This window comes from Rutilus rutilus (assembly GCF_951802725.1).
Source record: "Rutilus rutilus genome assembly, chromosome: 2".
Lineage (NCBI taxonomy): Eukaryota > Metazoa > Chordata > Actinopteri > Cypriniformes > Leuciscidae > Rutilus > Rutilus rutilus.
Genome location: NC_140210.1, coordinates 61,834,531 through 61,956,426, shown reverse-complemented (window position 1 = coordinate 61,956,426; position 121,896 = coordinate 61,834,531). Strand labels below are relative to the sequence as shown.

Sequence of the window (121,896 nt, the reverse complement as noted above, 5' to 3'; positions counted from 1 at the left end):
AGAATGCTGCTCCTCGTTCCAGAGGCTCTCCGAAGAAATGAGACAGGTGTTCGACCGTTCCGTGTCCGGACGTGAGGCTGCCAGAGTATTAGTCGACCTTCAACAAGGAGAAAGATCCGTATCTGACTTTTCGATCGAGTTTCGCACTCTGGCAGCCGAGAGCCAATGGAACGAGGAGGCGCAGTGGGACATGTTCCTGCATGGGCTGGCTGACCGCGTCCAACGAGAAATCTATGCCATGGACCTTCCGGCCAGATTGAGTGATCTCATTGCCCTGGCGATAAGAGTGGATGGTCGTCTTTCTCGAGCTGATCGACGTCTGCAGTCCCAGCGGGTCCCGGGAGGGATCGAGGGACAACGATCCAGAGAGAGGGACGCGGTCAGCCCCGTCGAAGATCACGAGCCCATGCAGGTGGGTCGAGCCCGGCTTTCCCGGGAGGAGAAGGAAAGGCGGAGATCCCTGGGCCTTTGCATGTACTGTGGAAGAGCGGGACACTTTGCTTACAGCTGTCCGTTAAAAGGCCCAGCCCGGCAGTAAATATGAGGCTACTGTCGGGTGGGATCTCTGCCGAGAAGACCTCATCCACATCTACTCTCCTTCCGGTAAGGCTCCGATGGTCCTCTCACCTTCACGACTGTCGAGCACTTCTGGACTCTGGGGCTGAGGGTAATTTCATGGACTACACTTTTGCACTCAAGTTTCAAGTTCCCCTCAGATCCCTCACACATCAGATTGCAGTACACGCACTCAACGGTCAAGAACTCCCCACCATTTCACTTGCCACCGAAGACATAACCCTCATCACATCAGGCAACCACACCGAAACCATCTCTTTCTACATCATGGACACTCCTCTTGCACCCATCGTCCTTGGTCATCCCTGGCTCACCCGTCATAACCCCAGAGTGGACTGGTCATCACAATCTGTGTCTTCGTGGAGTAGCTTTTGTCATAAGTCTTGTCTAGTGTCTGCCTGTCCGTCTGTTTCTGTCCCTGTGTTTCAGGAGGAGACAGTGGAGTTATCTAACGTGCCCGCGGAGTACCTGGACCTGAAGGAGGTGTTCAGTAAGTCTCGAGCTGCTTCGCTTCCTCCGCATCGTCCCTATGACTGTGCTATAGAGTTATTACCAGGTACGTCTCCGCCTAAGGGCAAGTTATATTCACTCTCTGTTCCGGAGAGAGAGGCCATGGAGAAATACATTTCTGATTCTCTAGCAACGGGGTTCATCCGTCCTTCCTCTTCTCCAGCGGGGGCGGGATTCTTTTTTGTGGGGAAGAAGGATGGGTCGCTGCGACCTTGTATTGACTACCGGGGGTTGAACAACATCACGGTAAAGAATACTTATCCTTTACCGTTGATGTCTTCAGCTTTCGAGAGGTTGCAGGGAGCATCTATCTTTACGAAATTGGATTTACGAAACGCTTATCATTTGGTCCGCATCAGGGAGGGGGATGAGTGGAAGACCGCTTTTAACACCCCCAGGGGGCACTTTGAATACTTGGTTATGCCTTTCGGCCTTTCCAACTCCCCAGCGGTCTTCCAGGCACTTGTCAATGACGTGTTGCGAGACATGGTCGATCAGTTCATTTATGTCTACCTGGATGACATATTGATTTTTTCTTCGTCTCTCCAGGAACATGTGCAACACGTCCGACAAGTGCTTCAGAGGTTGCTAGAGAATGGGCTTTTTGTCAAGGCGGAGAAATGCGTTTTTCATGCACAGTCTGTTCCTTTCTTAGGTTACATCATCTCGGTTGAGGGAATGCGCATGGATCCTGAGAAGGTTAAGGCTGTGGTGGATTGGCCAAACCCAGATTCCCGTAAGGCCCTACTGAGGTTTCTGGGGTTCGCCAATTTTTACCGGCGTTTCATTCGCAACTTCAGCCAACTAGCCGCACCTCTGACCGCCTTGACCTCCCCCAGTACTACGTTCAGGTGGTCAGACGCAGCCTCGGCTGCGTTTGCCAAACTGAAGGGTTGCTTTGTTTCAGCCCCTATTCTGATAACCCCTGATCCATCACATCAGTTCGTGGTGGAGGTCGATGCGTCAGAGGTGGGGGTAGGTGCAGTGCTATCCCAGCGTTCTCCTTCAGACGACAAGATGCATCCTTGCGCGTTTTTGTCACATCGTTTATCCCCTGCCGAACGTAATTATGACATTGGCAACAGGGAGTTGTTGGCAGTCAAGTTAGCATTGGAGGAGTGGCGCCACTGGTTAGAAGGGTCGGGGGTACCTTTTATCGTCTGGACCGATCACAAGAATTTGGAATACATTCGGACTGCTAAAAGATTGAACTCCAGGCAGGCTCGGTGGGCTCTTTTTTTCGGTCGTTTTGATTTTACTCTCTCGTACCGCCCGGGTTCTAAGAACATCAAACCCGATTCTTTATCGCGCATTTTTGACCGTTCCGAACGCCCGTCTACTCCCGAGTGCATTTTACCAGAGAATCTATTCATCTCTTCACTCACATGGGAGGTCGAATCGAAGGTCAAGAGGGCCTTAGAAGGGGTAACGCCTCCGACTCGTTGTCCACCGAACCGTTTATTTGTGCCTGAGGGTCTACGGTCCAGCGTTATTCAGTGGGGTCATTGCTCCAATGTGGCTTGCCATCCAGGAGTTAATCGTACTCAATTTTTAGTCAAGCAACGATTCTGGTGGCCTGGTATGGCTCGTGACGTTCACAGTTTTGTTTTGGCTTGTTCAGTCTGCGCCATGGGTAAGACTTCCAATCGGCCCCCGGATGGGTTACTTCAACCGCTGCCGGTGCCTTCGAGACCCTGGTCCCATATCGCTCTAGATTTTATCACCGCCCTCCCACCCTCCCAGGGTCACACGGTAGTTTTAACCGTGGTGGACCGGTTCTCGAAGGCGGCCCATTTCATTCCCTTGCCCAAATTACCCTCAGCCAAGGAGACAGCGTTGATTGTCGTTAACCACGTCTTTCGGCTTCATGGCCTGCCGACAGACGTGGTTTCTGACAGAGGACCCCAATTTGTGTCCAAATTTTGGAGAGAGTTTTGTAGACTTCTGGGGGCGACTGTCAGCCTGTCCTCCGGGTTCCATCCCCAGAGCAATGGTCAGACCGAACGAGCCAACCAAGATTTGGAAAGAACGTTGCGATGTTTAGTGTCCAAGAATCCTTCCTCTTGGAGTCAGCAACTGTCTATGGTGGAGTACGCCCACAACACGTTGCCAGTGTCATCCACGGGCCTATCACCGTTTGAGTGTAGTGTAGGGTACCAGCCACCTATTTTTCCTAGTCTGGAATCCGAAGTCGCGGTCCCCTCCGCCCACGCCTTTGTCCAGAGGTGTCACCACACTTGGACTAGAGCCCGTGAGACTCTACTCCAAGTGGGGGCACGCACCAAGGCCAAAGCCGATCGCCACCGGCGTAGGCCTCCCGTATATGTCGTCGGTTCCAAAGTGTGGCTTTCTACTAAGGACATTCCGCTCCGCTCCGTTTCCAATAAACTTGCACCCAAATTCATTGGCCCGTTCTCTGTCACTAAGATCATTAGTCCGGTGACAGTCCGCCTCAATCTTCCTCCAGTGTACAGGAGGATTCATCCCGTCTTTCATGTGTCTAAAATTAAGCCCGTTTTTTTTGCACGCATTAATCCGCCAGCCCCGGTTCCCCCCCCGCCGCGACTCGTAGATGGGGAAACTACTTATTCGGTTAATCGTGTTCTGGACTCGAGGCGAAGGGGACGCGGATTTCAGTACTTGGTGGACTGGGAAGGTTACGGTCCGGAGGAGAGAAGTTGGGTACCTGCTAGAGACATTCTGGATCACTCCCTTATCGATGATTACAATCGACAGGTAAGGGAGCCTGGGAACGCCAGGAGGCGTTCCTAGGGAGGGGGGTACTGTCACGGTTCATAAATCCATTGTCTTCTTCTTGTCTCGTGTTCTGTTGTCATGTGTGTGTTGTGCATTGATTGTGTGGGCGGGTCGTCTGATCAGCGATCATCAACAATTAAGCTCATCACTCCCGTCACCAGCTGCAGCTCATCTCATCACCCCATAAATACTCACCGCTTTCTCATTTCCCCTGTCAGATCGTTGTATGTGGTTTCCCGGTTGTGTTCCCAGTCTTCGTGTCGAGTTTGTGCCTGCCCTGTTCCTGTTCCTGTTCGTGTTCCCTTGGATTTGGATTACTCGTCACCTGGGATTCTCACCGCACCACTTCACCGTCTGCACTGGAACATCTGACCATCGGGGTCCCTGCGTTACCATCCTGTGTCACAGCTGTTATTTGTTCCTTGTTCTGTCTCTTCAATAAATGAGTATACTTGCAATTGCTTCCTCATCTTTTACCGTTACACATACGTCACTTACTCCGTTGCTCTGATTGGTTGTAGGTCTATCCAATTGAGTGCAGAGGCATTTTCTTTCCTGGTTTGGTTGAAACACCCCATAATCACAGCCCAATGGAGCAGATCAGACTCACATTTGAGAATCTGAGTATGACGACGTCAGGCTAGACATTTGTTGTAACAACTGAATAAAAGAGCACAGTCTGCTACAATCCAAAAATCTGTGATAAACTGTTTCCCTCTGCAAACAAAAAGGACAATCTTCCCTTACATTGGGATTAAAAACAGAAATAAAAGCATTGCCAGCCACAATACCATGTAGGATTCTCCACTGTAAGTCTCCTACCCTTTTGGTCAACGGTGGTTTGTATATCGCTCTCCATACCGTTCTGACCTTATTGTCAAGCCCTAGATGAGCTCAGGAATCTGGAAAAAGAGACAATGCAGGAAAAGACATCAACTGGTTGACAGTGTCTTTACAATACTCATTTAACAAGGATAATTTATTCTTTGTAAGTTTGCACTTCCAAGTGTTGAGCAATTGATTTATGAACCTGATCGATCTAACACAGATCAACCACATGTCTCAGTGTAACAATCCCAGCCGCACAGAACCACTGCACCACGAAGGGTTCTGTTAGGTGTTCTACGTTGAAGTGAGTGCCATGCACCACTGGCTCTTTCAACAGCCATGACAGGGACTCACAGCTTGCCACTCTCTTGAACAGTGAACAGTCCATGGTAAAACTTTGGGAGTTTTTTTAGCACTCAGGTCCATTAAAAACAAAGGCTCAGCAAGACCCAAATTCCCGCTTCGGATCACTATGGTTCTAGCTAAGGGTCTCCAGACAAGGTCTGCGGGCCCAACAAGGAGCCTCAGGAAAAACTGGAGTCGGAAAGCAGTGCCCCTACTGGCAAGATGAATGAGGGTCTACACGTGATATACGGTGCCACAGCATAGACACTAGGTTGTTGATCATCTAAAAGACATGTGTGGCAAGATCCATTTCCATTTTTTGAGACGTCCTTCAACTTTTTCTAAAACATTGTCCTAATTTTTACACACAAAAGTATAATCTCCAGGATAAACACCAAGATATTTAAAACCACCCTTGTTCCAGTTTTCTGCTTAACTCATCAATGATTGTTACAGCTTCATCTTAGCAGAGGACAATACACCAAGCACATTAATATCTCTACAAGGGTGTCGATATCTTCTTGTTTTTTGACAATAACAACAACATCATCGGCGTAAGCAGATCATTTAAAAACTGTTTCACATCCAGGAAGGTTTACGCCCAAAAGAGATTGTCTTAATTTGTGCAGAAGAGGCTCTATGGCCAAGGAGTACAGCATGCCAGATAATGAACATCCTTGTCTGACCCCCCTCTGAACTTTAAAAGGAGCACTTAAACTACCGTTGATCTTTAAAATACTCTCAATGTCACTATGCAAGACTCCAATCATGTTTATAAGGCCAGAGCTGAACCCAAACACATCTAGCGTTTGCCACAAATACTGATGTTCAGCTCGATCAATTGAAATCAGACAAATTTCACAATCCAATGAATAGGAGAGGTCCAACACGAATTAGAAAACTCACAACTCACATGCTTTTTTTCACACACATGACAAATGACATTACATATCGTGTTTAAAACTAGGCTCAAAATGAGTAAACACCCTCTAAAACAGCTAACTGGATTGAAACATTTGCAAAAAGGCCTAAAACTATTGAGTAGGGCTATTGAAAGGCTCAAGAGTGTAGAAAACAGCGCCATCATGTGGCAGGTTACATTTACAGCAGCCATAACCCGTGTGCGCAGCTCAGCTGTTTATACATCAACCACAACAGCCTGACAGCGCTCATGTGTTCAGTCGTCTGATAATATAATTCACATAATAAAGTGTGGCAATAAATTATATGTAAATGATATGATGTCCTGTACCTGAGCCCAATCTGGGTGTTTGGGATGTGCACACCAGTTTTGTATTTTTGATTCTTCAATAAATTATATGTAACAACAACAACAATTATAATAATGCCAACAAAGTTGTTTAAGGCAAGTAAATTGTGCTCAAATTTTTTTGTGGTTTTTATACTGTTTATGTGGCAAAGTATATGATAATTTAAGTGCTGTGGGTTCTCCCTCGGACATCTGAAGGGGGGTATTTGGTGTAGTGTTATACACACACGAGTGTGGGTTTGTTTCATTGCCTTTGTAGTGTGGGACACTAGCGTGGGTGTAGTGAGTAATTACTTACGAGGTGGGTCAGGGATTCTTTCTCCTGTTAGTGTCTTCGATTAACCCCCAGTCTTTATTTATTTCCTCTTTGTTTGTCTTTCTTTATTTTTTTATCTATTTAAAATACCTTCTTTTTTTGTATTAACTTCTGTAGGTAATTAAGAGGTAAAAGGTATTTATTAGTGAATGTGGTGTTTCTCAATGTGAAAAGATTTTATGTAATAAATTGTTTTTTAATTGTCAGAACTGTCTCAGTCCTCTTTGTGAAGACCGAACCCGTGTTGTCTGAGTATATCCGTGTCGGGTTGGCCTGGTGTATAGAGATGAGGAGGACTCAAATGCAGTTAATGTGAACTTCCTTGCTGCTGTGGTAGATTTTTCCCTAAACCTAACTATCTGGGGCGTCTCCAAATCGACACCCAACTGATCTTAATATCTGTGGCGTCTCCAAATCGACACCCAATACCTTTATACTCTAGCTCTTCAAGAAGTCTTCAGTCGACAACTGGCCGAGTTTCTAACTAACTTGTTCCCCTAAACTAGCTTCCTTCCTAAACTAGCTTCCTGCGCAGGAATAAATCGACAAACAGACTTCTGCAAATGTCCTTTAAATGCTTTAATCACGGCCAGGAGATCTTCCCGAGCAGTTCTCAGGGAATCTCTCCCAAGAAGCAAGGCTGGAGGATCTCAGACAAATTCCATTGAGAATCCCACCAGAAAACACGGATACAACAGTTTTTACAGAATCGAGAAAACAAATAAGACTAACATGTCACCTTCAATATGATTGGTTCAATTGGTTCAAAAGCCCCAACCTTTTCCCTCTGTCACTGGCACAAGCAAACTCTGATTTTGTAATTACTTATCACAAGGTTTAGAGAATTAGTCATCATCTAGTTTCACTTCCCCTTTCTGTTATTAATACACACATACTCAGTAACAAGTTTTTCCCCAAAGAGTTTGGACACATTAAAAGCATATGAATGTCGTTCCTGCAAGAAAAACAAATGTTAGTTGATTAATTTAAGTTGATTAATTAAAATCCATCACACTGCTTAGCTTGGCTCTTATCCCCACTCTGCCACATTAATTTAAATATAATATTCGCTATATATATATATACAGTCGTGCCCAGAATTAATCATACCCCTTTTATTCAAAAAATTGGCAAAAATCTAACCTTTCATTGAAGTAAAAGAATTTAAAATGGTGGGGGATCACATTATAAAATAAATGTTTTTCTCCAAAACATGTTGGCCACAATTATTCATACACCTAGAATTTTTTATGAATAAAATATCTCTGAAGTATATTCCCATTAATATTTACCTTTATTTAGCACACCAGGGGGACTAGGAACATGAAACTGTCCAGCTATGACTTCGTGTTTCACAGGAGTTTAAATATGAGGAAACACAAAGGCCAAATCCCCTTAATCATCCATCACAATGAGTAAAACCAAAGAAAATAATTCTGAAGTGCATCAAAAGATTGTTGAGCATCACAAAATAGAAAGTGGATGTAAGAAAATAGCTAAAGAATTGAAAATCCCCATTTTGACCATCAGGGCAATAATTAAGAAGTTATAATCAACTAAAGATGTTACGAATCTGCCAGGAAGAGGACGTGTCTATATTGTCTTAATGGATGGTGAGGAGGAAAGTTTGAGTGGCCAAAGACTCTTCAAGGATCACAGATGGAGAATTGCAGAGATTAGTTGAGTCTTGGGGTCAGAAAGATCCCAAAAAAATCAAACAACCCCTACATCTCCACATGTTGTTTGGGAGGGTTTCAAGAAAAATGCTCCTCGCTCATCCAAGAACAAACTCCAGCATATTCAGTTGTCAGACACGACTGGATCTTCAAACGGCACAGGGTTCTGTGGTCAGATGAGACTAAAAAAAAGAGCTTTTTGGCAGCAAACACACTAGATGGGTTTGGTACACACTAGATGGGTTTGGTACACATTAGATGGGTTTGGTACACACTAGATGGGTTTGGTGCACACAAGGATACAAAGTACCCCATGTGTACAATTTAAAATACCATTGGATCTGATGTGTTGTGGGCCTGTTTTTCTGCTGGAGGTCCTGGACTTCTTGTTCAGATACATGGCATTATGGATTCTATCAAATATCAACAGATAAAAAATCAAAACCTGACGCCTTCTGCTAGAAATCTTATAATGGGCCGTGGTTGGATCTTCCATCAGGACAACGGTCCAAAACAAACATCAAAATCAACACAAAAATGTGTTAGGGAGCACAAAATGAAGCTTCTGCCATGACCGTCCCAGTTCCCTGACCTGAACCATATAGAAAATGAGTGGGCTGAACTGAAGAGAAGAAGCACAAACATGGATCTGGGAATCTGAAGGATCTGGAGAGATTCTGTATGGAGGAATGATCTCTGATCTCTGGTCAGGTGTTCTCCAAACTCATCAGGCATTATAGGAGAAGACTCAGAGCTGGTATCTTGGCAAAAGGAGATTGCAAAAAGGTATTTAATAAAAGGGTATGAATAATTGTGGCCAACGTGTTTTGGAGAAAAACATTTATTTTATAATGTGATTTCAATTCTTTTACTTCAATGAAAGGTTAGGATTTAGCAAAAAATTTTAATTAAAGATCAAAAGGATAAACAATGCAGATTTATTTTTTACAGCCATTTTTGATCAAATTTACCAGGGGTATGATTAATTCTGGGCTCGACTGTATATATATTTATTACATGGCTTGGTTGAATTCTAATGTAGAGTGCGGTGTGTTATTTCTTGATATCAGACGCTACTCAGTATAACACACCATTGCCATGATAAACAGAGCGTTGCTATGGATGCAGGATTCTAACCGTAGAGACGGAACGGACTATTTTCTTTAGCGGAAGCAACACAATCGTTTTTAAATCAATAAACTCCTTTTTAAATCAATATTTTGTGTCAAATTATTGATTTATTTGGTGGGTAGCCAAGTATTAAGCGGGATAATGTAGAGCGAGGCGGTTGTTATAGCGAACACAACCCCTTCAGGATTCAGGCTGTGCTTCACCTCGGGGGTGTATTCGCTATAACAACCGCCTCGCTCTACAAAATATATTAGTAAATGGACGTGAACGCAGCTGTCACCACATCTCTAGGACCATCAAAAGCTTTACATAACTCTAATCAAAGGCTTACAACTGGTTTGCTTCTTGTAGTTCAACACTAGTGCTAGCACAATATTTACTGCTGGTGATTTGTAAATGCAAGTCTGCAGTTCACTATTTGATGCAAGATTAAAAGCCACCATCAAAATGTCCTTAAGGCAATCCTTTACAGTCTCAATGTATTTTTATATTTAAAATTAATGACAGATTAAAAAAAAAAGAAAGAAAAACTAAAAAAACTAAATATATATTAACTTTTTACTAAAAATAAATTAACATCATCTCAAAACAATGAAAACAGCAGATTTTTTAACATAACTGCACATATATGCCAACAACAAAATAAAGTTGATGTGTAAAAGGGAATTTCATAACCAGGGTTATTATAGTGCTACAAAACAGATCCAGTGATCACTAAATCAATAGGTTTTGAGGTTTGGAATGATGGGAATAATAAAGTCCGTATCTATAGATGTCATTTAATGGCCAAAATTCAGTCTAAATGAACACATCAAACTGGATTATTTTATGTTTTTTGATCAAAGTCTTTTTATTGTATTTTTACATACAACAAACAACAGACACATAACAACCCAGAACCCACCCACCCACATCGCACCACTAGTGTAAAGGCAAAAAAAAAAAAAAAAAAACACACAAGGGGATGCATCAAAATCACAGCATACAGAAGAAGATGCATCAAGTCACAGCATACATATTGGCATATTATGTAGATAACCATGTAGTTATGTAGATAACCAAAAAAAAAAAAAAAAAAGGGGGGAGGAAAACAACAATCACATCATACAATGTCATTAGAGTCCATATTACTGAATTTAATGTTATTACCCTGCAAATTATAACGAATTTGCTCAAGTGTTAAATAGTGCATAACATCGTTAATCCAGTGTTTAAATACAGGTGGAGACTTATCCTTCCATTTCAATAAAATAATGCGTCTGGCCAAGAGAGTTACAAATGCTATCACTGTTTTATCCCATTTGCCTATGCCAAGTTCTTGTGGTACTACTCCAAAAATGGCAATGATTGGTGATGGGTCAATATGAGTATGCAATACTCTAGAAAGAAAAGCAAAAATCAACTCCCAAAACTCAGACAGTTTAGGACAGCTCCAGAACATATGTGCCAGAGTGCCTGGCTCTATATTACACCGATCACACACTGGGTCAATATCTGGTGCAATTCTAGCCAACTTTGCTTTTGACCAGTGTAAACGATGAGTAACTTTAAACTGGATAATGGTATGTCGTAGGCAGATAGAAGATGAGTGTATGTTATTGAGAATAGCTCATCTGATATCTCTGTATCCAGTTCTTCCTCCCACTGATGTTTTAATGTTGTTAATGGTTTCATATTGTCCATGCTGAGTATAGAGTATAACCTACCAACAACCTCCCCAGGCCAAAGGGGCATCTTGGGGTATTTTGTCTAAAAGGGAATCTGGTGATATCAAAGGAAAAGATGGAACATTTGCGGAAACAAAACTGCACAGTTGTAAATATCTAAAAAAATGTGAGTTAGGAATGTCAAAATGTGTTCTCAAATGTTCAAAACTTGCAAAGGTGCCACCTATATATACGTCTATGACTGTTTTCAGTCCCTTTTCAGTCCATATTTTAAAAGCATCATCAGTTATGGAGGGAGCAAACATGTTATTTCCCACCAAAGGGGTATCTATGGACATCTCAGTTAAAGAAAAAGCCCGTCTGAACTGTATCCATATCTTGAGGGAGTGCCTCACCACTGGATTTATGCAGTATGTTGATATGGATTCTGGAAAGGGTATTTTGGAGCAGGCTAGTGCATGTAAAGATGTTTGTGTGCAGGATGCACGCTCAAGCTCTAGCCACTTGGGACCTGGGTCTTCAGCTCTAGAAAAATGAATCCAGTGCATTATGTTTTTAATGTTGGCAGACCAATAGTAGTATTGAAAATTGGGTAGGGAAAGCCCACCATGTAATCGGCGACGTTGCAGAATTTCCCTACGTATACGCGGGTTTTTACCATTCCAAATAATACCGGACAAAAGTTTATCTATATTTATGAAAAAAGATTTTGTTAAGAAGATGGGGATACACTGGAAAAGAAACAAAAATCGGGGCATAATATTCATTTTGATAACATTTATTCTCCCCCCTAGCGACAAGGGAAGGAGATTCCAGTGATCTAAATCTTTTTTTAAACAATTTAAAAGTGGAGGGAAATTGGCTTCATAAAGATCTTTAAACTTACGGGTTATCCAAATGCCTAAATATTTAAATTTGTTAGTGCATATTTTAACTTGCAGGGACTGGATTGTAGTGGGCTGGTAATTAGGGTCAATACACATAAGCTCACTTTTCTGCACATTGATTTTATATCCTGATATCTTGCCAAAGGAATTTAACAAATCAAACATCTTTGGCAAACAGGTCACGGGGTCAGTCATATATACTAACATGTCATCAGCATATAACGACACTTTATGCTCAGCCCCTCCTCTCATTATGCCCTTAATATCAGCACTGTTACGCAGTGCTATAGCTAGTGGTTCTATTGTTAGGGCGAATTGAAGGGGTGACAAGGGACAGCCCTGTCTAGTGCCACGCTGTAGATAAAAAAAAAAACAGACAAGTTGTTATTAGTCCAAACAGCTGCCATAGGTAGAGAATAAAGTGTCTCAATCCAATGTATAAATTTTGGTCCAAAACCAAAGCATTTCAATGTATAAAATAGATAATCCCACTCCACCCTATCAAAGGCTTTTTCTGCATCTAGGGATATTAATACCTCTTTGCCTTTGGGTGGAGTGGGATCATAAAGAACATTAAGTAATCTACGTGTATTAGAAGATATTTGTCTATGTTTAATAAATCCTGTCTGATCATCTGAGATCAATGAAGGAAGTACTTTTTCCAGTCGTAGGACTAGCATTTGTTCTGCACTTATGGAACCACTGTATATCCTGCACTTGCTGCTATTGCACTTCTGGTTAGACCTAAACTGCATTTCGTTGCCTTGTACCTGTACTTGTGTAATGACAATAAAGTTGAATCTAATCTAATCTAATCTAATTTTAGCAAGTATTTTACTGTCAACATTTAACAGAGAAATGGGACGATATGAGCCGCATTCTACTGGGTTTTTCTCTTTTTTAAGAATAAGGGATATAACAGCCTGACGCATAGTAGGAGGGAGTGAGCCAGATGTAGATGATTCTTTATATGTAGAGAGCAACAGAGGGGCTAATTCTCTAGCGAATTTTTTAAAGAATTCACTAGGAAATCCATCTGGCCCTGGACATTTACCGCTTTGCATAGATTTAACAGCAGAATGAAATTCTTCCTCTGTGAATGCTTTTTCCAGTTCAGAAGCCATTCGGTCACCTACTAAGGGGATTTCTAAATTATCAAAAAAAGACTTGAACAGGTATTCATCTTTATGTGACTCTGAAGTGTATAGTTTTGAATAATACCTGGTTAATTTTAGAGTGATTTATATGTTTGGTGCCAAACTCATCTGTTATTTCAGATATAGACTGAGCTGCAGCTTTTTGGCGCAGTTGATGTGCAAGGATTCTGCCTATCTTCTCTCCATGTTCATAGGTTCTGTGTTGTGTCCTATTGAGGAGGTTCGATATATGTTTGGTTGAAAGGAGATTGAATTCTGTCTGAAGTATCAATCTTTGCTTATATAAATCTGATGATGGGGCTTGCGCAAGTGTTGTGTCTATATGTAAATATATCATCAGTTAGTGTCTTGAGCCGTGTCATTTCACTCTTTTTCTTTTGGGCGCAATATGAGATCATTTGTCCCCTTAAATACGCTTTCATGGATTCCCATATTGTTGAGAACGACATGCCTGGTGTTTGATTGTGTTCCAGAAATGTAACTATTTCAGATGAGATAAATTGAACAAAACATTCATCAGCAAGCCATAAACTATTTAGGCGCCATGGGCGGTATGTGACTTGTGAGACAGGTATCTGTAGTGTCATCAACATTGGAGCGTGGTCAGAGATAACTATAGCATTATATTCACATTTACTGACAATAGGAAGGAAACGATTATCGCTGAAAAAATAGTCTATTCGTGAATATGTCTTGTGAACGTGTGAAAAGCAAGAATAACACCTAGAGGTGGGATTGTTGAAACGCCAAACATCTGAAACTCCGTATGAGTGGAGAAATAGTTCAATAGTCTGGGCAGATTTAGTTGGAGATATGACTCTAAGAGAGCTGCGATCCAAACTGGAAAGAGCACAATTCATATCTCCTGCCAAGATAAGGTAATGTGTGTCCATATCTGGTAGACGGGAAAACATTTTTGAGAAAAAAGCATGGTCATCCCAAGTGGGTGCATATACATTAGCTAGAATAACTGGAGTTTCATATAATCTACCTGTGACTATAACATATCTGCCAGATCTATCTGCCTCTACTTTCGACATTGTAAATGGAATGTTCTTATGGATTAAGATGGCTGTACCCCTAGATTTACTATGAAAATCAGAGTGATATAGTTGGCCTATCCACCCTCCCCTTAATCTAGAATGATCAGATGTTCGCAAATGCGTTTCCTGGAGAAATGCTATTCCCACATTAAATTGGTTGAGATGTGATAATACTTTTTTACCTTTCACAGGATGATTTAAAGATTTAACATTCCAGCTCACAAAATTTACAGGGCATCCTATATCTCCTGTCAACATCTGTGCATTAACCATTTTCTATTTTGTGCAAAATTATTAATGGACTCTAACTTTAATAAACACAGCAAGGATATATATCGTCCAAAAAACAAAACAAAACCCTTAAAGAAAACCCTAGTGCGATTACCTCCCACCCCAAATCACCTATTATCAGAACAAGGTGAACCCTAAACCCCTTACAGTGGTATCCACACATTAGTGCTTGTATTGGGGAACTCCAGTTCCAACAGGTTGCTCTGCTAACAGTTTAAACAAAATTAAGATAGCGCTTCTTTATAACATTATAGGTAACACAGTATTGTCCATTCAGAAGCTGATAGCCTGCATTCTTGAAAAAAATAAAATAAGATCAAATAGAAATAAAAGTTAGAAGCTGCTTGTAATTGTTATTCAATGGCTACTTTCAACTCACCAGAACATCGATATACAGGTATACAATGAAGTGTGCCACGCTAGGCCATTATTCTCTAAATTCTCAGTCATCATTAGAGGTGGGTCTCCCTCCATCGACGATGTTCGACTGGACGTATAACAGTGCTTGTTTCGGATCAAGAAAGTCCTTCCTAATCCCGTTGTAAGTGATACGAAACTTCGCCGGGTGAATGACTCCATAGCGAACATCTGACTGGTCTTTCAGTAATTGTTTAACTTCGTTGAATGCAGATCTTGCGCGTGCCACGATTGGGGGGATAATCTGGAAATATTGAGATGGACAGTTCTCCGTATTTCAAAGCACCACCCGCTTGCCTCGCCCGGCGTAGTACCTCCACGCAGTCCTGGTGATAGTGTAGCTTCGCGATAATGGCTCGAGGCTTCCCCTTAGCTTTCTCCAGTTGAGGAGTTCGGTGCGATCTGTCTACCATCACATCTTTATCCATGGCAAACACTTCACTAAGCAGCTTAGTGACAAAAGATGGCGAACCTGACCCAGCATCCTCCGGCACATTCAATATTCGGATATTCGACCTCCTCATTCTCCCTTCCATATCGAGACACTTCTTCTGTAGATCTGAGACTTCTGCTTGAAGTTTGCTAACTGTAGTCTGAAGACACGCTACTGTACATCATCCGAACATGTGGTCAGACTGTGTTCCATGTCAGCGACTGTAGTTTTCACCGAGTCCAGGTCGGAGCGAAGCAGTGAGATACTGTTGACGACTTCAGTTTTGACAGACTGTATTTCACTTTTAACGGCCTCAAATTCACTTGCAAGGACGTCTTTCAGTTCTGACCTGAGTAATGCAGATATGTCTTCCTTCATCGCGGTAAGAAGTTCAGTCTTAGCATCAGTCATGCTGGCTTGTTTGCTGTTAGCCATGTTTCTTCCCGTGTAGGTAAATTGTCGAAGATTTTTCGCCATTGACAGAGTTTGCTCAAAATAAAATCAGACTATATAATGTTTAACTTTGGATATCTATTTTAGACCTTTTTGGAGAATATAATGCGCTAGAAATAGCTTTCCTGTAGCTCAAACAGTAGAGCATTGGTGCTTGCAACACCAATGTCATGGGTTCGATTCCCAGGGAAAGCAAGAACTGATAAGAATTTACCTTGAAATGCAATGTAAGTCACTTTGGATAAAAGTGTCTGATAAATGTAAATGTAAATAAAGTTTTTAAATAAAATTCAGCAGAGCTTCACAAAGCGTGGCTTACTCCATGGCCTGCTCTCTAGCGCCCCAAAACTGGATTATTTTAATATTGTCTGTAACTTACATGCAGGTTGAGGTAAGCGACTCATTGTGCATCCAGTACAGACAGGAGGTTGTTGTTGTTGTTGTCATAATGGTCATTATATGAGAAAATAATTTGTGTTTGATTTCTGTCATTAATAAATATTCATTTTCTTTTTTGTTATGGTAAAAAGAGCAAGAGAGACAGAGAACCCCACTCAGACTCCCTGGAATGATGCTAGGTCATTACCACAGTGTTGCTCCCCTTCTTCACTGGGACAGGGAGGGGTAGTTATGGGGAGACTGGGGTGCTGCTACTCATCTGTTGTTAAGTCTGCTAAAAGGTGCATGGACAATGATTTAATATGAATATCTTGCTAAATGTTTCGCTGCACTGATTAAAGGTAGGGTAGGTAGGAATTGTCTAAAAAACTTCTTTTCCAAATTTGTTTAAACTTTATTTATATATCAATACATAATTAAAATGTAAGTACTCTGAAAAAGAAAGTATAAAAATCGAGTGTCTGTAGACCTCTCAAGACTGTTTTAAAGACAGCTCATTATTTCCATTCACTCCACCCCCTCCCTTCTGAGCTCCTTCCAAAGCCACGCCCCCAAAACACATGAACGCGCGACTCCGACCGCTGAGCTGGAAGACGAGTGGAGAGGAAGGAGCGCAGTGCATGCAGTGACATCATGTCAGAATCACATATAATAAAAACATCTAACTTTATCATTATGAATATAAACAAATAAGATGTATTTTAGTACTCATTATCAAGCTAGCATATTGATATTGGTAAAGTTTAAAATATATGTTTTTTTTTTATTCGCTAACGAGCTAGTTATATCTATAAGGCAAAGCTAAAAACAGGTTGCATTGATACACGTTTTTCCATTACCATCAGTTACACTGTGATGAAGGTGAATTTCGTGTAAGATTCATAACATATACGGTGTTCTGCATGTAAGAGTTTCCATGATGAAAGCATTGTTGACTCTAATGAGGACTACACTCCAGAGACAAGTACAGCATCGTCAGCTCGAGGACAGGTCCGGGGTCGAGGGCGAAGCAGAGGAGGTCGTGCAAGAGGCCGTGCGACACGCGTTTTATTTCTTTGTTTATCTAAAGACTTTTTTTTCATTACCGTTTCTAGTACTGTCTTCCTTTTTTTGCCTTGTTTGCCTTCGCTAACTGCATATGCCGGTAATGTGAATTTTGATTGCTCTCTCTCTGCCATTGTTTTGCTATTCCTAGGTTCCGTGCCTCTTGAATTCCTCAAATAAAATGGGTTCGTGCAAGTGGGCAGATCCTGTGGCAAAAGGGTGGTTGCCATGGTTGCGATTGCGAGAGAGTGACAGTCGCCTAAGCCAATCCTTTGTTTCGTCCCGAATGGAAATAATGAGCTGTGTTTATTACAGATTAAAAGGTCTACAGTCACTCGATTTTTATATTTTCTTTTTCAGAGTACTTACATTTTAATTATGTATTGATATATATAGAAAGTTTAAACAAATTTGGAAAAAAGTTTTTAAAAAAATTCCTACCTATCCTACCTTTAAAGGCAGGGTAGGTAATCCTTTTTCTAAAAAAAAAACATTCCAAATTTGTTTAAACTGTCTTTATATACCAATACATAATTAAAATGTAAGTACTCTGAAAAAGAAAATATAAAAATCGAGTGACTGTAGACCTTTTAATCTGCAATAAACACAGCTCATTATTTCCATTCACTCCCACCCCCTCCCTTCTGAGCTCCTTCCAAAGCCACGCCCCCAAAACACATGAACGCGCGACGCCAAACGCTCAGGCTCAGCTGGAAGACGCATTTATTACCTGAGACGAGTGGAGAGGAAGGAGCGCAGTACATACAGTGACATCATGTCAGAATCACATGTAATAAAATACCTAATAAGATTTCTTTTAGTACTCACTATCAAGCTAGCATATCGATAATGGTAAAGTTTGATTCGGTAACGAGCTATATTTATAGGTAACGAGCTGTATTTATAAGGCAAAGCTAAAAACAGGTTGCATTGATACACGTTTTTCCATTACCATCAGTTACACTGTGATGAAGGTGAATTTCGTGTAAGATTCATAACATATACGGTGTTTTGCATGTAAGAGTTTCCATGATGAAAACATTGTTGACTCTAATGAAGACTAACGTACACTCCGAGTCCGGAGACAAGTACCGCATCGTCGGTTCGAGGACAGGTCCGGGGTTGAGGGCGAAGCAGAGGAGGTCGTTCAAGAGTGCGGGCAGGGTCCGAGGAAGTAGTTTTTGCCTTGTTTGCCTTCGCTGACTGCATATGCAGGTGCTTTGAGCTGAATATTTCCGGGAACGGTGACATGTGATGAGTGTACGCAGGGCAGCGCACGCAGTGGGGCGCGGGCACGAGACATGAAGGCATCTGATTGGTTCTTTACATTCGCACCGAATGGCAGTGATTGGTCAGAGTTTTTACTGTCCTGCAGCTGCTACAGAGGTCTGATTGTTTTCATTCCTTTTTCTGAACACATAATGTATTGACTACTCTCAGGATGGAAGGACCATTTCACCCAGTATAAAAAAAAGTGTTTCTGAACAGGATTACCTACCCTAGCTTTAAATGTTGATGAAATGTAGGCTAACACTAGCCTGCAGCTAGCTAGCTCATTTCACTATGGACAACAGGTTAATACCACTCACAGACTAAAGGCTACCCACCTTTCTTGGGGGAAAACTGGGTTACAGACTGACACCCTTTCTTTTGTCTTTCCTCTCTCTCTTTTCTCTCTTTCCTTTTTTGAAAACCAGATTTTCTTTTACTATGCAACATGTGGTCTCTGTGTTTCTGGCGCATGGACTGACTGTCTGCCAAGCTGAGGCAGGACCAAACCATTTCATGCAGATGCAGGGGGGTGGTCGCTCAATATGAATGTCAATGTCAATGGGGATATTTAACTTTTATTGCCAAAATAAGTAAACTCAAAGACATCATTCATTGTATTATTATTTGAAATATACTCAATGATAATGGTTTATATAGTGTATAATATAATACAAATTTTAAATCAGTTTTTACCATAGACTGGTTTTTACTTATTTGTTGGGGCTCCTGTCAGTCAGCGGCCCTTGGAATTGTCCTAACTTTCCCCCCCTATATGGGCCCATGCACACACACACACACACACACACCCCACAGGAGTTCTGACTCTGATCCAAAAGGAGTCTCCCACAGACCAGCTCAGAAACATCAGGATGGAGACGCACAGCTGGATTCTCTTCATATGGGGTGAGAGGTTTATTTATAAGATATAGATCATCCGTAAAGTTAATAATGATACGGTTTTCTTGTAGTGTTTGTGTCAGTCTTCAGTCATTGTTTTCTAAAAGAGCCCGTTCTGTGAACCGACCGAGTAACTAACGGTATGTATATGGTTGACATAGTTGGCTTTACATAACATAAAAACATAAAAGTTTTTAAAAAAAATTCTCAAATGTAAGTCATGGAACTCATTGGGTTATATTCTACCAACTCTTATATTTCCAAATATATATATGTGGTCTTGTAGATTTTGTCCTGCAATTTACATTTATTCACTAGTTTACTGTCTTAGTGACTAAAAATGTCATATGGTGTGACATGAATGTAATTGTGTATTAAATTAAAAAGGGGTATAATGTGATAATGTAAGTCAATTTATCCTGATTCTTTATCATTACTATATAAAAGTATAGCATTTCTTATGTGCAAATATGTTACATTTTGCATTATTTTACTTTATCAACACTCATAGAAAGACGTTTACTTGTAATCTTTCAATATACTTCAAATTAATTTGGGAATACCTTGTTATAAAAGTACCAAAATGCTTGTAACCTTTGCTGGCACTATTCCCCATCTGTCACATTGATGATTTTATGATTAATAACCAAAAAGCCTTAGTTTCTTTCAAAATTCTGAATGTCGCACCAAATGACATGGTGTCACGCCATACGATGTCAAAATCTGTATTAGCTGCTTTTAACAAACAACCCAACTTAGTTTGACAAGTGAATCATTGTTTCCGTTACAGCAAAAATCACAAAGTTGTTTAAAACACTGAGATCTACTCAAAGCAGCAAATAATCATGTTTATAACACATTCATTAATCCACTTACTGTATTCATTTGATGTTGCACTTTTTATTTTAATCTGCTAAATATTAACTACATGAATTCTAATAATCTTTAGTAAATCATTGAACATTTTTTAATGCATAAATTCACTTCAAAACGAGGATGAGTAAAACAATGACTGAACAGCAAGCTGATGTATAATTTCCTTGTTCTTTCTGTATTCGCATTATCTCGCCATCTACTGAAATACCTCAAACTGAATAAATAAATAAATAAATAAATAGAAACATTTGAGTGACAAAATGCTGTAGTTTAACGTGGATTCAGCTTAAAAATGGGATGGTAGGGATTCACCAAATTGAGTTGGTGTATACATATTAAATGCAGTGGCGTAACTTTGTTTTAAAAAGTGGGTGGGACAGGTGGGGTGGGGTGGGGTGGGGGGGTTGCTAATAAAATGCTAAATCAGATATATGTACAATAACATTACGATGACCTTCAATCGATTTAAATAGTAGGCTACATGGGGTTTAATTTGTCTTTAATGAGATGTAACCTGATATATGTATCCGCTGCTTGACTAATGTGTATCTTAATGGTCCAGTGGTAGAACTTTCGCCAACTGTGTCAGAGGTTCTGGGTTCTAATCTGCTCTCGCATAGTATTTTTTTTTTTTTTCTCATATAAATTTTTTTTTTCTCATCAAAACCGATTATGTTCATCAGTGGTTGTATATCAAGCAAGGGCACGTTTGTGTGCATTAGTTTTTGTGATTCCACCAGAACGAATAGAGAGTATCCGCAACGGATTGAAGCGCGCGTCCAAGTGAAGACAGTGCGGCGTGTGCGCGAGCCACACGAGAAAACACAGTATCCGCGCCACTGATCGCAGCGGCAACGAGCACTTTGATCACTTGATTTAAAAAACACATTTGAGCGCTAGATCGTCTCTTATTTAAAAAACGAACGAAATGAATGCTCTGCCAGTTAACCCGAGATGTTTTATTTATTTGTAGAATTGGTACATTCGTGCCGCGAGATGTTTTAAAAAGTGATGGGGACAATATCGACCCTGGCAAAAAGTGGTGGGGACATGTCCCACCCGCAAATTACGCCTATGATTAAATGTATAAATAATATAGTATCAAAATGTGTTAAAAGGATGAAATATTCAATAAACTTAACTATTAGTTATAAAATATGTATCTAAGAGCATTATTTATGTATTTAAATGCAGTTCATAGTGTGACAAAATAATCATATGGTGTGACAAGAAAACCCTGTCACACCTTATGATTTTGTGTCACATCATATGAGGTTTCATGTACTTAGCATGACATTAAGCAATGTGCTTTTATGCTAACACGCTAAAACCATGCTAACTAGAATATGACAATATAGTTTTAAAGGTAATATTGACTGAAAATGGTAATTTCATTTGGGCATTTTTGTGCAAAATGCGTCACACCAAAAGACAGCGCAAAAGGGGAACTGAAGCAGGAGTGCCGGGTATACTTGATTTTTTTTTAAACATGAAGAAAGAAAACATACATTGTAACTTTCAGTGTCCTTCTGAGGTGCTGTTCTTCCTCCTGAAAGAAGGAGGACCCCCACACCCTAAAGGTCTCCAAACAATTGCCCGTTTAAAAAAAGGAATATGGCGTCACACCTTCATATCCATTTTTGGGACAAAATGTTTTAGTTAAGGGTGGCTTCAAAATATTATGCCTGAACTTTTAGTCAAGCAGACTCACAAGTAGACATCTGGGATATCAATATGTGATTGAATAAACAGAAAATGAATTCATTTTCTTGTTTTTATTCAAAATCAAAATTTGGGACAAGTCACGCCTTATGAGCTTATTCTGGTTTGGCTGAAAATTGTGAAAAAATGGAAGATTAAACCCATGAATGCTCTGTATGTCCATATAAAACAGCACTTTCTGAACAATATCATCACAGTTTTTGATATATTTTTCTGTAATTTACTTAACTTTGACATATTGGACCAAAAAAAGGCCACGTCATGTCAACCACCCATGAACAGGGAGTGTATAACACAGTTTTTACACAGAGTAAAAACAGACACTGCAGTTCAGTGTCCCGGGAGAGATTCAGTCGTACTGGCGGCTCTTATATAAACTCTCTTCTGCGGAGAGATATCAAAACTAAAGCTTGTCTCCTACTCCAAATGTGTCAGAACGCTGTTCATCTTAGTACAATACACAATACAGAGCAACTATACGACATATGTCCCTTCTGCAAGATGTTCAGCAAAGATAACATTCATTTATCACTTTATTCTGAGACATTCGAGCATTTGTGGTCTGTCTATTGGAGACGTATCGACTTTTGGCCTCATCTAACCAAAAGTTCACACTAAGTCAATCAGCCACATTTGAGGCATAAAGATTAATAAAAGAAAAGCATTTAAACAGACATTTCAAATGATAATGATGGTAAATACATCAAAATGATAGTAATGAGAAACACATCAACACGATAATAATAATTTATTAAAATATGAAGATGGCATTTGATTAAAGGATAAAACATAAGCAAATGATGCAACATAAGAAATATGTTTTTCCTTTTTCTGATTCATCAAGAGTATTTACTAATTGTAGAGTTAGCAAAAGTTATCACGAGCACTGTAATGTTTGATGCGGATGTCATAACAAATATCAGTAGACTGGGAAGATTTTAAAAATGTATATCATATTAATGTTGTCACATTATTCAAGTAAAAAAAAAAAAAAAGCTTACTATACACTATCAAGAAAACAACAACAAATAAAAATTCTATTTCGTATTTTTACATTAACAATGTAATTAAAAGTAGTTATTAATATGAAATATATTTCCCATCAGGTTAGTGTTAAGTGTTCAGCGGGGCCGTCCCAAGCATGAGGCTGAGCAAATACAGTCATGTGTTCAGCTTCGTCAAAATAACAAAGAAATTGTAGAACCCCCTCAAAGCAGTGGACCGCATGGTCTGTGCTAACTGATTTGATCTAATGCAACTTGTGTGATGCTGGGTATTCTTCAGTTAGCAGAATTTAAATAATGATTTTTTAAATCATAAACTCATTTTTTTTGTCTTTCCATAATGTCTATGGAATTAGATCTGAAGTAGTGTTCATAGGCAGCCGAATTCTAGCGCCCCATTTCCTTAAGGGATGGTCCTCTTGGAGTGGCTGTCTTTGCTGTTCTGATTCTGAATGAGTGGGGAGTGTAGACTTCTATGTTTAAGCCACATAGACAATATACTGGTTTTAGTTTTGAAGAGAACCAGGGGCTGATCATCGGTTTGCCCCCTGTTGGGAATCGCAGATCTTGATGAGCGGTAGGAATCGTGACATGAAACAAATAGGGCAAAACACAGAATAAATGCTGGATAATAAAATGTGTGTACCCTTTATTAAATTTGTCCGTTTTTGAGTGCTTTGAATATAAGGATTTTTTTTTTTTTTTATCTAGTGGCTAGGACCTTGCGTTTGCCAAGGAAACATGTAGATTATGGGTCCACAATATATAGTTATAATATGGAAGGAACTGAGCAGACGGGAGTTTCCCTTTCTCTCTTGTTCCAATGATCGCATGCAAACTAATTACGTGTGTTTGCAAGCTATGATTTTATGACTATTTATTTTATTTGATACTATTCTACTATGAATATTCAGCCTATCATTCGGACCATGTTTACTTGTCTAGTTTATATTTGGCTGCATTTAAATGGTAAATACTCATTTAATTTTGAGAAGAGTCACGTGTAGGTTCAGAGGATGAAGAGAAGGATGTAAAGGCTCCAAAACAAAGGTTTTTTTTACTAAACAAACTCAAATAATCCAATACGAGAAGCTGGTAACGCACAGTGTTTAGCAAGACACAAACAATAACGGACACTGAAATGAGCACAAAGAGGAACTGCAAACATGCAAACCATGCAAGCAAAACTAAACACACAGATCGTGACAGAACGCCCTCTCCTGGGAAGGCACATCCTCACGCCGTGATGGATAGTTGGAGGGAAGATGGGTGGGGGTCAGGAGGTGGACACGGAACTTTCAAGGCACACAAGATCCCAGAGCAACCCAAGAGATGGTCATGATGGAGGCGACCTACGGCGGTAGTGATGAGGGAGAAGCCAAGGTAGTCCCTTTAGCCATAGTCACTGAGGTGACGCAGTGAGATCGTGAGGCCCAGGCGACGTCTGATGGACAGAGAGACCCGGTGACACTGACGGACAGGGAGACCAAAGTGGAGTCCAGGTGATGACTGGCCGAGGTGGAACCAAGGGGCCAAAGGATTATGGTAATGCCTGTGTGAGTGAGGACCTCGGTGTAGCCTGAGGCGTGGAGGGATGGAGCGCAGCAGACAGCCCGGAAGTTCGTAGCGATGGTGGGGCGATGACTGACCAGGGCAGAGCCGGTGGGTCGAGGCAACCAATTGGAGCAGATGGGACGATGGTCCCAGGTGGAGCCGAGGGGGCGAGGAGCCATGGCAGAGCTGGTCCGAGGTGGAACTGAGGGCTCTGAGGGATGAGGCGGAGCCCGGAAATCTTTGAAGGACATGGCTGGTGGTGATGATGAACTAGGGATGGACAGGACCAGTGACAATGAATGCATCAAAGGTTCCAAGCTGAGCGGGACCAGTGGTGACGATGAAGACAGAGGTGACAAACATTTATTTGTCCAGGAAGGGACCAGCGGCAGAGAAGGTTTGTGGGTGGGCAGGGTGGGAAGCACTACATCCGACTCCCAGTCGATGAGGCTTTCCTCATCTATCACTACCAATATTCCCACAGGCATGGATTTTGGACTCAGGCTCGATGTTTGTAGCAGGTAATGGCTAGGTCCGCGGTTCGATCTAGCTCTATATCCAACATGTTGCAGTAAGAAGGTGGGTTGAGCTCTGGATTGGGCTGCGTGTGGTCCACTGGAGGACCTTGGGCAGGCTGTGCTGGGATTAGTATAGATGATTCAGAGCGGGCTTCCTCCTCAACAACAAGTGGATAGTGGACAGTGCATACTCTATGTACTCAAATGATGAGCAGTTATCGTTCCCTATGAGCATTATTTGGAGCAGTTTGTCGTTTATCCCGCTCCAGAAGTGTAGATTTAAAGTGCGCTCGTCCCAACATACCTGATGGCACAGCTCCAGAAAGTCCTCCACAAAATCCTCTAATGGCCGGTCTCCTTGATGTAGGGATCTGAGTTTGCTCCTCAACAAAATCTATTTTGGGGTCTGGTATTTAGTCACGTGTAGGTTCAGATGATGAAGAGACGGATGAAAAAGGTTCCAAAACAACACTGTGTGCCCTGTCCACAGTGGTAGGCCCCGAGCAGGCTCTGGTTATGGAACAGGAGGTAAAGGCTTTGATGGGGAAGGGGGCCATAGAACTTGTTCCTCCCCCCGACAGAGAGTCCAGTTGTACAGCCGGTGTTTTATCATATCGAAGAAGGATGGGGGGTTGCGTCCTATTCTAGATCTGTGCGTTGAGGCGAATCTTTGCACAATCAGATTTGAAGATGGTTTGTCACGATAGGTCTTTAGGACGCAAAATTAAATTCCCCATCCTTCCTCAACTCAGGAAGTTCCTTAGTTTGCTTTCAGAGGCAAAGCATACAAGTATCGGGTTCTACCTTTCGGCCTAGTCTTGTCACCCCGTATTTTAATTACATCGACTTTTGGTCATTTTTGGCTCAGTGTGGAGCAGATGGCGGTTTAGCATCGAGATGTTGTCTTTGCCCACATGAAAGTATGCAGGCTTAACCCTCTGTGGTAATTGGTCGCGCCTACACGATTACCTCGCTTTTTTTCCTATCAGTGCGAAAGAGACTCAAATAACTATATATCTATATATCTATACTCTGATCATTTTTGTCATACAGGCAAGTGTTATACATCATTCAAAACTGTTAAATGTCTTCTTTTATTTGTGTACACTCATAATAAAAACAAAATGTTGTGTTTTTCGTAAAATAAAGAAAATAATCATGATGCGCGTTCTGCCGTCTCTCTCAATGTGAAGATCATTCTGAAACGCGACATAAAATGAACTGTAACACAGCGAATGTTTGTCACACAGACTTGAGCCATGTCTTTACAAAGGCATAGATACAAAGGTTCTCTATTTTTAAATGATGTACATGTCAAAAACTAATATTCTCTGTTTAAGTAATCCGTTTGAAAGCAATGAGAGGTACAGTTTCTCAAGCACATCCTTATTACCTCTAATGTGACCACACCCACATGAAGGAGCAGACCTGTAAACGCCCTGATTACCTCAAAACAAACCTTTAGACTTCATCATTGCTCTGATTTTCATCGAGTTTGGAAGACATGTTGTGTCTGTGCTGTTGGATACCTTGGATTACCTCAGAAGAATTAGAAGAATGCAATTTGAAGATGAAAAAGATTTTTAAGGTAAGCAATTCCCTCTCATAATAGTAAGCTTGTTATTGTTGCATAAACTTCACATTGTAGCAACTAGTCAAACTGGTGCCAGACTAAAATGTATGAAATAGACAGAAACATGAAATATGAACTATAGACAGGTAGGCAACCTTTCAATTCATGTACGAAACCGAGGATGTTTTATGTTCAATAATAAAACACAGCATAATATAAAAGTAGGCTAGTATGAGTGTTTACACTAATAAGGTGAATATTATAATGTTTAGACCCGTGTTTACTGTTAAATACTGTGTTTGTGGATATCTGCTCAAACATAGATATGTTTAATGTGGTAACAATAATATTTCATAGTTTGGAGCAGCTCGATCGCTTCAGTAAATGTTCTCTGCACACACTGTGAGTTTGAGTCACTCGCGCTGTGCGTTTGAAAAGCAAAACGCGCCAAACATTAGGCTTCATGTTTTATCTCATTTCATAATGAATGGAAACATTTGAAGTCACATATGATAATCCATATAATTTTCTCTAGTGTGTGTTCCTTTTTAACGATTTATCATTATGTCCGCCTGCATTTTTGTAAAGTGTAAATAATTATAAGGCTATTGTTATTATTATTTTATGCAACCATAAAGGTATATTATATATATTTATTTATTTATTTGTTTGTTTGTTTGTTTGTTTGTTTGTTTGTTTGTACATTTAAAATCGCAATTTTAACCAGAGAGGTCTAAAAATTCTTCCCAAAATCGCACAGTCCTATAGTTTCTCTTGATATCAGCATGTTCACAGTTTTTTTTTTTTTTTTTTAAGGAACCAGATGAGTTTATTAACACTGAGGAGTCCTGCTGACTTCAACATTCACATGAGTCTCTGTACATGAACATGGTAAAATCAAAAATCAAACACCTTGGAAATGACAGGTATGTACTATGTTTCAGGAATAGCTCAAAGGTGTGTGACTGTTCAAGTCTCTGTCTTTAGATCAGTGTGTTCAATAATGTGTTTTTGTCCTTTGTTGTGTATCTTTGGATTATGTTGTGTTGTAAATAAATCCAAACAATCAAAAAGCCATTCTTTTAATCTCTCCACATTCTTTGTTCTAGTTCCCTCACAGTCCCACCTGATAGGGCCATTATGGGAGGGTCTTTGTCTTCCCAGGTGTGAAACACATCAATATTCACCATGATTCACGCCTCCTCGCATAAAGCTTTCTTACTGTAACGGTCACCAGCTGGAGTGCCCATGAAAGCCACCAGAGGGCACTCCACACCAGACTACTGTCACTCTCACAAACTACATCTCCCATAACTCACTGCCCGGACTCATCATCACTGATTGCATTCACCTGTGTCTCTTTACCCTGTTAGTCTCAGCCTATTTATACCATGGTCACTCATTCACTCACTGCAAAGTTTTGTATGTTGTTGCACTGCATTTCTGGGCGTTTTCCCTGGTTTCCTGTCTCTTGGTTTTTGGATTTCTTGCCTGTTCCGTGGATTACTCTTGTGCCTCTGACCCCTGCCTGTTTTTGTTTGTTTGTTTGTTTGGACAGCCTACCTGTGTTTGACCCTCTGCTTGTGTTTAATTACGATTCTGGATAACCCTTTAATTAAAGCTGCATTTTGATCTCACCTTCGAGTCTCGGAGCAGTTCGTGACACTTACACAAAACATGTCTTACAAATTTTAAATCAATATATTGTCTTCTCTGAATGAGCAGTCAGGGTGATTTTCACATAGTTTTGGAGCAAATATTCTAGGCTATGTGATACAATTTTCAAAAGTCTTGTGAAGAAATACTCAATATGGGTTTCATGACCTTATTTCAGTGAGAATTATTTAAAAAAAAATTCACAAACCAAGCATAAACGTCATTTTCTCAAAACTACAAACTTTTACATACATGCTGCTGATATATTATTGTAGCAGAGTTTGTGCTGAATACAGTGTAATCGGACTTTAGCCATGAAAATGTCACAAGTAGACAGAAATAAGCACAAATGTCAGAGCATGTCAGAACACCTCCAGGGCCAGAAAACACCTCAGTTCCCAGAGGGTTAAGGCTGATCGCAAAGAAAAGTGTGCTTTCTCCATTACAGAGGACCACTTTTTTAGGCGTTGTGTGGGATTCGACGACGATGCAGGCACGCCTGTCTCCTGCTCATAGCAGTTCGATCCTCACAGCCGTGAGCAAGGTAAAGCTAGGCCAGTCACCAGATACCTTTTGGCCTGCTGTACATGAGACCTTTGCAGTGGTGGCTCAAGACCAAGGGGTTTCCGTGAGGGGCAACCCGTTCCACGTGATCAAGGTTACACGCAGGTGCTTCGTACTTTGGTTATGTGAAAGAAGCCTTGGTTCTTGTCCCATGGTCCTGTACTGGGAACTCCTTGTCATCGCCTCACGCTTATGACGGATGCTTCCCTCAGGGGTTGGGGAGCGATCATGGAAGGTCGTTCAGCTCGGGGTCTGTGGAGGGGTCATCACCTCTCTTGGCACTTAACTGACTGGTGATGATGGCTCAGGCTCTAGTCTACATCCCTGGACACCAGATTCAGGGAGCAGACACCCTGTCGAGGCTGGGGCTGAGGCCCAGGGAATGGAGACTTCACCCAGAAGTGACTCTATTTGAGTCTCAGTAAACAACACACTGTCAGCTCTGGTTCTCCCTGTCATAGCCAGCCCTTTGGGATAGATGGGTGCCCGTAGTGGAAATTTTTTATACATATTTTAAAAGCCTTCCTGAAATAAATTAGTATTCATTTAATTTACTAAAGTAATCAATAGTGAGACACTTATTTGTGTAAAAAGCACTAATGACTTTTTTAAGACTCAAAGTTGAGAACTTGCAACTTGACTTGGACTTGTCTATCTTGACTCGAGACTTGACTTGGACTTGAATGCAAATACTCTAGACTTACTTAGACTTAGACACACACACACACACACACACACACACACGCATGTCTGGTTCACTATCTTTGTGGGGACTCTCCATAGACGTAATGGTTTTTATACCGTACAAACTGTTTATTCTGTCCCCTTACACTAACCCTACCCCTAAACCTACCCATCACACACACACACACACACACACACACACACACACACACACACACACACACACACACACACACACACACACACACACACACACACACACACTAACCCTACCCCTAAACCTACCCATCACAGGAAACATTCTGCATTTTTACTTTCTCAAAACAACTCATCCTGTGTGATTTATAAGCCTTTTGAAAAGTGGGGACCGCTGGCTGGTCCCCACAATGTAGGTGATCTCAGGTTTTACTATTCTTATGGGGACATTTGGTCCCCACAATGTATTATAAACAAGGGCACACACACACACACACACACACACACACACACACACACACACACACACAGACAGACACACACACACACACACACACACACACACACAGGGATATTCCACAGACTTATATTGTTTTCATATCCATGCAGAAGCAAGCAGTTTCCTTTGAATGGGTGAGACCATAGAAAACTATACAGATACAAAACAAATACCTATACACAACAGTGTGTTAGAAGTGCACTATTTGCACTACAAATCAGTGTGTTTATGATAACAATTCAATTAAAATAATATAATACCAAATTCCAGGTCAGCAAAACAGACAGCTAAAATAACTGGATACAACCTTCTGCATTTTTATATTTAATATTTTTATTAAAACAAAACCATAGACAAAACCTGAGGTTTTGTCAGGTTTAGCTCAAATGTGTCATAAAAATAATATCAAGTAGGTACACACACACACACACACACACACACACACACACACACACACACACACAGTGGCAGATTTTCCAGAATAAGGCTGGTTTGTGCTGGTGAAGCTGGTCATCTGCTCATGAACTGCAACAGAACACACTCAAACCAGTGCAGATGATTGAAGAAGAGAAACTTTAGCTTTTAACTTTTTAAGTGAATCTTTAAGAAACATTCTCACAAACGTCTCCTGATGTCTCAACAGTCTCTCTCGCTTCTCCAGCGTCTCTTTCAGAGGCCTTCAATATCGACACTGAACATCCACTGAGATTTAACGGCGCGGCAGAAGATTTCTTTGGTTACAGCGTTTATCAGTCGGAGTTTGAAAACAGGAGACAGTGAGTGAAACACACACACACACACACACACACACACATACACACACACACACACACACACACACACACACACACACACACACACACACACACACACACACACACACACACACACAAACACACACACAAACACACACACACACACACACACACACATACACTGGTTGCTATGGTGTTCTACATGTGTTTTCTGAGGGTCTGATTGATTGTGAGGGTGTTTTTGGCAGGATCATAGTTGGAGCCCCATTAAAAGGAAACTCAGCGGGTGAAATGTACAGTTGCACAGTAGATCTGCAGTCCTGCACACCACTGCTCTGGACAGGTATCACCCTCACACACACTATCTGTCATGACCACCGTCACACACACTATCTGTCATGACCACCGCCGTCACACACACTATCTGTCACGATCACCATCACACACACTATCTGTCATGACCACCGTCACACACACTATCTGTCACGATCACCGTCACACACACTATCTGTCACGATCACTGTCACACACACTATCTGTCATGACCACCGTCACACACACTATCTGTCATGACCACCGTCACACACACACACTATCTGTCATGACCACCGCCGTCACACACACTATCTGTCACAATCACTGTCACACACACTATCTGTCATGATCACCACCGTCACACACTATCTGTCATGACCACCGCCATCACACACACTATCTGTCACAACCACTGTCACACACACTATCTGTCATGACCACCGCCTTCACACACACTATCTGTCATGATCACTGTCACACACACTATCTGTCATGACCACCGCCGTCACACACACTATCTGTCACGACCACCGTCACACACACTATCTGTCATGACCACCGCCGTCACACACACTATCTGTCACGATCACCGTCACACACACTACCTGTCATGACCACCGTCACACACACACTATCTGTCATGACCACCGCCTTCACACACACTATCTGTCATGATCACTGTCACACACACTATCTGTCATGACCACCGCCGTCACACACACTATCTGTCACGATCACCGTCACACACACTACCTGTCATGACCACCGTCACACACACACTATCTGTCATGACCACCACCGTCACACACACTATCTGTCATGACCACCGTCACACACACTATCTGTCACGATCACTGTCACACACACTATCTGTCATGACCACCATCACACACACTATCTGTCATGACCACCACCGTCACACACACTATCTGTCACGACCACCGTCACACACACTATCTGTCATGACCACCGCCGTCACACACACTATCTGTCACGATCACTGTCACACACACTATCTGTCATGACCACCGCCGTCACACACACTATCTGTCACGATCACTGTCACACACACTATCTGTCATGACCACCGCCGTCACACACACTATCTGTCACGACCACCGTCACACACACTATCTGTCATGACCACCGCCGTCACACACACTATCTGTCACGATCACTGTCACACACACTATCTGTCATGACCACCGCCGTCACACACACTGGGCCCTATTTTAACGATCTGAAACGCAAGTGTCAAAGCGCAAAGCGCAAGTAACTTTGTGGGCGGGTCTCGGCGCTGTTGCTATTTTCCCGGCGGGATAAATGACTCTTGCGCCCGACGCAAATCTAAAAGGGGTTGGTCTGAAGTAGCTTCATTATTCATAGGTGTGGTTTGGGCGTAACGTGAAATAAACCAATCAGAGCGACATCTCACATTCCCTTTAAGAGCAGGCGCGCTTTTTCTAAGCGGATTCCTATTATAACGGCGGACTTGCCAGGCGCGCGCCAGGAGCGGTTCACAGCCGAGGAGACCGACGTCCTCGTCACGGCCGTAAAACACAGAGAAGTAACATTGGGGATGGAGAAACAAACACACCCAAATTAGCTTCGGTTAAACAGGCGTATGATAATTTGGGCGTATGATTAAATGTGTAAGCTAGATTTATGCCTATTTTATTTTCACATCTTCATGGACACAACATATGAATAAATGAATGAAATCTTCATTTTTCGAACAATTAAAAAATAAATTAAACCAAAGACAGCAACACATTAAATATCCATCAATAAAAATAAAACAAAATCAAGAAAAACAAAACCTTTTTTTTTTTTGCATAATAATCACACTGTTCGTAAAGGGATACGTAGAAGCCCTAGGCTTATCAAAACCTACAAGACCTAATATTTTTCCTAGTAATAATGTATGATTTGCAAAAATGAAAACGGCTGCTTCTGTGTAGATGAGAGCATCAAATTGTAATGCGCGTTGTGCACACGCTACATTGATTATGGCCAAGCATGCGCCCTTAAAATAGCATGAATAACATGCCCAACGCGCCACTGACTTTAGACTAGGTTTTTCCTGGTCACTGGCGGAATTGTTTTCTAAACCTGCAAAATAGCATGAGGGAACGTTTGCGCCGGAACACGCCTCCTCTTTGCGCTGAACCGCCCCGGGGAGCGCAAGTGTATTTGCTAGTTAACCGACGTGCTTCTGTGGAGGGAAAAGTCCGCTTTGCGCGGGTGCAAAATAGGAATGATACATGCGTCAGTGTACAAAGTCAATTGCGCTGGGTGCAAGATAGGGCCCACTATCTGTCACGACCACCGTGACGCACACTATCTGTCACGATCACCGTCACGCACACTACCTGTCATGACCACCGTCACACACACACTATCTGTCATGACCACCACCGTCACACACACTATCTGTCACGATCACTGTCACACACACTATCTGTCACGATCACTGTCACACACACTATCTGCCATGACCACCGCCGTCACACACACTATCTGTCACGATCACCGTCACACACACTATCTGTCATGACCACCGCCATCACACACACTATCTGTCACGATCACCGTCACACACACTATCTGTCACGATCACCGTCACACACACTATCTGTCATGATCACCGTCACACACACTATCTGTCACGACCACCGTCACACACACACTATCTGTCATGACCACCGCCGTCACACACACTATCTGTCACGACCACCGTCACGCACACTATCTGTCATGACCACCACCGTCACACACACTATCTGTCACGACCACCGTCACACACACTATCTGTCACGACCACCGTCACGCACACTATCTGTCATGACCACCACCGTCACGCACACTATCTGTCACGACCACTGTCTCTCTCTCCTTCTCTCTCTCTCTCTCTCTCTCTCTCTCTCTCTCTCTCTCCGTTCTGTAGCCGTTCTTTATTTACCCAAAGAAGAAGGAGGACATGGTTTAATGCATATACAGAGCAGAATAGCAGCCTTTAGGCTTCAATTTGCTCAAAGGCTGTTGACTGGACCAGTGAACTCAAGCTGGAAACACGCTGCTTGTGTCATTTTGCGAGATTTCAGAGGTCTAGACTTTGAGAGATCTTTGTTTTGGTTGAATCCGCAAAAGATGGACTTGTCTAAGTTGCCCATTTTTTATTGGAATCTATTTAAAGTTTGATCGTTGTTCAAGGTGCAGAGACCCGGCTCTATGACCTCTCTGCATTGGTTGCTACAAGAACCTTTGGTTTATGGATCGCGCTTGGATTGGTCAAATGAAAAAACACTCCCTGCAATTTGTGATATTCTTCTTAATGCTGGAGTTTTAACGCTTGGACAATTAATTAAACTGGCTGGACTGAACTTGGAGAATGTTGATGTGGTCGTCAGACAGTTGGGGTTGAAATCGAAAAGTATAACGGCCAAATTACTTGGAAAATGGAAGTCACCACTTGCGTCAGAAGAAGTTAAACTGCTGGAAGATTATACTGAAGGGTTAATTACTCCAGATTGCAATGACCCTTTTCCTGATTTGTGTCTGTTGACTGATTTTGAAGAATGTGAAGGTGTTTTTTTACAACCCAACTTGTTGATGTTAATGGGTCTTAATCCAGTGTCTGGAAAAAATTTGTACAAAAACTGTGTCAAAACTCTGAATAAGAAGTGTTTGCATAAAAGAGTTGATATGCCTTGGCGTTCTGCCCTCCATCTAGGGGAGGATGTCAAGCCAGAATGGCGAGCATTATACAAGTCACCTTTGCCAAAAAAAGTGGGTGACTTACAATGGAGGATCCTTCATGGAGATATTGCCGTGAACGCACTTGTTTCAGTCATAAAGCATGATACTAGCGATGAATGCCCTTTTTGTTTTCAGAAGGAGAACATATTTCATGCTTTTGTGTACTGTAACAGGCTTTTACCATTGTTTCAGGTTTTAAAGAGTTTATTTGGTCGTTTTGATGAGATTTTTTCTTTGGGAATGTTTATTTGTGGATTTAAATACATCCGGAGACGTCGATTTTGTTGTCAATTATTGAATTTTTTACTGGGTCAGGCAAAGAAGGCGATATATGACACTAGAAAAATAAGAATTGAACGCAATTCAAGTGTTAATTTGCAGATTGTGTTTCTTAACCTAGTAAAATCCAGAATTTTAATTGACTTTCGGTATTATAAGGCTATGGGGGATCTTATGTCTTTTGAATTGATTTGGTGTTATAAGGGGGCTCTGTGTGAAATATTTAATGAGAGTTTACAGTTTGCACATGTTTTGGAATGAGTTTTTTTATGGGTATTTATTTGGATTTTTGATATGTTGAATGTGTATGTTTTTGTATACTCCTGTAGGTAGGAACTGAATGTATTAGTTATGTATGGAATGTATGGTTATTTGTAATAAAGGTGTGTTAAAATTAAAATTCTCTCTCCCTCTCTCTCTCTCTCTCTCTCTCTCTCTCTCTCCCCCCTCTCTCTCTCTCTCTCTCTCTCCCCCCCTCTCTCTCTCTCTCTCTTCCCCCCTCTCTCTCTCTGCCGCCCCCTTCTCTCTCCCTCTCTCTCTCTCTCTCTCTCTCTCTCTCTCCCCCCCTCTCTCTCTCTCTCTCTTCCCCCCTCTCTCTCTCTCTCTCCCTTCTCTCCGCCGCCCCCTTCTCTCTCCCTCTCTCTCTCTCTCTCTCTCTCTCTCTCTCTCTCTCTCTCTCTCTCTCTCTCTCTCTCTCTCTCTCTCTCTCTCTTCTCCCTCTCTCTCTCCCTTCTCTCTCTCTCTCTCTCTCTCTGGTGATGATTGACAGGCTCAGAGAGAGTTCAGTTCTTCGGCATGTCTTCTGCTGTGTCGTCTGATGCTGGCGGACGCTTGACTGTAAGTTCAACTGCTTCCTTCATTAGTCACTTCAGTGTTTGACTTCTCATCACTGTCTCTTCTGTACTTGTGTCCATTGAAGAATGGGAAACACTGCAGGAATGTTCTCTGCCTCCTCATTTTAGCACTGGAGTCTTTGTTTCATCTTTTGTGTGATTTGATCCTCCTGTTGTCTCAGATATTGTGTCTCTTTCTCAGAGCTGCAGTCCGTATCTTCGTCATGAGTGTGACGGAAACTCGTATCTGAACGGCGTCTGCGTCCAGTTCAACAGCCGTTTACAGGCCGTCTCTAACTTTACCGCCGCTTACCAAGGTCTGACGAGTCTGACACAGAAACCAGCGGATAACGACACTTTTAGCACTGAATGCAGTTTAACTATTTCAGTCTTTAATACTGTACACCATGTGTTGGGTTCTTAGTAACATTCCAGTTGGTGTTTATTGACAACTCAATTAAAGACTAAAGACATGATTAAAGACATTACTTTAAATACTTGGGAAAAATATGGATTTATTGTCCATCTTGTCAATAATTTATGGTTTGATTGCTAAAAGAAGTTGGCGTAACAGATGTGTTTCCATATCTTGTGGTATTTCTGCAGAATGCACGAAGAGAGAAGTCAATCTGGTGTTTCTCTTTGATGGATCTAAAAGTATGGAATCAGACGATTTTAAAAAGAACAAAGAATTCATTTTAGATGTTATGAAAAAGCTTTCAAACTCATCCATAAAGGTAAATCAGCCCAGCACTATTAATGTGGAAATATGGACATGTAAGGGTCTGTGGTTTGCTAATGATGTTAACGGCACGTGTGCTTGTTGTTTGTCCTTCTGTGTGTCAGTTTGCTGCTGTCCAGTTTGCATCTACATTCAGGACTGTGTTTGACTTCAACGAGTATAAGAACGGCTCCGCTGAAGACAAACTCATGAAAGAGCCACACATGCAACAACTCACAAACACACACGGAGCAATCGACTATGTCTTGTGAGTGAATCCTTCATATGCTTATGAATGTTCACTGAATTTACACTTGCAGAGAAACAGTCTTGAAATGCACATAAATGAAAATTAAAGATGGCTCTTTCTGTAGATTTGCGTTTTTGTTCTGGTTTATCTCATTCTTTAAATAAAAATGTAAAACACACTGGTGTAGAAACTGGGGCTGCAACCGTTCCTCGATTAAAGTCGAGTATTCGGAAAATATCCTCGATTGCAGTTTACCCATGTTGAGTAACAGCAAAATACCGGAAGTGGCGCGTTCCCCGGACGAGAATCCTTTACCCTTATTATTACATCGCTGTGATTCAGTTAAATAAATATATGCACTGTTGTTTTCCACAGAGAAGCACGACGCTTTATTGATGTGTGTGCAGATTACATGTTAACATGACCTCAGCTCTGTTCACAGTAAACGCTGCCCCACGCAAACTCAGTCTCTGCTGTTTGTTTACGGTTCCAATAACGGGCATTTGGCAACGCAAAAAGTTTCTTAGTTGCACTGTTGTTATTATCATTTATAAGCATGGAGCGTCTCTTGTATGGAGCTAGAATTGTGTCTTTATTACATGCGAGAAAATAAATGATCTGAGAAAAAAAATAAAAATTGAGAGAAAAAATGATCACACTGATAGCAAAAAAGCATTTCATGAGAGAAAAAAGAATATTTGAGACTAAAAAAAGTTTTGAGAGAAAGTATTTTCTCATATAACAAAAAATATGAATTAGATTTTTTTTTTGTATTTCTGAGAAAAAAAATCTCTCTCAAAATACTTTGAAAAAAAAAAAACTCTCAAATATATATATTTTGCTATCAGTGTGAAAACATTTTCTCTAAAAAAGAAAGTGTTTCTCTCGAAACGCTTTTCTTTGCTCTCGATGCAATTTCTTGCTCTCCTGTCAGGATTTTGCTTTCACTGTGAAAATTGTGTCATGGGCGGGGCCACGTTCCTATTGGCCAGTCGGGTGAGCATCGTCTTGTCTTGGGAGTCGAACTGAATCATTACACCATTGTTCGGTTCACCGGCATAGATGCCGCCTCTGCCTGTGTTGTTTATAACGTTCATCTGGGAACGCAGTGTGCGCTGTTTCATTTGTAACGTCACTCATTTGTAAATCTATGCCAGCACAGGAGAATACATTAATATGTTTCTAAATATGCAAATTCTTGTTCATCGCGATTTCAAAATAAAAGTTTAAACCCTCGCTCTGAGTTTGCATGTTTTGATGAATATGTTCTTTTTTAAGAAATTACAGCAGCTGTTGCATTTCTATCGCACAGAAGTGACCAAATATTAAAGATTAAGAGGACATTTGAAGTAAATGTTGTTTGGCCAATATTAAACAAGGATTTGATCATGCCTAACTAACACCAGGCCTTTGGCGCCCTCTGCAGGCATTGGTTATAACACGCAATGTACAGTTAGTTATGTTTATATTAGTTTATATCATTTATTTTACATGGTATATTTAAACAGTGTTGTTCAATAAAACCCATATGATTACTTTCATACCAATTATTATTGCTTGTTATTATATATTTGTTTTTTTAAGTCAATTTAAAGGCTATTTTTATTACCACAATTTTTTATCCGATTACTCGACCGATGGAATAATCGGTAGAATACTCGATTACTAGAATAATCAATAGCTGTAGCCCTAGTAGAAACAAAAGAGGCACGTTGAGACTGATGTTTGTGTCATTATTTATGATTTATCACATCACCAGAAAGAATCTCCTGAATAGCGTGTCGTCTGGAGCCGATCTCAGCGCTCAGAAAGCCCTGGTGATCATCACAGATGGAGAACCCACTGATTTTGATGATGAAAATGCCCTCAGGAGATGCGATGAGCAAAATATCATCCGCTTCGTCATTGGGGTGAGTTTCCTTATGACCTGTTTAATGTTTGAAAGTCTAAATGCAGTGAATTCTGGCTTGCACTCTTGCAACCGAAGCTGAATGACTTTTCCCATGTAATGGCTCAGTCACAAAACTCTACACAACTCTCACTTTACACAGGCTTAACCATGCTCTCATTAATAAAACACAAACATATTGCTAGAACTGCCCGGTCCTGCAGATTTGCCTTATACAACATTAGGAGGATCAGGCTCTTCCTATCAGAGCTACACAACTCCTTCTCCAAGCTCTTGATCTCTCCAGACTGGACTATAGTAATGCTCTCTCCTTCCAGCATCAGTCAAACCTCTGCAACTGATCCAGGGAACAACCATATTATAGAGATATTTATATCTCGCAATTCTGACTTTATATCTCGCAATTCTGACTTTATATCTCGCAATTCTGACTTTATATCTCGCAATTCTGACTTTATAACACGCAATTGCGACTTTATTTCACGCAATTCTGACTTTATATCTCGCAATTCTGACTTTATAACACGCAATTGCGACTTTATTTCACGCAATTCTGACTTTATATCTCGCAATTCTGACTTTATAACACGCAATTGCGACTTTATTTCACGCAATTCTGACTTTATAACACGCAATTCTGACTTTATAACACGCAATTGCGACTTTATTTCACGCAATTCTGACTTTGTATCTCGCTATTCTGAGAAATAAAGTCAGAATTGCGAGATGTAAACTCGCAATTGTGAGATAAAAAGTCGCAATTATCATTTTTTTTTTTTTTTTTTGTGGCGGAAACAAGCTTCCATAAACATCTGACTGTGTTAAATAGGAATCCATTGTAATAAAGTTATTCTCATTATTATGCAATAGGCTATTGCTCTACCTGCTCTCCTCTCTCATCTCCATCTCCTTCTCTCATTCTTCTTCTCTCAGTCTCTTTATCTTTACCTGTAAATCTCCCCTTCCTGAAGATGAGCTTAGATTGATACAGTCTTTGTAAAGTGATTATTTATGTCGGTCGTTTAAAATTTCTATCGTAAAACAGCTGTTTAGTTTAACCACTTGCACCTTATCTCGTGAAGCGTCGCGTTGGGATTCGCGCGCGGCCGCGGCTCGCGCTTCTGTGAACTTAAATCCCGCTTGCTTTGATCGGTCATCTCAAACATTTTGCCATTGCCGACGAGCGGTGTTTGAGTGCTGAAGCAGCTCAGATGATGAGGTCGGTTATCGTCGCGATATGCGAATCATTGCAGCAGGTAATATTAGGCAATTATTTCACAACCTTCATTATACACTCAGGAAAAATTACCGAGGTCCGGATCTCGGAGACCTCAATGGTCGGTACGGCCCTGACTCGTAGGCTATTTGGCCACTTGAGTTTCTAGAGATATTTTATTATTCTGGCCTTTTCAGCGCCGCCTTTGCGCCTATAGGCTATTATCCATGTTTTGTATCTCTTATTTTTTGTTCGCACATCTCTAATAAAGTGACTTTATTTTTATTTTTTTGTGGGGCTGCGATAAAATAATAATAAAAAAAATAGTGGGGCTGCGCTATGACTGGAGCCATAAGGAAAGCATTCAACCCAGTGCCATGACAACACCGGCCCTCCTGGCCAATAAAACAGACCGGCCCACCGGGAATTTTCCCGATGCTCCCGATTAGCCAATCCGGGCCTGGTGCGTACGTGTAAGTATAGGGGAATAATATGTAAAGTCTTGGGAATAAAGGGGTAACAACCAGGAAAATACTGCGTTATTAAAACGAAATTACAGTGTAACTTTCGGTCATTACAGTGTACCTGTAAGTACAAGTATAGAGGAATAATATGTAAAGTTTTGGGAATAAATGGGTAACAACCAGGAAAATAACAAATTATTTAGGCAAATTAGTTAGACTGTAAGTATTCCATGTAGTTACAGGGTAAGTATGACATTGCGGGCTGTAAATTAAAGTGGTGCTTCTTACCCTCTTGTTTCATGTAGTTACAGGGTAAGTATGACATTGCGGGCTGTAAATTAAAGTGGTGTTTCTTACCCTCTTGTTTCATGTAGTTACAGGGTAAGTATGACATTGCGGGCTGTAAATTAAAGTGGTGCTTCTAACCCTCTTGTTTCATGTAGTTACAGGGTAAGTATGACATTGCGGGCTGTAAATTAAAGTGGTGTTTCTTACCCTCTTGTTCCGTGTAGTTACAGGGTAAGTATGACATTGCGGGCTGTAAATTAAAGTGGTGTTTCTTACCCTCTTGTTTCATGTAGTTACAGGGTAAGTATGACATTGCGGGCTGTAAATTAAAGTGGTGCTTCTTACCCTCTTGTTTCATGTAGTTACAGGGTAAGTATGACATTGCAGGCTGTAAATTAAAGTGGTGCTTCTTACCCTCTTGTTTCATGTAGTTACAGGGTAAGTATGACATTGCGGGCTGTAAATTAAAGTGGTGCTTCTTACCCTATTGTTCCGTGTAGTTACAGGGTAAGTATGACATTGCGGGCTGTAAATTAAAGTGGTGCTTCTTACCCTCTTGTTCCGTGTAGTTACAGGGTAAGTTTGACATTGCGGGCTGTAAATTAAAGTGGTGTTTCTTACCCTCTTGTTCCATGTAGTTACAGGGTAAGTATGACATTGCGGGCTGTAAATTAAAGTGGTGCTTCTTACCCTCTTGTTTCATGTAGTTACAGGGTAAGTATGACATTGCGGGCTGTAAATTAAAGTGGTGCTTCTTACCCTCTTGTTCCGTGTAGTTACAGGGTAAGTATGACATTGCGGGCTATAAATTAAAGTGGTGCTTCTTACCCTCTTGTTCCGTGTAGTTACAGGGTAAGTATGACATTGCGGGCTGTAAATTAAAGTGGTGTTTCTTACCTTCTTGTTTCATGTAGTTACAGGGTAAGTATGACATTGCGGGCTATAAATTAAAGTGGTGCTTCTTACCCTCTTGTTCCGTGTAGTTACAGGGTAAGTATGACATTGCGGGCTGTAAATTAAAGTGGTGCTTCTTACCCTCTTGTTTCATGTAGTTACAGGGTAAGTATGACATTGCGGGCTATAAATTAAAGTGGTGCTTCTTACCCTCTTGTTCCGTGTAGTTACAGGGTAAGTATGACATTGCGGGCTGTAAATTAAAGTGGTGCTTCTTACCCTCTTGTTTCATGTAGTTACAGGGTAAGTATGACATTGCGGGCTGTAAATTAAAGTGGTGCTTCTTACCCTATTGTTCCGTGTAGTTACAGGGTAAGTATGACATTGCGGGCTGTAAATTAAAGTGGTGCTTCTTACCCTCTTGTTCCGTGTAGTTACAGGGTAAGTTTGACATTGCGGGCTGTAAATTAAAGTGGTGTTTCTTACCCTCTTGTTCCATGTAGTTACAGGGTAAGTATGACATTGCGGGCTGTAAATTAAAGTGGTGTTTCTTACCCTCTTGTTTCATGTAGTTACAGGGTAAGTATGACATTGCGGGCTGTAAATTAAAGTGGTGTTTCTTACCCTCTTGTTTCATGTAGTTACAGGGTAAGTATGACATTGCGGGCTGTAAATTAAAGTGGTGCTTCTAACCCTCTTGTTTCATGTAGTTACAGGGTAAGTATGACATTGCGGGCTGTAAATTAAAGTGGTGTTTCTTACCCTCTTGTTCCATGTAGTTACAGGGTAAGTATGACATTGCGGGCTGTAAATTAAAGTGGTGCTTCTTACCCTCTTGTTTCATGTAGTTACAGGGTAAGTATGACATTGCAGGCTGTAAATTAAAGTGGTGTTTCTTACCCTCTTGTTTCATGTAGTTACAGGGTAAGTATGACATTGCGGGCTGTAAATTAAAGTGGTGCTTCTTACCCTCTTGTTTCATGTAGTTACAGGGTAAGTATGGCATTGCGGGCTGTAAATTAAAGTGGTGCTTCTTACCCTCTTGTTCCGTGTAGTTACAGGGTAAGTATGACATTGCGGGCTGTAAATTAAAGTGGTGCTTCTTACCCTCTTGTTTCATGTAGTTACAGGGTAAGTATGACATTGCGGGCTGTAAATTAAAGTGGTGCTTCTTACCCTCTTGTTTCATGTAGTTACAGGGTAAGTATGACATTGCGGGCTGTAAATTAAAGTGGTGCTTCTTACCCTCTTGTTCCGTGTAGTTACAGGGTAAGTATGACATTGCGGGCTGTAAATTAAAGTGGTGCTTCTTACCCTCTTGTTCCGTGTAGTTACAGGGTAAGTTTGACATTGCGGGCTGTAAATTAAAGTGGTGCTTCTTACCCTCTTGTTTCATGTAGTTACAGGGTAAGTATGACATTGCGGGCTGTAAATTAAAGTGGTGTTTCTTACCCTCTTGTTTCATGTAGTTACAGGGTAAGTATGACATTGCGGGCTGTAAATTAAAGTGGTGTTTCTTACCCTCTTGTTTCATGTAGTTACAGGGTAAGTATGACATTGCAGGCTGTAAATTAAAGTGGTGTTTCTTACCCTCTTGTTTCATGTAGTTACAGGGTAAGTATGACATTGCGGGCTGTAAATTAAAGTGGTGTTTCTTACCCTCTTGTTCCGTGTAGTTACAGGGTAAGTATGACATTGCGGGCTGTAAATTAAAGTGGTGTTTCTTACCCTCTTGTTTCATGTAGTTACAGGGTAAGTATGACATTGCGGGCTGTAAATTAAAGTGGTGCTTCTTACCCTCTTGTTTCATGTAGTTACAGGGTAAGTTTGACATTGCAGGCTGTAAATTAAAGTGGTGCTTCTTACCCTCTTGTTCCGTGTAGTTACAGGGTAAGTATGACATTGCGGGCTATAAATTAAAGTGGTGCTTCTTACCCTCTTGTTCCGTGTAGTTACAGGGTAAGTATGACATTGCGGGCTGTAAATTAAAGTGGTGTTTCTTACCCTCTTGTTTCATGTAGTTACAGGGTAAGTTTGACATTGCAGGCTGTAAATTAAAGTGGTGTTTCTTACCCTCTTGTTTCATGTAGTTACAGGGTAAGTATGACATTGCTGGCTGTAAATTAAAGTGGTGCTTCTTACCCTCTTGTTTCATGTAGTTACAGGGTAAGTATGACATTGCAGGCTGTAAATTAAAGTGGTGTTTCTTACCCTCTTGTTTCATGTAGTTACAGGGTAAGTATGACATTGCAGGCTGTAAATTAAAGTGGTGTTTCTTACCCTCTTGTTTCATGTAGTTCATGTAGTTCAAGCCCCACTTTAATTTACAGCCTGCAATGTCAAACTTACCCTGTAACTACATGAAACAAGAGGGTAAGAAGCACCACTTTAATTTACAGCCTGCAATGTCATACTTACCCTGTAACTACATGAAACAAGAGGGTAAGAAGCACCACTTTAATTTACAGCCCGCAATGTCATACTTACCCTGTAACTACATGAAACAAGAGGGTAAGAAGCACCACTTTAATTTACAGCCAGCAATGTCATACTTACCCTGTAACTACATGAAACAAGAGGGTAAGAAGCACCACTTTAATTTACAGCCCGCAATGTCATACTTACCCTGTAACTACATGAAACAAGAGGGTAAGAAACACCACTTTAATTTACAGCCCGCAATGTCATACTTACCCTGTAACTACATGAAACAAGAGGGTAAGAAACACCACTTTAATTTACAGCCCGCAATGTCATACTTACCCTGTAACTACATGAAACAAGAGGGTAAGAAACACCACTTTAATTTACAGCCCGCAATGTCATACTTACCCTGTAACTACATGAAACAAGAGGGTAAGAAACACCACTTTAATTTACAGCCTGCAATGTCATACTTACCCTGTAACTACATGAAACAAGAGGGTAAGAAGCACCACTTTAATTTACAGCCCCCGCAATGTCATACTTACCCTGTAACTACACGGAACAAGAGGGTAAGAAGCACCACTTTAATTTACAGCCCGCAATGTCATACTTACCCTGTAACTACATGAAACAAGAGGGTAAGAAGCACCACTTTAATTTACAGCCCGCAATGTCATACTTACCCTGTAACTACATGAAACAAGAGGGTAAGAAACACCACTTTAATTTACAGCCTGCAATGTCATACTTACCCTGTAACTACATGAAACAAGAGGGTAAGAAACACCACTTTAATTTACAGCCTGCAATGTCATACTTACCCTGTAACTACATGAAACAAGAGGGTAAGAAGCACCACTTTAATTTACAGCCCCCGCAATGTCATACTTACCCTGTAACTACACGGAACAAGAGGGTAAGAAGCACCACTTTAATTTACAGCCCGCAATGTCATACTTACCCTGTAACTACATGAAACAAGAGGGTAAGAAGCACCACTTTAATTTACAGCCCGCAATGTCATACTTACCCTGTAACTACATGAAACAAGAGGGTAAGAAGCACCACTTTAATTTACAGCCCGCAATGTCATACTTACCCTGTAACTACACGGAACAAGAGGGTAAGAAGCACCACTTTAATTTACAGCCCGCAATGTCATACTTACCCTGTAACTACATGAAACAAGAGGGTAAGAAGCACCACTTTAATTTACAGCCCGCAATGTCATACCCTGTAACTACATGAAACAAGAGGGTAAGAAACACCACTTTAATTTACAGCCCGCAATGTCAAACTTACCCTGTAACTACATGAAACAAGAGGGTAAGAAGCACCACTTTAATTTACAGCCCGCAATGTCATACTTACCCTGTAACTACATGAAACAAGAGGGTAAGAAGCACCACTTTAATTTACAGCCCGCAATGCCATACTTACCCTGTAACTACATGAAACAAGAGGGTAAGAAGCACCACTTTAATTTACAGCCTGCAATGTCATACTTACCCTGTAACTACATGAAACAAGAGGGTAAGAAACACCACTTTAATTTACAGCCCGCAATGTCATACTTACCCTGTAACTACATGAAACAAGAGGGTAAGAAGCACCACTTTAATTTACAGCCCGCAATGTCATACTTACCCTGTAACTACATGAAACAAGAGGGTAAGAAGCACCACTTTAATTTACAGCCCGCAATGTCATACTTACCCTGTAACTACACGGAACAAGAGGGTAAGAAGCACCACTTTAATTTACAGCCTGCAATGTCATACTTACCCTGTAACTACATGAAACAAGAGGGTAAGAAGCACCACTTTAATTTACAGCCTGCAATGTCATACTTACCCTGTAACTACATGAAACAAGAGGGTAAGAAGCACCACTTTAATTTACAGCCTGCAATGTCATACTTACCCTGTAACTACATGAAACAAGAGGGTAAGAAACACCACTTTAATTTACAGCCCGCAATGTCATACTTACCCTGTAACTACACGGAACAAGAGGGTAAGAAGCACCACTTTAATTTACAGCCCGCAATGTCATACTTACCCTGTAACTACATGAAACAAGAGGGTAAGAAGCACCACTTTAATTTACAGCCCGCAATGCCATACTTACCCTGTAACTACATGAAACAAGAGGGTAAGAAGCACCACTTTAATTTACAGCCTGCAATGTCATACTTACCCTGTAACTACATGAAACAAGAGGGTAAGAAACACCACTTTAATTTACAGCCCGCAATGTCATACTTACCCTGTAACTACATGAAACAAGAGGGTAAGAAACACCACTTTAATTTACAGCCCGCAATGTCATACTTACCCTGTAACTACATGGAACAAGAGTATATTTTCCCAGCATTTAAAAAAAAAAAAAAGTTGCAATAGTTTTACTTGCCTTGAAACTTAATCAGTGCACCTTTGCAATAATAACAAATTAGCCTACTTTATAAATGCACTGATATGTACCCCGTGATTTAAAAAAAGCCTTTATGTATTTTTGTACACTATTATTACAAAAAGGTGCAGTGTATGTACTCGCTAAATTGCTCCCAAAAGTAAGATTCTAAAATACTTAGTCTAAATAATTTGCCTAAATAATTTGTTATTTTCCTGGTTGTTACCCCTTTATTCCCAAAACTTTACATATTATTCCTCTATACTTACACGTACGCACTTTATAGGTACACTGTAATGACCGAAAGTTACACTGTAATTTTGTTTTAATAACGCAGTATTTTCCTGGTTGTTACACCTTTATTCCCAAAACTTTACATATTATTCCCCTATACTTACACGTACGCACTTTATAGGTACACTGTAATGACCGAAAGTTACACTGTAATTTTGTTTTAATAACGCAGTATTTTCCTGGTTGTTACACCTTTATTCCCAAAACTTTACATATTATTCCCCTATACTTACACGTACGCACTTTATAGGTACACTGTAATGACCGAAAGTTACACTGTAATTTTGTTTTAATAACGCAGTATTTTCCTGGTTGTTACACCTTTATTCCCAAGACTTTACATATTATTCCCCTATACTTACACGTACGCACTTTATAGGTACACTGTAATGACCGAAAGTTACACTGTAATTTTGTTTTAATAACGCAGTATTTTCCTGGTTGTTACACCTTTATTCCCAAAACTTTACATATTATTCCCCTATACTTACACGTACGCACTTTATAGGTACACTGTAATGACCGAAAGTTACACTGTAATTTTGTTTTAATAACGCAGTATTTTCCTGGTTGTTACACCTTTATTCCCAAAACTTTACATATTATTCCCCTATACTTACACGTACGCACTTTATAGGTACACTGTAATGACCGAAAGTTACACTGTAATTTTGTTTTAATAACGCAGTATTTTCCTGGTTGTTACACCTTTATTCCCAAAACTTTACATATTATTCCCCTATACTTACACGTACGCACTTTATAGGTACACTGTAATGACCGAAAGTTACACTGTAATTTTGTTTTAATAACGCAGTATTTTCCTGGTTGTTACACCTTTATTCCCAAGACTTTACATATTATTCCCCTATACTTACACGTACGCACTTTATAGGTACACTGTAATGACCGAAAGTTACACTGTAATTTTGTTTTAATAACGCAGTATTTTCCTGGTTGTTACACCTTTATTCCCAAAACTTTACATATTATTCCCCTATACTTACACGTACGCACTTTATAGGTACACTGTAATGACCGAAAGTTACACTGTAATTTTGTTTTAATAACGCAGTATTTTCCTGGTTGTTACACCTTTATTCCAAGACTTTACATATTGTTCCCCTATACTTACACGTAAGTACTTTATAGGTACACTGTAATTACCGAAAGTTACACTGTACTTTCATTTTAATTACGCAGTACTTTCCGGGCTGTAATCTAAAGTGTTACCAATATTTTTGAGCTGGAAGCTTGAGGTTTGGACAAGTTGGTGTGTAGTTATGAGATTGTGTGTGTTTATAGTTTATAGTGAGAAAATTGAATTGTTAAATGAATTCTGTTAGCAATTGAGAAAAGCAGTGTGAAAAGCCCTAAAGTCCTGTTTCAACTCGCATAGTTAAAAGTGTTTTTGCACAGTCAGACTCAATGACAGTTCTGTTTGTCAGGTGGGAGCTGTTAACTTAGCCAGACTCCATGATCTGGCTTCAGAACCAAAAATGAACAACACCTTCTACATTCAAGACTACAATGGACTCCAAGGACTTCTTGATGACCTGCAAAAAGAGATCTACAACATTGAAGGTAAAATGCAAGCGTAAAGAACATAGACATACTGTATAACGTTTAAAAAAAGCAGCTAATGAAGAATCCACTGATGATTTAAGAGTTCTTCTTCTGTGGTTTCAGGGTCAAAGGACACACACAGCAGAGACAGACAGAAAGAGTTATCGCAGAGTGGATTCAGTGTCCTCTACCACAAGGTCAGAAATATGACATATATATATGGTATATGTCACTTTTTATGATTTATATTAAGGCAGGGTTTCCCAAACTAGGCTCTTGATCCCTTGGGAGTTTGTGAGGGAACTGCATTCATAAAAATGTCAAATTAAAATAAATAAAACATTCGAAAATAGGAAATATTTAAGGACATTTCTGTTTACTTTTATGATGTGATATGATAATCATTTTTGGGTCGCCAATTGGGTTTATTTGCTGCTAAATGTCACAATAAAAACACACACGGACTCTAAGAACTTGCGTACAGCAACCAATCAGATCGCAAGAGCTGTTTTTAAGAATCTCTGGTGATTATTGTATGTAATGAGTCAATATGCTGAGACTGAAGCGGAGACTGCTGCGTTTGTTTCAGGACTCTGTGATTGTGGGTTCGGTTGGATCTAATGACTGGAGTGGATCTCTGTATGAAGTGACGGGATCAGGATCTGGATTTAACGAGACCGAGATTAAGGATCCTTCTGTCAGTAAAGACTCGTACATGGGTGTGTTGAAGCTGTTGGTCCTTCCTTGTCTGATGTGAAGTGTCTGTGCATGTTTTAATGATGCTGATGATGTTCAGGTTACTCTGCTGTTCTGGGAATGAGAGGCGGCGTCTCTCTTCTGTTCTCTGTTATTGACAACTCAATTGAAGACTAAAGACATGATTAAAGACATTATGTTAAATACTTGGGAAAAATATGGATTTATTGTCCATCTTGTCAATAATTTATGGTTTGATTGCTAAAAGAAGTTGGCGTAACAGATGTGTTTCCATATCTTGTGGTATTTCTGCAGAATGCACGAAGAGAGAAGTCAATCTGGTGTTTCTCTTTGACGGATCTAAAAGTTTGACATTAGACGATTTTAAAAAGAACAAAGAATTCATTTTAGATGTTATGAAAAAACTTTCAAACTCATCCATAAAGGTAAATCAGCCCAGCACTATTCATGTGGAAATATGGACATGTAATGGTCTGTGGTTTGCTAATGATGTTAACGGCACGTGTGCTTGTTGTTTGTCCTTCTGTGTGTCAGTTTGCTGCTGTCCAGTTTGCAACTACATTCAGGACTGTGTTTGACTTCAACGCGTATAAGAACGGCTCCGCTGAAGACAAACTCATGAAAGAGCCACACATGCACCAACTCACAAACACACACGGAGCAATCGACTATGTCTTGTGAGTGAAACCTTCATATGCTTATGAATGTTCATTGAATTTACACTTGCAGAGAAAAAGTCTTGAAATGCACATAAATGACAATCAAAGATGGCTCTTTCTGTAGATTTGCTCTTTTGTTCAAGTCTGTTAAACACACTGGAGTTGGACATTTGTCGTTCTATAAATTAGAAGTTAAAAACACATTGGTGTAGAAACAATTGTTTGTGTCATTATTTATGATTTATCACATCACCAGAAAGAATCTCCTGAATAGCGTGTCGTCTGGAGCCGATCTCAGCGCTCTGAAAGCCCTGGTGATCATCACAGATGGAGAACCCACTGATTTTGATGATATAAATGCCCTCAGGAGATGCGATGAGCAAAATATCATCCGCCTCGTCATTGGAGTGAGTTTCCTTAAAGCTCAAGCTTGTCATTTACAGTTTGTGGTGTGTCAGTTTCATGTTCAGAGTCACTGGTAGTTTGATTACTAAGGGTTGAAACACTGTGCCCTTACGAAAAATAAGTTTATTCAAGGGCTCTATTGGTATACTTTTAAACTAAAAATAAGAAAGTATACTATCAGTCTACATTTTATATACTTCTCAGAAATATACTTAAAATTACTTGACTTATACTGAGTGAAAAGTCCAAGAATATTTGGCCTGTACTTGTATGCTGTAAACTTTTTTACATAGTTTTTCATATACAGTCTTATGAAACTTACATTGTTTGAAAATATTGATTAGAATATTGATAAAAAACATATATGTTTCTAATTCTGGATATCTGAATTTTTGTGTAGGCTAGTCCACTGGTAGTGTATAGGAATTTACTCTAATTCTACTTTTCCCCTCCATTGACTGAAATTTCCAGCTATTTTTTTCCAGCTAAATTTCCATGTTTTTACTTTTATACGGTAGGGGGCGCTATATGACACATCTTCTAGTACAGAATGTCCGGATCAAAACACAGGAGAAGAAGAATCTGAAACAAGTGAAGTTTGCTCACGCAAATGTAAAATAACGTGATCATCAAACATTAAACAGCGTGTAAATCAAAACTTCTTAATGTTACCAAATGAAATGTCGAACCCATGAAGAGAAAACGACTGAAGCTTTGGGGGTGTTGGACTCGATCTGCTCCATCTTTGTTTGATCATTCTTCTATATCTGATCACATTTTGACAAAAATGGTTTTATGTCCTTTTTTTATGAAAATTATCAACATTCAAGTGTTGATAAAAAACGATGCATGAAGGTAATAAAATGTTTTTAAAATTAAAGTACAGTTAAAGGTATTTTTCAAGTATAAAAAATAATATCTAGTGCAAAAATAATTCAACAATAAGTATAATGTTATGTTCACTTAAAGAAAACTTACAAGTATACTTGCAGTATAAACAACTAAACTAGTAGTTTACTGAGTACACTTCAGTGTGTACTTTCATAAACTAAAATAGTACTACTTGTATTAAAATAGTAAACTACTAGTATACTTACAAGTTCCCTTGTAGTACAGATGCATTACAAATGAGAAACCTAGTTGTGTACTTAAAGTTTACTACTCTTACACTTATAGTACACTTAAACGTATACTTTATATACTAAAACTACACTGCAGGTCAAACGGCTGAATCTAACAGGACTTCCTGTTTTCGAATGCGCATGCGTCGCGTCTGAACGCGTTGTTGTCTTTGGAGCTCCATCGATTTGATTTATAAATCTTGATTTTATTCTTTAAACTTACAACAAACATTTTCTACTTTACCTCACCGAGAAGCACTACTGCTCAACCCTCATAGTTACAACGCGGACTGTTGAGCAGACGCGTCTCAAGCCTATTAGTGATCCAACGCTGGATACTCCTATAGGTTACGTCCGTGGATCACGGCTGAACGCGTCTTCTCAACACTCACTTACAAATAAACATTTTTTATTTATTTTTCGCCTGTCGTGCGTCTACTCTACACCCTTACCACTAAAAAGACGGATTATATCTAAGACTTCAGTCATAAATTAGTATTAATATTGATAGCATCACTGGTAGCTTCGTTGCTAACTTACTGTCCATCTGTTAAAATGGCGAATATATCAGATGTAAGTAGTCTACCTTTTGGTGCAGGTGAGGACACATTTGAGCTGCACGCACTGCAGTCTGAGCTGGAAGCTGTTGAGAAACAGATCCACGACCTTTTATTGAGACAAGCCGAGCTGATAGACCGGCGGTTAGCTCTTGAAACATCACGCGCCGATGCACACAAATCAGAGATTAACGTTACTAACCCGCTGACTCCGACTTCGTCTACTCCGTGCGTTTCTCAACATCGGTCCCGAGCGTCGAGGTCGCGATCAGCCATGGTCTCGTTCACTCCGGCTCCAACACGCCACCACGAAGCCTGGATGGTTCCGCAGCGGAAGACGCGAGTCAGGTCTAGACCAAGACTCTCTCCGACCCTCCCGGTTTTCGAGTTATCCACACAAAACCGCTTCTCCCCTCTTCGCGAAACAGAACGCGATGCTGTGATCATCGGCGATTCCATCGTTCGGCACGTACACGCTACGTTAGGTAAAAGTAAGGTGCACAGTCACTGCTTTCCTGGTGCTCGTGTTTCTGAAATCGCTGCTCGCGTTCCCGAGATTCTGAACGGTGACGAGCGCGTCGGAACTGTGGTCCTGCACGCGGGAGTGAACGACATCAGGCTGCGCCAGACGGAGATTCTGAAGAAAGACTTCAGGAATCTGATCGATACGGTACGCAGCACATCGCCTGAAACAACGATCATAGTGTCAGGACCGCTTCCCACGTACCGACTAGGGCATGAAAAGTTTAGTAGATTATTCGCGCTAAATGAATGGTTAATGTCATGGTGCAATGAGCAGAAACTGTTCTTTGTAAATAATTGGAATCTGTTTTGGGAGCGTCCTAGGCTTTTCCGTGCCGATGGCTTACACCCAAGCAGATTCGGAGCAGATCTTTTGTCGGATAACATCTCCAAAGTGTTAAATAGCTTTTGACTAGTAACCAAAAGTCCAAATCATAGTCTCTGCTGCACCAATTTAACTGATATAAATACTAGTGTAGAATATTGCATAGAAACCGTGTCTATTCCTCGTTTAGTGAGATCAAATAATAAATCTACTGCAGGATCTAGGAAAAATCTAATTGTTATTAAAACAGAAAACGTTGCTATTAGTAAACAAAAAACAATTTCTAAAGCTAGGTCTTCTAAACATTAGATCACTCACACCTAAGGCAGTTATTGTAAATGAAATAGTCACAGATAATAGCTTCGATGTACTTTGCCTTACTGAAACCTGGCTTAAACCAAATGATTATTTCGGTCTAAATGAGTCTACTCCTCCTGGATACTCCTATAAGCATGAGCCCCGTCTGATTGGTCGTGGCGGCGGTGTTGCAACTATCTATAGAGATATTCTCAATGTTACTCAGAAAACGGGCTATAAGTTTATTTCGTTTGAAGTACTTGTACTAAATGTTACGCTCTTAGATATTAGAAAAACATCCCTATTATCTCTAGCCTTTGCTACCGTATATAGACCGCCTGGGCCTTACGCTGATTTCCTAAAAGAGTTTGCAGATTTTCTCTCAGACCTATTAGTCAATGTCGATGAAGCATTAATTGTTGGAGATTTTAACATACACGTAGATAATCCAAATGATGCGTTAGGGGCTGCGTTTACAGATTTATTAAACTCCTTTGGGGTCAAGCAAAACGTTACCGGACCAACTCATCGTCTTAATCATACACTCGATTTAATTATATCACATGGAACCGATCCAACCGATATAGATATTATACCGCAAAGTGATGATGTCACTGACCATTACATGGTAACTTGCATATTACGTACTGCTGTAATATGTCATGCGGCGCCGCGTTATCAACCAGGCAGAACAATCCTTCCATCCACCATAGATAATTTCTCAAATTGCTTATCTGATCTGTCTCAGCTGCTGCCTGAACCCAAACAAACAGATGAACTAGAAGAACTAACTAGCACTATGAGCACCATTCTCTCTAGAACATTGGATGTTGTTGCACCTATTAGATTAAAAAAGGTCAGAGAGAAAATTAAAGCACCGTGGTACAACAATACTACGCATGTTCTAAAGAGAGAAACCCGTATTTTAGAGCGTAAATGGAAACAAACTAATTTAGAGGTCTTTAGAATCGCGTGGAAAGACAGTATGTCACGTTATAAAAAGGCCCTAAAAGCAGCCAGGGCTGAGCACCTCCGCAAACTAATAGAAAATAACCAAAATAATCCAAGGTTTTTATTTAACACCGTGGCTAGGCTAACTAATAAACAGACGTCACCCGAACAAAATATCCCGTTACTGTTTAGTAGTAATGATTTTATGAAGTTCTTCACTGAGAAAATAGAAAGCATCAGAACCACAATTGTAAACGTTCAATCTTCAATTGCGCCTTATAATTCAGCCTCAATTATCACCCCGCAAGAACAATTACAGTGCTTTACAACTATAGAACAAAGAGAGTTAAATAAACGTATCACTTCATCTAAAACAACAACATGTTTATTAGATCCTATATCAACTAAGCTACTGAAAGAAGTGTTACCTGTAGTGGAAGAGCCTCTCCTCAATATTATTAACTCGTCTTTATCTTTAGGTCATGTTCCAAGAACATTTAAACTGGCAGTTATAAAACCTCTCATTAAGAAACCACAATTAGATCATAATAACCTAGCAAATTATAGACCCATTTCAAATCTTCCATTTATGTCTAAAATATTGGAAAAAGTGGTGTCCGCTCAATTGTGTTCTTTCTTGCAAGAAAATGATATCTATGAGAAGTTTCAGTCAGGATTCAGGCCGCACCATAGCACTGAAACTGCGCTCGTTAAAATCACAAATGATTTACTTTTAGCTTCTGACCAAGGCTGTATCTCAATACTAGTTTTACTTGATCTTAGTGCTGCGTTCGATACTATAGATCACACAATACTCTTAGATCGACTACAAAATTATACTGGTGTTCAAGGACAAGCATTAAGCTGGTTCAGATCATACTTATCTGACCGCTACCATTTTGTCTATTTAAATGGAGAAAAATCGATCATAACTCCAGTAAACTATGGAGTGCTGCAGGGATCTGTGTTAGGCCCTCTATTATTCTCAGTATATATGATGCCACTTGGAAATATTATAAGGAAACATGGAATTAGTTTCCATTGTTATGCTGATGACACTCAAATATATATTTCATCACGGCCGGATGAAAACGCTAAATTATCCAAACTGACAGAGTGTGTTAAAGATATAAAAGATTGGATGACGCGTAATTTTCTTTTATTAAATCCAGGCAAAACAGAGGTACTACTTATCGGTTCAAAAAAACGCCCACAAAACCTCTCACAATACAACTTTAACATCGTAGGATGTCCTGTTACTTTATCCTCTACAGTAAAAGACCTGGGTGTTTTACTCGATTGCAACCTGTCTTTCAAAAATCATATTTCATATGTTACAAAAACCGCCTTTTTCCACCTTAGAAACATTGCTAAGCTACGTAATATGCTATCAGTTTCTGATGCAGAAAAGTTAGTTCATGCATTCATGGCCTCGAGACTAGATTACAGTAATGCTTTATTAGCCGGTTGTCCTGCATCCTCAATAAACAAGCTACAGTTAGTCCAAAATGCCGCCGCTAGAGTTCTTACTAGATCAAGAAAATATGATCATATAACACCGATTTTATCATCACTGCATTGGTTACCTATAAAGTTCCGTATTAATTACAAGGTATTGCTACTGACTTATAAAGCCCTAAACGGCTTAGCTCCAGTCTATTTAACGGATCTTCTATCGCCCTATAATCCATCGCGCTCTTTAAGATCACTAAATTCAAGGCTTTTGGTCATACCTAGGATATCCAGATCCACCAAAGGAGGGAGAGCATTTTCACATTTAGCTCCAAAACTCTGGAATAGCCTTCCTGATAGTGTTCGTTGCTCAGACTCGCTCTCCCAGTTTAAAACTAGATTAAAGTCGCATCTCTTCAGCCAGGCATTCATATAATATTTTTAATCTTACAGTTCAGATTACAATCCGGCCTCTAGTTAATAAACGCCAGAGGAGAACTGGCCCCCGACTGAGCCTGGGTTCTCCCAAGGTTTTTTTTTCTCCATTGGGTCACCTGATGGAGTTTTAGGACACCAGTAGGTCACTTGATGGAGTTTTTCGGTTCCTTGCCACTGTTGCCTTTGGCTTGCTCAGTTGGGGATATTCTGGGGATATCTAATTTGATTTTATCAATAAATTCCACTAGAAACAAACCTTGTTGTATTATTTTAATTTAATACTGTGAAGCTGCTTTGATACAATCTGTATTGTGAAAGGGACTATACAAATATACTTGACTTGACTTGACTTAAAAGTGGGCCAATTTAGTCCCAAGCAGTATTGAAATAGTACACTTACAAGTTTGTACATAGACATTGTAGTAGACATTGATATTAGTAGACTTACTACATAAAGTATACTTAAAAATATACTTGAACCTTACTTAAGTATACTTCATAAAATTAACTTGAAGTATACTTATTTTTAAGGGTAACTCTGTGGTTTGTTTGAGCTGCCTGACCAGCCCGTTCTCATCCCAAGGCATCATATACTGATTTCGTCTACATCCAACGCACATGGTACCCCTTAGCTTCAATATGAGATGCAGATAGATATGGGCCAGAAGGCACCTTCTAGCGGTCTAACCCTAACCCTACCCCAGACCTAAATCTACCCATAACCAAACAAAGCTCTGTGCGTGTCATACTGACGCTAAAGGGTGCCATGTGCGTTGTATGTAGACAAAATGTCAAAAGCGTCAGTATATGACGCCCTAGGATGAGAATGCGTTGGCCTGACATGTGAACTTGTCAAACAAACACGTGAGGTTTTGGCGGGAATATCTGATTGACTGACCAATGGCAAACTAGGAGAGTGTTCAAGAAACCTGTCTGGAAACAGTCATTATTTGTGTAATTTGGTGTCTCTAGTTGTGCAGAAATGACACACTTCAGCTTTAAATGACAAGAGCTACAAGCACTAATTTATATCAGATTTATCACAGTTTGTTTCCATTTTTCAAGAACAAACATAAATAAATTATTTTTTACATATTGGTCTGTTTCAATTCATATGTTATCAAAAGTGTTTTTGCACAGTCAGACTTAATGACAGTTTTGTTTGTCAGGTGGGAAAAGTTAGCTTAGCCAACCTCCATGATCTGGCTTCAGAACCAAAAATGAACAACACCTTCTACATTGAAGACTATAATGGACTCCAAGGACTTCCTGATGAGCTGCAAAAAAAGATCTACAACATTGAAGGTAAAATGCAAGCATAAAGAAAATAGACATACTGTATAACGTTTAAAAGAAGCAGCTAATGAAGAATCCACTGATGATTTAAGAGTTCTTCTTCTGTGGTTTCAGGGTCAAAGGACACACACAGCAGAGACAGACAGAAAGAGTTATCGCAGAGTGGATTCAGTGTCCTCGACCACAAGGTCAGAAATATGACATATATATATGGTAAATGTCACTTTTTATGATTTATATTAAGGCAGGGTTTCCCAAACTAGGCTCTTGATCCCTTGGGAGTTTGTGAGGGAACTGCATTCATAAAAATGTCAAATTAAAATAAATAAAACATTCGAAAATAGGAAATATTTAAGGACATTTATGTTTACTTTTATGATGTGATATGATAATCATTTTTGGGTCGCCAATTGATGTTACATTTGGGTATATATATATATATATATGTATACATGTATATGAGTCAATATGCTGAGACTGAAGCGGAGACTGCTGTGTTTGTTTCAGGACTCTGCGATTGTGGGTTCGGTTGGATCTAATGACAGGAGTGGATCTCTGTATGAAGTGACGGGATCAGGATCTGGATTTAAAGAGACCGAGATTAAGGATCCATCTGTCAGTAAAGACTCGTACATGGGTGTGTTGAAGCTGTTGGTCCTTCCTTGTCTGATGTGAAGTGTCTGTGCATGTTTTAATGATGCTGATGATGTTCAGGTTACTCTGCTGTTCTGGGAATGAGAGGCGGCGTCTCTCTTCTGTTCTCTGGGGCGCCGCGGGCCGAACACAGGGGTCTGGTGACCCTCTTCACTAAGAATGAAAGCACATGGACAGTGACGAGGAACATCACCGGAGAACAAGTTAGTGAAGAAGAACCCTCTGACACGATATTAACACTCTCCATCAGCAAGAGCAGGGCTTCCTAAATCCTACGGAAGAAGCAACCACTTAGAAACACTCTTGCAAAACCATTGAAACCATCTGGAAAACCTCACCGGCCACCTACCAACCACTCAGTACCTGTATAGCAACACCCTAGTAACCACCCCCTAGCAACTGCAATTTGTGAACATCAGGTTATTAAGATCATATGCTAGAATGCAATTACATTTTGATTAATTTTTGGCATCAGATTGGCTCATATTTTGGCGCGTCTCTGAGTCTGTTGGATGTGGACTCGGATGGAGAGTCAGATTTCCTTCTGGTCGGAGCTCCGTTATTTCACCAGTCTTGGCCGAGGGCAGAAGGGAGGCTGTACGTCTACGCTTTATCAGAGGAGGTATGGACAGATTCACAACATTCTCCATTAGTAAGTACAGTGTGGTTAATGTTCAGCACCTGTGACTGGAAGGTTGCTAGTCATCACCATTAAGTTACTCCAGTGCAGTGATGGACAACTTCAGTCCTGGAGGGAAACTGTCCTGCAGAGTTCAGCTCCAACCCTGATAAAACACTCTCCTGCCTGGAGCTGTCTAGTTATCCTGAAGACACTGATTAGCTGGTTCAGGTGTGTTTGATCAGGGTTGGAGTTGTGGATAATGGCCCTCCAGGAATGAAGTTGCCCAACCCTGCTCCGAGAGGATTGCCATTGTAATAGGTTCCCAGTGACGGACTATCGCATTAAAGTCATGGAAATACATTGCACTGGTGCTGGTCCTCTGCAGACGAATAAAGACTCTGTTCTCTTTCTCTCTCTGTAGTATTTTCAGAAGACACTGAACGAGTCAAACACCGGCAGATTTGCTGCATCTCTGGCTTCACTAAAGGACCTGAATGGGGACGGCCTGTCAGATGTGGCAGTCGGGGCGCCGCTTGAGAACGAAGGGGAGGGAGTCGTCTACATCTACCTGGGCGACAGGACACATGGAATAAACACCGAACACGCTCCTCAGGTGAGAGTCTGCTTTAGTTCCCTCAATCCCAAACACTGTGTTTGTGCCCAGTTTAACCCAGAATCCCAGAAGAGCCCAATGTTCTCAGATAAACAGACAGACATGGCAGGATAAACGTGCACAATGATGAACCGCTTTAGCACAGTAGATCTGTGTGTGTTTGTGTGTGTGTGTGTGTGTGTGTGTTTAGCGGATCCCAGGTCACTCGGTTCTGCCCGGTCTGCAGCAGTTTGGAGTGTCTCTGTCCGGTCAGATGGACATGAGCGATGATAATCTGACAGATGTCGTGATCGGAGCTAAAGGAGGGATTGTGCTGCTCAAGTAGGACATTTCACAACACATTCACACAATAATGGACAGATTCTCTGACAGTCTAAACACGAGGTCTCAGTTATGAACTCTGGCTCTGCTTGAGTACAGTCACTTCAGTGGCCAGTTTGTAATTGAACCTTTAGTTTGGAGAAGTAATGCAATGATTTGAAGAAACTAACTATCAGTTTGAGTTGGTCAAGTTGTTGTAGGCCCGGTTAGTCTCACTGTATCATTAGCTATTTACTCTTTTCTCTCTCTTCTCAGGGCTCGGCCTGTGATGTCTGTATCTGTGCAGCTCAGTTTCAGTCCCAATGAAATGAGTCTGAACGACTTTGAATGCCCGAGTGACAAAGCGTTTCATGCGTTTAATCTCACTTCGTGTTTCACCGTGATTGAGCGGACCAGTAGCAGTGGTAACGTCAAAGACATCTCAGAGTCTCTGTCACATGAAGAGCATGGCCTCCGTATGTCTTACCCTCTCATCTCTCTTAGGATCTCTCGAGAAGAACCTGAATGTTTCTCTGAACCTGAATGTGGATGTGATGAGAACAATCAATCGAGGATTCTTTGATCAGAGTGATCCGTCATCCAGGACTCTGCAGAAGTTCGTCCTGCTGGATTCTGGGAGCTCCTGTTTCGGATTCCCAATCTTCATGCCGGTACGCTTCATCTATCACAGCTTCAGCCAATCCCAGCAGCTTCGGTTTAACAGCAAATGTTGTGTTTGTTTTAGATCTGCATTAGAGACACAGTGTCTCCGCTAAAGATACGAATGAATTTCTCACAAACCGAGATGCTTTCTGGAAACTCCATGGCTATCCTTGACATCCACAGCAGGACAGAGGAGTATGTCGAGGTGAGCTGAACTTCTGATATCATAATTTATACACTCTAGGCTTGTTAAATTCATGTCTTTCTCTGTCTAGAAATATCAGGTCCTTCAGCTTTTCTGTATGAAGTTTCTGCAACATTCAAAAGCTCTATGAAAGTTTCTGTTTTGTATGTTATTAGGTGCCGTTTCAAAGGAACTATGATTAAAACAACCGCTCTGTGGCCGATCTGAAGCTGAACTTCAGTTTTACGTGAGGAACAAGCGATAAATAATGACTAATGTTAAATGTCTGTAAATGCTTCTGAATATTTCCATTCTTCTTGATTTGAAATACACATGAGAATGTGATGAAGGTTCTGCGTTTGGTTTGTTCTTCAGGAACGACACGTTAGTGGTGGTGAATCAAGCTCATTTCACTGTCCTCGTATCGCTGGCCAACCCAGGCGACGACTCCTTCAACACCAGCATAGTGCTGCACTACCCAGAAGGCCTCTCACTCTCAAAATTTGACACCGTTACGGTACCGCTGTCCACACACAAACTAAGGACTGTCAAAAACTGAAAAAAACTTCTGAAAATGCTTTTGGCATTAAAATCTAATTATCAGCTGAAATATACAGTACCTATATACGCAATATATATAATTGACTGATAAACTCTCAACAGACAACACACAATTGATCAGATTTCATTCTGCTACTCAAATAAGTCTTGTCACTTTTTAACCCTCGTGTTATGTTGGAATTCTGTGCACTCCCCTTATGGTTCGGGTCAAATTGACCCTAATTGGATTCAATACAATTCCTCAAAAACCACACTATGAAAAACAACAAAGATTCAGGTACAAACTGTAAACTTTTAATATCAACATTTGTCAAATATTCCAAAAAATATATATCTGAAGATATGATTTAATGAAAATGTTTTTTAACCATTTTTTAAAACTGTTTTGTTTTGACAAAATTTGAATATACATTATATTTATATATATTTGAATATACATTTTTTTTTTTTTGCTTAGAACATCATAACTGAACAATTAATCAATTATCCTGAGCTCATTTTTCCTGCTGTCTATGTCGAAGTCTCAAGATATTTCAGATATCTTGAATATATAAATGAGAGCTTATTTTACTATCTGTGTCTGTCAAAGATTTTCATTTGTAATTTGCAATTAATTCTGAACACCATGATTTAGCTTTTTCAAGTGTTTGGTTTGGGTTAGAGCACTTTTAGATACACTTACACTTTAGAACTGGAGTTTATGCCCTGACATACATAAAATAAATGTTTTTATGTTGTGTCTGTACAGTTGCTTTTGAATGATGGTCAGATTGACCTGCGAACATCACAAACGTAATAGTAATTTTGTTTGTATATGTCAAAAAAAAAAAACACCAGCATGTTGAAACTTTGCATGCATGTTCATGATGATAAATGAGAAAAAGTCACAAAATATCAAGAAAAAAAACATAGGTTAACCAGTATTTCCAGCAACTATAAAATCTAAACGGGTCAAATTGACCCGCAAAATAACACAATAAAAATAAAGTATAATAAAGTATTTTTAGTAAGCAAATGAAGGTGAAGATGTTTGTATGGAAGGATATGAATATTGTTAACAATCTTTAATGTTCTAGTTGTATGGTAATGTTTTCTTGAGGATTATTGTGTGTTCAGTATGCTTAGTTTAATGATCTTCAGCTTGTGATGTAAAGCTGGTCCTCATCTTGTTATTCTAAGGCTGAATCCCAATTCTCTGTCTTACCCCTTCCCCTTCCCCTTCCCCTTCCCCTTCCCCTACCCCTTCCCCTTCCCCTTCCCCTTCCCCTTCCCCTTCCCCTTCCCCTTCCCCTACCCCTACCCCTTCCCCTTCCCCTTCCCCTACCCCTACCCCTTCCCCTACCCCTTCCCCTTCCCCTTCCCCTTCCCCTTCGCTTTCCCCTTCCCCTTCCCCTTCCCCTTCGCTTTTCCCTTCCCCTTCGCTTTCCCCTTCCCCTTCGCTTTCCCCTTCCCCTTCGCTTTCCCCTTCCCCTTCGCTTTCCCCTTCCCCTTCCCCTTCCCTTTCCCTTTCCCTTTCCCCTTCCCCTTCCCCTTCGCCTTCCCCTTCCCCTTCCCCTTCGCCTTCCCCTTCGCCTTCCCCTTCCCCTTCCCCTTCCCCTTCCCCCTAGCCCTTGTCCCTCGAAACCGAGTGGTAATTGCTAGGGGTTAAAACATACCCCTATGAAATGAGACACCACTTGGTTACGTCATCATACATCGTTACTAATATTTTTTATACACACTGCATGGTGTTTTGTATATCTGTTTCAGTTATCACTGTTTTGAATGTCACTGATGTTCAGAAACACTTTCTTTGTTAACAAAAATCTGTCTTTATTGGCCAATAAAGTAAACATAACAGGCAAAAAAATCGGATCATATTTTGATCTTAGAAACTTCAACTCGTTTTCATCCCGAAAGTGGATCAGCTGCCGGGTTTCCTCCTCCTGCGTCCCTGTGTGATACAGGACAGTATATGTAAAGCACGTATCGATGTCTCCAGGGTTACCATGCAACGTCCTCTTTGTCCTGGACATGTCGCCTGGATTTCGGGATCACCCAAAATGTCCAGGATTCGGCTTTTGCTTTCTGCCGTCGCTATTCATTATGTTTACATGCACAAGGTGTTGTTTCAATCGGACTGAATTCATTCAAATCGGTGAATCTGAATGTAGTGTTTAACTTACATGAACGCTAAACAAGTGATCGGTTTATGTGCGTTTTAGCATTGCTTAAATTCCTGTGTTTTCGTATCAGTCGGGATCCGTTTGAAGCTGAACGCATGACCTGCAAAGCTGGCACATACGTGTCAGTGTCAAATAATGTACACATAATGAATGACGAATGTAGAAAGCAAAAGCCGAATCCCGGACATTTTGGGCGATCTCAAAATCCTGCCAGACATGTCCGGGGAAAAGAAAATTCACTGCTTATAGTTTAGTTAAAACTGTAGACATGGAGTCCATTCAAGGCTAGTCTGAGAAATGCGGGACTGATTGTGCAAACCAGCAATGTATCGTTAGCATAGCCTAGCGTAGCAGACTAGCGATTTTTAAAAACGTTTAAAAACATTTCAATTAACAACATGGTTGCAAATATATATGTACATGACTGTGTAGAGCACAAAACAAGACTGTCATAATTTTTCAATCAATCATTTAAGCCGAAAAATACTTACATTTATGGGACTCTCTTGATGGTATGCCCGCCATTGTTGCCGGTTGCGCAGTGCATTCTGGGTACCCCTTGGTTTCAAGTAAGCTCGCGAAAATTCTTGGTTTTAAGGGGTATCTACCCCTTCCCCTTAGCCCTACCCCTTGATCAAAATGAGAATTGGGATAGCCCTTACTCTCACGTGAGCGTGAAAAACTAAGGGGAAGGGGTAAGAGGAAGAGGTAAGACAGAGAATTGGGATTCAGCCTAAGTATTGATGTTTTTGAAAAAAGAGAAATGAATATTCAATAATTTTACAAATAAATTTGTTTATAATATGTGAGTCTGAGCCTGATACAAGAGACTGATGTTTTTGAAACCAAGAATAAACAAATGCTTAGAAAAATTTGTTAGCCTGGATGCCAGCCGAACTTAGCCCCGCCCACAACATTTGAGGTCTGGACTTGATCCATTGTGGAGCAACTATGCTCGAACCAGAGCTGTTCGAACTAATTAAATTGTCAGGGCGGGCTTTATACGATGATGGACAGATGATCAACAGTAACGTAATCATCCACGTCACCAAAGAGCGCTTGGGTTGAATTCGTTTACAACAAAGATGGCTGCCGCTGGAGAATTGAGATGTGTAGATTCCGCCATCGCATCTGTTATAGAAGATATCGGCAGCGCATTCATTTTAAAAGAGGAACAGAGAACCGCAATCAAGGCATTTGTCCTATGAACCTGATCGTCAACCACATGTCTCAGTGTAACAATCTCAGCCGCACAGAACCACTGCACCACGAAGGGTCCTGTTATGTGTTCTACGTTGAAGCGAGTGCCATGCACCACTGGCTCTTTCAACAGCCATGACAGGGACTCACAGCTTGCCACTCTCTTGAACAGTGAACAGTCCATGGTAAAACTTTGGGAGTTTTTTTAGCACTCAGGTCCATTAAAAACAAGGCTCAGCAAAACCCAAATTCCCGCCTCGGATCACTATGGTTCTAGCTAAGGGTCTCCAGACAAGGTCTGCGGGCCCAACAAGGAGCCTCAGGAAAAACTGGAGTCGGAAAGCAGTGCCCCTACTGGCAAGATGAATGAGGGTCTACACGTGATAAACGGTGCCACAGCATAGACACATATCACAAATCGTGTTTAAAACTAGGCTCAAAATGAGTAAACGCCCTCTAAAACAGCTAACTTGATTGAAACATTTGCAAAAAGGCCTAAAACTATTGAGTAGGGTTATTGAAAGGTTCAAGAGTGTAGAAAACAGCGCCATCATGTGGCAGGTTACATTAACAGCAGCCATAACCCGTGTGCGCAGCTCAGCTGTTTATACATCAACCACAACAGCCTGACAGCGCTCATGTGTTCAGTCGTCTGATAATATAATTCACATAATAAAGTGTGGCAATAAATTATATGTAAATGATATGATGTCCTGCACCTGAGCCCAATCTGGGTGCCTGAGCCCAATCTTAAACAACAAAGTTGTTTAAGGCAAGTAAATGGTGCTCTATTTTTTTTGTGGTTTTTATACTGTTTATGTGGCAAAGTATATAATATAATAATTTAATATAGGCTATAGGCCTACTGTATATAAATATATTAGTAAATGGACGTGAACTTCCATAAACCAGTAATTAGTGTTCTGAGTTCCGACACGCGAAGTGAAGCATTCACGAGACCAGACTGGGAAGAAAGAGAGTTTTACTTTCACTTTCTTTCCAGTCTGGTCTCGTGAATGCTTCACTTCGCGTGTCGGAACTCAGAACACTAATTACTCTACTGGCTTATCTACTGGAAAAGTGATTTAATTGCTATTCGCTGACAGTAAAATGTACCTCTGAGATCAAATCCTGCTCTGGCCTCAGTGAGGGGATTCAGAATCAGCCAGAGAATCTGTAATGCTGATTATATTGGCCGTGTAATGAAAACAATCATAGATTATTACACACACACACACACACACACACACACACAGCGCAGGAGTTCTGACTCTGATCCAAAAGGAGTGACTGAAGAAATAAAACAGGAGTCTCCCACAGACCAGCTCAGAAACATCAGGATGGAGACGCACAGCTGGATTCTCTTCATATGGGGTGAGAGGTTAATTTTTAACATATAGATCATCCGTAAAGTTAATAATGCTACAGTTTTCTTGACGTGTTTGTTTCAGTCTAGAGTCATTATAACTTTATGTAAAGCAATATGTGTTCATTTAGATGTGTTAGATGGGTTCTCTAAAAGAGCCCGTTCTGTAAAACGCACAAGTCTTTCAACCCTCTTAAGAAACGAATGGTATAACCACTGTATAACACTGATTTGTTGCATTAAAATGCATTAATATGTGCAGTTACCAGTAATATTGCATGTTTGTTTATTAGAAATTTGACAGTAGTAAGAGTAGATATATTACAGTTTTCCCTGTAATAAATAGGTTTTTGCACATTAATGTTGTTAATAAAATATAATTGTATTATCTTCTGCTTGAATTGAGATGCAGATAAAATTAACTTTATTTAAAGACCAGTTTATTAAAATTTAGTTTTAGTCGTGACAACTCTTATTCATTGGAATGGGGCATGGAAAATAGGCTTAACTTTGGTGGCCGGGATCTGCTACGCTGCTGCTGAGCAAATACAATTATTTATTTTAATTAAATCCTATTAATTATTAAATGGTAAATACTCATGTGTCACATCTAGGTTCAGAGGATGAAGAGAAGGATGAAAAAGGTTCCAAAACAAAGTATTATTTTACAAAACAAACTCAAATAGCAGGTAACGCACAGCGCTTAACAAGACACAAACAATACAAGCACAAAGAGGAACTTAATAAATACACCGTGATGATGAGACACTGACGAACACATGTGATGATTAATGAGTGTCCAATGGAAATATACACTGTTAACCCTTGCAGTAAAAAAAGGCCAAATTCTGACAATATCATACAATTTCATGCCAATTTCCATAGAAAACAAAAATAGCCTACAGGAATATACTCAGAGGCTGTTTTCCCGATCACACCCTATACCCTCATTCACTATTCCCTACAGTAGTTCACTAAGATAGTCCCCTTGACAGAGTGAATGAAAAGAAGTGAGTGAATTGAGACACTGATGAACACCTGATAAGCAGAATCACTGAAGGACAGAGAAACAAGAACAGAAAAAAGAGAAACACAAGAACTACAACTGACTTCCAGCCACCGAGTGTGAAACCAGTTTACAAACCAGTTTAACATTATTTCTTTCATACATGTACAAAAGTTCTTGTTGAGAATTGACAGATATTTAGTTGTTGATATTTTATTGAAAATAATAAAGTTTGTTGTCACCGTGATGGAGATCAGTATTTGCTTTAGTTGGGCTCTTGACCCTTGACTTTATAACATTAGTTTCTCTCTGGCTGCTTTAAAGGAGAACTCCGGTCAATTTTTTTGTAAATTTGGAGTGCTGTCAGTACAGAGAACAACAACAAAAATCAGTGTTGCCTACACTTGTTATCCTCTTTTTAAAATTTGCACCCTGTTGACTTCAATGGGGCAAGTTTTAAACCTGCTTTTAGCCTCTTAACATCCTTCATGTGTCATTACAAGTGCACAGGTCATGTGAGTGATTCCTTCAGAGTGAACACGGGTGAATCTGACTGCAGTAGATGTGAAAGATATTAATAAAAATTATGTTATTTCAGCTAGCGCACGTACCTGTATTTACATCCTGTTTTCGGTCGAAGTCCATAGTAATCGATTGTCGAGTTCACGCACGTGATCATAGGCAGAGGTGTGGACTCGAGTCATGTGACTTGGACTCGAGTCAGACTCGAGTCATGAATTTGATGACTTCAGACTCGACTCGACAAAATGTACAAAGACTTGCAACTCGACTTGGACTTTAACATCAATGACTCGTGACTTCACTTGGACTTGCGCCTTTTGACTCGAGAAGACTTGCTACTTCCCATGAAAACTGGGGGAAAAAATGTCCACATGGCCGCGCCGCTCTCAGTTTATCTGCATCTGTGAAAAAAATGTGCACCACCTGTATGCATGCAGCGAGCACGCGCTGCCTGCACGACATCCAATCACTGTAGTCCCACGTTGTTTTGATTCGACAGCATCTAACGCCCGTTTCACATTCACACATACTCCGTTTGCAGTGCGTATGCGCCAGCGGTGCGTATTTTTTTCCGTACCCATGTTAACAGGTTAGAGCTTTCACACTGCACGCGGTTGCAGTCCGTCGATCCGTTCCAGGTGCGGTGCGTATACAGCAGTGCCGCGATCGTTTCTGCACCGAGTCTATTTCTGCTGTGCTGCACACGCTGAATTAAAGTGACAGCGCATGTTTCGAGGTCAACATGAACACAGATTGACCTAAAAATGTAGTAATTTCACCATAAATGCGATTAATTAAATAAAATGTAGTAATCTCACCATAAATGTATTTAATTAAATACTATTTTCACTTTAAGACCAGGGTAAAGCAAGGAAAACTACAATTTACCTCAACAAGGCGACATAATGAACGAATCTCATCTCATTCGTGGAGGTGGAAAAACATGTTCCTTGTGACATGCAAGATTTATTGTATTAATATAAATATAAAATTCCAATTATATTATCAGGTTGGTCCAGTTTTTCAGAAGTGATAATTTTGAGGAGTGAGGATTTTATTGATGACATGTTTAAAAAGGTTTAGGCTAAAACGACCCATGTCTATTTGAAAGTTAAACTGTTTTGCAATATGAGGTTAATACAATACAGGACTGAAGCTGCATGCTGTGCATTGTTCTAGTGCAATATGCTGTTGAAATACAAGCATTTTTTGTGAAAATTTAATTTTCTGTTTTTTACTGTATTTGATTATAAATCAAAGTATAAAAAGAGGTTTAAATAAATACAAATCTTACAGACGTACATGATTTGTATAAATTTTATTTCTGTGGTAAGAGGACTTGAAATGACTCGAAACTAAAATGATAGGACTTTGGACTCGACTTGAGACTTGTTGGCTTTGACTTTTGACTCGACTCGGGACTTGCCTCATCTTTGACTCGACTTGACTCGGGACTCGAGGGCAAAGACTTGAGACTTACTTGTGACTTGCATAACAATGACTTTGTCCCACCTCTGATCATAGGTAACTAAACATATGAGCGTGAACTCGACAATCGACTACTTTGGAGTTGTCCTTTAACTGTGAGTTTGTAAAACACTGTTGTTATGGCAAGAAAAAGCCAAGAGGAAGATGATCAGGTGTGAATCAATAACTGGACTGAATTAATATTGATCGTATATCTGTTAATCTACAACATGAAATACAGCAATATTTCTGTAACCAGTTATTCTGAAGAATATTGAAATCATTTAATGCATTAAAACATTTTCAACTCCTGCTTGACTCAGACACACACGCAGACATCAACAATCAGCACATGAATCTCAACAATGGTGGCAATCAAAAGAGTCATGTCGCAATGCATGCTGGGTTCCAGGATAGTATAAAACTCCCAGCATGCACTGCTGCATAAATAAAATAAAAATAAAAATATTGCCACCATGGTTGAGATTGACGTTCTAAGTTTTGATATCTCTGTGTTTCTACAATACAGAGTAGCTCTGTGCATGATGTGTTAAAAAAAATCATTGTAACTCATTGCTGTAGTTTCACAGTGGTGCTAATGTAACACTTTTGATACAGGATTAATCTCTGAATGAGATTAGTGAACGAACAGGAGATATGATGATTCTCGCATCATAATCAATATAACTGCAATCATTCATAAACCATGTGTGTGTGCACAAGTGTGACCTGCAAAAACACAGTTCAAGCAGCAAGAGAGAAATTAATGTTAAAAAGATCCAGAACCCAACTGAAGCAAGCACTGATCTCTACAATGGTAACTTCAAACCAAACATTTTTAATTAAACATCTCAATAACATCTTCTGTAGATGTATGACAGAAATAAAGTCAGGTGTATTTCTTCTGTTTCTCTATTTTCTGTTCTTGTGTTCCTCTTTCCTTCAGTGAATCTGCTTGTTAACAGCAGGTGTTCATCACTAATGCTCAACATTCACTTATTGCACTTATTCACTTATTATTCAACATATTCCCTTAATTACCTCACTGCAACACTGCATCAATGTTACTTTTACTCTTTGTATTGTGGATTTCCCTATGGGGCTGAAAGGGTTAACAGTGTAAGAAAAGAAGTCACACCCACTGAATGTATTTTAGCAGTAATAAACTGTAAGTTATAAAACTGGTATAGTTAACTGTAAAATTTAGTTTTTTGAATAGCAGAGCCTGTGCTTCAGTCCAGGAGAAGATCTACATACCTATAGGACTGTCAATATCTCCAAGAAGGCTTCAGGGAACAGGTCCTGATGCCAGTGGTGTCAGGCCTCTGAGGGCAGTGTCCTCTGGGGGGAAGTGGTTAAAACCTCACTATACGGTGCGCATTTCTCATCCGTGCCCTCAGGGAGTCATTCTGCCAACCCCGCCACCTCAAGTGCTTCGGGGCGCAGAATTAACAAGAAATAAAGCTTCAACTTCTGACGTTTCCAGACAGCTGCAGCAGTAATGACTTTATGAACTGCTTTACTTGCAAGATTGATAATATCAGGGAGAAAATTATAACTATGCAACCGTCTACTACAGTATCACATCAGGCAGTGCATTGTAGTCTCCCTGAGGAAAAATTTCATTTATTTATTGCTATAGGAGAGGAAGAATTTACTAAACTCGTTAAATCATCTAAATCTACAACATGTATGTTAGACCCTATACCGACTAAGCTACTGAAAAAGATGCTTCCAGAGGTCATAGATCCTCTTCTTAATATCATTCATTTGTCTTTGTCATTAGGATATGTACCTAAAACCTTTAAGCTGGCTATGATTAAACCTCTTGTTAAAAAAACGTAACTTGATCCTGCAGAATTAGTCAATTACAGGCCGATCTCGAATCTACCTTTTCTGTCAAAGATATTAGAAAAGGCAGTATCTTCACAACTGTGTTCCTTTCTAGAAAGAAATGATATCTGCGAGGATTTCCAGTCCGGATTTAGACCGTACCATAGTACCGAAACAGCTCTCGTTAGAGTCACAAATGATTTGCTCTTATCATCCGATCGTGGTTGTATCTCTCTATTAGTGTTACTCGATCTTAGTGCTGCATTTGACACTATCGACCACAACATTCTTTTAAATAGACTCGAAAATTATGTTGGCATTAGTGGAATTGCATTAGCATGGTTTAAATCATACTTATCTGACCGTTATCAGTTTGTAGCAGTAAATGAAGAGACGTCTTATCGATCACAAGTTCAGTATGGCCATGGTTCAGTAAGTTATGTACCACAAGGCTCAGTACTAGGACCGTTGCTGTTCACTCTGTACATTGGATGACTAGTAATTTCCTACTACTTAATTCTGAAAAAACAGAGTTTCTAATTATTGGACAAACATCCTCAGCACGTAGTTACCTATAATACTGTCTAGAAACCTATTAACACCTAGAAATACCTAGAAACACTTGATGGCTGCTCTGTCAAGTTTCAGAAATACAATCTTACTACCAGGGTTTAACCGATCTCTTCAGCCCGGATCCCACACCTAAACTATGTTGCTGGAAAAGCAACACACACACACACACACACACACACACACATAAAAGGGATATTCTACAGACTTCTATTGTTTTCACATCCATGCAGAAGCAAGCAGTTTCCTGTGAATGGGCGAGACCATAGAAAACATACAAATACCTGTACAGAACAGTGTGTTAGAAGTGCAGTCAAACTATTTGCACTACAAACCAGTGTGTTTATGATATCAGTTAAATTAAAATAATATAATACCAAATACCAGGTCAGCAAAACAGACAGCTAAAATAACTGGATAAAAACTTCTGCATTTTTACAATCATTTCTTTTTAAATCAAGCTTTTACAAATGAGGATGCCCTTAAACTGAGGTTTTGTCAGGTTTAGCTCAAATGTGTCATAAACATAATATCAAGTAGGTACACACACACACACAAACACACACACACACACACACACACACACACACACACACACACACACACTAGATTGTGTGTTTTCTAGACACAGACAGATTTTCTATAATAAGGGCTCAGAAAATCTCTCTCATGTCTAGGTCACTTCCTCTTTAAACTGTTGCAATATAAATTATGTGCAATACTATTTATAGTAACTATTTATAGTTATATTTATGTGTAAGGGTGGATTTCCTGCAGGGGTTCAGTCTGCAAGATTGCAGAATGACTAAAGAAACATTATCAGCAGGATGGTAGAAAACTGCACATTTCGTGTCTATTCCACCCACTGCCACTGATACCAACGACGGAAATAAGCGCAGTTACAATAGCTTAATATGTGGGAGAGCGTTGCTGTAGAAGAGAGTGATGGTACTGGATTGCAATATGTAGCACTTCAAAGTGAATACCAAATCAAAACTATTTACAAACATTATTTGTAATTGAAAGGGTTTAATGACAAAATATGGTTATGGTTACACTTAAAATTGTCACAAAATAGATGTATGAGAAGATGATAACTTATACCATTAATTGTACCCAGCATATATGTAAAATGTTACCTGAGAGACAGAGAGAGAGTTTTGAGTTTATTTATATAACACACTTTATTTATATCATTACAACGTGAGCAAAACATCCAATCACATTATCCAAAAAAATAAAAAAGAGGTTCAAAAATCAAGACTTATTGTAATATGGTAGTAAAAATCAACATTTCTTCTTCAACTGTACAAATAGCTCCAATAAAACACCATTTGTGCAAAAAAACTTTCTAAATCATTCATCAGTTTATAGAACTTGAAATCAAACATAACCCTTTGCTATTACCATATTTTTAAATACAATAATCACATGTTGTCCTTCTCTACCTTCTATTTTGTTTTTCTCATTTTACAAAAAGGACAATCACTTGATACGTTAGGATTAATTAAGCTCACAAATGCATTTACAGCAACTGCGCTGTGTAAAACTCTCCATTGAATATCACCTGTGCGTTTTTCAATTGGTGGTTTGTATAAAACTCTCCAAACATGTTTATTTTCATCATCTATTCCCAATTTCTCTCTCCACACTGTATCACTGTGTTTTACAAGACATTTATACAAAACCTTACTCTGAACATCCTGCAAACTTAACCCTTCTAACCCCCTCAGGTTCAGAAAAGGTCCAGACAGTTCTTTGAGATTGGGACTAAGATAAATACTTGGAAAGGGATCTGTATTATTAGGAACCAGTTTCCCATTATAAAAATCAATTAACAGATTATTTTCATCCTAATTTTTTCTACATGCCGTACCGACCACACACCTAGAAATGAGGCCATGGACTGAGCATTATTTAAACCAGAACCAGCAACATCCAACAAATGATGCAGTTTTAATGTCTTAGTGGTAATTAAACAATGAAGCAGTCCAGGTGTATCTTTACAAGTAACATCAAGCCGAGCTCCATGTACAAGAGGTTCCTCCAAAAGCCAGTACAAGGAGGAAGTCGCCTCAACCTCTGAACTTTAAAAAGTCCCTTATAAAAAGGAGTCAGTCCGTTGCACTGCAGCTTACTCAAGTCCATCAAAAACAAAACAGAGTTCACTCCCATTCTGCCAGCTTGATTAAAGATAACATCAGCCACTTTTCTCCAGACTAGATCCTTAGGTCCTGTGAGGTACCTTTGAATAAACAGAAGTTGAAAGGCTGCCCTCTGCTGGGCAAATGGATAAGTCCTTGTCCTCCTTCATCTCTGGGTAGAAAAAGTATGATCTGCGGTATCCAATAAAAAAGTGCTCCAAAAAAAGTCCACCATACTGGCTTGAATTTTACTCAAAAGTCCATTTGGAGGATCGATGCAGGCCAAATGATGCAACAAAACTGAAGCCACCAGGTTATTAATTATTACAACCCTTCCTCTAAAAGACATTTTTCCAATCGCCCCTTTCAGTTTTCTAAAACTCCTTCCCAATTTTTGTCTAACATTGAATTGTTGCCAACATATAATCCTAAATATTTTAACCCATCTCTTTTCCAGGACAAACCACCTGGTAGTTTAGGAAGACCATGGGACCATTTACCACTTACTATGGCTTCACTTTTGCAGAGGAAATTATACCAAATTTGTCGAAAATGTCTTTAAGAAGATCAACATCATTTTGCCCTTTGACCAAAACAATAATATCATCTGCATATGCAGACAACTTAAAACTGGCTCCAGAGCAAGGTATGGTCCAACCTTCAATGCTTTCTCTGATCTTAACCAATAAAGGTTCAATGGCAAGAGCATACAACATTCCTGAAAGTGCACAACCTTGTCTAATACCCCTGTTAATTTTAAAAGAAGCACTAAGACCACCATTCATTTTCAGTACACTCTCAACATCCTGGTACAAAACCCTAATCATGGCGATAAAACCAGAGCTGAACCTGAACTCCTCTAGCGTGCGCCAGAGATAGCTGTGCTCAACCCGGTCAAATGTCTTTTCCTGGTCTAGAGAAATGAGACCAGTGTCTATGTCCAATAGCCTAGAGACATTCAAAATATCCCGAATTATATAAACATTATCAAAAATAGACCTGTTAGGCACACAGTAACTTTGATCACGATGAATAACCTGCCAGACTACCTCCCTCAACCTAATGGCCAAAGCTTTAGAAAAGAGCTTTAAATCAGTGTACAAAAGTGAAACAGGGCGCCAGTTCTTTTTTCCTTTTAAATCACCTTTTGTGGGTAACAGGGTAATGACCGCCCTCCTGCAGCTCAAAGGTAGCAACTCTCCGGCCAGACTATCATTGAGCACACACAGCAAATCACCCCCCAACACTGACCAAAACGTTTTAGAAAACTCAACTGGTAGACCATCAATTCCCGGGGCCTTACCGCAATCCATGCTCCGCAGAGCAACATGCAGTTCAGATGCTGAACGCGGTCTCTCAAGCCAAGAATTGGTCTCCTCTGAAACTTTAGGCAAACCCATCTAAAAAGAGCTGGCCAGCTCATCTTCCTCTGTATGTTCACTTTTATAAAGCTCAGAATAAAATAATACAGCTCTTTGTAAGGACCACCCATTGGCCAAATGACGGAATCCAACGGCCTGGCGACGGAATAATGCGTGTATGTCTTTTCAGCGCTCCAGTGAAGTTCACATAATTTACTGGAATTTAGTTTCAATATTACTTTAGCTCTACGCTTAATCTTACTCCAATTTCAAATGATAATCAAATTTAGATTGTGTTTCTTATTAGAAAATAGTCATAAATATTGATTATGAATTAATTTAGATCTTTGATTATTCTGAGTATCCCATACTTTCAATTATTCATTCATTGAGGGATTGAAATTTTACACATATGAAATTTTCACATATGAACGGAGCCTACTGCTCCGTTCATATGTGCCTTTAGTTTGACCTATCCTGGACACAGAGCTGCGGTAGCACCAGCCTCCTCTTAGTCTACTAAAATAATGAGTTCAGAAAACTTCAGAATAAATCAAGATGTAACATTTATTTGTCAGGTAAAAATGTATCCTGCCAATTACAGAAGTAAATGATTCAATTGATGCCAATTCAGAAATAATAAATACATGACCTAATTTACTCAAAGAAGACTCTAAAAGTAAGCAATGCATTCCTGACAGAGACACACAGTGTGGTGTGTGAGTATTTTCCAATGGGAAAACACTGAAACCGCACTGTATGGGGGTCGTTCCTGGTAAAGGGTCCCAAAGATTGCTCTGTCACCTACCCTTAAATACCCAGACCAGAACAAAAGGGTTATACCAATATTTCTGGGTCAATTCATGTAGCCCAGGGGGTGGCACCTGGTTTCGGGAGATATCTTGAAGAGTCATCACCCAGAGAGGAGAACAGGATTCTCCTAAGTTCTCAATCTTTCTCATTAAACCAATGACTGCAATGAAATTAAGACCATTTACCAATCAACACTTAAAATGATACCAAACATGAAAAGGAAAAACAATAGATTCACAAGTTACATCATATGTGATATATAGACAATCTCAGTGAACTTTTGGTGACTTAACTCGCGGGAAGAGGAAGGGAGGAGGGAGAGTGGGATGCAGAGATAAGGAAGAAGAAAAGTTTGGACTGGCTAAGTCACACTCAATAATGCAGGTCTGTCCTGTGCTCTGTCTTTGCTATATTTTGTCCAGGGTGCGTTTTATGGCTTTATTTCAGGGTGAGTTTGGTCTTAGCAGAAAAATCAGTCCTTACAGACGGCCCCTGGCCCCTTGGGACAGATTTAGATCGACCTAATGGGACATTTTTGGACATTTTCCTGTTTCCACATTTTCAGTGTTATTCTTTGAGTGTTCATAGGGCTGACCCCTGTAGTTTGCAGCGTTAGTGGGTTGGTGCAGGAATCCAGTCGTCACCTGAAAAAACAGCAAGCTGGACAGGGTGCCAGGTTTGCTTCCACCAGCACTTGGTTGCGGTGGTATTCAGTCTGTAGAATGATCAAGTCTGTTTGTGTTGGTCAGCATGATCAGAAAGTGTCAGTGGAAAGTATCATTATAACGCTTTGCGGAAACATCTGCGTCCTGCCTAGGATGTTTTAACCGACCCTTTGAGAAGTCCTCGGTCACCTTCAAGCAGAAGGTTTCATTTGCCGGGCAGGTCAGAACTCCATCGTTGAAGGAATCATTTCACTGATGACGCTCCATTGCGTGTGAGACACCTGAACAACTTCTGAATGACCATGCAATAATTGAACACTAATGTATTTGTGGTTATTGTAAGATGAGAAAAAAGTTATTGGATAAACACAAGAACACAAAATAACAAGACATGATGTACTTTTTCAGAATCATATATTTAGTGAGCCGGTCTCATTTGATCACCAAGTTCTTCACTACCGCAGTGATCTGGTAGTGGAATTTAGACTTGGTCTGGTTAAATTAAGGAAGGGTAGCAGAAAGTCACCATAGCTAGAATATTTACCAGCGGTATGCATAATTAGACTATATCACATAATTAAACGTGGAAATACACAATTTCATAATTATAAAATTGTCTACATTGGTTGTTTAAAGTGCAAATCATTAATGAAACCTAAGGTTTTAATACGTTCAGTTAGAGAATGAAATGTATAGAAACAGAGATTTAAATTCTCTGGTTTAACTTGTGTAATCATCCTCTGCATTTGATGTGCAGGCTAGGTCACACTCAATAGTGCAGGCCTGACTGGGAATTGTATAGGTGACCAATAGAAATGCCTGCATTTTAGATCTAACTGTTTCGATCATGTTTTATTGTCATTAGTCATTTGTTGGAAACTAGGGGGCCCTCCTGGTTTGCAACAATGCTAACGACTGGACATAATAAATGTTTTGTCCAAAGACCAGTTGTATTAATGAGTAGGTCTCAATTAGATTTTTTAATGTGGATTTAAATCAATTGATGTGTGACCACAGCCATGCATGTCCTATGCACAGCACAGTGTTTACATACAGGAAGCTGAAAAGACTGTAATACTGAAAAGAAATTATTAAAAAAATTACCTTGTCCTATATGTATGAAGGTGAATGATGTATTATAGATTTGCATGATGTGAATAATTTTGGCCTGGATAGTCTTATGATCTATGCCAGATGTTCTAAGATTGTCGTAGTGATGGTGTGTATTGTGCATGTTTGTTGTAATGGATTTTCACAATTAATACCGTTCCAAATTATTTTATATCCTATCCAGAACGTAGAAATAATCCCGCGGTAACTATAGAGCCTAACCTATAGTTGTGCCATTAAGAGTTAGGAGATCAGTCTTTACAACTTCGTATTCTATTATAAAGATAATAAACCATAATCATAATAGTTGATTATAAAGATAGTATATTATAATGATAATAGATGTCCTCATCGTAATATAAGTCTACCTTTTTAGGTACCCTTGGACCGTGTTTGCTACACTGTTAGACCTTACCGGGTTTTTTTACAGTAAAATACTGGCAACACTGTTGCCAGTAATATACTGTTAATTGTACAGTTCTTTACTGTAATCTACAGTTTGCTTCTGTAAAAATGCACTAAATTAAAATTCAAGTTAACTAATTACACTTGCAGAAACCGACTGCCTTAAATTGACCAACTGTCATTTAAATGTATTAACTCAAATGTATAATGCATAAATAACGTGAGCAAAGTATTACTGTGAACTTCTTTCATTTGAGACCACTAAAAAACTATTGCACATAAAGAGATTTCCACTGGACCAGCAACTACACAGTCGCTGCCTGTTAAATAAAGCAACATGCAGCATATCATCAATGTCTGTAGATCTTCTCCTGGACTGAAGCACAGGCTCTAATCTTCTGCACAACGGTGACCCACAAAATGTATTTTACAGTAAACTACTGGCAACTTATAACTTACAGTTTATTACTGTTAAAATACATTTTGTGGGTGTGACTTTTTTATCTTACACTGTTAACCCTTTCAGCCCCACAGGAAAATCCACAATACAAAGAGTAAAAAGTAACATTGATGCAGTGTTGCAGTGAGATAATTAAGGGAATATGTAAGTGATTGTTGAGCATTAGTGATGAACACCTGCTGTTAACAAGCAGAATCACTGAAGGAAAGAGGAAAACACGAACAGAAAATAGAGAAACACAAGAACTACAACTGACTTCCAGCCATTACACATTATTACACTTATTATTAACCAGTATGACTTTATTTCTGTCATACATCTACAGAAGTTGTTATTGAGATGTTTAATTGAAAATGTTTGGTTTGAAGTTACCATTATAGAGATCAGTGCTTGCTTTAGTTGGGATGCTGACTCTTGACTTTTTAACATTAGTATTTCACTGGCTGAATGAACTGTGTCTTTGCACTTGTGCGCACACACACACAGTTAGTGAATGATTGCAGTTATACTGATTATGATGATAAAATCAGTGTATAGCCTGTTCATACATTAAATCTCTTTCATTTTTTAATTCTGTATCAAAAGTGTTATATTACCACCACTGTGAAACCATAGCAATAAATTACAATCATAATTTTTTTTTTAACACATAATGCACAGCCTAAAAAAGAAACAGAGCTACAATGTCTTGTAGAAACACAGAAATATCAAAAATCTTCATATGTCTCTCATCAATGGTGGCAATAATTTATTTGTATGTATTTATTCATGCAGCAGTGCATGCTGGGAGTTTCATACAATCCTGGAACCCAGCATGCATTGCGACATGAAAGTTTTTATTGTCACCATTATTGAGATTCATGTGCTGATTGTTGATGTCTGTGTGTGTCTGAGTCAAGCAGGTGTTAAAAAAAGTTTTTAAACACTGTATTATTTCAATATTCTTCAGAATAACTAATTACAGAATCATTGCTGTATTTCACACTATAGATTTACAGATATGATTTATAAATAAATACAAAGCTTAAACACTGGTTAACCCTCTGTGGCCCAAGGTGTTTTTGGGGTCCTTGAGATGTTCTGACATGCTCTGACATTTGTGCTTTTTTCAGTTATTTATAAACATGTTAATGGCAAAGGTGTAAATTCACTCTATATAGCACAAACAGGCCTACCATAATATGCGAGCAACGTGTATGTAGATGTTTGTATTTTTAAGAGAATAATGTTTATGCGTGGTTATTGGAAAAAAAATTAATGAAAGTTGCTAAATTAAGACCACAAAACACATATTAAATATGTGTCCACAAGACTTTTGACTAATGGATGTTGTCCCTTTGAGTTCTAGCTTCAAAATTATGTGAAAATAGTCTTGCTTTATCGTTCACAAAAAAAATACATTGATTTAAATGGTGTAAAACAGGTTTTGCTTGGAAAGCCAATATGCGAGGGGGAGGAGTAGTTTACACCTTAGATTACAATGTCCCACCCACTCTGCATAATGACTCTGCCTAATGAGCCATTCATTCAGGTGTGACACTGACTGAGCCACAATGCAAGGACAAAAGATATATTTAGAAGAAGACTTATATTGACCATTTAAGATTTTGCTTACATCTATCTTGTAAATATGTTTTGCTATTTTATTAAAAATGTTACAATTACAACAATAATTACAATTTCAACAATATTTCAAGTGTACTCTTTCTTTGTAAAAAAGAAAAAGAAAAAATATTATAGGCCTACATTTTATCATATGTATTCATTAGTTTGAATATAGCAAATATATATATATATATATATATATATATATATATATAATATATAATATAATATATAAATAATAGTTATATATAGTTATATATATATATATATATATATATAACGTTAGATATGAGCAGAAGTTGCTAAACAAAAGATTATTTGATGTGGCAGTATATTCTACAGTAGCCTAAAAACTGTACCCAAATCTAGTCAACAAGTGACTGACTGTAACGTTGTTTTTATGAAATATTAGGGTATATAAATGCTAATTTGCAGTTTAATACGTTGCTTATACAAATACATTTTATTTCAACATATTCCAGTCGATTTTTACTCATCTCAGTAGGCTATAGCAAAGCAGTTTATTCTTTCACACACAGACGCACGATTCATATTTAGGCTAAACAGTTTTTACAAATATGTACCCTTCATTCATCTCACAGAAAGGCGAGTCATATTATAGAAATGCGATTCATCTTTTTGCGGTTTACATAGGCCTACACTAACGTTATTCCATAACGTTATTCCACATCAACACTTGAGAAAAGAAAACAGCCTACCTCACTCCTCAGCGGGATCTGCTCCTCATATCAGGAGATATTGCTCCTCATATCAGCACTGTTCTGAGGAAACTTTTCTCCATAAGGTAGGCTATATTATGCCTCACTCGCGGCGCGCTGTGTTTACAGCTGATGTGGGCGTTTCACAGGTCTGAAATGGTTCTCAGAATTTGCGTTTGAATAGCACGCGCTCTCCGGGGAGTGGTCACATTACATTTGAATGATCTCGTAATGAGCTCGACTGGAGTCGCTCTCTTTTTATACAGATTACAGAAGCTGAGAATATTTGTTTTTTATATAAATGACTTCAATTAAAAGCTGCGATCTCAAGCTTTATGCCCGTGGGTCTGTTTGCCTGTTTGACTGAATTTTCGCGGAGTTATAGATCATTTTCGAACGCGTTTCAAATGGGAGTTTACTGACAGAGAGAAGGCAGAAATCGCATCATGTTAGTTTTTCTTTATTTGTCAAAAAGCAAAACACTTTATTTTTATTGTGAGTATACAGAAAAAAAATAGAAACTGAACAGGATCGATTGATGTATTACACGAAAATGAAAGATCAAAATTAACAGAGCATTTAGTGTTTATTTTCATTGCTAAAAAAAAAAAAAAACGAGCAAAACGCGCGGGCGCGTTTTTGGTCCCCAGAGGGTTAAGATCAGAGAATCAGACATGTCCAGGATGACTATGTAATCAACACAACAGTCATAAACACCTTATCATCTTTCTCTTGACTTTTCTTGCCATAACAAATGTGGGTAACACTTTAAAATACGGATCCTTCGTTAATGAATAACTACACAGGAACAAATGAGTAACACAATATTAACAATCTAGTAACTACAGTTAACTAACAAGTAACTCTGATTAACGAATTAGTAAGTAATAGCACACAGATTTAAGTGGTAGTTCACTATTAACTAATCAATAACTACTATTTTTTAATACTTCACAGAGAACTACTGAATTTTTTTACAGATTTAAGTGTTAGTTCACTAATAACTAATCAATAACTACTATTTTTCAATACTTCCCAGAGAAATAATGAAAAAAATTCACAATTCATGCAAAACTAATTAATAACTAATGCAGGACAAATTACTAGCACTAGATTAACATTACTGCTAGATACTGTACACTAATTATCAATATGTAATAGCTTAGCAGACTTATGATTTGGGAAAGCTGTCAATAATTAGCCTATGCACTGCTGTCTTTTAGAGAACTATTCATAAACTAAATAATTTTTAAGAATTGTTTTTATAAATGCACTTGTCTGGAACACTTACCCTGTGGCTGATTTTCCGGCATTCCTCTGGACTGGCTTTGAATAACTAGACTCATCATGGTGAGTACTGGAACATACTGAGTCATCAGCCATCCAAATACCAGTTATTTTATTATAGCTTGAGTCATTTGAGACACTTGAGTCATTACTAGTTAGTTAACATGATCTTCACTTTAGAATACGGATCCAAATAGGGGTATGTAGTAACACTTGAGTCATTACTAGTTAGTTAACATGATCTTCACTTTAGAATACGGATCCAAATAGGGGTATATAGTAACACTTGAGTCATTACTAGTTAGTTAACATGATCTTCACTTTAGAATACGGATCCAAATAATTAGTAGTTCCTATAGAGGTATGTAGTAACACTTGAGTCATTACTAGTTAGTTAACATGATCTTCACTTTAGAATACGGATCCAAATAATTTGTAAGTCCTATAAAAGTATGCATTAACACTTGAGTCATTACTAGTTATCATGATTCCATGCTGTAGTTACTAATGAAGAGCCAACCCGAAAGGGTAGAATCATCTAATCATTCACAGGATATATATACACACACATATTTATATATATATATATATATATATATATATATATATATATATATATATATATATATATATATATATATATATATATATATACATATGAACAAAGAGACATACATAAAAACAATTTTGAGAGGTAGGTTAAATAATAAAATAACTGGTATTTGGATGGCTGATGACTCAGTATGTTCCAGTACTCACCATGATGAGTCTAGTTATTCAAAGCCAGTCCAGAGGAATGCCGGAAAATCAGCCACAGGGTAAGTGTTCCAGACAAGTGCATTTATAAAAACAATTCTTAAAAATTATTTAGTTTATGAATAGTTCTCTAAAAGACAGCAGTGCATAGGCTAATTATTGACAGCTTTCCCAAATCATAAGTCTGCTAAGCTATTACATATTGATAATTATAGTGTACAGTATCTAGCAGTAATGTTAATCTAGTGCTAGTAATTTTTCCTGCATTAGTTATTAAGTTTTGCATGAATTGTGAATTTTTTTCATTATTTCTCTGGGAAGTATTAAAAAATTGTAGTTATTGATTAGTTATTAGTGAACTACCACTTAAATCTGTAAAAAATTCAGTAGTTCTCTGGGAAGTATTAAGAAATAGTAGTTATTGATTAGTTAATAGTGAACTACCACTTAAATCTGTGTGCTATTACTTACTAATTCGTTAATCAGAGTTACTTGTTAGTTAACTGTAGTTACTAGATTGTTAACATTGTGTTACTCATTTGTTCCTGTGTAGTTATTCATTAACGAAGGATCCGTATTTTAAAGTGTTACCCAAATGTGTTTTATAAACTCATAGTTAAAGCAGTCAGAGAAAAAACTGATATAATAAAGTCAATGGTTCAAGAGCCTAAACTGAACTAAAACAAATACTGATCTCCATCATGGTGATAATAACTTTATTATTTTCAATAAAACATCAACAATTAAATATCTGTTAATTCTCAAGAATAACTTTTGTACAAAAGAAATAATGTTAAACTGGTTTGTAAACTGGTTTCACACTCAGTGTTGCTGGAAGTCAGTTGTAGTTCTTGTGTTTCTCTTTTTTCTGTTGTTGTTTCTCTGTCCTTCAGTGATTCTGCTTATCAGGTGTTCATCAGTGTCTCAATTCACTCACTTCTTTTCATTCACTCTGTCAAGGGGACTATCTTAGTGAACTAATGTAGGGAATAGTGAACGAGGGTATAGGGTGTGATTGGGAAAACAGCCTCTGAGTGTCGATTTTGAGCGCTGTTAATTCACAGTATATTCCTGTAGGCTATTTTTGTTTTCTACGGTATATTACTGTTTTAATGGAAAATGGTATGATACTGTCTGAATTAGGCCTTTTTTTACAGCAAGGGTTAACAGTGTATACAACAATAACCCTGTCGTAAGCTGCCTCTTTGGCTAGGCTATCTAATCAATCAAAGTTCACACTGATTATTCATATATCAGAAATAATGCTCACCCTCTGGTAGTTTTCCCCCTGGCTGTGATCGTCCCGGTCCAGGGAAGAAAGAAGGTGAAGCGTACTCAAAAATCCAAGTTCCAGACAGATGATTGTAATAAATGTTTAACAAATTTATCAAAATGAAAAGAATACTTGTTACAGATTATAATAGAGTACTGAACTAACAGAGAAATGCTAGCTAGGCTTAAATAGCTTCTTGCACCCGAAAACTGCTGGGGTTCCGGATTGGAGATTGCAAGGAAGAGCCATGAGTCTTGTCCAGGTTTCTTCCTTTATAGTCCGATTTCAGGTGCCTTCATCATATTTACTGTAAGGCACACATGATTTCTACATCACATGAACAACTGCTGATTTCAGCTTGTCTCTAACAATTTTCCGATGCGCGCATGACTGTCCAGTCAGCGGTACTTCCTCAGAAGATACAATAGCTCTCCTGTATGTATGGACAAAGACCCTTGTCACTGCTCTCTCATGTGACTTGAGAGTAGCAGCAATGGACAGAAAACTTTTTATTCAGTACAGTATTTTTTAGATGGTCATATGCATTAGTAAACTAGAGAGCGCGTCTGTAGCATTATTAGTTACAGGCTTCTTATTATGACCCTTTCTGCGTTGTCGTCTAGTTTGAGGGGTGGGTGAAGTGAATGAAATGCCGCTTTCAGATGGGGCCTCGTGACTCCCCAAAACATTGTGTATAGGAGATGGGTGGTGTTTTATCCTACCATAATCTGTGTTGCATAATTTAGTTCCGGTGCTACACCGGGGAGGCCACATACAGGAGCTGCTTCTGTAGTGTTATGAGGTGTGAGCGGCCCCTTGAAGTTTCTCCATCTCCATCTCCTACATGTAAAGCTGTGTGTCCTGCTTAAGGCAGGCAGAACCAGACCCTTGCGGAGTCTGGTTCTGAAGAAAGTCAGTTGTCAGCCTGTAAGGAAAATAGACATAGAGAGGAAAACACAGTTTAATCTTGAGCCTTTATACAAATTGCATTAAGATAGATGATACTATCTCAATATTTATTTGATGGCCTTAGCCAGTCAGTTGTTACTGATGGCTTTGATCTGTTAAGATTTTATGCCATTAGAAGATAATTTGTTTTAGTTTACAAAGACATGTATCATTATCATGATCATGTTTTTGCAAAGAAAAGGTCAATTAAACAGTGTTGGTCAGATCTGACTGCTATTGCAGTTAAACTCACACAGTCTGCTGTGTTGTGACCCCGTCCACACGGAGACGCGTTTCGCTGTATACGTATACATTTTTTATCGTATTGGCGTTTCGTCCACACGGATCCGGCGTTTTGGGAGACTGAAACCGCTATTTTTTGAAACCGGGTCCTAAAGTGGATAAATCTGAAACCGACACCCTTGCGGTTTCGTGTGTACAGCCAATCCGTATATTTTGTGAAACGATGATGTCATCACATCACGTGTCGGCTGCGTCACACGTAACAGCAACAACAATAATGGCGGACTACATGATTGTGTTCGTGCTGCAGAAGCTACTAAGCTACTAAGCTACTTCTTCTTCTTGGTTTGTTTACAGCGCGCAAGGTTATGCGCATGCTCAAAGTCTTCTTCTCCGTGTATAGTGTATATCGGTGGCAGAATTACAGCGCCCCATACTGGTCTGGCATATATATTACACCGTTTTAAGTCCGTTTCAGTGTTTTCGTGTGTACGCAGATATTTCTTGAGACGACGCCGTGTTTACGGATTTTTTTTTTAGAACGAGGAAAAAAAATGATCGGATAGGGAACGCACCGGCTTCGTGTGGACATGGCCTAAGACACACAGGTCTGCTGGGGAAATCTCTTTACATGATGCTGTTTATTTACACTAGCCAGATCTGTGTTCAGAGCGATTAGATCAGCAGGTGTGGTGCTGTGCTTGTTTGTTTAGCCTTTGGAATTTATGGTGTTATTCAACTCTTGACCATTTGGATCTCTGTGGTCCATGAAGACTGTAGATTTTCTGCCTGATGTTTACATCTCACACAACTGTTCTTACATGTCCAGTAAAATACCTTCCCTGATCAGGGCTGAGTTTCCCGATAACGTTGTCTTTTAGCGCTACGAAGACTCTTAAGGTGTAACTTAACTAAAGGTATACCATTACTAGGCGTGTTCCCCGGACCATACCTCAGGAAGCTGCTGAAGATATTCCTTCTTACGTGCAACATTACCCGGTGTAATAAAAGTGTGCATCTTGCGTATGGTGCTCGGCAGTGATCAAAAAGGATTTAAACAGTGGATTTTGAATCTCTTCTTGTAAACTCAGAGATGTGGATTCAGACGGCAATTAAATTCCCACACGACCTGTTTGTCAAAAAACAGTAGGTACTAATTTGGCCAGGGATTTTTACGCGGGTTGGGTGAGAAAAAACATTGATATTATGGATTCGGACGGCACTAAAAGCACCAACTTACCCCTGTAAATGTTTAAAATACCGGACGAGCCCATGAGAAACAATTAGCGTCCGAATAGGACTTAACTGAGAGTAGCCTATGCTTTCACTGGCTTTTAAAAGCGCTCTTTTTGAACAACAATCAGTGTAATGACAACTACACTCTTTGCATGAAAACACTTGAATTAGCCTAACTGAACACTGTGTGTGTGTATTAAAACTTCAGAATTAAATTCATTTAGTCCTGCAACAGTGATAAGGTGAAGCTAAGAGTGGTCCAGACCAACCTTCCGAACGCATGACTTACAGAAGGTGTACTGAACTAAGAACGTTTCGGGAAACACGTATTAACGATAAGGTACAGCTTAAGGTGTAACTTAAGAACGACGCAGCGTTAAGAAGGTTTCGGGAAACCCAGCTCAGATCCCATGTGAACTGACGCTCCTAGAGGAGTTTGTTAACACTTGTGCCACTTTGTTTGTGGTTTTGTTGCAAGATAAATTTTTTACAAATGCACAGAAAGCGGTTCACACATAAATGCCAGGCAGAGTTGTGTTTGTAAAATAATAAAACATTTGTAATATTGTTTTATTTGCAAATCTAATTTTATTTATTTGTGAATTTTATCATTTTTTGTGAAACTCTTTACATTTTTTTGTGAATTTTAATCTATTTATTTGGAATAATGCAACAATACAAGTCTTGATCACTATCAGCCCCTCTGTGCCTTTGGGAACTCCAAATGGCCATTGGGGAAAGAGGGGGTGGAAAACAGTAAAGCAAATGTCTTTGTTCATTTCAAATATCTTGGATTATTTTCAATCCTACAAATATAACAATACGCTAACCCTTCTTATTCCATTCCTTACATACTGTATGTAAATACATATTTGTCTATTGTGGTTATATACATATCATGAAACAACAGACAGGAAGAGAAACTTTAGCTTTTAACTTTTTAAGTGAATCACAATTTTTAAGTCTCACAAACGTCTCCTGATGTCTCAACAGTCTCTCTCGCTTCTCCAGCATCTCTTTCAGAGGCCTTCAATATCGACACTGAACATCCACTGAGATTTAACGGCACGGCAGAAGATTTCTTTGGTTACAGCATTTATCAGTCAGAGTTCGGAAACAGGAAACAGTGCGTGAAACACACACACACACACACACACACACACACACACATACACTGGTTGCTAGGGTGTTCTACATGTGTTTTCTGAGGGTCTGATTGATTGTGAGGGTGTTTTTGGCAGGATCATCGTTGGAGCCCCATTAAAAGGAAACTCAACGGGTGAAATGTACAGTTGCACAGTAGATCTGCAGTCCTGCACACCACTGCTCTGGACAGGTATCACCCTCACACACACTATCTGTCACGACCACCGTCACACACACTACCTGTCATGACCACCGTCACACACACTTTCTGTCACAATCACCGTCACACACACTATCTGTCATGACCACCGCCGTCACACACACTTATCTGTCATGACCACTGTCACACACACTATCTGTCATGATCACCATCACACACACTATCTGTCATGATCACCGTCACACACACTATCTGTCACGATCACCGTCACACACACTATCTGTCACACACACTATCTGTCATGATCACCACCATCACACACACTATTTGTCATGATCATTGTCACACACACTATCTGGTAAGAACTCGAGCTGCTGCATTTTGGACCAGCTGTAGTTTGTTTATTAAGCGTGCAGGGCAACCACCCATAATAGCATTACAATAATCTAGCCTTGATGTCATGAACGCATGAACTAATTGTTCCGCATTTGTCAATGAGAGCATATGATGTATTTTAGATATAAATTTAAGATGGAAAAATGCGGTTTTACAGATACTAGACACGTGACTTTCAAATGAAAGATTGGTATCAAAGAGCACACCCAGGTTCCTAACCGACGACGAAGACTTAACAGAGCAGCCATCAAGTGTTAGACAGTATTCTAGGTTATTACGTGAGGACGTTTTTTTGTCCAATAATTAGAATCTCTGTTTTTTTCATAATTAAGTAGTAGGAAATTACTAGTCATCCAGTCTTTAATGTCATTCCATTAATTTTGTGAATTGGTAAGTTTCGTCAGGGCGTGAAGAAATATAGAGCTGACCCACAGCTTCCACAGGTCTGGCCGAGGGTGAAATATTGTGCCCTCGGCCTGAGAAAGAAGGACCCTCCTGATCGGGATTTGCCACGGAGGGCCTGCTAGAAGAGCCATGATGTCCGAAAACCATACTTGGGCCGGCCAGTATGGGGCTACTAGGAGCAAGCTGATGCAGTACCGCCGGACACTCTCTAGAACCCCTGGGAGCAGAGCGATCAGGGGAAATGCATACAGGCAACATCACCAGGCAATTGATGTGCCGTGAAAGATGATGGTCCTTCCAAAGACCTCTGGTGTAGCGGCCTTTCATGACCCCACCCCAACCTGTGAGGGATGCATCCGTGGTCAAAATTTTCCTCTGAGACGGTGCCACACCATCTTGGAACAGGAACAAAAGCTTCTTCCACATGACCAAAGAACGAAGGCATCCGCACATTACTTTGATCATGCAAAATGGGTTCCCTCTGGTCCTGAGCCACCACTGCAGGGCCCTCATATAGAGCAGGCCAAAAGGAATCACGTTTGATGCTGCTACCAGAAGACCCAGAACCCTTTGAAAATGTTTGACAGTGATGGCCTGGCCTAGCTTGATACTCGTTACTGTGGTCAAGATGGTGTTTATACGAGCAGGAGACAACTGTGCCCGCATCGTGACTGAGTCCCATACTACCCCCAGGAAAATGGTTCTCTGTAGAGGAATTAATGAACTCTTCTCGACCTTGAGTCTTAATCCTAAGCACCTTAGATGATTCAGAACAACATCTCGATGTTGAACCGCCATTTCCTCTGACTGTGCCAGAATGAGCCAGTCGTCGATTTAGTTGAGGATGCGAATGCCTTGAAGTCTCAGAGGAGCAAGAGCAGCATCAATGCATTTCATGAAGGTGCGAGGTGACAGTGCTAGGCCGAATGGAAGAACTCTGTAATGATGCGCTTTTCCCCCGTGACAAAAACCAGTCCTCAGATCTGATCTGACTCATGATAATAGGTATGGTTAGCATTTTAAACCTGAATCTCCTCAGAGACCGGTTCAGTACCCTGAGATCTATAATAGGACGTAATCCCCCCATCCTTCTTGGGAACTATGAAGTACCGGCAGTAGAACCCGGCTTCCCTTTCTTGAGGAGGAACCTGCTCTATGGCTTCCTTTACTAAGAGGGACTGAACTTCTTGTTACATGACCTGACCCTGCTCATGGCTGACCAGCGTGTGCACAACCCCGCTGAACTTTGGTGGACGATACTCAAACTGAATTCTTTACCCCTTTTCCACTTTGCGCAGGGCCCACTGAGATATATTTCGAAGACCTTTCCAGGTGTCTAGATAATCTACTAGGGTGACCAGTCTCTCGAGACTGACCTCTGGTGTTATATTTGGGATTTCGGTGACCTGAAGCAGTTGACTGGCAGGAACTAACCGATTAAATTTTTCTACAGGCCCCGTGAGAGGAAGCGAACTCGACAGGGTTGCAATATTTTCAGGCGGACACTGCGGTTTGCATTCGCTGGAAACCGATGCGTCCTGAAGCGCATTTAGTGGTGGGAGGCAAACATCAATTTCCTAAGGGCTTCGCGAAGGAGCAAGCTGTTGTTGCACGATCGCAGAGTGGACCACCCTCAGAGGACCACCACCCTGCACATCGCGTCAGGACCTCTTTGCCGAAGCCTTCCTCGCCTGAATGACAGTCCTCAGATCTGCCTTCAGCTTAGAAGACTTCGGCTGAGGGTGTTGCTGACACTCTCCTTCTGCTGCTGCAGGTATGAGGAGCTGGCAGCTGCCTTGTGGCACTGCCCCCTGGCAGCAAACCCATGAGACCTAGGACGATGGCGGGGGATAAGTTGTTTTAAAAGCAGCGGACTGTCGTTTCGCCTCCTGAAACCTCTCGATGACAGTGTTGACTGCGTTGCAGAAGAGGCCAGAAGGCAAAATCGGGGCATCGAGGAGGAAGGCCCTGTCCTTGTCCCCGATGCTCAACAGATTCAGCCACAGATGTCTCTCCGTAGCTACCAAAGCTGCCATGGAGCAAGGCCATCTCAACATCATCAGCCAACTCCATCTGCTATCCCCATGAATGCAAGCGCCATGCGGGACCTGATCCACGGGGAGCGCGTGCCTGGCCTGATTCATCGAACAGGCTCAGGCAGGAGCAGAGCGTTCTCAGGGGCATCTGATCACAATTTGCACAGACAGAGCCCTCGAGCGATGCCCATGCATGCTCCACTCCCAGACAAACAACACAGAGCGAGTGTGCATCACCCTCGCTCAAATAGCGTGGACAAGGGGATGCACACTGTCTGAATCACTTATCTTGACTTTTGCTCGCCATGATATCTTTCAATGTAGAGATAATGAGACAAACAACACCAAATACACACAGTCACACAGAACACTTGCTGAAGAACAGAAGCTGACGCTGTTGTGATCCAGCGTCCTTTTATAGCTTCCACATCACCGTCACATGCGAGTGACGTCATGACACAACACCAATCAAGATTGGACTAGTTCCATACAGGCTTCAGACGTGTCATGCTGAAGGCATTCCCCAAAGTGTCGATTCTCGACGCAGCGCGAGTTCCCTCGAAAGGGAACTAATGCCATGCTATGCAATGATATCTCCTAAGGGTAGCATGTACAGACAGCATGTACTCTCTCTCTCTCTCTCTCTCTCTCTCTTCCTCTCTCTCTCTCTATCTATCTCTCTGATGCTCAGGTGCCTGGAACAAGTATGGCTCAAACATTGATAGCAGTGATAGACGCTGAAAGAGTAACAGAAGTTGTGCTGGTAGATAAGACTACTGAAGGGGAGAGTGCAGGTGCCGCTGAGGCAGAGGAAGATGAAGTATCCGCGTTGAGTAATCTTCCAGCGGGTCAAGTGATCTGCCAGCGGCTCGACCGCTGCAGTTGAGCAACTTTTAGCCGGTATAGAGGGGAATCGCTGTTCTGTTATTGATTCAGAAGATTGTGCATTTAAAACGCCTCAAATTCTGAGGATTTATTATTTCTAGGAGGGGATTTTAATTGCACTGAGCACATTTTACATAGAAATCATGTTGAACCGCAGATGCTTTCACGAAAGCGGCTCATTCAGTTATTGAAATCACATGAGATTGTTGATGTTTGGAGAAATTTCCATGGTAATCAGAGGCAATATACTTGGACTCATGCTTACAATAACGAGAAGAATTGATGGATCCACCCTAAAAAAATTTCTTTAATTTGGAGAAAAAAAATGGACAGAGAAGGTTTATTCATGCCTTACGCTCAGAAGCTGGAGTCTTGTTGTCAGACCCTTCTGACATTCGAAGAAGAGCAATTAGCAATTTTCACTGTACAAAAGTGAACTCACACATGAACAAACTGATGGTAATGTCTTTCTTAATAATTTACCTCAGTTATCCAAAGAAGCTAATGCTGGACTCAGTAAAGCTGGAAAGAGTTGGAAAGAGCTCTCCAAAGTATGGAGTGTGGTAAAGTGCCTGCAGTTGATGGACTACCAGTCGACCTCTACAAGTCCTTTTGGCCGGAGGTGGGTCCGGATCTGCTGGAGGTGCTTGGGGAAAGCTTAGCCAATGGGTGGCTACCCATAAGTTGCCGTAGAGCGGTTCTCACTCTGTTGCCAAAGAAAGGAGATCTGAATGATATTAAAAACTGGAGACCCGTGAATTTGCTGTGCAGTGATTATAAATTGCTCTCCAAGGTTCTAGCAAATAGATTGGGCAAAGTTTTGGAACAAGTTATCCATCCTGACCAGACCTATTGTGTACCTGGTAGGCGAATTTCTGATAACATTTCTTTTAATAGGGATGTTTTGGATTTAGGTAAGAGTCTCAACTTAGATTTTGGTCTAGTGTCAATAGATCAAGAAAAGGCTTTCGATCGAGTTGAGCATAATTATTTATGGAATGTTTTAGCATTTGGTTTTAATCCTGAATTTGTTTCTATGATAAAGGTTTTGTACTGTGAAGTTGAAAGTATATTGAAAGTTAATGGTGACTTATGCGCTCCTTTTAAAGTTTTTAGAGGTGTTAGACAAGGGTGTGCCTTGTCTGGTATGCTCTATGCTTTGTCAATAGAGCCTCTTCTAAACAAGTTAAGAACAGATTTGCATGGAGTGTATATTTCAAATTGTTCAAATGTACTTAAATTATCAGCATATGCTGATGATGCTGTTATTTTAATTAATTGTCAGAAAGATGTGGATTTGTTGATCAACATATATTAAATGATTTTAAAATGTGTTCTTCTGCGAAGGTAAACTGGTCTAAAAGCGAAGCTACACTGCTTGGGAGCTGGTTAAGTGAAGAACCAAACCTCCCAGATGGTTTAACCTGGACTAAGGAAGGTTTTAAATACCTTGTTTTTAGGAAGTGAAATTATTGTACAAAAAAACTTTGAAGAAGTTGTTGAAAAAAGTAAAAGGTCGCCTCGACAAATGGAAATATTTGCTTCCAAAAATGTCCTATAGAGGGCGCACATTGATTATTAATAACTTGGTAGCATCTTGTCTCTGGCATCGCTTAATTTGTGTTGATCTCCACCAGATTTTTTGTTAAAAATTCAGTCAATTTTAATTGATTTTTTTGGGGACAAGTTGCATTGGGTTCCAAAAGCTGTTTTGTATTTGCCCAAAGAAGAGGGAGGGCATGGACTTATACATTTACAGAGCAGAACAGCAGCTTTCCGACTCAGTTTGCACAGAGACTTTTAACTGGACCAGTGGACTCAAGATGGAAATCCACAGCTTTTGCAATTCTGCAGAAGTTTGAAGGATTAGGCCTGGACAAGCCTTTGTTATGGTTGCATCCTAAAAAAGATGGACTTGTCCAAGTTACCCAGTTTTTATCATAATTTTTTTAAAGTTTGGATGTTGTTTATAGTGCAAAGACTGGATGTTACAAGAACCTTTGATTCATGGTTCTCGCTTGGATATATCAAGTAAAGGACCTTTCCCAGCACCCTTGGACATCTAGTACAGCTAGCAGGAACAGACTTTAAGAATGTTGATTTGGTTGTTGAACATCTGGGCGTTCGATCAACACGTGTAGTGGCTAAACTCCTTGAAAAATGGAGATCTGCTCTTACAACAGAAGAATGTGAAATGCTGGAGGACTACTCTGAGGGACTGATTACTCCGGACTGCAGAGATCCGTTCCCTAATCTGCTGCTATCACCTAATTTAGAAGAGTGCAAAGGTGTTTTTTTGTATTCTGAAAATGTGTCATTATTGGGTTCAGAGCCGGCCTCTGGAAAAGCCTTGTATAAAAGTTGTGTCAAATCTTTGAATAGAAGGTTTTTAGATAATAAAGTATATACACCCTGGCGTACCATCCTTCAGATGGGAGAGGGCACAAAACCAGAATGGAGAGCTCTGTACAAGTCACCATTAACTAAGAAAATAGGCGATTTACAGTGGAGAATATTACATGGGGCAGTCGCAGTTAATGCTTTAGTTCAGTGTTAAACCCTGGTGTTGGTCATGGTCCATTTTGTTTGATGAGAGAGACTGTGTTCCATGCATTTATGCAATGTTTTAGACTGAAGTCGTTGTTTATTGTTTTACAGAAATTATTTGTTTGTTTTGGTTAAACTTTTTCTGTTGGAGTTTTTATTTGTGGCTTTAAATATGTTAGGAAACACTGTTTTCAGTGTCAACTTTTGAACTTTGTGATAGGCCAAGCTAAAAATGGCTATTTATAATACTAGGAAACATAAAATTGAACGAGACACAAGTTATAATTTAGAGGCAGTGTTTTTCAATTCAGTGAAATCTAGAATTTTATTTGATTTTCGATATTTTAAAGCCATGAATGATCTTGTTTCTTTTGATCAGATTTGGTGCAATAAGGGGGCTTTGTGTGAGATTATTGATGATAACCTGCATCCCTCTTAAGATAATTGTGTCTTGTCTGTTCTGATTTTGTTTTAACAGTATGTTGATTGACTGGACAATGTTTAAAATTTTGTAATAAATGGATTTTGAAATTCAATTCTCTCTCTCTCTCTCTCTCTCTCTCTCTCTCTCTCTCTCTCTCTCTCTCTCTCTCTCTCTCTCTCTCTCTCTCTCTCTCTCTCTCTCTCCCTCTCTCTCTCTCTGGTGATGATTGACAGGCCCAGAGAGAGTTCAGTTCTTCGGCATGTCTTCTGCTGTGTCGTCTGATGCTGGCGGACGCTTGACTGTAAGTTCAACTGCTTCCTTCATTAGTCACTTCAGTGTTTGACTTCTCATCACAGTCTCTTCTGTACTTGTGTCCATTGAAGAATGGGAAACACTGCAGGAATGTTCTTTGCCTCCTCATTTTAGCACTGGAGTCTTTGTTTCATCTTTTGTGTGATTTGATCCTCCTGTTGTCTCAGATATTGTGTCTCTTTCTCAGAGCTGCAGTCCGTATCTTCGTCATGAGTGTGACGGAAACTCGTATCTGAACGGCGTCTGCGTCCAGTTCAACAGCCGTTTACAGGCCGTCTCAAACTTTAAAGCCGCTTACCAAGGTCTGACGAGTCTGACATAGAAACCAGCGGATAACGACACTTTTAGCACTGAATGCAGTTTAACTATTTCAGTCTTTAATACTGTACACCATGTGTTGGGTTCTTAGTAACATTCCAGTTGGTGTTTATTGACAACTCAATTAAAGACTAAAGACATGATTAAAGACATTATGTTAAATACTTGGGAAAAATATGGATTTATTGGCCATCTTGTCAATAATTTATGGTTTGATTGCTAAAAGAAGTTGGCGTAACAGATGTGTTTCCATATCTTGTGGTATTTCTGCAGAATGCACGAATATAGAAGTCAATCTGGTGTTTCTCTTTGACGGATCTAAAAGTTTGAAAACAGAAGAGTTTAAAATGAACAAAGAATTCATTTTAGATGTTATGGAAAAACTTTCAAACTCATCCATAAAGGTAAATCAACCCAGCACTATTAATGTGGAAATATGGACATGTAATGGTCTCTGGTTTGCTAATGATGTTAACGGCACGTGTGCTTGTTGTTTGTCCTTCTGTGTGTCAGTTTGCTGCTGTCCAGTTTGCAACTACATTCAGGACTGTGTTTGACTTCAACGCGTATAAGAACGGCTCCGCTGAAGACAAACTCATGAAAGAGCCACACATGTACAGTCTCACAAACACACACGGAGGAATCGACTATGTCTTGTGAGTGAATCTTATGAATGTTCACTGAATTTACACTTTAAGAGAAACAGTCTTGAAATGCACATAAATGAAAATCAAAGATGGCTCTTTCTGTAGATTTGCTCTTTTGTTCAAGTCTGTTAAACACACTGGAGTTGGACATTTGTCGTTCTATAAATTAGAAGTTAAAAACACATTGGTGTAGAAACAATTGTTTGTGTCATTATTTATGATTTATCACATCACCAGAAAGAATCTCCTGAATAACGTGTCGTCTGGAGCCGATCTCAGCGCTCAGAAAGCCCTGGTGATCATCACAGATGGAGAACCCACTGATTTTGATGATATAAATGCCCTCAGGAGATGCGATGAGCAAAATATCCTCCGCTACATCATTGGGGTGAGTTTCCTTAAAGCTCAAGCTTGTCATTTACAGTTTGTGGTGTGTCAGTTTCATGTTCAGAGTCACTGGTAGTTTGATTACTAAGGGTTGAAACACTGTGCCCTTACGAAAAATACGTTTATTCAAGGGCTCTATTGGTATACTTTTAAACTAAAAATAAGAAAGTATACTATCAGTCTACATTTTATATACTTCTCAGAAATATACTTAAATTACTTGACTTATACTGAGTGAAAAGTCCAAGAATATTTGGCCTGTACTTGTACACTGTAAAACCCAACAAGTTAAGCTAACTCATTTCATTTGAGGAAACCGATTACCTCAATTCAATTAAGTTTATAAAAACAATAGTTCCCTTTCGTGGTCACTCCGAGTTACGTCGGATGACGACGATTGGGGTTTCGCTTAGAAAGCCTGTCATCTTCGAGTATATAAAACGAGCCAATGGCAATGAAATGCCATGGGTCTGCGGAATTTGCATAGCGTATCTCCGCCCGCCGCAGGGGGTATATAAGGAAGTACACTGGCAACATGCAGATATGTTTTCGCTTCGGAGCCAAGACTTTTCTTCACTCCTATAAGCCATTCTGTATCATCTTCACTCTACGAGACGAGCGGCTCTTCAGTGTGTTTGTGTGATGGCGTGTTCCAGCGAGATCGCATTGCCTGCTGCTGATCTGTGCAGTGATCTGCCGACAGTGAGTGTGTTTCTCCCTGGGCGCTTCAGCACTCTGCTGAGCTTTCCTCTCTCTAAAAGAGCTGCACGCGGCACGTCTTTTTCAAGACGGTTCGCCCGTGTGTTACTGGATGTGGGCGCGTGACACATCTGTTTAACGGTCGCGAGCGCTGTTTTGCGTGTTGGGCTTAATCACGCTCGGCAGCGCTCGTGGATGAGTCATGTTTTCATTGCGGGAACATGACCATCGCGATGTTTATAGATCGAGACTCAATGATCTCTGTGTGAGAGTCCCCTCTGCCACACCCCAATCTATCTCTTCCAAAGAGGGATACTTTGGCTGGTGGCCAGGGTGATCTGAGGGTTATGGTGGGGCATAATCCCGACGAGCTTTCCTCGGGCCACGCCCCCCTCCACATCGCAAACCGTGGGGTTTCCGTGTGTGCCTGGTTCCTCTCGGGGACCCAGTGTTTTCATTCGGGACTCCAGCAGATGGTGTCATGTCTCTCACAGCATCATAAGGCGGGCTTGATTCCTCTGGAAATGAGGATTCGACTACGTTGCCTCCCTCGGGAGTGTCAGCGTTAGTCGAGTCAGATCCAGAGCTGATGGCCATGCTTTCCCGGGCAGCTGAAAGCATCGGTTGGAGTGGCGTCCTCCCCCCGAGCGCTGTAGGCTTCCCGGATGTGCATCAGGACGCCTCCGGCCCGCGGGAGTCCACGTGACTTTCGCGGCCTGCGGGCGTCCTCCGCCTTCGCTGCCCTTGATCGTGAGACGATCTTGGTCTGTATGTTCTCTGTCACTATTGTGACACAGGCATGCAGTCCTGTGTGTCGCCTTCGCCTTCGAGGCAGTGCTGACTCTGGAGTTCTGTCAGAACCGGCCGCAGTGGAACGCTGGTCCTTCCCTGGCCAACACTGACAGAATGCGGAAACTCGACCATGCCCCCTTGCTGGGACGCTATGCCTCCCATGCCCGGCCTGGTCGTTCCGCCGCGCACACTACTGACCTCGCTCTCGGGCGACATCGGTACCTGCGTGATCCTGGGTCAGGTGGTGTCCACTAGAGTGGTCCAGACGTGAGGGGATCTGGGAATTAATTTTCTCAGCTCCCCCATGTCCCTGGCTGGGCTCTTCGGCGGGATGGCTTCGGCCACCAGAAGCAGACTCAGGTCCGTCTGCACTCATGGTCATCCATCCGTGTGGTCTCCTTAGTTTGCTTCCCGCCAAGGCCACCTCCATGCGGCTCCTCCCCTCAGGCCTTCACCGGCCCTGAGCAGGAGGATGTCACAGGAGGGCGGCGCTGCCAGTCTCCGCCCCTTGGACTGCCACACCAGTCTAAGCAGCACTCTTGAGACGGGCAGCTTGGTCGGCGGGGTGGTTGAGGACTGCACCCAACAGTTTTCGATCTCTCCAGAAACGGACTGAGGCTTCTGCACTGACGGTCATCCGTCCGTGCGGCCTCCTTAGTCTGTTTCCTGCCGACGCCACCTCCATGCGGCTCCTCCCCTTGAGCCTTCACCGGCCCGAGCATGAGGAGGTCGCTGGAGGCTGGCACCGCCTGTCTCTGGCCCTTAGCCGACTAACACCTGGTTAAGCAGCACTCCTGAGATGGGCGGCTTAGAGTTAGGGCTCAGTTCTTTCTGGAGCTGGTAGCAGGACCACTCCTTCCCCCGGTGGAGGGCTGGGGGAGAATCTCATTCAAAAAGAACTGATGCTCTTTCTCTGAGCCCCAAGAGGCTGTGGATGACAGCACGCGCTATGGTCGGTGGCAATGCCCCTGTCATGAGAGCGGAGGTCGCCACCCTACTGGCGAAGGGTGCGATCGAGATTGTCCCTCCAGCCGAGATGAAGTCCGGCTTCTACAGCCCTTACTTCATTGTACCCAAGAAGTCCGGTGGGTTACGGCCAATCCTCGACCTGCGGGTCTTGAACCGCTCCCTTCACAGGCTGCCGTTCAAGATGCTAACGGCCAAACACATCCTCCAGTGTGTGCGGCCGCAGGATTGGTTTGCAGCGATCGACCTGAAGGACGCCTACTTCCATGCCTCCATTTTACCCCGACACAGACCGTTCTTCGGTTTGCTTTCGAGGGGCGGGCATACCAGTACGCGGTTCTCCCTTTCGGGCTAGCCCTGTCTCCTCGCGTCTTTACGAAGGTCGTCGAGGCTGCCCTTGTTCCCCTCCGGGAACACGGGGTTCGCATCCTGAACTATCTCGACGACTGGCTGATCCTAGCTCACTCTCGAGACCAGGTTTGCGAACACAGGGACCTAGTGCTCCGGCACCTAGCTCGTCTGGTCCTTCGGGTCAACTGGGAGAAGAGCAAACTCTGCCCCGTGCAGAGGATCTCTTTTCTCGGTATGGAGATCGACTCGGTCGCCATGTGCGCGCACCTTACGAGCGAGCGCGCGCAGTCACTGCTGACTTGTCTTCGTCAGTTCGAGGGCAAGAGTGCGGTTCCACTGAAACTTTTTCAGAGGCTCCTGGGGCATATGGCATCCGCAGCCGCAGTAACACTGCTGGGATTGCTTCATATGAGACCGCTTCAGCTTTGGCTTCGCGATCGAGTCCCGAGGTGGGCATGGCTACACGGCACGCTCAGAGTCCCAGTGACTCCAGCCTGCCGTCAGACCTTCACCCCGTGGACGAACCTCAGTTTTCTACGGGCCGGAGTGCCCCTAGAACGAGTTTCCCGGCATCTTGTTGTATCAACAGATACCTCCACCACGGGCTGGGGCGCCATGTGCAATGGACATGCTGCCGTGGGCTCCTGGACAGGACCCCAGCGCCTTTGGCATGTCAATTGCCTCGAGTTGCTGGCTGTACGTCTCGCTCTGCACCGCTTTCATGCGCTGCTCAAGGGTCAGCACGTTCTAGTCCGTTCAGACAATACATTACTTCCGCTAGAGCATCGTCCACGAGACATGCCTATGCGTTGAAGTGGAACCTCTTCGTCAACTGGTGTTCTTCTAAACATCAAGAACCCACGAAATGCCCGATCAGTGTCGTGCTTTCCTTCCTGCAAGAAGGGTTGGAGCGAAGGCTGTCTCCCTCCACCCTGAAAGTGTATGTTGCCGCCATTGCCGCACATCACGACGCAGTTGATGGTAAGTCTCTGGGAAAGCACGACCTGATCATCAGGTTCCTGAGGGGAGCGAGGAGACTGAATCCTCCTCGTCCTCCCCTCGTACCCTCTTGGGACCTCTCAGTGGTTCTAACTGCCCTGCAGAGTGCTCCCTTTGAGCCTCTGCAATCAGTGGAGCTTAAGTTCCTGTCAATGAAGACAGCGCTCCTGGTTGCATTGGCCTCCATCAAGAGGGTAGGGGACCTGCAGGCATTTTCGGTTGACGAAGCGTGCCTGGAATTCGGGCCGGCTAACTCTCACGTGATCCTGAGACCCCGGCCTGGATATGTGCCCAAGGTTCCTACCACACCCTTTCGAGACCAGGTAGTGAACCTGCAAGCGCTGCCCTTGGAGGAGGCAGACCCAGCCTTGGCACTGCTCTGTCCAGTACGCGCCCTTCGTGCTTACGTAGACAGAACGCAGTGTTTCAGGACCTCAGACCAGCTCTTTGTCTGTTATGGTGGGAAGCTGAAGGGAAAGGCTCTCTCAAAGCAAGGTTATCTCACTGGATAGTGGATACCATTGCTTTGGCATACCAGCAGCAAGGTCGTCAATGCCCCCTTGGTGTGAAAGCCCACTCGTAGTGTGGCTTCCTCTTGGGCTCTAGCGCATGGCGCCTCGCTAACAGACATTGTAGAGCTGCAGGCTGGGCGACACCCAACACATTCGCGAGATTCTATAATCTCCGAGTAGAGCCAGTTTCTTCCCATGTACTCGCTTCAACCAGCCGGTACTAGATTCTGCTCAGGTGTCTTCGCTTGCTCGCCATTCCTCTCCACGGACGGGATACGTGCGATTATCTTCTCAGGTGAGTCTGATAAGCTCTGAGTTTCCTCCAGCACTGGTTACGTCACTGGTTAAGTGCAAAAGTCAAGGGTCAAGAGCCCAACTAAAGCAAACGCTGATCTCCACCATGGTGACCTTAAATGAAACTCAAATCATCAACTTCTAAACCTTTGTTAATTCTAATAAGAACGTCTGTAGACGAATGGCAGTAATAAAGACAAAGTGGTTAATAATAAGTGAAGCTTGTAATGCTGTTTGTGGAGTTGTTTAATCCTCCTCTGCTGAGATCTTGAGATATTTAATGTCTTCTTTTATCTCCAGTTGATTTTGCTGTGGCTGAAGTCAGTTGTAGTTCTTGTGTTTCTCTTTCCTTCAGTGATTCTGCTTGTTAACAGCAGGTGCTCATCACTAATGCTCAATCATCACTTAATTAATCACTTAATTATACAATTATCATTCTGGGATCTAGAAATGTTCTATAACTCATTCAGTTTGAGTTCTGTTTCAGTCATTCAAGTTTCGGTAATATTTGAGTGCTGTGAACTCAATTTTATTTTGTACATATTACTGTTAGGTTTTACAGTGTATGCTGTAAACTTTGTTACATAGTTTTTCATATACAGTCTTATGAAACTTACATTGTTTGAAAATATTGATTAGAATATTGATAAAAAACATATATGTTTCTAATTCTGGATATCTGAATTTTTGTGTAGGCTAGTCCACTGGTAGTGTATAGGAATTTACTCTAATTCTACTTTTCCCCTCCATTGACTGAAATTTCCAGCTATACTTTTATACGGTAGGGGGCACTATATGACACATCTTCTAGTACAGAATGTCCGGATCAAAACACAGGAGAAGAAGAATCTGAAACAAGTGAAGTTTGCTCACGCAAATGTAAAATAACGTGATCATCAAACATTAAACAGCGTGTAAATCAAAACTTCTTAATGTTACCAAATGAAATGTCGAACCCATGAAGAGAAAACGACTGAAGCTTTGGGGGTGTTGGACTCGATCTGCTCCATCTGTGTTTGATCATTCTTCTGAATCTGATCCTTCTGAATCTGATCACATTTTGACAAAAATGGTTTTATGTCCTTTTTTTATGAAAATTATCAACATTCAAGTGTTGATAAAAAAAGATGCATGAAGGTAATAAAATGTTTTTAAAATTAAAGTACAGTTAAAGGTATTTTTCAAGTATAAAAAATAATATCTACATTTGAATATAGTAGTATACTGCAAGTGCAAAAATAATTCAACAATAATTATAATATGTTCACTTAAAGAAAACTTACAAGTATACTTGCAGTATAAACAACTAAACTAGTAGTTTACTGAGTACACTTCAGTGTGTACTTTCATAAACTAAAAAAGTACTACTTGTATTAAAATAGTAAACTACTAGTATACTTACAAGTTCCCTTGTAGTACAGATGCATTACAAATGAGAAACCTAGTTGTGTACTTAAAGTTTACTACTCTTACACTTATAGTACACTTAAACGTATACTTTTATATGCTAAAAGTGGGCCAATTTAGTCCCAAGCAGTATTGAAATAGTACACTTACAAGTTTGTACATAGACATTGTAGTAGACATTGATATTAGTAGACTTACTACATAAAGTATACTTACAAATATACTTGAACCTTACTTAAGTATACTTCATAAAATTAACTTGAAGTATACTTATTTTTAAGGGTGACTCTGTGGTTTGTTTGAGCTGCCTGACCAGCCCGTTCTCATCCCAAGGCGTCATATACTGACGCTTTTGACATTTCGTCTACATCCAACGCACATGGTACCCCTTAGCTTCAATATGAGATGCAGATAGATATGGGCCAGAAGGCACCTCCTAGCGGTCTAACCCTAACCCTACCCCAGACCTAAATCTACCCATAACCGAACAAAGCTCTGTGCGTGTCATATTGACGCTAAAGGGTGCCATGTGCGTTGTATGCAGACAAAATGTCAAAAGCGTCAGTATATGACGCCCTAGGATGAGAATGCGTTGGCCTGACATGTGAACTTGTAAAACAAACACGTGAGGTTTTGGCGGGAATATCTGATTGACTGACCAATGGCAAACTAGGAGAGTGTTCAAGAAACCTGTCTGGAAACAGTCATTATTTGTGTAATTTGGTGTCTCTAGTTGTGCAGAAATGACACACTTCAGCTTTAAATGACAAGAGCTACAAGCACTAATTTATATCAGATTTATCACAGTTTGTTTCCATTTTTCAAGAACAAACATAAATAAATTATGTTTTACATATTGGTCTGTTTCAATTCATACACTGTAAAAAAAAAACCCGTAAAAAAACGGTAATTTTCTGGCAGCTGGGGCGCCAGAAAATTCCTGTTAAAAAACGGAAAAATACTGTAAAAAAATGGTCTTTCTTCCCGTTGTTTTTACGGAAAAAAACTGTATATTTAACATTGGATTTCGGTAATATGATATAATGTTAATTTACCATCCTATTGAAGTATTAATATCTGTTTTTTACACTGATAACCACCAATCACAGCAGTGATGAGAGTCACATGATCAATCAAAGCTCAACATAAGCAGTTCTTCCACAAGAGAGTTAATAATAATATATATAGAAGCTGCACAGTGTCATTCACACAAACATTAAACACCATCATGGTAACACATGAAATTTTAAAAATGCAATAAACATTAATTTAACAACATTAAATGTAACATAAACCCCTAATGTACATAACTGATTAGAAAAAACGAAGAAAACTATGAAGAAACAAACATAGTTATTTCAACAAAAATACATCAAATGTGAAGTGTCACAGGGAATTGTGGGAATGTCAATTTACGGTTTTTCACTGTAAATGATACAATGAGTTTTTTCACTTTCAAAAACTGTAAATTTAACGGTATGTTACAGTAAAATTACATTAAATGTACCGTTAGATCTATCACAGTTATTTACCGTATATAGTACGGAAACTTTCTGTTAACCAATTAACAGTTTTTCACTGTAGCATTTTTACAGTCTTTTACTGTTAAAATTACGATAATTTTTTACAGTGTATGTTATCAAAAGTGTTTTTGCACAGTCAGACTTAATGACAGTTTTGTTTGTCAGGTGGGAGATATTAGCTTAGCCAAACTCTATGATCTGGCTTCAGAACCAAAAACAAACAACACCTTCTACATTCAAAACTACAATGGACTCCAAGGACTTCTTGACGGCCTGCAAAAAAAGATCTACAACATTGAAGGTAAAATGCAAGCATAAAGAAAATAGACATACTGTATAACGTTTAAAAAAAGCAGCTAATGAAGAATCCACTGATGATTTAAGAGTTCTTCTTCTGTGGTTTCAGGGTCAAAGGACACACACAGCAGAGACAGACAGAAAGAGTTATCGCAGAGTGGATTCAGTGTCCTCTACCACAAGGTCAGAAATATCGGTAACACTTTATAATAACTGCATGCTATGACTCATTAGTTAAGCATTACTAAACAGTTAATTCAGCATTTATAAAGCATTAATAGACATCAATAAGCAGTTTATAAATACAGCTATAAATGCTTTATTCTTGATTTATAAGCATATCTATAATGTGTTTAATAATTGTATTTTCATACTTTATTAATGATCAATTTATCATTTCTAAATGAAGTATTGCATTATTTACAAACTAGGTGTTGTCACTGATTAATAAGATCACTGAGAAAGTGTGAGTAAATGTAGTAGATGCAGGTAGTTATAAAGCATTTAGTAGTGGTCAGTTCACTATTTTTGTGAGCTCATCTAAAGTGAGGACTAGTTATGCCTTATAAAGCATTTATAAAGGAGATTTAAAGGCTAATTTATCTTCTAAACAGAAACACAGTGATACAGAACATATAAATATTTAACAGCCTTACCTGAATTAACCATAAATTACAGTTGAAATATCATATATATGTAAAAAAAAAAAAAAAAAAAAATTATTATAAGGAATAGATCATGTTATTGTATAAAAGTAGTTTATAGAATCTTATAAAATGCTGCTGATTGGTGCAGTGTGGGAATGTGTAGGTGGTGAATGCATCAAGTGCCCTGGAACAATTACGACTCTGCGACGGCCGTAGAAATGGGTGATACACTATAGCAAGCTGATTGAGAAATGTACAATACAATAATCAATACTGGGTTGCCACTTAAAGTGAAACCCGGGTCCTGAAGTAAAACCAGAGCACCACTGATCTGCTTCATCTGCTGCTAAACATGTCACAAATATAAACCTGAGCAAACTCCTGGAAATTGCGAGACTCCTAAGCACAATACAAACTTTTTAAATGAGTTTGCAGACTTCTTGGGGGAATTTATACCCAAATATGATAAACTGTTAATTCTTGGTGACTTTAACATTCGTGTGTGTTGCACAACGGACTCATTAACTAAATAATTTACTACTTTGTTAAATGCATTTGATCTCGAACAACATGTGAATGTCCCGACTCATCAGCTAAGACATACACTTGACCTTGTGCTATCATATGGCTTTTCTATTTATGATCTTGAGGTAGCTGATAATGGGTTTTCTGACCATAAATCTGTTATGTTTTCTGTTCCCTGGGTACCAAATTACTCTAAAGCCACTAAATATGTCCATAAATCTCAATTAATTACCTCATCTACTAGCAAATCCTTTTCATTAGCTTTTTGTGATGCTATTCAATCAGTGGATGTGAGTCAGTATGATCTGAGTGCAGAGGAGCTCCTATTTAGACTCAACTCCACATTTGTGAATGTCTTGGATTCAGTGGCTCCTGTAAAAACCTCAAAACTCAAATCTAGATCTGAGCCCTGGAGTGACGATAACGTACGCTCTTCGAGGCAGATCTGTAGACGAGCAGAGCGCAAGTGGAAAGGCTCCAGATTTCTTTTGAACTATAAAGAGATTCATTATCTATATTCCAGAAGGCAGTGAAAGTAGCAAAATCCAGGTATTTCGTGGATCTTATTAATAATAATTATCATAGACCCAAAACTCTTTTTACCGTTTTTAACACCGTTGTTAATCCAACTGTCTCCGAGTACCCTGTTGTGTCAAAAACAATGTGTGAGGATTTTCTTAGATTTTTTGTTAATAAGATTAATGATTTCAGATTGGGGATCACTCCCCCTGCTTCTGATCTGTCCATCCCCTCTGTTTGTTTTGCAGAGTTCAGTCAGTTTGAACCTATTTCTTTTATACAACTTCAAGAAATAGTGTGTCAGTTAAAGCCGTCAGGCTCTTCCATTGATGTCATGCCTCCATATTCCCTGAAACAAATTTTTGATGCAGTGGGTCCGATGTTTTGAAACTAGTACTGAACCAGATGCTAAAGTTTATCCTTAGCTTAAGAGACCAAATCTAGACCCTACTGTTTTAGATAAATTATAGGCCAATTTCTAAATTGTCTTTTATTACAAAGATCCTAGAGAAAATAGTTCTTCTTGCTCGCTTGGAGCACTGTGTTGGCATAAAAGGAAGTGCTCTTGAATGGTTTAAATCTTATCTTTCTAACAGAAGTTTTAAAGTTAACATGGGTGAACATTCATCTGAGGCAGCTCCTCTATCATGTGGTGTTCCTCAGGGTCCATCTTAGCTCCGATTCTTTTTTATTTATATATGCTCCCATTGGGTTCTATTTTTAGGAAGCATGGTCTGTCCTTCCATTGCTATGCAGATGATACTCAAATCTATCTGCCATTAAAACAGAGTTCGGATGGTCTGGAGGCACTTATGACCTGTTTGTCTGATGTGAAGGCCTGGCTGTTTTTAAATGTTCTTAATTTTAATGAGAGTAAAACTGAAATAATAGTGTTTGGTCCTTCAGATTCTGTTAGTACACCAAAAATACATTTTGGTAAGTTATCCTCATCTGTGAAGCCTTGGGTTAAAACTCTAGGGGTTGTCTTTGATGATGGGCTGAAATTTGACAAAACACATAAATTCAGTGGTCAAATCATGCTTCTTTCATCTTCGACTACTAGCAGAAGTAAAACCCATTCTGTTGAGAAAAAATTTAGAAAAATTAATTCATGCTTTTATTACTTATAGATTGGATTACTGTAACTCATTTTATTTTGGGATTAGCCAATCAGCTTTATCCCCGTTTTTTAAAAAGACTTTTAACCAGTACTAAAAACGGGACCACATTACACTGGTTTTACGTTCTCTGCACTGGTTGCCCGTGCGTTATCGAGTGAATTTTAAAATTCTTCTTTTGGTTTTTAAATCATTAAAAGGTCTGGCCCCTCCTTACCTCTCAAATTTTATTAACTGAATATTGTCCAGTTCTGTATCTCCGGTTGTCCTACCAGAGATTGTTATGCAGTCCGAAGTCAAAGCTGAGATACAGGGGTGACCATGCCTTTTCACTCAGTGACCAGCCATCACTGGCTGTTTTTAAATCTAAGCTAAAAACTCATTTCTTTGCGAATTGGCATATTTTCAATGAGGAAGTTGTATTGTATTGTTTTTCATTTTTTATTAATTATATTGTATTTTCTTGTTATGTTTTCATTGTGCAGCACATTGGACAACCTAGGTTGTGGTTAATGGTGCTATATAAATAAAATTGATATTGACATTGACTGCTGTGTTTGTTTCAGGACTCTGCGATTGTGGGTTCGGTTGGATCTAATGACTGGAGTGGATCTCTGTATGAAGTGACGGGATCAGGATCTGGATTTAACGAGACCGAGATTAAGGATCCATCTGTCAGTAAAGACTCGTACATGGGTGTGTTGAAGCTGTTGGTCCTTCCTTGTCTGATGTGAAGTGTCTGTGCATGTTTTAATGATGCTGATGATGTTCAGGTTACTCTGCTGTTCTGGGAATGAGAGGCGGCGTCTCTCTTCTGTTCTCTGGGGCGCCGCGGGCCGAACACAAGGGTCTGGTGACCCTCTTCACCAAGAATGAAAGCACATGGACAGTGACGAGGAACATCACCGGAGAACAAGTTAGTGAAGAAGAACCCTCTGACAAGATATTAACACTCTCCATCAGCAAGAGCAGGGCTTCCCAAATCCTACGGAAGAAGCAACCACTTAGAAACACTCTTGCAAAACCATTGAAACCATCTCGAAAACCTCACCGGCCATCTACCAACCACACAGTACCTGCCTAGCAACACCCTAGTGATCAGCCCCTTAGCAACTGCAATTTGTGAACATCAGGTTATAAAGATCATATGCTAGAATGCAATTACATTCAGTTTAATTAATTTTTGGCATCAGATTGGCTCGTATTTTGGCGCGTCTCTGAGTCTGTTGGATGTGGACTCGGATGGAGAGTCAGATTTCCTTCTGGTCGGAGCTCCGTTATTTCACCAGTCTTGGCCGAGGGCAGAAGGGAGGCTGTACGTCTACACTTTATCAGAGGAGGTATGGACAGATTCACAACATTCTCCATTAGTAAGTACAGTGTGGTTAATGTTCAGGGCCTGTGACTGGAAGGTTGCTAGTCATCACCATTAAGTTACTCCAGTGCAGCGATGGACAACTTCAGTCCTGGAGGGAAACTGTCCTGCAGAGTTTAGCTCCAACCCTGATAAAACACTCTCCTGCCTGGAGCTGTCTAGTTATCCTGAAGACATTGATTAGCTGGTTCAGGTGTGTTTGATTAGGGTTGGAGTTGTGGATAATGGCCCTTTAGGAATGAAGTTGTCCAACCCTGCTCCGAGGGGATTGCCATTGTAATAGGTTCCCGGTGATGGACTATCGCATTAAAGTCATGGAAATACATTGCACTGGCGCTGGTCCTCTGCAGACGAATAAAGACTCTGTTCTCTTTCTCTCTCTGTAGTATTTTCAGAAGACACTGAACGAGTCAAACACCGGCAGATTTGCTGCATCTCTGGCTTCACTAAAGGACCTGAATGGGGACGGCCTGTCAGATGTGGCAGTCGGGGCGCCGCTTGAGAACGAAGGGGAGGGAGTCGTCTACATCTACCTGGGCGACAGGACACATGGAATAAACACCGAACACGCTCCTCAGGTGAGAGTCTGCTTTAGTTCCCTCAATCCCAAACACTGTGTTTGTGCCCAGTTTAACCCAGAATCCCAGAAGAGCCCAATGTTCTCAGATAAACAGACAGACATGGCAGGTTAAACGTGTACAATGATAAAACGCTTTAGCACAGTTGATCTGTGTGTGTGTATGTGTGTGTGTGTGTGTGTGTGTGTGTGTGTGTGTGTGTGTGTTTAGCGGATCCCAGCGCGCTCGGTTCTGCCCGGTCTGCAGCAGTTTGGAGTGTCTCTGTCCGGTCAGATGGACATGAGCGATGATAATCTGACAGATGTCGTGATCGGAGCTAAAGGAGGGATCGTGCTGCTCAAGTAAGACATTTCACAACACATTCACAAAATAATGGAAATATTCTCTGACAGTCTAAACACGAGGTCTCAGTTATGTAATTGAATGTCACAGGGTGACGAGAGACAGGCGGAACCATTTGTCGTGGAGGAGGTTTCCCAGCAGGAACGGTTCTGGTGCGACACCAGGCCGGTTCCGGTTTTCCCCGTGTGCTATGGCCGATCAGGGTTATTGATGAGTGGAATTGCGGACAGGTGTGAGAGGTGGAGAGTTTGAGCGGCAATTGGGGCGTGGTTTCCAAAACGGATTATAAGAGGGAGATGCAGCAGTCGTGGAGGGGGCACACGGGCGCATGCAGCAGGCGGCGGGAGAAATCGGCGAGAGGGAGAGGCCTTGGGGAAGAGAGAGAGAGAGAGAGAGAGAGAGAGAGAGAGAGAGAGAGAGAGGCTGAGGCCGAGGCCGAGGCCGAGGTGGAAGTTGCGGAGGGAGGCCGCGAGAGAGAGAGAGAGAAGACTTTGGCTGGATTGCGGGTGTAAGCCTTGGTTGCACCGTGAGTCTGTTGAATTGCAGTTTTATTGTGGAAGTGAGCATGAGTGAAATCTTGCAGTGTGTTGGTGAATATACGAGTGTGGGAATTGTGTTTCTGCTGTTCACTCGCAGTCACAGCTGTTCATACCTCTCCCCGCCTGAGCCCTGTTGAAGGAGAATGTTGGAGCTGCTGAGATACGTTCATGTTATGTCCATATCTCTCTCTGTCTGAGCCCGAAGAAGAGAACGCTGAAGAAGAGACCGCTGAAGAAGAGACCGCGGAAGAAGAGAACGCGAGAACGCTGAAGAAGAGACCGCTGAAGAAGAGACCGCGGAAGAAGAGAACGCTGAAGAAGAGACCGCGGAAGAAGAGAACGCTGAAGAAGAGAACGCTGAAGAAGAGACCGCGGAAGAAGAGAACGCTGAAGAAGAGAACGCTGAAGAAGAGAACGCTGAAGAAGAGAACGCTGAAGAAGAGAACGCTGAAGAAGAGAACGCTGAAGAAGAGAACGCTGAAGAAGAGAACGCTGAAGAAGAGACCGCGGAAGAAGAGAACGCTGAAGAAGAGAACGCTGAAGAAGAGACCGCGGAAGAAGAGAACGCTGAAGAAGAGAACGCTGAAGAAGAGAACGCTGAAGAAGAGAACGCTGAAGAAGAGAACGCTGAAGAAGAGAACGCTGAAGAAGAGAACGCTGAAGAAGAGGACGCGGAAGCTGTGAATTGTGTTCATTCCTCTCTCTGTCTGAAACTGCTGAGTGAAGAGCCTGCTAAAGCTTGAAGAACCTGCTAAAGCTGTGAGTTATATGTAACCTCCATTCTCTGTCCGAGTCCAGTGAAGAGCCTGCTAATGTCATGATTCTGCCTTCTTGTCTCTGATTTTCCTTGGTCTTGAGGCAGGATCATGACAGGCCCACGTTTTATGTGTAAGCACATGGCCATTTGTTTTGGCTGTGTGCTTGCGTTGTCTTGTCACCTTACCCCGCCCTCTTGTTATCTCATTTTGTAATCATTAGATTGTTGCTTTCACCTGTTCCTGATTAGTTTGCTCCCTATTTAATCCCCTCATGTTCTCTGTCCTGTGTCGGTACATTGTCAATCATTGCGTGTCTAACATTGCGTGTTATTCATTGTGAAACCTTGTGAGTATCCTGTCAAGTGGATTGTCTAGTGAAGTTCTGTTTTTCCTGTTTGTTTATAGTCTAGTTAATTGTCAGAGTCATAGTCTAGTTTAGTCACTCGTAGTCCTGTCTTGTCTTGTTTTGCCCCCTCGTGGGCTTTGTTTTTCCTGTTATTTGTACAATAAACTGTGTTGCTGTGACTACTGTCTGCAATTGGGTTCATCTCCACACACCTCCATGACAGCTAAAGCTTGAAGAACCTGCTAGAGCTGTGAGTGACACATACCCTCCATTCTCTGTCTGAGTCCAGTGAAGAACCTGCTCCCCGAACAAGAGAATGCTGAAGAGACTTTAAACTGTTTTTATTTATTTAATAAAGAACATATTTATTTTTAATTCTGTGTCTGCCTCCTTCGTGTCCTCGGTCAGCTCCTCAGGGGCGGTACGCAAGCGAGGGGTGGGCGGCCCGCTGGCGCTCACCCCGACCTGTGACATGAACCTTTAGTTTGGAGAATTAATGCAATGATTTGAGCAAATAAAAAAGGCTTGCTGCGGTTGTCAGTGTTACACAATGTTCAGCCGCTTACCGGTTACATCACTCTCCCACCACGGCACCGCCCCCCCCCCCCCCCCCCACCGTCATTTAGATTTTTTTAATAGTAATACAATAATCATTTAGAGAACAGATACTATATTAAAAACTGACTGAGTCTAATCAATTCAGCGTGAGCCGAACAGGAGTTTCAGCACTGACTGACAAGACGATAGCAAAAGATTTGGTTTCAAAGCGTAATCTAAATGTCAATGTTTTGGATTTAAACCCAATGATAAATGAGGCAATTTGTAAACTTTTCCTGATGAAGGTTGAAGCAGCCGGAGGTATCTTGTGTAGATTGCCATGCTTATTAATTTTGTTAATACAGTTGTCTAATTTGTTTTGTTAATAAAAATGATATGTATTTATGTGAGTTTGTCATTGTACTTTTTTGTTGTTGTGTTTTTCATTTAGAATAATAATTAACCCACCATTTAAGCAATTGCCGCCCCCGAGTTGCCGCTAATTCGAAAGTAAAATGCACACGGCTGCATGGGCATTCATAAGCGAATTAAAAGCGAAATGAAAAAGAAGGAATGTGTCGCATATTGATCAACCAGTGGGATACTTTCCTCACCATCACATTCATACAAACTAAATATCAGTTTGAGTTGTTGTAGGCCCAGTTAGTCTCACTGTATCATTAGCTATTTACTCTTTTCTCTCTCTTCTCAGGGCTCGGCCTGTGATGTCTGTATCTGCGCAGCTCAGTTTCAGTCCCAATGAAATGAGTCTGAACGACTTTGAATGCCCGAGTGACAAAGCGTTTCATGCGTTTAATCTCACTTCGTGTTTCACAGTGAAGGAGCAGACCAGTAGCATTGGTAACGTCAAAGACATCTCAGAGTCTCTGTCACATGAAGAGCATGGCCTCCGTATGTCTTACCCTCTCATCTCTCTCAGGATCTCTCGAGAAGAACCTGAATGTTTCTCTGAACATGAATGTGGATGTGATGAGAAGAATCAATCGAGGATTCTTCGATCAGAGTGATCCGTCATCCAGGACTCTGCAGAAGTTCGTCCTGCTGGATTCTGGGAGCTCCTGTTTCGGATTCCCAATCTTCATGCCGGTACACTTCATCTATCACAGCTTCAGCCAATCCCAGCAGCTTCGGTTTAACAGCAAATGTTGTGTATGTTTTAGATCTGCATTGCAGACATTGTGTCTCCACTGAAGATACAAATCAGTTTCTCACAAACCGAGATGCTTTCTGGAAACTCCACGTCTATCCTTGACATCCACAGCAGGACAGAGGAGTATGTCGAGGTGAGCTTAACACAATGTGTGATTTCGAATGAAAGTCACTTACAGTACACTGTAAAATCCCACAGTGATTCTAACTAACACTTTTTAGTTACCTTTACTTAATGTCTTAACTTAATTGTAAAAATATAGTAATCTGTACTATTCACATACTATGCTGTTTTCTAGAAAACCCAAGTTACGATTAACTGACTGGTTTGACTGCTATTTTGTCAAGCAAATAATAATAATAATAATAATTGAGGTGGGGCAATTCTTAATAGACTTCAAACTAATTTCCTCCACTTCTGCAGTTATTTGCATTCACTCATTTCCCAAAGTCATCTTAAATGTTAAATTGTCAATACAACTAATACAATTTGAGAGAACATATAAGCTGACTTCATAAATTGATGCTGATTTTCTTAATGTTTTAGCTTGAACTCGTCATTATGGTGATCAGTGTTACCTTTGGTTGGAAACTAGGAACTTTATTAATATTATTGTAATTCTCTTCCTAATGATGCAGTGATGCAACAAGAAATCACATTTTTTTTATTTCAAAATATTTTGCAATTGACCATGCTTGAGTCACACACAAAGTTCAACATTCAGCATACAAAAAAAAAAAAACAATGGTAACAATTTTATTTAAAGTACATTATCAAGTACTCTCAGTTCTTTTTTAGTTACTAGAATTCTTGTGTAAGTGACCTATACTAAGCATTTTTCAGTACAACATACTATTCCTGTCACAGTTCTGTCACCCTTGTCTGGGTTTTCTCTTGGTTTAGTGACAGAGCTGTGACACTCCCGGTTTGTCATGTGTTTGTGTTAGTCTGGTCTGTTGTGAGCACATGGCTGTCATGTTATTTCCTTGTGCCATGTGCTCTCCTGTCTATTGTCTAGCTAGCCCCTCCCATCTTGTTATCTGATTATTTGTTAATTTGTCCCACCTGTCCTTCTCGTTACCTTCCTTGTTTGTTCCCCTATTTAGCCTCCCTGTGTTTGTAGTCCTGTGCTGGTTCGTTTGTCCAAGTTACCTGTTCCTGGTGTTTCCTTCCCGCTTGCTATCTGAGTTTTTGAGTTTTGTACCTTGTCTGCCAGTGCCTAAAAAAATTTCCTCTGCATTTGAATCCTCGTCTCACGTTCAACTGTTCCGTGACAATTCGTATTTCACTTTTTTTTTAAGGCAATAGGTTTGCATGCTTTTTTAAGTAAGTCTAACTAATTCGATTTTACAGTGTATATAGATGCAATAAATGCTTTTAGATACTACTGTACACTTAAAGTGCTTTACAATGGGATCGGTATCTGTCCTCAGCCACCACCAGTCTGCAGCATCAGCCTGAATGATGCGACAGCAGACACTATAGGTGGAGAGGAGATCATCCAGTATAGAGATAGAGCCCATTTTGTGGAAGATGACTGATCAGAGCCAATGAGGGAATTTGACCAGGTCACCGAGGTTGTACCCCTACTCTTTACAAGTGCCATGAGATTTTTTTTTTTTATGACCACACAGAGTTGGTTTAATGACCTAGGTTTAACATTTCATCCGAAGGATGGTGCCTATTTCTGAAGTTCCTAAACATAATTTCAGGAGGAGTGAACCCATCTAATCTTTCAATTTACCGCCGGAGCATATAAGCAGCCGCTCACCTTGCTCTGGCATCAGCTGTTTTGGCATCCCTCCACTTCCCCAACTCGAATTAATGCCAACATAAAATAATTTAGGCATCTTGCTACCAGACTCATCTTCCAAGCATTAGTAGTCCCACTGGGGGATATATCTAAGCTTGAGTTGATCTTAGAGATCTAACCTTGAGCCCCTCCACTGCGGACAGCAAGCCAAATACATTAATTAAACGTATTATCTTAAAGATTATATGGTCAAACAAACTCGTGAAACATTATATGGTCCCCATCACTACACTGGATTGTTAGGACCCGCACAGAACAGAGGGTGAGCAGCGCCCCCTGCTGGCCTCACTAACACCTCTTCCAGCTGCAACCTAGTTTTGAACCTGGAGGTCTTCCATCCAGATACTGGGGGGTTGTTGCTAATACACCGCTACATCAGATATTTACAATAACAATTGCAGAAGAAATAATATTACTATGTCAAGAAATCCATTTCAATAATACATTATATACATAATACATAGTTTACTGTATCAACATAGAACTCATGTTTAATGTGAGTTTTGTCCTTACATCTACTATAATACAATATATATTAGTCCCAAGATTATTCATGTCAGTGAATAAATACATAGATCCGCAATCACTATTTGTATTCCTAGTGGTCTGGTGGTAGAACTTTTGTTAAGCATGTCAGAGGTTATGGGCTCTAATCTGCCCTAAGAATAGAGTCTCTGCAACAGTGAAAAGCGATAAACTGAAGTGCTCATCTGAGAGTGAAGAGAACGTTCCTTCGCTCAGCATGATTTCAAAAGCAACCCATTCCAGTGCCAGATTGCCTCGTTTAACACAGACGAACGTCAGTTGGATATGTTTAATTTGCATGAGGTACATCGATATAGCAAGATGTTTCAGAGTGGTGGGGAAAATATCGACCCTGGCAAAAAGTAGAAGGGACATGTCCCACACGCAAATTACACCTATGTTGACGTCAACAAAATACGGCCAAAATTAACTTAATTTCGGGAGTTTGAAACAGCTTGCCAAAGCGAACTTTCCAGAAATGTTTCTCCAGCAAATGTTTCAACACCTTTTGGACCAACAGTGATCTGTGGTAATGACCTTATAGGTGGATGTGACTCTGAGGATCCGCCTTCTTTGAGGTGTAAATCTTCTCTGGTCCATATTCATCTAAACATCACTCTCAGGATGTTTACTAACAGTTAGAGGTATTTCAAATGAACCCCTAAGCAAAGAACGAAAAAGAACTTTGCTATGGTATATCGGGGCTTTTAAGGATATAAGATCCTTCAACTTTACTGTATAAAGTTACAAAAGCTCTATGAAAGTTTCTGTTTTGTATGTTATTAGGTGCCGTTTCAAAGGAACTGTGATTCAAACAACAGCTGTGTGGCCGATCTGAAGCTGAACTTCAGTTTTACGTGAGGAACAAGCGATAAATAATGACTAATGTTAAATGTCTGTAAATGCTTCTGAATATTTCCATTCTTCTTGATTTGAAATAAACATGAGAATGTGATGAAGGTTCTGCGTTTGGTTTGTTCTTCAGGAACGACACGTTAGTGGTGGTGAATCAAGCTCATCTCACTGTCCTCGTATCGCTGGCCAACCCAGGCGACGACTCCTTCAACACCAGCATAGTGCTGCACTACCCAGAAGGCCTCTCACTCTCAAAATTTGACACCGTTAAGGTACCGCTGTCCGCACATCAAACTATTTGAGTGAACTTGAGTTGAATTTGAGTTGAGAGCAAACAACAGAATTGTAGGAATACAGAATTATAATTCAAATTTGAATATAAGAAAGTAGAATCGAAAAAAAATAATTCAAAGAAATTAAATTGTCTATTTTAAACTACAAGGTCAAAACAGACTTTGAATGTTGGATTCTTGTTCGAAAGTGTTTTTTCTTAAAAATTTTAATTAGATGGATAGATGTGTTTCAAATGCTAACTATATAATAATTGCCAACTATAGAGCCAAATTGTGTTTAGTTTATTTAATTCATCATAATTAATAAATTAACTTCTGTGGAATATGGTAGAACAACCCTTTGATTCCTAGAATGCATTGCCCGTACTTAATTTCTTTCAATAAATTCGTCTTCCTGTCATTTCTACTTCCTGTGAGATGTGGCAAGTTTAAATTCCAAAAGGAAGCCAAATCTACACAGTTATTAAGGGAACAAGCCACCGTTTTTTGAAATAGGGGTGCTTTCCGGCAACAAAGGATTCCATTCATTATGCTAAGCTAAGCTAGTGGTGGCGCTGCCAGACTTAGACAATGCATGCAGTGAGACAAAAATGCGTTTGCCCACCTATCTAAATGTAGGGGAGTCGGTGAATAACCCCTATTTCAAAAAAAGGTGGCGTGTTCCTTTAAGATATTTGTCAAAACTTAAAAATAAGAAATATAGAGACTCTGATAAAATGACTCTGACTCTATAAATGTTCTCTGAAAGTTTAAATATCTTATGGTCTGTTGTTTTAAGGATTTTATAAATGTGTGTGTATTCAGCCCAGCTGGACTCGAAGCAGCTGTGGTGATCATGACAGCGGTGCTATGAACAGAACCACCTGCAGTATCAATCTACCAGTGTACCGCAGCGGCACCACGGTAAAACACACACACACACACACACACACACACACACACACACACACACACACACACACACACACACACACACACACACACACACACACACACACACACACACACAGACACACAGACAGACAGACAGACAGAGAGACACAGAGTCAGACAGACACACTGAAAAGACAGATAGACACACTAACAGACAAACAAACTGACACACAGACATGCTCATTGTACATATAAAATATCAGACGTTTTTTTCAGTAGTGCCATATTCATAATTGTGACCAGTCTGTTTACAATGCCCAAACAACTGCCAATGTAACATGTGTACATCTACAAATCTCTTTATACAGTGTTTACATACAGTGTTTATATACACTGAACAAAATTATAAACACAACACTTTTGTTTTTGCTCCCATTTTCATGAGCTGAATTCAAAGATCTAACACTTTTTCTATGTGCACAAAAGGCCTATTTCTCTCAAATATTGTTCACAAATCTGTCTAAATCTGTGTTAGTGAGCACTTCTCCTTTGCCGAGATAATCCATCCACCTCACAGGTGTGGCATATCAAGATGCTGATTAGCATGATTATTGCACAGGTGTGCCTTAGGCTGGCCACAATAAAAGGCCACTCTAAAATGTGCAAATGAACAAATAATTTTGTTCAGTGTATATATAATGAATTTTCTCAATCATTCTCTTGCCAATGCTACCAACATCTGTGCCTTCTAGACTCAGTTTCTGGCAACCTTTCGTATGGCGAAATGGGATTACGACTGGTCCGACAGGATGGAGATGATGATCACCGCTAACAGGTGAATGAGGCTGAATTTGACAGATTTGTTTGTTTTCAGGGCTGTTTCATATCAGTAATGTTCAGCAGAGATGTGCGCTCGCGATCCAGGTTATGAAGAATGACTTAATGTTCAATTATGAGTAAATCCTGTATGTTTGTTCACAGTGATAATAATGGAAACACCAGCGATACGGAGGTGAGGAGGAGCGTCCCGGTTCAGTTCGCTGTTGATCTGGCGATCAGTCTGTGAGTGGCATTTATTTAACTTTTCTCTTCTTCTGTTTCAGTTTGATCTGCTCTTCATCTCTGAATGATTGAAAACGCAACATCTAAATGTCTTTCTGTTCGGATCATTTTCTGTTCTGTTTTATTATTAGCAGTTAATACACTGAGACTGTAACATTATATTAAAATGACAGAAAAACATATGATTGACTGAGAAGTTATTGAGTTATTGTGTGTTTGTCAGAGCGGCTGAAGACTCTGTGACGTATCTGAACTTCTCTCTGGAGGACAGAGGTCCAAAACCTCTCAACATCGTCTACAAGGTCAGAGAGTCACACACACATCTACAGCTTCATCGTGTTGTTTCTGGGCTTCTCGTGATCAGATTGCTGTGTGTCTGTGTGTTTGTGTCCACAGGTGGAGAATCTGGGTCTTAAAGGTCTGCCGGTGTCGCTCAAGCTCACCCTGCCCTGTCAAACTACACATGTGATTTTAACTCCTCATAACTTCAGCATGCAGGAGGTGCGTCACTCGTTCATCAGCTCATACCATCAGACCAGCATGTGTTCTGCTGAATAAACATCTTCTGTTCTTCTCTACAGAACTCAGTGCCGTGTGGATTCATCAAACCGCAGGTAAGAGATCATAGACCCTTTTACAGCTGCTGTTGAAGTGATCGTTCACCCAAAACATGACCATTCTGTCATCATTTACTCACTCTCATGTCAAGTCACCTTTATCTATATAGCGCTTTATACAATATTGTTTCAAAGCAGTGATAACAGGAAAATTATGCATTTTGGTGCTTAATAGGAGAAGGATCTACCGCCAGCAGTCGATTTTGATATTCTAGGTATTATCAACTGGCCGGAATTTTGAGATCGCAATAGACATGAAGGAGTATAATGCGTTAAGAGCTCGCTCAAGAACTGCGGAGCTAAACCATTTAGTGCTTTGTAAGTAATCAGAAATATTTTTAAATTGATGCAATGTTTAATAGGGAGCCAGTGCAGTTTTGACAGAACTGGGCTAATATGGTCATACTTCCTGGTTCTGGTAAGAACTCGAGCTGCTGCGTTTTGAACTAGCTGTAGTTTGTTTATTAAGCGTGCAGGGCAACCACCCAGTAGAGCATTACAATAATCTAGCCTTGAGGTCATGAATGCTTGAACTAACTGCTCCACATTTGTCAATGAGAGCATATGGCGTAATTTAGATATATTTTTAAGATGGAAAAATGCAGTTTTACAGATACTAGACACGTGACTTTCAAATGAAAGATTGGTATCAAAGAGCACACCCAGGTTCCTAACCAACGACGAAGACTTAACAGAGCAGCCATCAAGTGTTAGACCGTATTCTAGGTTATTACGTGAGGACGTTTTTTGTCCAATAATTAGAATCTCTGTTTTTTCTGAATTAAGTAGTAGGAAATTACTAGTCATCCAATTTTTTATATCAATTAGGCATTCCATTAATTTTGTGAATTGGTAAGTTTCATCGGGGTGTGAATAATTAGGGACAATACACCTATCTCCTGATTCGATACTATCATAATACTTGGGTGCTGATACGATGTGTATTGTGATTTTTATTTTTTTATTTTTTATTTATTTTTTAAGAATTGTGATTCTACAAGTGTTGCAATTCAATATATTGCAAATATTTGTTAACACTAGACCATCGGGAAATGTTAAATAATACACTTATACAGACTGTAGATGATGTATAAGATATCATATTTACAAAAAACAAATCATCACATCTTTCTGACTTTTATTTCAGAAGCATCATACAGGATACTACATTCTCCTGAATAAATGATTCAATAACAAATACATTTTTTAACAGTCACTTGTCGCCACTTAGTGGCGAAACAATGTAATCAATAAATGCGTTGTTTTAAGCACCAAGTTTCTATCAAAAGCTGGTTTTGATCGCTATCGTAGAAATCAGTGTTCATATTTGAACTTTAAACTTTTTTCCAAGCACTTCTATGATCATTTTAACTATTGCATCACAGAAATAATGATACTATGAGGTTGAAAAGACTGTTTGTGAATATATATTATATATAGTTCCATTTCTGTTAACTCTGGTTTAGGTACTTCACAAGTGTCTGCAAAGTCTATGCAAAATGTAAAAAGTTAAGTTGTAAATCAAGGTATTTTAAAAAATAAGAAATGGGGATTCTTTCAGACAGTAAATCAATCAAGAACAATTTGGGATCCTAAAGTCAAGCCAACGGGTCTCTTAGGTGGGCATTTTAATATACAAAGTACCGGTATTATATCAAAAAGTGATCCAATTCATCATCTTTGTTTATCTGAGACATGGCTTCATGAAAATTCTCCATCTGCAGCATTAGAAGTACCTGGTTTTAAATTTTATAGGAGAGATAGAGTTGGTTCGCCAACTCCATCTTTGCAGCGACACAGAAAACACCAGTTTATTAATAAACAATTAAATGTCTCTTTGCTATTTTTGACACATTCATACTTTTGCCGGTTCTTTGTGGCAATCTTTATGCGTGTGGCCGTGCGCTTGGGTGCGGCTATACACGCTCATTATCCTGTAGGCTATAGCCTATTTAAGCAATACAATTCATATAAAGGGGTCGATTTGTCCACTAATGGCTTAAATGAACAACTAGTCGACTAGAAAAAAAAACTTTAGTCGGAGGCAGCCCTTATTCCACATATTTTGGAACCAGCAGGCCATTCCGGGTTGAGCGAGCGACCCTGAGCGGAATGAGCGAGCGGAGCGGAATATTCAGAAATGCGCTCTCTCCGCTCACGTGCTCTGATCGGAACAAAGCATGACAAATTCAAACTTTATTTCATTTTCTCTGTAGCTTGAACACTCCATAAGGCATAAGAGAGTTAGTTAACGCTGTCCATTTATTTATTTTTATTTCACGTTTTTAAAGTACAATATTATGTTAGTCCACAGCCCCCCACTTGGGGGTGCTGATGCTATGACGAGGGGGCTGCAGCCCCCCTTCCTGCGCTACTGCAAATAGATCAAAGTTTAGTCATGATAGACAACATTTCGCTATGTTACGGAACAAGGTGGTAAAGTCGTTGAGAAAAGCAAAGGCTGATTTTTTTCTGAGGATAATTAATGAGGCTAGAGGTAATTTAAAAACAATCTGGAATAAGTTGAGCTACTTAAAAGGTGACAAAAGAAAAGACAGGTCATCACTTGAATTGATGGTTAACGGGAAGCCGACTAACAATCCAGCTGATGTAGCCGAAGCACTAAATGATTATTTTGTTGTCTCGGTAGTCACAATTACACAATGTTTTTCCCCTAAGTATACAGAAATGTATACAGTTAATGCAGGCGAACAAGTCCTTACTCTAAGGGCAGTCTCTGAATTAGACGTCATAAGAACAATTACATCTCTTAAACCATCCAGAGCAAAGGATATATTTGGTATGGATGTGGTAATGCTTAAAGAGCTTAGTGAGTCGTTAGTTAATCCTATCACTAAAATGATCAATCTTTCATTTTTCTCAGGGGATTTTCCCATGTGCTTGGAAGTCATCTGTTATTGTGCCTATATTCAAAAGTGGTGTTCCTCACTCTGCTAGTAATTACAGACCTATTAGTATTTTACCGATAGTCTCAAAGGTTGCAGAGAAATTGATGGCTGCACAAATTTTGTTATTTTATGTAATATGTAAAATTTTAGTTATTTTGTTTTACATCCACTGCAATATGGCTTCAGAGCAAACTACTCAACTGAGATGGCAAATTGCTATTTCACTGAAAAAGTTAAGTCTCTATTAGATAAAGGAGGGGTTGTCGGGGCTGTGTTTCTTGATTTCAGGAAGGCCTTTGACACCGTAAACCACAGAATTCTGTTGTCTAAATGATTAAGGTTTAATTTCTCTCCACATACGTTGAGATGGATCGAATCATACTTGTCAGGTCGCACACAGTATGTTAGTATACAGAATTCTAAGTCAGCTCCTCTAAGTATATCTACTGGTGTTCCACAAGGATCTATTCTGGGTCCTTTACTTTTTTCGTTGTACATCAATGATCTTCCATCTGTCTGTCTTAACACTAACATTCAAATGTATGCAGATGACACTGTTATTTACATACACGGAAGCAGTGTGTCACAAGTTGCAAATGAACTTACAGAATCCCTGGTTCATGTTGCAGCTTGGCTAGAACAATGCTACAGTTAAACATCTCTAAAACTGTGTTTATGCTTATCACCAAAACTAAGAATTTAAGTATAGTGCCAGATGTATTTGTATCAGGGGAAAGATTACAAGTTGTATCTGAATATAACCCAGTGGGCATTTGATGTCAATTTAACATCAATATGACATCACATTGTCAAAATTACGTCACGAAATAGGTCAAAAATGAAAGTCATATTGATGTCAAAGTGTCGATGTCAATTTGATGTCAAGATTTTGACCTCTGCTGATGTCATTTTGCCAAACAAAAAGGTGAAATTCATGGCCGTACACTTATTACAGCTGTACTTAAAACTAACCAGATTTACTTTATTTAATTTCCAGTTTAATGAAATCATATTTTGCATTTTAAAGTCACCATGATGGTGGTTAGCGTTTACTTTAGTTGTGTTCTTGACCCTTGACTCATTAATTTAAATTTTCTCTGGCTGCTATAATTGTGTGTTTATA

General features: G+C 40.3%; 2 protein-coding genes across 4 annotated transcripts in view; both read left to right on the top strand.

Moving 5' to 3' along the window:
• The first annotated feature begins 19,280 nt into the window (after positions 1 to 19,280).
• On the top strand, positions 19,281 to 60,977 carry LOC311286252 (integrin alpha-L-like). 2 transcript variants are annotated; one of them, XM_084402379.1, is made up of 26 exons: positions 19,281 to 19,375; positions 30,639 to 30,771; positions 30,999 to 31,093; positions 35,873 to 35,940; positions 36,139 to 36,253; positions 36,543 to 36,673; positions 36,783 to 36,925; positions 38,667 to 38,817; positions 48,260 to 48,395; positions 48,501 to 48,574; positions 48,967 to 49,096; positions 49,389 to 49,519; positions 49,629 to 49,771; positions 50,010 to 50,160; positions 56,991 to 57,126; positions 57,232 to 57,305; positions 57,625 to 57,754; positions 57,832 to 57,974; positions 58,247 to 58,393; positions 58,815 to 59,006; positions 59,197 to 59,327; positions 59,583 to 59,731; positions 59,811 to 59,977; positions 60,052 to 60,174; positions 60,330 to 60,400; positions 60,529 to 60,977. In XM_084402379.1, the coding sequence occupies exons 1-25, from the start codon at positions 19,342 to 19,344 to the stop codon at positions 60,354 to 60,356; spliced, it is 3,054 nt and encodes a 1,017-aa protein (XP_084258505.1). In that variant the 5' UTR covers positions 19,281 to 19,341; the 3' UTR covers positions 60,357 to 60,400; positions 60,529 to 60,977. The 2 variants fall into 2 exon arrangements, with proteins under 2 accessions (XP_084258505.1, XP_084258506.1); XM_084402380.1 differs by having other exon boundaries at positions 19,288 to 19,375; positions 30,657 to 30,771.
• A 4,425-nt stretch (positions 60,978 to 65,402) lies between these two features.
• The window catches only part of LOC311286242 (integrin alpha-L-like), a 58,845-nt gene continuing 2,351 nt past the window's right edge, over positions 65,403 to 121,896 (top strand). Inside the window, exons 1-26 of one of the 2 annotated variants that reach the window (XM_084402364.1) lie at positions 65,403 to 65,453; positions 86,880 to 86,994; positions 87,110 to 87,204; positions 94,101 to 94,168; positions 94,367 to 94,481; positions 94,771 to 94,901; positions 95,011 to 95,153; positions 95,382 to 95,532; positions 103,240 to 103,375; positions 103,481 to 103,554; positions 106,747 to 106,876; positions 106,954 to 107,096; positions 107,374 to 107,520; positions 107,942 to 108,133; positions 108,344 to 108,474; positions 111,368 to 111,516; positions 111,596 to 111,762; positions 111,837 to 111,959; positions 114,951 to 115,021; positions 115,150 to 115,291; positions 116,117 to 116,215; positions 116,938 to 117,020; positions 117,167 to 117,247; positions 117,471 to 117,549; positions 117,644 to 117,748; positions 117,829 to 117,861. In XM_084402364.1, the coding sequence (XP_084258490.1) occupies positions 65,420 to 65,453; positions 86,880 to 86,994; positions 87,110 to 87,204; positions 94,101 to 94,168; positions 94,367 to 94,481; positions 94,771 to 94,901; positions 95,011 to 95,153; positions 95,382 to 95,532; positions 103,240 to 103,375; positions 103,481 to 103,554; positions 106,747 to 106,876; positions 106,954 to 107,096; positions 107,374 to 107,520; positions 107,942 to 108,133; positions 108,344 to 108,474; positions 111,368 to 111,516; positions 111,596 to 111,762; positions 111,837 to 111,959; positions 114,951 to 115,021; positions 115,150 to 115,291; positions 116,117 to 116,215; positions 116,938 to 117,020; positions 117,167 to 117,247; positions 117,471 to 117,549; positions 117,644 to 117,748; positions 117,829 to 117,861 (2,937 nt within the window). In that variant the 5' untranslated portion in view covers positions 65,403 to 65,419. Of the gene's footprint in view, positions 65,454 to 86,861; positions 86,995 to 87,109; positions 87,205 to 94,100; positions 94,169 to 94,366; positions 94,482 to 94,770; positions 94,902 to 95,010; positions 95,154 to 95,381; positions 95,533 to 103,239; positions 103,376 to 103,480; positions 103,555 to 106,746; positions 106,877 to 106,953; positions 107,097 to 107,373; positions 107,521 to 107,941; positions 108,134 to 108,343; positions 108,475 to 111,367; positions 111,517 to 111,595; positions 111,763 to 111,836; positions 111,960 to 114,950; positions 115,022 to 115,149; positions 115,292 to 116,116; positions 116,216 to 116,937; positions 117,021 to 117,166; positions 117,248 to 117,470; positions 117,550 to 117,643; positions 117,749 to 117,828; positions 117,862 to 121,896 lie in introns of both variants that reach the window. The other variant, XM_084402363.1, reaches the window with a different exon arrangement.

Bases quoted from the DNA above. Each gene is read 5' to 3' on its own strand.
- LOC311286252 (XM_084402379.1), top strand. From the start codon at position 19,342: ATGGAGACGCACAGCTGGATTCTCTTCATATGGG. The intron at 36,674-36,782 runs GTAAATCAGCCC...TCTGTGTGTCAG, and splicing joins TTTCAAACTCATCCATAAAG to TTTGCTGCTGTCCAGTTTGC. The intron at 38,818-48,259 runs GTGAGTTTCCTT...TCTGTTTGTCAG, and splicing joins TCATCCGCTTCGTCATTGGG to GTGGGAGCTGTTAACTTAGC.